Source organism: Sprattus sprattus, assembly GCF_963457725.1.
Source record: "Sprattus sprattus genome assembly, chromosome: 7".
NCBI lineage: Eukaryota > Metazoa > Chordata > Actinopteri > Clupeiformes > Clupeidae > Sprattus > Sprattus sprattus.
The window spans coordinates 27,219,640-27,328,041 of NC_137926.1; the positions used below are offsets into that span (position 1 = coordinate 27,219,640).

The following is a 108,402-nucleotide window of genomic DNA, read 5'->3' on the forward strand; positions in this document are numbered from 1 at the left end:
AAAAAAAAAAAAATCTTGTTTGTTTGATTTGTGGATTAATTGTTTCTTAATCAAACTGTCCTAACTAGTTGCCAATATAACAAAGTTATTTCCTCTAACACGTCAAAGTATACAATATGTACAATTGTAGAGAAATAATAGATTTTCAGGGTTTGGCAGTGAGACACAGTGTGCTGAACTCATGACACCACAAACTTTGAATGACGTCAGAAAAGATAAGCAACATTTTACAAGCCACAGTAAGCCTGCACTGTAATTCTTCTTCTCGTTTTATTGTTTCTGTTTCAACTGGCTTCTGTCCCACCAACTTTAAAAGGGATTGGCTGTGTGCACGCCATTGGCCCTTAGAACTGCAGGCCCATTTTTTTTGTTTATCAGAAAAGGAAGTAGGGAAAGAAGGTCACTAAATTCCTACAATGCGGCATTATCAGCACTGACTTCAGAAAAGGAAAATTATTAGGGCCTCTGAGTTGCTTTACAGCGGTGTTAATCACGGCACATTCAGAGGCCTGATAACTGCTCGACACTAATAGGTGTGGTATGGGAAAATCTCTGCTCCTGGTGCCATGACTGAGAATCTTTATGGTTGTATGGTCTGTTGCTGGGTGCAAAACTCGGAGTATTCCTCTTGTTGGTTTTAAGTCAACACCTTATGATGGAGGAGAAGCATATATTTCACATCTCAAATTAGGGTTATATCACTGTGAACATTCTCCTATAGTAAACCCATAAAAGTTTATGTGATGAAATGAGGGTTAATGCCTGCTCTACCATAGTCTGTGGCCACACTTTCTTCTCTCCCACATGCTATGGTGGTGATATAACTCAAGCAAGAACACACAGGTTCATGAGAATTCTTTACTCGGATGATGTCTTCTGTAGTGTAACAAACTGAGAGATCTTCTTATCGATACAACAGGACAATGACCCCTAGATGCTTAGCTGTTGATATAGCATGACACCATTTTGCCCAAAATGAATGCATTTTACAACATTTTGTGCTGGCTTTGACATGTTTATTGTACTGAGGAGAAATGCAGAACATAGTAATACAATTTGTTTACTCTGTGTGCAGCCGTGATCACCTGTGCAATGCTAGCCCTGTAAATGCTGTACTAATACCAAAGGTGTGCGTCTCTCCCTCTTCCTAAATGTATAATCCGATGCAATTTAGGGATGATGTGTTTTCACAGTTCCAATGTACAGTCTGTTTGAAACTAGCCATCAGATCTCAATCATTCCTGAAATGCAGAATCCACGGAAAGAGCACAAAAAAATAATTCTGCTCTGGTAATTCATACTTGGTTGTGCCAAGTCACAGTCAGCCCAGAGCCTCTATCTAGAAACTGCACAGTGTGTGAACACTGTACACCACACCACTCTTTCCACACACTTAAGAAGAGGGATGGTCACATAAATCTCGTGTTACATGACTGTTAAACAACTGCAGATTTCTGCAGGCATGTGTCTTGAGAAACATATGACCACAAGCATGCCCTAATAATGGGTGAGTTGCCGATGATTGTCAGTATGTTGGTTTGGGGCCTCGATGATGACATTAACACTCTAAGAATGTCTGCCATCCCCTCACTTAGCAACCAGTCAGGTCTCTTGTTTCCTGTTTCATCCTCTCCCTTTGCTCAGAGCTGTGTTATGCATGGTATAGAAAACCCTTTTTATGAACTAATACATTGTTTTACTGAATCGCTCAGTAACGCCACATAGAGGTAACTGTAATGTTTGGTAAAACAGTCAATTGTAATGTCAAGAAGAGGACTGATAAAGTAACTAAATCATTTACCATCATAATCAACAAGGCTGTTTTATAATTGATGTGAATGGGAACAACCACGACCCATTTGGGAGCATTTTGACTACTGTAGGTGAAAATCTGTGTTTCTTAATATTTCCAATTGTTCATTTCAGGTCATTTTATACTGTGGTTTTGGCACAAAATTGCATTTCCTTTTTTTAATATTAAGATTATATGAATCTGTAAAAGAAATGGAAAGTCCTACTCACTGTTATTTTGGTGAACAGAGGACATGTATCAATCAGATTTGCCATTGACATTAAGTTGCGTGATGGTCCCTACATATTAATTGGCAAACAACAGATACTTCAATTAACTTTATTTATTGAGAACATTTCCTTTACTCCTGATTTCATAGTCATATATCGTAGTTTGTCTAAAATGAGCAAATTAACTAACTTAAGAAAGAAACTTAAGATACCAACAATACAGTAGCCTACAGTAAGCACTGATAAAATCTTGCTAGCTTACAAACTTATGTCACCATAAAACCCACACCTTATCTTAACTTGGCTTTGCCTTGATCAAATGCAATGGTTCTCAAGAATCATATACATTCGATTACACCTAGCACACAGACTAAAAACGTATAACAGTAATATAGTCCAAAATGACCACTGGCTAAAACACAAGTAAATTAAAAAATGGAACATTAAGCTCAGAATTAACATCCTCTCCTACACATATACACAGCATTATGTGGCAAAATACCTCACATGCACATACCACACGCACACAACTCCCCTTTCATGCTACAATATAGAATAGTTGATTTACAATTCTTAAACTTATGGTTTGTATTTTTTTTTTAAGGACCTTCCAGATTCCTTCCTTCCAAAAAACAAGGAAATATATACAAAAAATGCCAAGATGTGGCTGTAGGGCTAACACCAAACTACCAATACAGCCCAAAACATTGATGCTTGCTCCACATCAAAAGCTTGCAGTGTGAGGAATACAAACTATTACCGCAACAAAGACCAATGGCCAGTGTTTTTCTAGAGGTTGCAATTCAAACCCATCCAATATGGCCACTGATGAAGGGTTTCACTGTTGTACCTATAATGTTGATTATTTCCCCTCAGCTAAAATTGCCTGGATTAGATTGTATTTTATATGTAGCATATGTTTCATATGTATGGCATTTAGCCATAACAATCCCTGAAAAAATGGAGGAATAAGAGATATAGGAGGAATATCATTTCAGAAGGCTTTGGTGTCTTTAATTGTTCAAGATGAACACACCTGCAAGTGCAATGCTGTAGGCAAGGCAGGCATTGTTACCTTCATCTTCATTCAATTTACCTTATTCAAACAGTTAAAGATGTTATATGGGAATCTAGCTAGCTGTCAACTCGTGAGCTACGTTATTTCATACTCCACAATCTTTTGATGGGGCAGTGTCACTAGGTTTGTCTCCCCCTACCTCATCTCCCTTTGCAGAAGTAAAGAAAAAGTTTGGCCAAGGTGGTGGAGGCAAAAGGCTACGTATAGCGTAAAACATCTCGGTTATGGATATAACCTCGGTTCCCTGAGTTAGGGACCAGATGCGATTGACGGGAAATGACCTGTTCATTGACCAATCGAAGTTTTTTTCTATTCACGCCGGAAGGCCGAATTGCGGCAAATCACCACCCTGAGCCCGCCCAGGGGCGGACTGGGGGGAAAAAGTGGCCCGGGAGTTACTGTCAGACCGGCCCACTCAATACACGGTGCGCGGCCCACTAAGTACACAGCGCGCTGCCCACTCAGTACACACCGCATTGCCCACTCAATGGATCGCACGTATCGGTCAGTGGCCTACTGGGAAAAATACCCATAGACTTAACCATATTTTGGTTGATTACAAAGAAATTACATCATATATGCTTGTTTTTTAATAACATTTGGATCCACCAATTTGCCTGGATGGACACATGGAATAAAATGATACTGGCTATTGTAACACTCCAAGGTAGGTATAGTTTGCAAGATGAATAGTATCAGATCAGATCAGATGGTTATCAGATCAGATGGTTATACGTATAACTACAAAGCCTATTGGTTAGTACACTCAAAGCGTATTAGATAAATATACTTGAAATTAGTGCTGTCAAACTATTACAATATTTAATCGCAATTTTTTTGTCCATTATAAATGTCCCTTCATTTATTTTGTATCCATTTATCCATGTTTTATTCCAGAATCATCTATCTAGATAACATAGGCCTAAGTGTTGTGAAACGCAAGCTTTACTTGGCCAATTCAACACCTTTAGATAATATATTAACAATCTATATAACATATTAACATTGTTTATAATGTAAGTGTTGGTGTAACACAGTGATTTTAGCATAACAAACTAGCTGGTTAACTTATTTGACACAAGTTACAGTATTAGAAATGATAAGATTGCCCTATTTACAACTACCACCATGGATAGCTTGCTCATCGATTGTAAGCAAGTGACTACGGCTAACATGTTAAAATAGATAATCTCGATGTTGACAACAGCTTGCTTATTTTACCAGATCATAACCGTCTCAATTTAAGACATACCGTTAGCTAGGCTTGCTGTAGGGAACGTTACCTCATCTGTGAATAGCAAGCTAACATTTGTCAAGGTCAACGCCACATCTTACCTTATCACTGTCACCAGTCAGTGGTTTTCCAAATAAAATGTAGGCTAGAGTTGACATTTAATAACACCTAAAACTAAATCAGACTGACGGAAGAGATTGACAGAGGCAGCAGCAAGCTGTGCCTCATCCGTGTTAAGGGCTAGGGCTGACTGCACACGTCAATACGGTTGCGTGTCCTGGCTGGGCGTAAGAATCCCAGAATCCTCTAGGCCTACCTCAATCGGCACAGCTGAGAACACTTCGGCTGTGTAAGAACCAATTTTCAGGTGTTCATTAATAACATAGAGATATCAAAGTCCGTAAAACACATTTAAGAAGTAACGTAAAAAAAAAAAAAAATCGAAAAATAGTCACCATAAGTGTGAAGACAGATTGTAAGTAGGAGTATAAAACTCAGTCAGTGCTTATGAAATTATTGCTGTGTTAGAGAAAACTAGATTAATGTTGTCTTCAGAAGGCAAAAAATATATTATACAGATATGCGCTGCGAGTGGGCCTGATGGCGCTGGGCCGGTCGATGATTATGATGGGCTGGTGTATTGGGCCATCGGCCCACCGGGGATATCCCCGGTATTCCCGATGGCCAGTCCGCCCCTGAGCCCGCCCCCTCAGGTGTCTACATATTGAAGGTGAATCTGCTGCCCTGCCTCTGAAGACTCTGAGCCTTTGAGCCTCCAGAATAACACACGCACTGTGCACGCAACCATCACATCTGGTCCCTAACTCAGGGAACCGAGGTTATATCCATAACCGAGATGTTCCCTATCGCAGTCGGGACTGCGATGTGATTGACAGGACCGTGTCTAATCCCGCGTGCAACAGTGTCGGCCAATATATGAATACACACGCCAACTCAGTCGCCTCGCCCTCATAGAGGTTCATGTGGCGGCGGCAGTGTGCTTATAACGGGGAAGGATTCAATATAAGAGAAAAACGGGACCACTGATCCCATGCTTATGAATACTCACACCCATCTGCGCCATCCGCCTTTAATTCATAAAGGGAGACGGCCATGCAGATAATAAAACATCGCATGTTGCATATGATCACAGATCATTCGCCTGCAACAGCGCTCTGTATAGTATTCACCACAGAATCTGACAGGCCTGACGCTAAGAGCCTGTTCCTCTCAGGAGCCAGGCCCTGAGCTGCCACAGCTCCGGCCTGGGGTGCCAAACCATCCCGTGAGCCTGTGAGAGGTGATCCCTGCGCAGAGGGAGCTCCCACGGAGGCTGCACTGACAGTCTGATTAGATACGCCAACCATGGCCGATTGAGCCAATGCGGCGCCACTAATATCAACTCCAAGCCCTCCTCTTCCACTCTGCGGATTACTTGATGTAGCAGAGGAATCGGAGGGAATGCGTAAAGACGCATGTTGGGCCATTGCTGGCTCAGCGCGTCTACGCCTAACGGAGGGTTGTCGCCCCCCAGCGAAAACCACAGAGGGCAGCAGGCGTTTTCTCTGTTCGCGAACAGATCCACCTGTGACCTGTAAAACCGAAGCCAAATCTGGTCGATCACCTGACGGTGAAGGCACCAATCTGCCGCTTGAGGGTTGCCCCTCGACAGAAGGTCAGCTCCGTAATTGAGACGGCCTGGTATATGCACTGCCCTGAGAGAGCGAATGCGCTTCGCTGCCCACAGGACTAGTCGGCTCGCCCAATGATAAAGCGCAGGGGAGCGCACCCCTCCTTGGCGATTTATGTAGGCCATGGTGGACATGTTGTCTGTTCTGATGAGAACGTGACGCCCGCCCAGAATGTGAATGAAGTGTCGAAGCGCTAGGAACACCGTTCGCAGTTCTAACACATTTATATGTGACGTGACTTGCGTTGATGACCAGAGCCCGTTCACAGAGTATCCTTCGCATATCGCACCCCAGCCTGTAGTGGAGGCGTCTGTGGTGATGATAACGCGGCTCACCAATGCACCAAGCAGAGCCGCTTCCGAGAGGAAATGCGGGGATCGCCATACGGCCAAGGCCTGCCAGCATCTGCGATCCACCGTGATCAAGGGAAACTTGTCTCTGGCGGAGTCGAGTTTCAATGACAGATACCATGCCTGAAATGGACGCGCCTGAAGCATCCCGAGGGGGTGTGCCACTGTTGCGGCTGCCATCAAACCCAGGAGCTTCTAACAGCGAAGAGATGAAACCTTCTGCCCTAGTCTGAACATCTGCAGACTTGTTCAGTATACGTAGATCTAATATTGGGCGATAATTCCCGTCCTTTTTGGGGACGAGGAAATATTTGCTGTAATGCCCCGAGTTTGCATTCTCTGGCGACACTACGCTTATAGCCCTTTTCACGAGTAACGCATCTATCTCCTGTTGAAGGAAATGTGCGCGATCTCGTGGCACCCGTGATTGAATTACACTCGCGAACTTGGGCGGAGGCCTTGCGAACTGAAGAGTGTAACCCTTTGAAATCGTTTTCAGCACCCAGGGCGAGACTGCGCATGCACGCCAGCTCCAAACAGCCTGGGGCTTATATCAAATTTGTCGGCTACTAAGCCGCTCATCACCAATCTGTCTAAACTTGATCTGACCCCACTCCTAGAGAGGAGGGTGAGATCTGGGGTTTCCCCCTCTTGGTTTGAATACAAAATTGGTTTTGCGGAAGCAACGGGTGCATCGCAGTAGGGGAAGAGCAAGCTTGTCTTGTGTCTGCGCCTAACGGGACAGTGTCGAGAACATGGGAATGTAGTGCTTGTGAGAACATTTTCGTCGTGCTGGACATGGGGTTTACATGAGCGCATCTGGCGACCTTCCCAGGTGGTGGCGGGCACACCAACTCCCCACCCTTTCTTTTCAGGGGGCGACGAACATCAGGGCGCCGGCGGTCTGCCCCGTCTCCTCGTACCACGCCGTGTGGGTTTGTGCGTGGCCCCGGAGCTTGTCTGTGCCGCTGGCTGCTGCTGCTGTTGCTTCTGTGGCTTAGAAGGCTGGGCCGGTGGCCGGAACGGGTTCTTGTTCCAGCCGCGGCGCGTGGCCACCTTAGCTGGAGGAGCTGGGGATCGGAACCCACTCCGTTTCACGCCCTGTGCCGGTGTGGTCTGTCCTGAAGAGGACATCGGCTCTGAGCTGCTGGACCGAGGCATCCACGACTGAAGAGCCTCGCGGCTCTTCTGCTCAGCCTCGAAACCTCTCGTTCATGGCCCCCACCGCTTCTCCGAACATGCCCTTGACGCTGACTGGAGCGTCAAGGAGTGGTGCTTTCTCCCTGTCAGAAAGCTTAGCCAGGGAGAGCCACAGGTATCTCTGTGTCGCCACAAAAGCCCCCATGACTCGCCCTAGCCCTTGCGATGAGCACCTGGTGAGGCGGAGAGACAAATCCGTTGCTCTCCGTAACTCCTCCACCGTCTCGTCTTCCTCCAGATGAGCTGCAAGCTCCGTGAGGAGCTTGGCTTGATAGCGTTGGAGCAGCGCCGCCGTGTTCGTGGAACAGGCGGACTGCCCCGCAGCCAAGTAAGCCTTCTCGGCCAGAACCGCCACATGTCGAGCGCTCTTGGTGGGTAGCACGGGTTTCTGGCCAAGCCTCATCGTGGGGGACGCAGGGGAGAGATACCCTGCCACGGTGTCCTCCACCGGCGGAAGGGAGAGGTAGCCCTTCTCTTTCGCGCGGTCAGCGCGGAGGTACTCCGCGAACCCCGGGACCGGAGCGCACCCTGAGTACGGCGCAGCCCATGAGGTCTCCAACTCCTCGTGTATCTGAGGAAGCTGGCCGGGGTGGGTCACCATAGTACTCTCCGTCCAACAATGCAGAACGCACGCTGGGCGGAGGGGGGAGGGGGAGACCAAGCCGGCTCGCCGCCCTCACCGCTACCTCGTGTAGCTGGTGACCCAGGTTCCGGGAGAGTGCCGTGGGCTTCGTAGCCCTCGGCACGTCACCCATCACCATGTCTGTTTCCTCGTCCGAGTCGACCTCGAACGAATCATCTTACAGACTCTCTCCACCGGCGTCGACGTCCAACTCGTCGAGCTGGACGTCGAGCTCAGACAGCGGCTCGGCGGCCTCCGCAGTCACCGCGACTGGGGCCACTGAGCGCGCTGGTGAAGTGCAGGAGGACCCAGCGACTACCCGAAGGAAACCACCAGGACCCCTGCTGCTTCCAGGGCGAGGGGAGCCTCGCCCGTCCGGGGACACCACCCCGGACGGCGCAGGCTTCGCCCCCGGAGCGCACATGCCGGAGAGATATCCCCGGACAACGCCGCCTCAGCGTGCGCCCTGCCGAGGCACAGCGTACAGCGGCGATGCCGGTCACCCTTCTCCTTGGCATGACCACAGTCAGAGTAGACCTTGGACATCTTGAATCTGCAAAAGAGACACAATTAGCAAGAGCTAGTCAACGTAGCACGTTTTAAGCAACAGTGAACTAGCAAGTCGAAGCCGAGCGAGGACACCAGCTGGACCGCAACTTGCTTAAGCGTAAAATATCCTTGCAGCACTCCGAGCTAGTAAGGAATAATCCAACTCACCAACTCGAAAGAGTAATAATGCACTCAAAGATAGAAGGATACGCAAGCGTGAGAGAGTTCTTTGTCGATAGATCCGTAACCTCAAAGGTGAAGGGTCGAAAAGAGGCAGGGCGGCAGATTCACCTGAGGGGGCAGGCTCAGGGTGGTGATTTGCCGCAATTCGGCCTTCCGGCGTAAATAGAAAGTACTTTGATTGGTCAATGAACAGGTCATTTCCCGTCAATCACATCGCAGTCCCGACTGCGATAGGGAACCCCTTAATATGCGCGCCATGAAGGCAGTTACGCTCTTTGGGATGGGAAAATCCCTCAAAATTGGGCATTTCTTACGTAAACACCATTATTATATTTGTACAAATAAAGTTACAATAATTAGGGATGCACCGATATGGAAATTCTTGGCCGATACCGATACCGATGTTCAAAACAACAATCTAGCCGATACCGATACCGATACCGATATTTGTTTATTTCGTTTTTGTTGTTATTCATTCACGCTTTTGTGCCAGGAAAATAATGAAATCATTATCTAAAAAGCAATGTGTTAAATTATGTCAGCCCTTAACTTTGAATGAGCACAAATTCAATCAGATTCATGAAACAATGCTTGCAATGCAGCCTTACAAAACACAAGCATAAACCCTTAGGGATTGCCATATAAATTCAAGATTAAAACAAATATAATACAATATTTTTCTTTAAAAACTGCCTGCCATAAACATCGGCCAGTACCATCGGTGAAAGTCAAGTTTATTACCGATAGGCCGATAACATTAAAAGAGGCAAACATCGGCCGATACCGATGTACGGCCGATGCATCGGTGCATCCCTAACAATAATAATAAGGTCCCACTATCAGACCATATTTATTCAGACCATTATATTTAAGGAAACAAGTAACATGGTGCTAATGTTACACTCACATAAGACAGATAATACAATTATCTAGCTTCTAGCCAGTAGCACTTAGTTTGTCACATTCAACTGTTGGCTACGTAATACGTTTAGTGGACAGGTCTATGCTGGAGGAGTTGCAAAATCAGAATTATGGATCAGAGTTTATAATGATTGACAATAATCCAATTATTCTTAATTTGCATTTAATTGGACATAGGTTAAGTAAGGGATAACAGCCGACGAGCTGCGGAGGAGCCGCGTCGTGGTGTTCTTTGCCCCGCAGCGTCCATTAACTTCGTAGAACTGGACAGCTCGGAGGCCGTTATCCCGCTTATCTCCCGTTTACAACATCCAAAAATGTTTTTATTATTATTATTATTATTATTTAGAATTTCCTTTATCTGTAGGAAGTGTAATCTGCAAAATAACCTGATGAATTCTTGATTTGAAGCCTAGTGCTCCCGTTAGAGAAAGTAGTGAGAAAGTAGTGCGTGGAACTGGACCTTTAGTTTCCCCGGGCGTTGCTGCAAAGTGACACTCATGAGCTCACCTCTGTAAAGTAAACGGACACACGGACACAGGTATTGTTCATAAGGTTTTACTATTTACAGTTGAACTCCATGTTTCCGTTGATGGTGAAGTTGGACAGAGCAACAGGGAGGTCAAGTTTAGCAATTTTGGTCGAAGGCTCACAATCGAGCCGGCTAGTTAGCCGTGTGAGCTACCATCTGTTTCAATGTTTTTTTTTTTCTAAGCGCTAACAGCCGCCTACAAATAATATTCGAGACTTTCAGTTAAGAATACAATACTCTGCAACATTTGTGTAGAACATAAACAACTAACCGAGTCAATTTAGACATATAAAAAGTCGTGTATATAGCTTAAAGGCACAATATGCAACAATTATGCTTCAGGATTAGGGTTAGGATAAGCAGTTTAACCTTAAAATAACAGCTTAAAAAAATTGGGGCGCTACAATGACTTTTAATATGGAGAATTGCGTCCGTGCCAATGGCATAGCAGGGTCGATAGGCATATAACTGCCTTCTGTAGTTTTGCCTGCCGATGCCCGCCGACCTGACTTTGATTACCTTCTGCCGATCTAGTAAGTAGCTTATTTGCCGTCTTGCTTAGTCTTGTGTTGCACATGATTGATGTTTGACTGTGTAAGGACAGTCGTTGAGTAATTAGTTTGTCATAATGTCAAAGTCAGCACATTTCAAGAGATTTCGTTAGTTTTAGCTGCTAGCATACCTTTAGCGAATAGCTATTAATCCTTAATGCACCTTTAATTGACATAAAACATTGCCCACTAACTTGTCCCAACACGCCGCCATCTTGGTTCAAATTATCCTAGCTGTCAAAAAATAAACGTTACGTTGGTTGTCAATGGTAACCATTCAAGAGCATTGATATGGAACGGCGATTTAACGTTTCTACTGGGACTACGTCCAAGGTGTCCGGTTATACGAACTTAATGTACACCCCATTAGCCAATCAGAAAACAGTATTTCGTTCCAGAGGGAGATAATATGTAAGAATTTCTGATTGAATATACTGTATTGTTAGATGAGATGACCTGAGAGAGGGGTGAGTGAATGTTTTCAATGCTTTGTATCAATGCTGTGAAGTTCCCGTCTCAGAGGTAGCAGACTGATACATATTCATGGAGGGATGGGAAATGGGGTGACCCCCCTTATGCTATGTAGGGTATTTAAACTGATCTGTCTGATCAGATTCTTCACAAATCTTTTGGTACTAAAATAAATACCATAAATGCACAACCTACAAATAAACACAAATAAGTTGTAGACAAGAAGATGATGACATTGACATACCCAATACATTTCAGACTGCATAGTTTTCTTTTGGAATGGAAGCCGTCACTCATTGCTATGTGAGCTCTATGTACATCTTTGTAACATCTGTTTAGAGGGGACATTGGCTATGTGGCATTGAGAGCACATGTTTGGCAATGAAACCTATCAGACTGCATTGATCTTCCCTTTAGGGCTGCTGGACAATGCTGAGTAATGGGTGGAGAGCGGTGCAGCTGGATGCCACAGGACTAGTTCAACTGTGTTATGCGGGGATACAAGCAACAGCTAAAAGGGACCTGTACATCTGTCTGACTTAACAATTTTGCAACTATAAAGCCTAGTCTCGTCATTATCCAGCTTTATTTATAAAATGTGAAGCAGAAATGGTATGAAGTGTCAGGAGTAATTGATGCTCTTGTAAGCAAAGAAAATATCCAACAGAAAAAAAGGAAGGACAGATAAAATCAGAGAAGGACAGATAAATACATAACAAAAATCTCTAACTCAGGTATCAGCTGACAGCTCAACTGAATATTCTATGAGCTATAAAGCAACAAAGAATGCAGGATTAAATTCTGAACTTGTTTAAGTGCAATATTATTTTAACAGAATCCAACTATAGTGTATTTAGAATACAAAGAGTCAGATTAATTTAAAAAAAAAAATGAAATATTGGGACATATAAGATACAACGAGGAACATGAACCTCACAAGCCATCTCACTGTAGCAGTGTTGCTGTGTTTGTTACTTGTGTACCATAAACCAGCAGTACTCCCTGTTCTTTTGCTTCCAACAGGACCAATCTGGTTGGGGGGATGTTCCGAACGGCTCATCTGTTGTAAAAGGACAAATTTCAAATAAACTATTTAGAAACTCAGAAACAGCCATCAACACATGACATTCAACATCACTGCAGATGCTCAAAAGACTCGCACCATAGCATGACAACACCATGGTAAGCGATCACAATGCTGATTCTGTAGACAGCATTTTCTATTTAGACTATTCACCTGTTTTATTCCCAATGGTATGTATTCATACTTCTAAATGTATGGAATACATGCTACTTGACCTACCCCCACTCCCTCTGGAAGTTCTTCTGGAGTTGCTACATCTGAGCTTGTCACTTGGAAAAAAAGGCCAAGATATTATAAAACATAACAGAACACTGCTATACCTTCCCAGTTGTTTCTGAACTACAACCTTGAGTGCAAACAGATGTCTGTGTAAATGACCCAGAATGAAGGTGCACATAAACACACAATAACAGTCTACGACTGCACTCTGTGGCCTTTCCTCCTGTCTCTGAGACATGCTCAGTAATTACACAACTGAATGTCTTTTTTATGACACAATATCTTTTGTCTTCAGTGAATTAGCTATTCTACTCTGTTCTATTCTATTCTGTTCTATTCCTGTATATTCCAATGTTAACCACAATCCAAAGAAAGGTTTTCTGAAACATTTGAGTTTCCAGAGAGTTAGTACACCAGGGCATATCAGACCTGTCACTGAGCCATGAAATGTCAGTGAGCAGCGCAGTGGATGAGGCAGTGAGTCAGTCTTGTACTGCGATGAGTCAGAGGGATTGCACCCGAAGAGGAACGGTGATGCCGCGCATAAATGCCATCATCGGTGCTGCATCAACCCAGCTCACCTCATCTAAGGTTGCTTGCTGTGCATGACTGGCCTTGCGAAACCTAAAGAAGTGAAATAAGTCCAAAATAATTTTGCACAAATACAAATTAGAACGTACAGTTGTTGATTTATTATGATATATGATGAATATATGATTATAATTATGATGACATGATATAATTGTGACAACAGGTATATGTGCTGTGCCTGGACCCCGTGCCAGACACTGTTCATGGTAAACTTCAGCTAATCAGTCTTTGCACACAACACAACATCTGATATAAGTATTGTTACCGTAAGATTTTTATCAGCAAACTCCACAGTGGTTGGGCCTGTTATGAAGCAGAAAAGGGAGCAACTCTAATGTCTTAAACTGTAATGACCCCATCACAGATGTAAGCAATTTTACAGAACACATTTACTTACTATGTTAAAAAAGCCTTCAATTTCACCTTCCCTAGCACTGGCCATCTGAGTCAGAGCCAGGAATGTCCCACTCAGACCAGCCAGAAAACTGATCTCTGTTGGATCAAGACTTTATCCAATTTTATGGAAACTTTCTCTTCAGTAAAGAAACTGTAGTTGCATGACATGAAATCGCCCTCCTTATCATCTTTGAATGAGCAACAGAAAAAAAGAACTTTTGGAAACAAATCTTATCTTAAAATGGAAAAATCAATTGTTTCAATATTCGAGGTTAGGTCCAATTTGCTTCTCCATTAAGCCAAAGAGAAGCTGGAAACTTGTCAGCAGTGACATCCAAAGTGACACATATCAACAAGCCTCTTAAGAAGCCGGTTTTCTGTGGATGAAAACAGGGGACGGGGATCAGCCAGCATTAAATCTTGAGATGTCTTAACAATACTGCATAGACACAGAAGATATTTACAAATGAATTAATATCTGCTGTATATGTGTGTTTGCACTGGTAACACAAACACAGTAGTGTTACATCACAGTCATGAGAGAGCATGTTGCTGAAATTGGTTTTCAAAACTCTTTGAGTATCTTCATAGTTTTGCCTACCTCTGCAGGCTTAGTTAGCCTCATAGAGAAGTGCATCCATTTGATCTTCATATTCCTCACTTTTCCATTTGATCTCCTTGAAGTTACTTGTGGACGGGAGAGAACCCAGTTGCATTATTTAAAAAAACTCCCCATCCTGATGGCAGGTCTTTACATGCTTGATTATTTGCATTTACAAGCTTTGCTTCTATTGCTGCGCTATCTCACACAATTTGTTTATTTGTTTCTATTGGTTAAAGGGGAAGGCAGAGAAGACTTGATAATCTACCATATTTCAATTGGGAATTCGAAAAAAAAAATGTGGTGCATTGTTTCATTATATAATTACTGTCACTTGAAAGGAGATACACTTTTTTCAATAATGCAGTGAGCTCTCAGACAGAATAATCCTTTTCAGATGTGATAGTTTCTGGCAGTTGTCTGAATTCATTTTCCTGGAAGAACCTTTCTAATGCTATTTCAATTCCTTACCACAATACGTAAGGCCAAGCAGAGTTGTCACCAGTAACAATGCAGGAGGGTTCCTTGGAAACTTGCCATTTTTTTCCATTCTTCCTGTCCAAAACGTGCAAATTTCAAGGTGTGCAAACAACATTAAAATCTTGATACTTTGAAAATCGATACTATGGTTAGACAAGCTGTAGCTATCCAAAGTCACAAAGAGTGTGTAACAAAAAGTATTTCCGATTAATATGCTCTAATCTCAATGCAATTGTTTTAAAAATAATTGCCATATTTAGTTCAAACAGTAAAGCTATGGGGCGCCGTTTGTAAAATGTTGCACGTTCTAAAATCCTGCTCAGTTTTGGCACATTTAGCATTATAATACGGGGGAAAAAGCACGACAATATTCACATGTCACCTTTTCAAACATTTAGAGAGAAATTGTTGTTTAAGTTGTTGTAAATAAATGTTAATGTTAATGTTAAATGTTATATGTAAATGTTATATATATATATGTAAATGATAAATGTAAACGTAAATATTAAATATAAACTTAAATGTTTAATGTTATATATAAATGTTAAATATAAGTGTTAAATGTAAATGTAAAATATAAATACTTAAATGTAAACGTAAATGTTAAATGTATATCTAAATGTTAAATGTCCGAATTATGTTCAGTCTACATTTAAGATTTGGCGCCAGAACATTACAATATTTACGGTAATTCGCTCGTGAAGCAACGGGTTTTTTGAATGGAGAAAAGCGCGGTCTTTTATTCACGAGATAACGACAAGACAACAAGATGGCAAGTCCAAATGAATTAGATTTAGCTTTAATTATAGAGAAAGCTGTTGCAGCTGGCGTTAGGGCGGCTCTCCAAAACCGACCTACATTGGGAACAAGTGCTGCAACCAACACCACATCCCGCTCCACGAGCGAATTACCGTAAATATTGTAATGTTCTGGCGCCAAATCTTAAATGTAGACTGAACATAATTCGGACATTTAACATTTAGATATACATTTAACATTTACGTTTACATTTAAGTATTTATACTTTACATTTACATTTAACACTTATATTTAACATTTATATATAACATTAAACATTTAAGTTTATATTTAATATTTACGTTTACATTTATCATTTACATATATATATATAACATTTACATATAACATTTAACATTAACATTAACATTTATTTACAACAACTTAAACAACAATTTCTCTCTAAATGTTTGAAAAGGTGACATGTGAATATTGTCTTGCTTTTTCCCCCGTATTATAATGCTAAATGTGCCAAAACTGAGCAGGATTTTAGAACGTGCAACATTTTACAAACGGCGCCCCATATAAAGCTAGATAGATATATGTCACTCGGTCTAATATTTAAATTAGTTATTGTTTAAAACAATGCTCATCCTCTGCACATTGACCTCTTCTGGTGTGTGTGTGTGTGTGTGTGTTTGAGGGTGGGATGTTTAAACTTTAAAGCAATGCCATTTTAGTGGTTTAATTATTGAAGACCCTTGGCAAACCATGAATAGCTTGTGCATAATGCAAGCCTTCAGAAATATTTCAGCACTGTATACCTGGGAATTTCACTTATTCTTACTCTGCATTTTAATAACAAGGGACCCATGGGCACATGCACACGTCACACACAAATATACGTATGCAATTCAAAAGTTTGTTTCATAAGCACTACAAATCGATAAAAACCTGATTTTTTACTTCATTAATGAGATCTGCCAGAACTACATGCAATAGGAACCACTTAATCACTAACTCACTTCTAATCATCAACTCACCTTTTAGGCATGTTCATTTCCGAAAGAGGAGAGAGATGGTGCAAACAAATTTGGTAAATAAATCAGTAACACAACTGTGAACAGGTTGATGTTAGCCGGGAGACACATGACTTGCATTGCTGATCACAGCATAAACCTGTTGACAATAAAGTGATGTTCATCTGAACAGCACATGACCTGCACAGATGGTTGTTTAAGGTAGCTTGTTTTAACCAAATAAGATACTAATTCACGTCATGAATAGATAAGGTCTAGCCACGCATCCAGTTTCCAGTTGTTGCATCCTTATAGGGATAGACATTTTAATTAACTTTAAAACCATTGGACCAGCCCTAAACCAATTGGCATTGGCCACTATGGGATTGCTATACTTCCTGCTTGGCTACTAACGGTGCAAGCCGATATATAAGCCTTTTACCCAAACCCTGCTGGCGGTAAATAAACAATGTCTTTGCCCTTGATGAATATCTTTACACATAGTGTTGCTACAACTGCTGTATCGCTTTATCTAGCTGTGGCATTGCCTCCAATGTTGCAAATACATTTCAAACAAACTCCTCACTTCAACGTCATCGCACTTACCCACCCCCACTGGTCGCTGATTGGAGGCCATTCTGAATGGCCTAGCAAACCATTTTGCCAACAGATTCCAGACTCTGATCACAAAAACTGAGCTGTTAGCAAAAGGCGGGTGGAGCCAGGCTAGTGCCAATGTACCATTTGGTTAGAAGGTTAAATACATTAGATATTTATTAAGAACTTCAAAATTATCTGAAAATTGTCTGACTACAATACATGTTTCACTTACCGTAACCAAGTGCTAACTTAATTCCTGTCATTGCTTTCCCTGTTTGGCAATGGGAGTTAATGCCCTTATCACAAACCTGCTTTGGCGATGATATTCATGACAAACTCTGATTTGTAAATAATCTATTTCATTGGGGACATAGCAAAGTATGCAGTGGCAGAGAGACCCGTGAAACACAGAATTGTCTTGAAAGAGCTTTTTAAGACATGGTAGAGTCTACTTGCCTTGTAAGGACAATAGAAGGCTGTTTACAACGGCCCCTAGGGGTTTATTTTACTTTTATAGACACCTCTGACATCAATTTGTCCTTGGCACAACAAAACACAAATTTCTCCCTGTTTAACTGCAAAACGGGCACATAATTCAGAGAGAACAGCCTTGGCTTATCTTTACAGAGCACACTGTCAACTGGCTGTGTGTTTAAGTGACTTTTAAGTGCTTCTTAAATGTTCCTTAATGCTAACATCTGGAATCACTGGCAAAGGTGTGCTTTCTTTTGAAAGGGAATCTCAGCTCATAGTGGTGCTGGGTTAAAGTAACTCAATATAACAAACAACTTATAACTATATACAGTATATATATATATATATATATATATATATATATATATATATGGAAGTTATGTAAGGGATAATAGGCAACACAGCTTTGGGGAGCAGGACGTATTGCAGAGCGGAGCTATTGCAGACATATGTTACATGTTCCTGCTGTTTGTACTTCCATTGATCCACTCATTTGTAACTGTCACAAAGTGACAGTTTATTGAAAGTGTTAAAGAAAAACCTCAGACTACTTGGTTTACAACTATGAAGTGAATTGATATTTAAAAGAACCTATCACAATGGGTAATTCAAATTATATGCATGCCATACCTATTACGCACCTGTTAACGCTACTCGAAGGGTTCATGTGACCAGATTGCAGATCAGTTTAGTTACTCAATTAGCGTGGCCCAGTCATTCACTCTTACATGATACTGAGCACGTTTACCTGTCCAAGCTGGTGATACTTCCATGACAGAACGTTGTGTTCAGCATCTAGCATAAACTCCTGCTGTTTCATGTCTTGAGAGCTGTGTCTGTGAGAAGAGGATGGGGAGGTGATCCTATTTCAACTTCTCCTACCCTCCTTTCATTCATTGAGCTTTTATATGCTGCTTACTTCTGATGAATCACCCTTAATTGAAATGCATACGCATTAAATGTCACTTCTCAGGCACCGACGGGTCACAGTTATTTGAGTTCTATTTGCAAACGTTAACTGCTGTCTCCCACACACCTCCGAAAATGGTAATTTAATAAAAGTTGCCCTCATTAATTCTTGGACATGATTGAATTATTTATAACATCTACAATTGGTTTCCTTTTATAACTTTGCATCTTATACAAACAAATGTCAGTGCATGGATCAGTTGGAAATAACCTGTACTCGTGTCTGTCCTTTGAATGTTACACTCTCCTCAACTTCAAATGTTAAGCAGGAGTCATTGGAGGTTTAAGGGCTTTGTCCGTTTACTTAAGACAAACTTCCCTTCTGTGAAATGACGTCAAAGGGGTATAGGCAAGACTAAATAAGGCTTTTTTTGTACTTGTCAGTTTGCAGACTATCTTCACACTCTTCTTAATGGACTATTTTCGGATGGTATGCAGATGGAGAAGGGAAGATACATTAGGGAAAGCTCTTTATGTTGTAAAGTCAAGGCAGACCTTTCTGTCCATAAATGTCTTTGTTTAGAATAGCTGTGGTGAAGGTGTTGCCCATTAAAAAAAAGACTATTAATACAACATATATTGAAGTTTTTCCTAAATGGATCTAGCTTGGCACTTCCTTTCGCTGGTGAGGACCACAGTTTATGGTTCACTTCCCCTCGCCCTGCACTGCATATGTGCGAGGAGTGCAGACGCCAGCCTCTGTGATGGCAACTGGGATAAACTACAGCGTTGGAGAGTGGAGGCTGGGGAGAGAAAAAATAACATTTTAAAAGTCCTTCCAAATTAAACTTAACACAGAGTGACCATTCTTATGAGACATAAACCAACAAGTAGGAGGCTCTATTATTAAACACTGGGCTCCAGAGAGGTGAAGGAGAGCGCTAGTATGCACTACGATGTAATTCTTTGACAAGTTTCTGTCAGTGAGGTTTAAGACCATTCCTATATATGGACATGCCATTGTTGACAGAAGTTTACCTCAGTTTGCTATGGATGTCCTTTTGCAGGTGCCATTAATCATTTATTTTTGTTTAAACCGGACTAAACAAGTGCTGCAAGCCTGCCACAATCTAAAGTTTTGGCACCTTGCTAATGAATTATTCATAAGACAGATCTGACAGAGAATGGGCATTTCTGTTTGTGACTGAACCCAGTCTGGTCCCTAAAGCCTAGTTTACACGGAGTCGAGTTTGTCTGCGTCCGAGCTGAAACTAATACAGATAGCCCTATCATTTAGACGAACACTCTCTATCCGCACACGGTATCTGCAACAATTCTAATCGGGGGTAGAAAGTGAGTAGATTTGAATCGGTGCAGGGGCTGATGTTCGTGTGCACGGATTCACGCAACATGATGACGTAATTTTCCCACGTGACACAGAGATCTCCAACCAATATATCGTCGCTGTCGGGCGGAAACCTCTTATCTCCACTTTTTGGGATTTTCATATATTTACATAAATCGATGCTATTGGTCGGTCTCCAAGTGGGTGTATGTTTTTAGAAACGATAAACCAATAGAAAGTCGTACATTTTCCCTGGGTCTTAATCTCGTATCTCCACTGGACACTTGGACTGTCAGTCAAAAGCTCGTAACTCCACCCCGCATCTGTCTGAGCCGCCTCCGTCTGAGCCGCCTCCGTGTTTCGTCGCCGACCAACCTTTACTGGAACTCGAGCTAAGAAGTTACGTGAAACGTTTGTGGCCACCACTTCAACGATATATGAGGTAAATATTTCAGAACACGTCTTTAAACTGTGTGTTTCAGTGATGTTGTTTTGATATTTTGTGGTTTCCGATAGTTACAAGCAATAGCTTTCCTCTGTTGTTCCTCAGCTAGCAGCTACGTCTATCTAGACGCAGTTTTTTTCAGGTCTGTTCATCTGCTAGGTCACGGACTTCGTGTACATTTGATTTTTGGGATTCACTTGACTAACCAGCTGAAGTAATTTAAATGTTTAGTCATTTAGGCATTTCTTAGTGTTTGTCTTTGGACGACTAGCGTTCGCCCGAAGAGCTACGTGCCTGCTCAATTGCTGGCTTAGCACTGCTCTTTTACGCACCTTCTCCACAACAGTGGTTGTTGGCTTAATAAATGTTCGTAGACTTAAAGCCTGTTTTATTGCCTCACAACACGGAAAATGGCTGGATTAACTGTTCGAGATTAATCATAATGTAACGTGGTTTGGTGTGTTACAGAAACAATGTCCGTGTCCTTAGAGGAGTTGTGTAGTCTGGTTAATTTGTCCTACGATGAGGCTAAAGACCTGTATAGACAGAGCTCCGACGAATCTTCGTCATCATCATCTTCAGTTGGAGAGGGAGAGAAAGAGTCAAACAGAGAGTCATCAATAAGTGATCTCACTCAAGAAGTGCATGCTGGTAAAATTAATACTTATGATAACGAGCTTTCACAGGGAAATTAGTGTTGGATGAGATTCCATCAGGTAGATGTCACAATACTCAAGTAACTTTATTGTGAAGACGAACATAAAATATTTTGAGTGAATGCCATTTCAATTTCATGACTGTAGGTATTTAGAATGATACTAATATTGTGCACTTGTTTGTTGTGGTTTTCAAGATATCAGCGATACCTCTCTCACACCTCCCACCAAGAGAAAGAAAAGGGAAGATACGTGGAAGAAAAGAGTCAACAAAAAGAAAAGAATGAGTGGAGAGTCTTATGTGGGGAAAGGAGGGCGTGAAGATGCCATGAAGGAGCCACGGGTAATGGGGCCGAGGTGTGAATCAGCTGCATGTGCAAGATCCAAGAAACACCACTGCAATGATGTCAGTGAGGCAGACAGGGAGGGGATTTTCAAAAACTTCTGGGCAAATATGAACTCGGAGTAGAGGAGAAGAGGATGTATGTGCGTGGCCTGATAGATGTGCTCCCGGTGAAAAGGAGAAGAGGATCACAAGATTCACGTCGGTCATCCACTTCTTTTTTTTTTTCGAGAGTTAATGGGCAGAGAAGGAGAGTCTGCAAGAAGTTTTTTTTGTCTACCTTAGGTATAGGGGAATGGTCTGCCCTTAACTGGCCAAAAGACCCAAACACACTTGAGCGCACACACAACACACAACCAAACACACTTGAGCGCACACACAATACACACAGATCAGCGGCAGGCCACGAGTTTCTTACCAACTTTCTAAACAGTCTTCCAAAGATGCCATCTCACTATGGCAGATCAACCAGCTCCAAACTATACCTAGAGCCTGTTTTTCAGTCCATTGCCGTGCAGCAGAGGAGCAAAACCTGAGACCATTTTCAAGGCAGGTCTTTGCAGAGGCATTCCATAGTTTAAACATCGGGCTTTACCAGCCGAAAAAAGATCAGTGCGACACATGCTGCGCGTTCAAGGCCGGCAACCTATCTGATGAGGACTGGCAGCATCACCTCCAAAAGAAGGAAGAAGCGCGCTCAGAGAAGGCTAGTGATAAAAGTGGTGCAAATGAGACGTACATGGTGCTTTGCATGGATTTGCAAGCCCTCCTCCTCTGTCCCAAGCTGAGTGCATCCGCCCTATACTACAAGACCAAGCTTGCCGTTCACAACTTCACTCTTTATGACATGTCGTCACACAATGCCACTTGTTACGTATGGCATGAAAGTGAGGGAGGCCTGTCTGCCAGTGAGTTTGCATCATGTATCATCGATTTCCTGTCAAGACAGAAGGAGGCCGAAACCTTCGTGTTGTGGAGCGACGGGTGCGGTTACCAAAATAGGAATTCCATTCTAGCCAGCGCTCTGCTTTGTTTCACAATGGAGAGTAAGAAGGTGGTGACCCAGAAGTACTTGGAAAAGGGCCATACACAGATGGAGTGCGACTCGGCCCATAGTGTTATTGAGAGGCGTCTGAGGGACCAAGATGTCCATATCCCTGCCGAGTATGTGTCTGTGATGAAGAAGGCACGCACCAAGCCGAACCCATACGACGTCCGCTACCTTGACCACTCCTTCTTCCTGGACTTCACCAAGCTACGACTCTGCTCGTCTCTGCGGCCTGGAGCCAAACCTGGGGACCCCACTGTCCACGATATCAGAGCCATTAGGTAACAAAAAGTGAAAGTGGAAAATCATGATGGTACACATTTACTTGATCTGAAATTGTTTCATTAAAACTGCATTTTAACTTTTTTGATTGTTTGATTATACTGAATGTAAGTTAAAAACCGATTTTCTAACTAATGATATTTTTCACTTTTCCATTTTTCCATTTTTCTTATTTCTCTTATTAGGTACAACATCGATGGGACAATAGACTTCAAGATCCACCACTCCAATGAATGGAATCCATGTCCAAATCCAAGGCTCCGGCATTCCACTGCGAACAGCCTTTCAGCCGTGCCCCAGGTTAACTTTTTAACTGTACTTTACATCAACTGAAATCTTTGGTGGTACCTTGTTAACCGTATTTTAAATGTTAACCATTGCCCAAGTTAATTTATTTATTTATTTATTTATTTGTTTGTTTGTTTATTCAATAGACTACTTGGGTTGTCTTCTTAATACTCTGTTATTGTATTGTATTTTTCTCAATATCAGCACATACCTGTACATAATATTGGTTAATATTATTTGGTGACTGTCATAAAGGTGTTATTTAAGATCATTTTCTTACTTGATTAAAACAATCTTTTCATTTTATATTGGCTTAAGTTGTATCTACTTAAAAAAAAAAAAAAACTAATCTCGTTAAAAGGCAATTCTTGTGGCAGGTAGGCTAGTAGTTCTTTTAATTATTATTAAGACAAGTATTTTGACCAGAGGGGGCTTGGCAAGTTGACGGAGAGGAGTGAGTGCTACATGGGTACGTTTTGAGGTTGTTAAACACGTTGGCACTATTTAGTGAACTATAGAATAGTTTCTGCTGCTGTGTAGACAATTCAAAACCAAGCCCCTAAAACGAGAGATGACGATTACACAAGTTGTAAACGAAATGCTGTCTTTTGACTAGTTGGTTTGTGTCAGTAGCCAATAGTGAAGAGGAAGGACGCGGTGAAGTTCGTAGGCCCTCAGTTATTTTTGACCGTAATTATGGTAGTGGTGGTCTATTCTTAATAAGAATGACGATGATGAACAGCAACGATTAGCCTGGAAGGCGAAATGTGAAATTAAACCAGCCCGAGTCGCATCAATAGGGGAGTGTCTTAATCAGCAAGTTTGGGTGAAACATCTCTTCTATCCGGTTATTGAAACGTTAACTGATCTAATGTTTAACTGAAGTGAAGCTTACCAGCCAGATTAGATAAGATGTAGGCCTATGCTTTAAACTTCAAACTTAAAGTGTTTTATTTTAGGCCGAAGACAGATAATTGTAGCCTAAGCTAGACTCCAATGTTACGAGGCTCTGACAAAACGCAGCGCGACGCTGCATCCAATGCGAAATAAACCTTGTATGTCACATTCCATAGAACAAATTTGCCGGTCAGAAACCTCGTAAGTCCATTTAAAGACGTTATTAGGACAATTTTCAAAATAAAGCACGAAACTTAGTTAAATAGTCACAGTCTGAGTTGTTGTCAATTTTGAAACCACAGCTTTTGTTAATTTAGAATTTAAACGGTTTTTGGTGTTTCCTGAAAAGTAGTCATTTTGGACATACGAGGTTTCCGCCCGACAGCGACGATATATATTATATTAGCCTCCTATCTTGATCTAATTCTTTTTATTCAGACGTTACATAACTTTCATGACCACACATATAAATTGGCCATATATAATTTGCTTTTTTGTTCATAAATTAATGTAGAATGGTTGGAGCAAAGCCTCATGGGAAATGGGATGAAGGCTATGCGGTTAGGCTAAACGTTGCTAATTGAAGCTTGTCTACTGGCTGTTCTCAATCGGATGGGTTCATCTTTACGCAAATCTCTCGTTACCAGGCTCCGTCCTTACGCAATTAAAAGATTCGATTCGTGTGAAAAATGTGAATCTAGGCTCCGTGTAAACTTGGCTTAAGTCACAAACATTAGTCTGTTGATTTCATCAATGGGCTGCTGTATCTTTGTTGCAATCCAGAGCTAGCCTTTTATCATCCACTTCTCTAAAGAGGGTCAAATACCCAAAGGGATTATGTCCAGTAGCTAGAGCTTAAGAAAAGAGTCATTGGCTGGTCAATGCTTGTAGGATTCTCTGCTGTGAACTTGAGCCTTGGTATGGACACATCTTTGTTGTGATAGAAAGGATACAAATTGTGCAAGTCTCCCTGTAAAAACAATTCTGCCTTGTAGCAACAACAATATAGCACGAGTGCGAGTGCGAGATAATAAAACAATATAGCACGAGGGCGAGTGGGGTTGGTAAGGGATAATCCCACGGGTGGTGTTCGGCCATAGCCACCGAGGCCGGAGAAATTAACATTTCAATACAAAGTTATTGATCAAAAATGGTTTATTTTGCCATTGTTTCTCCGCAACAAAAAATAGTTCCATTGTCAACGTCTTGGTTTGGAATTATAAGAATTTTTAATTTTGAATAAACCATTTTTAATCAACAACTTCGTGTTGAAATGTTGATTTGTTGACGGTAGAATTGTTTTATAAAAGCAATATAGCACTCGTGGGAGTGGCGTATGTAAGGGATAATCCCACGGGTGTTGTTGCCTATGCCACTCGGCCTGCGGCCTCGATGGCTACGGCCGAACACCACCCGTGGGATTATTCCTTACCTACCCCACTCCCACTCGTGCTATATTGCTTAAATACATACAGTATTAAGAGTAACATTTGTGGAACCATTGAAGCAAGTGGTATATGATTCCACAATCATTATTCTAAAGAGCTTACTTTTAAATATTTCTTAGATTGGGGTGTTGGCCAGTTGCCCAGTTACTTACACAGAAAGAAGTTTTCAAAAGGCATATTAAAACACAACAGCGTAGATTCATATTTTAACACTGTTTATGCTATATGGATTTAGCCCTGTACCAAACAGGCCCATTTTAATACAAAATGAGGCTCAAACTCATCTTTTGACAATAGTATTAATAAAGTATTTTTTTCTGATTTTAGAAATGATTGCTTCAAGTGTCATACTTGTTTTCAATCACAGCCAGTTTGCTTACATCTGCCTATAGGCAAGCACATGTGGTGGAAAAGAGCTCTTGACAGCAGTCCTACGTAAAGGAAAACACTCCGCCGTTTGGGAGAAAGTGAACGTGAGCAGTCAGCTTTCTTGGCTGTCTTTCATCACAGTGGTATATGAAAGCTGACATTTGTGTGCAGGACCATCTCATATGAGGTGGATGGTATGTGTTATTGCTGGCAGACGTTAGACAAATACAGCGCAAACATGTGTAGAGCACTGGGAGCAGCATTCCAGCCGGTAGGATTTGAGCAGACTGTGGAAATATGTGGTAATTGAAGTAATCAAGAGCATCAGTGAAACACTCAAGTTTGATACCCACAAATTAAAGCTTTCCCTAATGCAGTAATCAGTCATCAACTGAAGTACTGTTTCTGTAAATCATGTTTCCATTTTGATACAATCTTATTTCTTTGCCACACATTTGACTCATTGTACGTCATTTATCATCTCTCTTGTCTGCAATCTGAAAATCTCTCTCTCTCTCTCTCTTTGCTTAATGGACTTTCCTCCAACCATCATTTCATGCTTTTAAAGTCCTTTCTACTCCCCCCCATTTGGACTAGAAAGCCATTGCTTTGAGGTAAAGACTTCTCTCTGGCATATTAGATTGTGTGCCAGGGTATACAATTATGTGCGTGTGTTCAGGGCCATGACGTGTGTCTCTCCTCAGCACAGAGTGTCATCTATTGCCCAGAGGGTTTTCAGGTGCTGTGGAGCTGACTGAGGCACTAGAGAGTCGAAGGCATGTTTCAGTTGACACGGAGATGAAATATTAATGGTGGCCAGGTCCCTGATGCTTGTTGGTAGATAGACAAAGGAGTAGTTTATGAGCAAAGCATAATTTCAAAGCTCCATTTCTACCGCCCTTTTATTACAGAGGATTGCATCGTCTGTTCCAACAGCAATGACAACATGGCAAGCTGTTTCAAAGGGCAAACCACGAGAGGTTACTGCCGCTGAATAACATTTGTAAAATCTCACTAAATGTATTTCTCCATCCATCTAAATTGGTGTCAATCTGCCTTTGAGCTCCTGGGCCTTGAGTAAGTACCTCATCTTGCCTTTAGGTCTCACAATGCCCAATGCTCCCTCTGTCAATTAGCCACTTGTCACGAATATCCTTCAGGAGGAGTTCAGCTATTACTCCGTATTACGGGTGTATACCATGTATTAAGTATTACGGGTGTATACCATGTCACTCACTCAACACCTTCAGGATGTTTGCCAGGTTTTCTAATGACCCTGTAATCTCCCAGTGGTGCCAGTTTATTACTGCCCAGCTCAGTTTTCTGTCGGATTATATTATGGAAATTCTCTTTTTAGAAATGCTTGTCGAGACACTTTGAATTCATGACTTCCAACCCTTTAAAGTAATGTAGCCTGTAGGAATTCAGCTTCAGCAAAACAGCAGTGTTGTGCTTATACTGTGGTTGAACCTTTAATATCAAACTTCACTTGTAGAACAGAACTAGAAAACAGATCAACTCTGCATAATTTGGTTTTACACTGTCATATATAATCTTGAACTAATCAAATGAAATTGAACAGAATTTTCACAGCAACATAATACTTTTGTTTTGTAAATTACAGGCACAAAGGCTTGTCAACTGAAATATTTCATTTTTCTTTGACTACAGCAAGCATCCCATATGGTGTCTCACATTGAAAACACAAAGCATCAGAAACACAACAGTACGCCAACATGTCTCTTTGAAGATTGCTTAATCAAACTGTCAAATCTCAACTGAAGATAGAATGTTGTGCTGTACCATGCCAGCAACATTAGTCCAGTAAAGCCCATTATTACTCTCCATTTATGGTCATTTTTCTTCAATGGCTGCTAATAAATACCTCAACTTTAGCTTGCTTAGTAATTCTATATCCAGTAATTTTCATTTCAATGTCTCTGCAGTTTTTCCAAATGTATGTTGGTGTTCCAGTCAGAATATATACATCATTATATCTAATGCAATGAAATATGTAAAAACAAGTATGTGGGAGAATTCTGGGACAAACCCATTCTATACTTAAGCAATAAGCCCCAAGAGGCCGTGCTTTGCGCTGATTTTAGAACAGGTAAACACTGACTTTTTAAAGTTTAAACACTGACTTTTTTTGCCTTTTGAGATAAAAAGGACCTAGGAAACACATGGTTTAATAACAGATACCATAGCCTGTTTTTTACTGAACTAACAGCCTACATCTAAACAAGACTATTGTAAAAACAAAATAAAAAATAATGGCACTATGAGACGACATTCATCTTTTAAATCTTTTAACCCTAAATAAAGGGTTCTTTTAAGGTTGGTTTAGGTTTTTTCCACCACGCCCCCCTTGCTGTAAGTCCACGCCACTCCTGGGGTTCTCGCCCCACACTTTGGACACCACTGCATTACATAAACACCCTCAGATCAAGAGTACCTGGGCATGCAGTATGAGCTGCGAGTGGTTTTGGTGGATGATGTTTCCGATAGATTACGCCCACCCCATAGGGAGAGAACAACTTGATTGGCTGATGTGTCTGACATTTCGAAACGTGAGTGAATAAAATCCGTTCTATTCCCTTTCTGTCTGTTCCCACGCTCTGAAGGAGCAGAGTATGAAAACCCATGGATTTTTTAACTAAACATAGAACAAAGAGTAAGGACATTTGTGTTTGGTAGATTATTTCTTCGTTGTAACAATGCTTCTTGGCAACACGTTCTCTGTTGGAAAGCCTGTTTACTCCCCTTTCAAATGGTGCCACATTTGCAAGGAACATGCATTAGTGGGATGAGCTGCAGAGCTGAGTTTGTGGGTTGCGCCCATGAAAAGTTTGCCAGAATAAGCTGTTTGGCAAATGTTTCATCGGCGCAACCCACAAACTCAGCTCTGCAGCTCATCCCACAAAAGCATGTTCCTTGCACATGTGGTACCATCTGAAAGGAGTAAACAGGCTTTCCAACGGTACAAATTTCTTGCCAAGAAGCATTGTTACTTACTTTTTGTAAGTACGTTTATTTGGCACATTTTTCATGGGCGCAACCAACATACTCAGCTGTGCTGCTCATCTTACAAATGCATGTTCCTTACAAATGTGGGACCATTTAAAAGGGAACTAAACAGGTTTTCCAACGGTATAAGATTTATTGCAGAGAAGCATTGTTTTAACAAAGAAATAATCTACCAAACACAAATGTCCTTACTTTTTGTCCTATGTTTATATTTTGTAGTAGCTTGCTGTTAGTTCAACTACATTCATATTTGCATAGTGATTCAAGTAGTCTAATTACTTTTTGGATTGTCAGCTCACCTGTGAAAAATATTTGGAGATAGTTTTTGGGAAAGGTTTTGAATCTGAATTTGTAAAAGTAAACTTGAATAGACGTATAAGGTGCCAGTTAGTCAAAAGCATTGATTATTGCTTAGAGAAGTTTCAGAGAAGCTGTTTTAGAAGTGACCTGGCTAAATGAGTAATGCTGCTTGGTGCAAGTGTCTCACTGATAGATTTCTCCCAAGGGTAGATTGGCTGTAGTTCAGCTTGTTTCAGTGTGATGTAATTGTAATTTCTTTTCTATTCTTTCTATTCTTTCAAAGTAGCGCCCTGATGGGAACACTGATGGGAATATGTCTCCTTACAGGAACACAATCAAGATTACATACATGAGGAGTTAATATGTACTTCCCCTCTTTGCGGATAACTCATTGAAGTGGCCCGTCCTAAAGTGTTGCCCTGTCATAGGTTTATTGAAAGTCAAATACCTGACACCACAGAGAAGGAGAAGCGCCAGATGTCTGATGAATTGGACTCCATAAAACTCAGTTTTACAATGAGGCACACAATAGCCACACAGGCCAGAGCTGTGTGCATTCCATGGTTGTTAAAATTCTTATGGGTAATTTGTAACGGCCTGAAGACATATTGCAAGGTCTTTTGATAGGAATGCTCTTTGTGGCTTATTGAATAACTGTTCTCTGAGACAAAAATGTGTTGTTTATGCAGATCCCTGTGGAATTTGTTTTGAAGCAGACAACATCCATTTATGCATATTGTCATGAAGAAAGTTATATCTGTAGCTGCTGGGCAATTGGATATGATGACACACAGTGCTGGAAATTACTGGATGCAATTTTTTTTTTTTTTTTTAAATCATGGTCATATCTGGATGAATCCCCTCGGGTCAGACCTATTGCTCTATGTCTACAAAAGACTGACGTCAGTGTGCCAAAGCCACACTGCACAAACTGTAGTGTTGGGAAGAATGTATCTATTCACACTCAATACACAATATATACACACTCAAAACAATACATGGGCATGTAGAGAGACACTGTTACTGAAACCTCCATAAGTTTGAGACAATGTATTGATGGAATAGTTCATACAGGTTGCACAAGCAAACCACACCACTGGGCCACTTATCTGCCAACGAGCGATTTATCTTCCTCCTCTACCTGGAAGGTAAAACTCACCTTTAGTCCAACACTCCTCAACTCGAGGGGGGAAAGGCAAAGACCTCCAGGGGCTTCAGCATGTGTTCTTAGCCACTTGCCCCCCCGCCCCCCGCCCCCTCTTTGTCCTCCTTTCTGTGTGGGGTTCTGCCCTATCACTGACACAGGTAACCAAGTTCAGCCTCTCCAGTTTTAAGGGAACTGCGTTTCGGTGACATTCCCTTCAGTAGCGGCTCCAATCTCCCTCCTTTTGAAAGCCAGCAGTCCTTTCTGTTCACTGTGGAGAGCATTAATTTTTAGGTCACATTTCTGAGGACATTCAGTATTGTGTTTCTAGTAAATTAAACTAGTCTTCCACATACATTATTATTTTTTTTTAAGTATATATATAATGCCGTAGATACCAGGTTTACAGAATACAGAATTGTCTCACTACTTGCATTACCGCAGTGTGGTTGTTGGAGTTTTGACAAAACATTTGAAAACTGACAATGATCTGAAGGGACTAACTATAATCTGAGGCCAACTATGTCAATCTAAAAATCAGATGAATTCTAAGGTTTATTTTTGAGGAGATTTCAGTAGATGGTGAAGATTTGTAGCCTGGATACCAGCCTGAACTCCGCCCACAAAATTTTTGGTCTGGAGATTCAGTCTGGAGTCGAGTTAGTTGGGAGGGTTTAAACGGCCCCGAAAAGTGATCTGACCATTCAAATTGTAAGGGCGGGCTTTATACGTTGATGGACAGATATAGATAGAATACCGGTATACATCGAACAAAGATGGCGCCGTCTCGGAAGCTTAGTGGGACATATTTTATATGATTTAAGCTATCTACACGACTTTTATATGTCTACATTGACTCGGTTAGTTGTGTATACGCAAAACGAGTGTTGCCCAGGATTATAGGTCTTAACTGAAGCACTCTAGAGCATTATTGATAGGTTATGCTAACGCGTAGAAAAAAAAAAACATTCAAACGAATGGTAGCTTCTAGCCTTGAGTGCTAATTAAGTAACGTGAGCAGGCATATCTCAACAGATATGACAGCGCATTCATTTTGAAAGAGGAACAGAGAAACGCGATCAAGGCATTTGTCGATTGAAAAGATGTTTTTGCCGTCCTTCCTACGGGATCAGGTAAAAGTTTAATCTATCAGATGGAAATACTACGTTGCTCTGATTGGTTTTAGGTATCCAATTCAGCGAAGAGGAATTTTCTTTCCTGGTTCGTTGAAACACGCCCCATAATCACAGCCCAATAGTCCGGTCTCAGACTCATATTCTGACTAGAATTATGAGTATGACATCGTCAGGCTAGAAGATTTGCAACGATTTGCAAGAAATTTTACCATCGAAAATATTTCAGTTAGTCCACATTGTCAAGCCCAAATCAGCTAAATTGATTAAATATGAGTGCACTTACACTGAGTTTGGTTTTTATTGAGAACAGCACACACACACACACACACACACACACACACACACACACACACACACACACACACACACACACACACACACAGACACCTGTGAGTGCATGCACACAATAAGAATAGATTTCTTCTCAATTGTGCAGCTTGGCATCTAACTGTAAGATTAACACTCAATACATCTAAACATTAAAGAGTCTAAAGATTTAGATTATACTGTATGGTCCGTCATTATATGGTCAAGAATGTTTACCTTCCCACAAATGTACACAACAGTTATTGCATTTCTGGGATTTAAAAGTGCAGATCTGTTATACATTTGTGTTGTATTATGTTTATGGGTTTAATAAGGCATAATAGAGAGACCCTGGAATTTTGCATGATCAAAATGACAGTTTTTTTAAATAAATGGATAAACACAGGTCATTGATGATGTATTCAACCCGATAACCCTTTTTTAACGTAACTTCAGATGTGTAATTTATCTACTCTATTGCAGGGTAAGGAAAATGTCCCAGATGAAGAGAATGGAATAGGGGACCACAATTAAACCTGTGAAACATCTCCAAGAGATGGCTGACACACTTTTCATCAGCCCACAGAAACCATTATCATGCCGAGAGTGTGTATTTTTGTTATAGAAATGGGGCAACCTTTGATTACAAATAATGTTATGATTCACTTAGGTTAAATCTATCTATGGCACTTCAGAGAGCTCAGGTCAGTTAATTTAAGCAATATTAATGATAGAAATGCTGCATCTAGAAAGGTACAATATGAGTGTACTCAATTTCCACAATTTCCATCATTGGGCAGAGAGTAGCCTACAGCCCAAGCCCCTCTCCTAGTGGTGAACCTCTCTTTAGGTTTGCTAAAAAAATCGGGGAGAAGTCGAGATGGCTAGTTATGCCCTTGAGCTGGAACCTTAGAAGATGGAATGTTTCATTTCAATGAAGTGCACTGTGCAACTAGACTGCTGAATGAAAGCTTGGTCCTGTGTTAAGCCAGGGGTGGGTGTGAACTGAACACGGGGAGAGTGCTGCATACACCAGTTCTCGGAGGAGCTGATGAGTAACAAACAGAATACCTTCCTCACTTCGAGCTTCACTACTCGGGGCTGGAGTGCGTTAATGTGAGTCTATTTTTTCTTAACGACTTGACAGTAATACGACCTGGGGCAACCACGGATAAAGCCCCAGACAAGTGTGAAATGTGACAGAATACGTGTGGTCACATTAAGTGCTCAGGAACGGTGTTTCATGCGGACATAGAGCAAGAGTCGAACGATCTTGACCTGAGGTGACTCCAAAAGACGGCAGCACAGCTCAAGTTCAAACCTTTGGAGTGCGAGATAGAGAAAAAAAAAGAAAAAAAAAACAACAACAAATGACCTAAATCTGTCCAACGTCAGAAGTTGGTCTGTCACGCTGTTTCGCGGGTACTCCGTTGGGGTGCCCTCCACCCATTTATCTGGGAGGACAACAAAGGCAGTGAGATGCGTCTGGATAGAACATTTAAATCTAACTAGTCATAGCTCGTGTCTTTATAAAGGACGTGTGTTCGTTTTGCAATGGTCTACATATGCATAATACGTCCTCTGGAAATGTCATGCATCACATCATCCAAAGCACTGATGCTGTGATGGCTTAGCAGCGAGATGTTTTAAATTGTTAAAGGGTACTTTGCTCTGCAAATCAATGAGATGGCAGTGAACTCTGTCAGTGAAAGTGGTGCATCAGGCACCACTCACGAGAGTAGCTTCAAGGCACCCCATCGCAATGGATATATGAAAACACGTGTCGTTTCGCTCTGTCAGGACTCTGAATGTGGATTGTGGGAGAGGCTTATTCTCAATAAAATATGGACTTCCCAAAAGCTGCGCTCTGTGGTGTGTGTGGGGTCGCTTTCGGTTTTTCTCGCTCTGGTCGTTAAATGTGTGGACTGGGAGACTGAACCTAGTAGTGACAGAACGTCAGCGTCCTTCATTCATTTTCTATCCAGCTGTGCGGGGGAGCTATTGCTAACTTTGTGGCATGTTATCTCGCCCGTTTTCACACTAGCATGTGCCTTCTTCTGGGTCGGTCTGTATTTAATCCGGTGTGGAATATGCATTAAAACTTCTATTTTCCTCCTCACTGTGTGCCACTTGGGCGAAGGCGCGGCGCGCTGCTTGTTTGACGGGGCGAATGGTCAGACGTTCTCCCGTACGTCTGCCGTGGTGGTGCTCGCCTGCCTGGCAAGTAGCGCACTCATGGTGCTGAGGCTCAAACAGGGGGTCTCCGTCATCATTTTCATCAGCGTCCTCAGGACTATTTCACTTATATCGCTGAACAAAGTACGAGGAGCTTGGAGACCTTACTTGGCATACCTGGTCGGAGTGCTTGGAATCTTACTAGCGAGGTATGCTGACAAGGTCTTTCCGAAAGAAGGGATTCACAGGGAGGGCTGTACCTCCGTGACTGGGTCGAAGGAAGAGGTCCCTGTATTTAAAAGGCGAAGGAGGTCCAGCTCTGTAATATCCTCAGACATGGCACACAGTCAGTCCAACAGCAAGTCACACAGAAGGACTTCATTGCCATGCATACAAAGAGACCAGGTAAGAAATCGTTTTTTTCACCCTGTCCCATCCCATCCATGCTATATGACAATTCTTCAGGACTTTTTGCCTAGGTTGTGATTTTTTTATTAATAGAAAATGTATAGTTTGCAGGTAGAGATGGTTTTATGACAAAAAACAATAAGATCATGAGCAATAAAAAAGTATCTGTATTATCTTTTCTAATGTATAAAAAACTAAAATGGTTTCATAAATTACAGTATTAAATGTGAACTAGTAGTTCTAACACATAATGTCTAGTAACTGATGTCTTTTAGCTTAACATAAATCAGTATAATTATTTTGCAGAGCATTTTGACATTTTTGAACTAAATAGCAATATAATGGAAAAAGAATATATTATTGTTCCACAGGGAATCACAGATAGGTCTATTTTTTTCTTTCAGTTTAACAAACGTATTAAACACCTTATACATTATACTATTTATGCCTTATACGTTATTTTATGCATTTCATACACATTAGCTGTCATTTCTTCAAAGTTTGCTGTCACTGCTCCTACATAATAATAATAATAATAATAATAATAATAATAATACATTTTATTTAAGATTTTGCAAAATCCAGAGTTCAATCATATTGCATAAACTCAATCATTGCAACAGTATAGTACCTGCTTCTCTATACATTTGTATTGGCTCTTCTCATTCAGTGACTACTGATTACTCACTACTCTGATGAAAATATGTGAATAATGTCCATATTGCATTTTATTGCTGTCTGTGACTTAATGTCAAAAAGGTAATTTTGTGTGTGATGCAGTGACCATATTCAGTACGTGCAAACATATGATTTCCTATTCACCAATGGGAAGCTAACTTAACTTAGCTTAAAAATGCCAAATGTGATCACTTTAGTGCACATTAAAGACAACCTTTACCTTTTTTTAATCTCAAATAACTTCATGCATGTCTTGTTTTTCTCTACATAACAGATGCAGATACATGTCTGTTGTAACCTGAACACTGTTAGTTTTAAGATTCTTACATGATTCAGAGGACAAAGCAATGTGACAATTTATGTTTATTTAATGATCACCAGAAATGAATGTAATACCAGAAACACTTGGATTGGTGTCCATTGGCTCTGCATATGCATACGAACAGCTGACAGTGGCCTCTGGAAAGCATGGTGGCTTTTGCCGCTCAAAGCCCAGAACATTTGAACACTTATGTTGAGAACCGCAAGGCCAGGGAGTAACTGCACTTTTCTGATTTAAAGGCTGGGTCAACACAGTGTAGACTTATGACCCTTCTGGTGGAAAATCGGTGACCACGGTGAGCCCTTCAGTGAGAAACAGATTTTCTGTCAGATCAAAAGCTGTCATTGATAGCGCCGCAGTGGTTAACCTGTACCGATGCTGTGTCCTCAGAAAACAAACTTCAGCTTTCAGAGTGCACTGTGGTGACACTGGCTTTTAACTTACAGCATGCTGAACCTACCATGATGTTCTCTCTTGTGATATATGACATCTCTAAATGCCTGACATGTCTGTAAATCTAGTTGTATCAGATGAGAGTATCTTTAGGAAATCATTCACAGAGAATGAGGACGGTGATAGATTGTTTTGAAGGGGGAGTTAGGGGAGAAAAAGCTTTAGAGGTAGGTAGCTGATAAATGGAAAACACTGGCTGACTGAGAAGCAGTTAAATAACAATTGAGATGTGTTATTTTCTTTGTGGTAACGTTTTTATTTAACTTTAATTAAACTGGATATTTTAAAGAGCTACTGATCTGAAGTGTACTTTCAAGAGATGTCAGTGAATGGCACGTTAATCAGTCGTTACTGCTATATTCCTTTGGAGATTTTTCAAACCGTTGCATTCCATAGCTTATTTTTCATGCAATGTGAATTTATTTAATGCATGCATTGATTTTACATGATGAAGAAACAGAAATTATAATTTTTAAGATTTGACAACAGACTGAATTCAATATGGCTAATTACTATATTTATTTGAATTTGCTGTGCATTTCTTTCTTCCGCTTTTTGGATCTGTACAAGCCTGAGGGAATTTGCTCAGCCATTCAGTGTATGTATTCGTATACCTGAACTCCAAGCACTGGATGAGCCCCCTAGTGACTCATTTGCAGCACCACAGGCCCTTTGTTTTGAGCGCTGTAGTCCTATTATGACAGCATGGCTGTCAGTGGCAGGAGCTCTCCCACCGTCTCAAACCCCAGAGGTCTTTCTTCTGGGTGCCCCCTGATTTCCTGGGATGGCAGTCAATCAGCACATCAATGGCAGAAGCTATTTTGTGTGACGTGTGTGTCCATGTGTCTTTAGCACATGGCATGCATGTGGTGCCACAGTCTTGTGTGGTCTCTCTGTGGTTCTGAGTCAATAAGCCCCTGGTGATCTGTGGTAGTCATCAACCCACCCGCCCCCAACCCACACACACACACACACACACACACACACACACACACACACACACACACACACACACACACACACACACACACACACACACACACACAAACATACACACACATACACACATATTGACTCTGAAGCTGGTTTCTGCCCTTCGATGAACATAAGGAAGTGTGAACAGAGGTGGCTGCCATCACCATGGCCAAAAAAGAGGCCAGATACTGCCTGAGCTGAAAGTGTTTTTCTTTCACCATTTTCGAGACATGACATCAGTTTGTTAGTGTAATGATAGCCAGTGCTCCAGGAGGAACGCTACATTTGGGCAGCTCTCCAAGGAAGTATGGCCCACTCGCTCAGATAAGCTGCGCTATGAGGGTGAAAAATGTACAGTGTTGCGCTTAGTGTTGATGTTGTCAACTGGACTTTGCTAATGTCTTTGTTTATTTTAAGGAGAGCCCCCCTTCAAATTGCCACTCCTCAGATCAAAACAGTTTATTCGAAAAAATAAATACAGCAAGGAGAGACTGAATCCCTCTGTTTCTCCAGCACCCATCCCGTCTTTCAGCACTCAGTGACAAAAAAAAAAGTTTTATCGTTTTCTGTGTATACTCCTCGTCTTAAGCAGGCCGTTTTTCCTCCGGAGGGGTTGTATTTGATAAACACACATATCTCTATGTACATGGTTCCACACAGCCTGCCAGCATCTGTCTGCGTTCCTGGCAGCACAGCTTCACAATGGAAGGTCGTCAGCAAGACATCAGCACATTAGAGGATGTCAGTATCCATTGACATGATGCAATTGAGTGCGGCCTTCTTGGCGTGCACCTCATTTGTTGAGATAATGGAAGGTGGCAGGCTGATCTTTTATATTCCAGTCAGAAAGATTTAACTGGGAGAAGACATTTTGCTCTTTTATGCAAGTATGCACAGCTTGTAAAGGAATTGAAAGGAAGGATTCCATTATATTCTCTATGAGTGTCAAAGGACGCTCTTTTTTTTTTGCTCCGTTGTGCAGTGTTGCAACAAAAAAAAAAAACACTCATTGTCTTCTGCCCGCTCCCAGCTCAGTGGAACTTGAGGAGAAAAACTTGGTTTTCTTCTTTTTATTAAACGTACAGGAAGCATCACTATTGTTTTCAGTTAGTTTTTAGTTGCCCTGAATTTAGGACGTAAATTTGTTCACATCGTCTTGAAAATGTTAATAAATGTTGGCTTTAGTGGGGCAGTAGAGCACTGTGCAGTTGGGAACTAGAAGGGAGGCTTAAGCCTGGAAAAAGGAGAAGTGAGTTGTACTGGACTGTCGCTTTCCACGAAAGTCCTCTTCCCTTTTCCTGTCTGGTGCGTCACCATCACCGCCCCAGTCTGGCCACTGCGGGGGCTGGACTGTGTCCTCCATCTGACACCAACACTAATATTATCCCAGCCAAGGGAGGAAATTCTTTCAAAACGTCGGACGATAAAGATATTTTAAACCCACGATAATGACTTCCTCCAGCGAGGGGCTCTCCAAATGCAATCACTGGTGCCAGTTTTGGAAGCAACCATTGTTGTGTTTATTAAGCACCCACTCTCCGAGGGATCGGAAGGTTTGTCGACCCGTTCACCGAATTTGTTTGTGTTTGCAATGTAAAGCCTCATGGGAAGTGATTTTTGGATTGACCCATTCCTCTTGGGTTTGGGTCAGACTCAATCCAAAGCATGTGGCAGCTGGTGAGGGAGCCAGAATGGGTGCTGGAGTGGACCAGTAGCGATTAGACGCTCCGCATCATGTTCGCAAACCCAATCGGCCCATGGAGCTGTCGCTGGGGGTGGGGGGTGTCGGGTGGGGAGTGGGGTGGGGATCGGGGCAAACAGAAAGTAGGTCATTTGAGGTTTTGTTTGGTGGCCAGGGAAAACAACACAAACAGCCACACTTGCCTCCCAGAATGCGAGGAGAGCTTTCATATTTAAGTGCACTTTGGATCTCAGTAATGTGCTTTTTCGGTTGGGTCTGTATTTACTGCTGTTTCAGTAATCAAACACACACACACACACACACACACACACACACACACACACACACACACGCACACACACACACACACACACACACAACCGCACACGGGAGTTGGAAACACTTAATCAAAAGCCTCCAATAGCACGGACCTATTTCAACAGATTCCATATCTGACAGCTAAAAAAGAGAGAGACAGACAGGCGCTCCCCGCTGCCCAGCCTACGGTAACACCTGCACTCTTCAGCTGCGTAGCTCTGCGACTCATCCCCACACTGTAAACACTCACAAGTCTGCCTCACCTAACAACACACTGTGCACTGCCACTCGATTGCCAGATGAATTGTCGACTCAGAGAGAAATCACTTCTCCCCTTCGTGCAGGACATTTTCAAATGGATAGACGCGTGTTTTGTAGTGTGTGGGGGCCTGGACACTGCAGTCCCTTCACCTGCTTATGAATAGGCCCTCAGATGCATCTGATGTGTGTGAGGCTTACCTTCCGTGTTGACGGCAGATTTAAGCGATTAATGCCTCTCAAGTACCCCTGCTTCCATAAGCAGAAGAAGTGATAACATTTTCCATTCCGAAAAGCTGAACACACTGTTCATGTTCCTGGGAGTGTGTGTTTGTGTGTTAGAAAATGTGTGTCTGTGTGCACAGATCTGTGTGTGTGTGGGTGTGTGTGTGAGAGAGAGAGAGAGAATGTGTGTGTGATTAAGACATGGAAAGAGAGACTGTGTGTTTGTATGAGTGAAGAGAAGGATAGAGAGAGTGTGTGTGTGTGTGTGTCTGCGTGTTCACGTATGTGTGTGTGCACACGTTTGGACTCGTCTGCATGTGTCATTTTCTCTGACGTAAATTAACCCCCAGAGAGATTCTCTTTCAGAACATTTGTACAGCACCGTCAGAGCACACTCGCACTCACATCACATCGTATCGCGAGTGAAGAGACCACACTGTTCTGTGCTGTCACCTGTGCCGTTTATCCCAGATGACATTTGTGCTTACATACAATACCTGCCACCATCACCTCAGGACAAAACATTCTCTGAGGAGTTATGGGCTGTGGGATGGCCATGTCCTGCATGGAAAGGATCATAGTCCCTGTGTTTGTGAAATACAGACTCTATCTGATGTTTTACAGAATACCACAGCTGTTTGTATTTCTTTAGGTGATGCACTGCAAAACAGGGACTAAATGACTTCAATTACAGGCTCCCTACAATTTACAGGTCTCGCTACTTAGTGTTCAGGCTACGTTCACACTGCAAGCCTTGGTCCTCAATGTTTGGCTGTTCATGTTATTTTTCAAATTTGGCCAATATAAGAATCCAGTGTGAACTGGTCATGGTCCCAAACTTACCCACATGCAAAAAAAAAACAGACAGTAACAAGTAAACATGGAGGTCACTGAAGCTAGCATTTATGGTTCAGTGTATAAGATGATATGCACTGGGAGCTAGCACATTTGTGTGCAGCTGTTAATAAGGACGGGGATGACAAGAAAGAGAGTCAAATTTTAAATGATGGCTTTTTGTGGAGCAATGGCTGTTGCCTTTGTGTTGAAGTGTCTGTTGACTACCTCCATCACATCTGTCTTCCATATTTGTATTTTAAATTAGAATTGGGAAGATCAGATTCCATGTGATTTGAGTCACATGAGCAGAAATCAGATTCGGGCCACTTTTGCCTCCAGTCTGAGCATAACGTGTTGTGTCCACTCCAGGCACATACTTATGTGACAACCGCCTATTTGTTAGTATCCATTTGCGAATGAATATAGACTATGCATATACAGTATATTGGCAGCTGGGACAATGGTTCGCCGTCATGAATTTCTCTGGATGTCTAGTAAGAGCTTTAATGGTGTGGAATGTGTATGTGCAGCTGGAAACTGACACAGGCTTGTGGGCTCGCACTCGCTTGGAACTTCACTCGGCTCGCTGGCCCTCTCTAAACAGCCCTTGGCCTGAAGGGACCCACCTGCAGCGGGACCAGGTGTTGAGCTTAGCGTGAGGGGATGAATAGAGTGTTATTCTCTCTCTCTCTCTCTCTCTCTCCCTCCCACTCTCTTTCTCTCTCTTTTTCTCACATTGAGTTTCTTTTCCTCTTTCTCTTTCTTTCTTGAGTATTTTTTACTCCTTTCCTCTCTCTTGCCTTCATCGTCATTTCTTTGCTGTGTGTCAAGGCTCTTTTACTTCCACTCTTTATCTAAACACTAGTGTAACTTCTACCCTTTATCTTAAGACTAATGTAACTTCTACTCTTTATCTTAACAAGTTGTCTTGCTTGGTGTTGTGTTCTGTCTTCCTCGCTGTAAATGAAGAGGCAGATTTTTAAAAATGCATCTGAGAACATGCTTGATATAAAATCAATGAAGAGAGTTAGTGCTCTTTTTATAGGTAACTGTGTTTCAGTAGAAAGGCCTGAATGGCTGTGGGTATAATGTCCTGTCTCTTGTCCCCCTTTCTAAGTGAGACTAGGCTTATTATCACACAGCTGATATATAGCATATGTGCCTGTGCAGGATAGGCTGAGTGAATGGAGATGATTATCCAGTGGATCAAACGCGGCAAGCCTAATGGCTACGCCCTACTGCAGATAATTGTTATGTGCTATTGTGCAGTGTCATTTGCTTCTGTCCTTACATATAGCCCTAATATTAACTTGTCTTGATCTGGTCTTTTGGTATATCATGAGATGTTAATTCTCACTTTCTTACTTGTTTTTTCCCCCCCAGAAAGTCACATTAGGTCTAAGGTTATTTTTATCAATAGCAGTAGTAGTAGTAGTAGTATTAGTAGTAGTAGTAGTGGTGGTGGTCGTCATGGTAATAGTGATATTTCTGACTACTACTACTGCTCCTGTGATAGAACTCTTACTTGACACTATTGTTGTTATTCCCATTTTTATTTTCTCTTTTGCAGATCTGTCATGTTTTTAGTGCTTTCTCTGGGAGTGTGCACAGATAGCCCTTCCCGGCTGTCCTGTTCTGACTCTGGCTATTGTCACCTCAACCTGTCTAAACGTGTGGAGCACCCTCTCTCAACCCATCACAGAAACTCTGTGTTCTCTCTCACACAGTGCTCCCCTTTCAAATAAACATGTCTTATAGACGCTGAGGAGATGTGTAAAGCAATGACGTGAAAGGTGATTTTGGTGAAAACTTAGAACTTAAAAACATGTCATTTTGTTGGTCAGAATTCTTTAGAGGCCTTTCTGTTTTCCAAGCGGAATCCTCACATGAAGATAGTGTATTGTCAGGTTGATGTATTCAGGCAGATTGGTCACTCTGGTTAATAAATGACCAAAATCTGCTCCGGCATGATTTACTACCATCCCACTCTGAGAGGCCATGTCCCTGTTAACAGAACAAGCTCTGAGCTAAAGAATTAGACAAAAACATCCATGAATATGTTTGACTTTAGGTTAACAATGTGCTGTTTGTATGGAGTTGTCTAAACAATTTCCTTAAGCAAGATGGAACTCTGCACCCTACAGATTCTCAAGTTGTAAAAAGGCGTAAGACATAGTGTGTTTGTGTGTCTGTGTGTGTGTGTGCGTGTGTGTTTTCTGTTCATGTGGAGAAATGGCTCCCAGCCTACAGCAAGTCCCATCCATCAGCCCTTCAGAAGGTTGGGAGGGAGAGCAGAAAAACAAAGGCTCATTTTTAAAGCTAGGGCTCTTGCATACTGGATAACTGCTGGTGTAAATGCATAGCCTCCAGCTGGTAGCGTTTATGACTTTCATTAATGTTCTCTGCTCTCTCCAGAAGTGCCCGTAGCCCAAATGCGTAATTCTACTAATTGCTTGAAGCTGCTAGCTCCTGGAGAGGGAGAGAGAGAGAGAGAGAGAAAGGGAAAGAGAGACCCAGATACATGCGGAGTGAGCTTGAGATGGAGGCTGCCATGCAGACATGCACACACTCTTGGAGTTATTTCCACACAAGGTCCCGTCATGCACTGCTTTTTACCCCTGTGCCCGGCCTCCAAGGTCAGAGGGATTCAGGCTATTAGGCATGGCAATATGTGTGCAAATCCGCTCCTCTTTCTTTCTTTCTCTCTCTCTCTCTCACTTTCTCCCTCTCTCTAGTCCTCTCTCTCTGTATCTCTCTGTATCTCTCTGTCTCTCGCTCTCACTTTCTCCCTCTCTCTAGTCCTCTCTCTCGCTCTCTCTGTATCTCTCTGTCTCTCGCTCTCACTTTCTCCCTCTCTCTAGTCCTCTCTCTCTCTCTCTCTCTCTCTCTAGTCATCTCTCTCACTCACTCGCTCTCTCTCTCTCTTTCTTTCTCTCTCAGCTCAGGGCTGGACGGAGTGCTAACTTGTGGGATCTCTTTAGGCTGTCCTCAGAGTGCCCTTCATGTGGCCACCCTGCCGTTACAAAGTTTACAAAGTGCCGTGGGTGGCGGAATCGATGGGGCCCAGTGCTTCCTCCTGGCCAGAGGTGAAGTCACCTGGTGACGCACGCCCACCGGGGCCTGTCCTGCCCCATGTCTTATTGATTTCTGCACACACTTCCTCCAGTGTTGCCTAGAGACAAGTTGCAGCAGAGCGGACTGCCCTCTCTCTCTCTCTCGCTCTCTCTCTCTCTCTGTACCTCTCTGTTGTAGTGCACTTGCACTACTGGTTTCTACTACGCCACAATCAATCATTTTGAATGGCGGGCTGGCATTTCCTTGTCGCTGGCCAGCTGGTATTGGCACTGAGAGAAAAGGGTGAATTCCTGGGGGGGTTTGCCTCTCTCTCACACCTTGGAGAAAATGAGGCGGAAACACAATGGGAGACTTGAAGTGTGAGATTGTGATGGAGCTCATTCGCTTGCCTATCCGATGAGCAAATTAAACGTGTAACAAGTGGCGGAGCCAGGAATGAGCATTATGTGTAAAGGCCTTGTGAGTGTGTGTGTAAACTTGTATTTGTGGTTACTGTGCAGGAGGCATGAGCTTGTACCCCTTATGATCATGAGGATGCCATGGCAAATATGGTACTTCCATACACGTGAGGTAGATTCAAATGAAGTTGCAAGGCATCCTCTCACAGCCTCTGTTACAGCACCCCATGTAATTCTTAAGGCATTCTTTGCTTGTCCTTTGTTCTTTGCACTGCCTGCACTTTCTGAAATAGAAGCAGATCGGCGTTCACCACAGTTTTGCATGCCTTTTTATTTCCTTTTTGTTTTTTTATTGTTTCTCCAAGGGACTGGAGTTTGCGTCTGTGATATCTGTTCAAATTACTTCATGTGCAGTACGCTCATAACTGCTCGGTCATGGTTTGTTAGCGAGAGGGAAGAAAAGAAAGTCTCTAGTCAGCTGTTGTTGCTTTCCTCTGAAATCCTCTTTCTGCAGGGGGCCTTTTACTCTTGAACGTGTCTGGAGACTTGTCCCAACCTGGAAGTCCTGAAATGCCTGGCTGTGATTGGCTGCGCTCAATGATCAGAGGACCCAACCGGATTTGAGCGTTACTCTGAAATGTGATACACTCGGAGCTCCGTAGAGAACGCTGGCATGGGGAGCCCCTTTACCCAAAAAGCAGATGTGCCAGTGCTAACAGCAGTGCACTTAGGGAGCTCGCTCTCCTCAGCCCACAGTCTTACTCAACAGTCCAGCTCCATGCCTCCAGCTGCTGAGCCAAACGGCAGTGCGTCCAAAGACTTGAATTACCCTTCAGAATGACCCCTCCAGACCCAAAAGACATTATGAACGAAGGGGTAGGGGTTCTTTGGTTTGGCAGGTATCTGGATGTGTGATTGACTCAGTGACGGCTCTGTCCCACAAACCTCTTGTCCATATCACCGGCGTGTTTTTCTGGAGAGGGGTGAGGTGCTGTGTGAGTGGCGTTCTGTGTCACAACACCATCTGCTTTTATTCACCGCGGGGCGCCAACAGACGCCTGTCTGGACTGTGCGAAAACCCCACGCCGTTGTTCCCATTAAAACATTATGTAAACCGGATCAAGAGGAGACAACCAGAGAAGCCACAGTCCCAGTGTTGGCCAGGTTCACCTCTCACACTCTGGTCAAGGCTGCCAATGGCAGCATCAAAACCTTCCCTGCCATCAGTCTAAGTGGCCATCTCTTATGTAAGATTGTTATCGGCCACTGGATGGGGCTTGATCTCATAGGCCTTGCTTTCCCCAATTCTGTCACTGGTTGAACTTCAGTAACTCCCCATAGATACTTCCCCTCTGGTCAAACACTTGCAAAAAGCGAATGATATTCTTTCACATAACATCAAAAACAGCATATGTTCTTCTTAACGCAGTGTGTTGGGAGGTGTTTTTTTCTGAACATGTTTGGTTTGGCTGTTATAACAGAGCTCCTGTTAGTATAATCAAACCTGCTGTTACAATTAATGCAAGGATGTTCTTGCTCTCCTGTGCTTTTAAGTACCTGACCCTGCTAACAAGCGAGGAGATCAATCGGCATGGGGGAAGTTGGCTTCCCTAAACATGCAGGAGAGGAGGGCCTGCTTTGCCTCAACCTCTCTCTGCACTTCCCGTCCCACCACCACCACGAGGCCAGTAAACTGATTGATGGGCCAGAACAGTAAGCACAAACCTTTTAGCTGCTCTTGTCCTGTTTATTCTCCAAACAGGAGAATCTTGAGCAGCTCTGTGGACACGGTGAAGGATTTGATGAAAACTGTGTTATGACACCCCCCAATACCGCCTGTCCCCAACCCCAAGACACACTCTCTCACACACACACACACACACCCCTCAACACACACACACAAGTGTCACACACAGTTAATTTAAATCTCCTTTTGTGTGACATGTGGATGTCTGTGTATGGAGGGCTTGTGTAATGAATGGCCATTTTTGGTGCACTCTGGACTGTTTACTACGTGGCCAGGGCTTCTCTCTGTTGCCTTTTGTGGCATAGCTGCGTTTCCAGGGATGTTGAAGACCGAGGAGAGCCCAAAACACCCTCCCCTGCTCTCCCCTTAAGAGGAGGGGGATTTACACACTCAAGACATCCGTTTTCTCAGTGTTTATGCAAACGCTCTGCTGGTGGTCTGTGCTGACGTCTGTTCTGGTGCGGACTCCATAGACACTACACAGGTCCTTGGGAGATCTGTCCTGATGTCTGCCCACAGTTACTGCTCTTGTTTTGTTGGGCTTGACTCCATTACACTAACCTGAAATTCCATTTGTTTTCATTTGATTGACTTCAGATAATATCGTAACCTCAAAGTGACTTCAAATGCCACTTCACTACACAAATGGCTTTTTTGATGGAGGCTTTCTTTTTAATCACTCCGACTTTGTGCAAAGAATTAGCCTGGATACCAGCCTGAACTCCGCCCACAACATTTTTGGTCTGGAGATTCAGTCTGGAGTCGAGTTAGTTGGGAGGGTTTAAACGGCCCCGAAAAGTGATCTGACCATTCAAATTGTAAGGGCGGGCTTTATACGTTGATGGACAGATATAGAGAGAATACCGGTATACATCGAACAAAGATGGCGCCGTCTCGGAAGCTTAGTGGGACATATTTTATATGATTTAAGCTATCTACACGACTTTTATATGTCTACATTGACTCGGTTAGTTGTGTATACGCAAAACGAGTGTTGCCCAGGATTATGGGTCTTAACTGAAGCACTCTAGAGCATTATTGATAGGTTATGCTAACGCGTAGAAAAAAAAAACATTCAAACGAATGGTAGCTTCTAGCCTTGAGTGCTAATTAAGTAACATCAACAGATATGACAGCGGATTCATTTTGAAAGAGGAACAGAGAAACGCGATCAAGGCATTTGTCGATTGAAAAGATGTTTTTGCCGTCCTTCCTACGGGATCAGGTAAAAGTTTAATCTATCAGATGGAAATACTACGTTGCTCTGATTGGTTCTAGGTATCCAATTCAGCGAAGAGGAATTTTCTTTCCTGGTTCGTTGAAACACGCCCCATAATCACAGCCCAATAGTCCGGTCTCAGACTCATATTCTGACTAGAATTATGAGTATGACATCGTCAGGCTAGCAAAGAATGAAAAATTTAAATCAGTTGATTGAGCTTCTGTAGCGGTCACAGAGAAATGAATAATTTTTCTTGTGTTTATTTTTTCCCCGTGCCGTGTTCGCCCCGCTGTCAGAAATGGAAGCTTTTGCCGCCGCCGATCGCCTCATCTGCCTTGGCAGCAATGGTGGCAGCCGAGAAGGAGGGAGGCAGACAGGCATTGTGTGTGATGAGCTCATTATTTCAGAAATGTCAGCCCTAATGAAGATTAGTCACATTCACGAATTGACTTCATTTAGCAGTGCAGAGCACACTGGGTCTGGGGAGGTGGGTGAGGGGTGCGGGGGTGAGGGGGCGCCTCGGATCCAGTCACAAACCATTAGCAGGCATTCATCCCCTCCACTGACAAACTCTCAATGCTGTTTCCCTCTCCTCAAAGTGGATGTGTGCTCACTGGCACCTGATTTCATCTTTAGTTCAGCATTCAGCTCATGTCCAAGCCCCGCAGATGAGCTCCCTATTCAAAAACGCCAGAATACTAAGGAGCGCTTATAGAGAGAGAGAGATTGAGAGAGAGAGAGAGAGAGAGTGATGGAGAGAGAAAAAGAGAAGTGTAAGCCCATCCAAACAGCACTGCAACACACACTCACACACACACACACCTGTGGCCGTTGCTTGCCGCGTGTGATGTTGGGGCTTGATGTATTAGACCCTCATTCAGGCTGGCCTGAGGCAGCATGTGAAGATTGATTCAGTGGCGCGAGATGGAAAGGTCAGCGGGCTTGTTTGGAGTGCGTGTCGGGTTTCCATCAACGGGGCGGCGTGCGCACAAGGCCCGGGCCAAGCTACACAAACAGCATCTGTGAAATCCGGACAGGCCCAGATACCGCCGTAAAGCAAATACTCCAGCCCACTTCACTCGGCCCGTTCATCTCTCCCACCCTCTCCTCACTCCGCTTGCAGCTCGTGAGCTAAACCCCTCCCCCGCCCCGACCCTACCTCCACCCTCCCAGTCGGTCCCCCAAACCCCAGGCCATCACCATCCCTCGCTCCCCCTACCTCTCGCTCATCTGCTCTTTCTTGTATTATTCAGCCAGTGGCTTTCCTCCACTAACTGTGTTCTTGCAAGCTTCCTGTTGTTTGTCTACAGTAGTATTGAGGTTTGCATCTGTGTCATAGTAAAGTGTCTGTTGATGGGGGATTGATGACAGAGGTGGCCTTGATGTAAACTGCTGTGCAGCTAGACTGATGAAACAAACCAAAAAGAAAAACGAAGACCTACAGAAAAACGACTATCAAATGTCTGTGAACAACATGAATAATACAACAGCTCAGACAAATTTAAAAACAAAATATAGAAAAACTGATTGTGAGACAGAAGAAAGAGAGATAAAGAGATTGACAGAGAGAGAGAGAGAGATAGAGAGATAGAGAGGCATTGGTCTTTAATGTGCCTGTAGTCCTTGGGTCTCAGACAGCCTTCCCCCCTTCTTCGTCAACGTTGCTCTGAGTCACCCTCTTTTTCTCTCTCATTCTTTTATTTTCTCTTTCTCTCATTCTCTCTCGACATCCTCCTTCACTCATCCACAGTGGACAGCCTGTGCATTCAAAAAAAGGGAAGGTTATGAGTGTGTGTTGTGTAGTATTCTCGCTCCACTTCCAAGTGGTGCTGACTGAATCATTGTCACTTTCATGTGAGATGCTTGTTGTTAATAAAAGCCGACTTGTTCTCCCAGCTGGCCGTAGACAGACACATTCTTTTTCACTACCAAAGAATCACTGTATATTTTTCCTGGGTTAAATTTTACCCTTCGTGTATGTATTTCTGTATATGTTTGTGTGTGTGTATGTGTGTAAATGTGTGTGTGTGTGTGTGTGTGTGTGTGTGTGTGTGTGTGTGTGTGTGTGTGTGTGTGTGTGTGTGTGTGTGTGTGTGTGTGTGTGTGTGTGTGTGTGTGTGCTTGTGTCAGAGAGTCTGCCTATGTGTCTGTGTGTTGACATAAGAGGGGAGAAAGCCTGTTCTTCTGTAAACAGCTGTGTGTGAATCAGGTGAAGTGGGGAGGACACACACCACAGATCGGAAGCATTGAATTCTCTGTGGCTGTCATTCCCAGGAAACTAGACACAGGCCCAGAATTAGGAGCACACACTGGTCATATTAGAGAGCACCAACCCTGAGCAGAGCGGCAGCTCAGAGAAGGCAGCCTGGAGCAGTCAGCGAGCTCCACACCATAGCAAAACATCCTCATGGTTTGGAGGTTGGTTATTGGAATGTAACCCCTCTCCCCACAAATGAGACTTAGAATCAGTGAAGGCATATTTTCCCTTGTGTGTGTGTGTGTGTGTGTGTGCTTGTATGTGTACACTTGTGTTTGTGTCTGTGTGCTTTTGTGTGTACGCCTGTGTTTGCATGTGTGTGTGCGAGTTAGCACGTCTGTGCTTTTGAGTGTGTGTGTGTCTGTGTATGCATGTGTGTGTGCGAGTTAGCACGTCTGTGCGTTTGAGTGTGTGTGTGTCTGTGTATGCATGTGTTTGCATTTGTGTGTGTGTGTGTGTGTGTGTGTGTGTGTGTGTGTGTGTGTGTGTTAACTGTGTGTAGACTTGCGCAGCTGTCTTCCATTAAGATGTTTATGCTGCTGTCTCTGACGGGGCAGGGGCAGGGGCAGGGTTGACCGATCTCAAGAGAAGCCAAGCGCTCTCAGCGAGCTCCCTGCTCCGGCCAGAGTGTCTTGCCCTCTCTCCAGCCACATGGCCAGCCCCAAACCAGACAAACTACAAAGAACGTGAAGCTAAACAGGAGCCACCGCAAACACCGCCGGCAGCGTCACTCGTATGTCTCTCAGGCATTGACCGTAATCCAGTTCACACTCAAAAGTCCGTATCAGTCTCATGTGTTCTTATATACAGTAGAATGTCAATGTGTGTTTGTGGAAGTGGGAAAAATCTGGAATGTGTGCTTACATATATATGTCTATATTTATGTGTGTGTCTTTGGGTGCGTGCGTGTGTATGCATTTTTTTGTGCATGTGTGTGTGCGTGCGTGTGGGTATGTGTGTGTGTGTGCATGCGTGCGTGCATGTGTGTGTGTGTGGTTTGTGTGTGCGTGTGTGTGTGTGTGTGTACGGTCATTGTGAAACAGTGAGTTGCTTTCCTAGCTCTGCCTGTCACTGACCCGACAGAGTAAGCAAACCCAACATGAGGGAAAGGTATGCCTCATAAATGAATCTGTTTCCCCCAGGGATCAAGAACATAATGTCTTTTTCTTTTCCCGGAGTTGCCCACCCCCTTGTCTCTGGCTGCTTTTTTCACTCCCTGTTCCATGTTTCCATAATGATGGAGGGTTGCGGTGCAGAGGGGACATGGAGGTGAGGTTAGGTTGCAGTAGAATAGTTTGATACCTTATGTGCTCACATCTGAAGGGACTTCAGCTGACAGCTATATAAACTATATAGAGTTAACACCACAGCAGTCTTTACATTTACGTTTTTAATCCAAAACCACTGACAAAAATGTGTGTCTCTGTATGGGTATGGAACGTTGGTGTTGTTTGCACAGTAGCACCTATTTGTCTAGCAGTTAAGCCATGGGAACATATTGTCTCCTGCTTATTAGTGGAAGAGAACAATTGCACTTCTGTTTTTGCCCCATTCTTTTTAGCTTTGCCTAACAGCTTAGAGTGTGCTGGTGTGATGTAGGTTGATTAGTAAGTACTTGGTCACATGCTTTTTTGATTGACAGTTATTATGAGGTATTAGTTTATAATTCAGCGCCTGGCCTGATCTGGGGCAAAGCCTGCAAAGGTTCATTGAGTTGCTTGTATTTTTATTTATTTATAATTAATGTGAAAGTCATTAAGCTAAGCGTCTATTGTCTGTCTGCTGGCAAATGTGTGAAGTAATAGTGAAACACACACACACACACACACACACACACACACAAACATACACATGCATACACCATCATTAATCTACATAAAACCAATATCATATTGTTGATTATTTAATGTCACCCTTTACATCATTACTTATGATCTGGATGGAAAAGCTCAGGTAATCCTACTGGATATGGATAAAAAAGAGTTACAGTGTTGTTGAATGACTTGTTAATGTGTTCTTGGAGACAGTCTGAAGAGAGAAGGAGAGAAGAAGCATACTGTCTCTCTCTCTCTGTACAGCTTTGGAGGCAGGCAAAGGGTAATAGTTTTCACTCTATTTCAGTCTCTTGAGGTAACAATGTATTGCCCTTTGCAGTGGGGTAACAAAATGATGATCCTGGCAGCCCCTGCTAACCATGCTGGTATGTGTGTTTGTGTGCCCTGCTGAATGCATGTGAATACAAGTGTCCCCCCCCCCCCCCCCCCCCCTCAAATTGAATAGGCCTTATAGAAGTATTGAAATGTACCTTTCAAAACTAAAATGTCTAGCCCAATTAACAAGCAGTTAACAGGCAAGTCAATACAGATAAAGCCTGTATTATATATGAGCAGGAACTCGCCATGAGCTAAGTCAATGTAACACCTGGACATCCCCCCCTCATCCTGCCAGTGTGTTGGCCTTTCCTTACTTCTCACGAAAGCCATACTGCTCTCACTCTGTACTGCTCAAAGTACCCAAATTAATGGCTGGGGTCATGTGACCGAGCAACAGGACGATTGACGCTTGCTAAATGCCTCTTCTTCTTCGCTCAGCGGAGTCAGGTTGGACTTAATTACAGGGGCGACTTTGTTTACCCTCCGCTGCCTGCCCACGCTCTTATCTGCCGAGCAGCATTTCTGGAGTCGCCTCAAGAATGCAAAGAAGGCCGTTAGCTGTAGAGTTGTGGGCGAAAGGATTGGGTGGTGTGGCCATATGTGGGAGCCGTTGTTATGACGTTCGTTAAAAGAGCTTCTCTGATGTCACAAAAGGCTCTGCGGCACGTGTTCCTACTTCATCCTTTCTTATCCTCTCTTCTCCTCTGGGATGATATTGATGCATTCTTATGCAGTGTGGGAAGTGCCCAAAATAGAAAGTACTCTGCTTTCCACTGGTGTGAGTGACGAACTACTGATGGCTTATCATCTGTCGCATTTATTCACACATGCTTTCAAAACAACAAATGAAACAAAAAAAAGCTCTGAAAGTAGACTGATACCTCTAACCTCTTAATATTAGCGTTACCCTCACATTGACCTGTTTCACTTGTCATACGATGGAGTTTTGTTGGTTTCTGATTGCTGCATCTTTTTTGAGCGATATGAGAGTGTTCATCATAGTTTCCCCACTGTGAGAAAAGCCTGCACAACTCTTTTGTTTGAATGGTCCCGTTTTCTTTTTTTTTTTCACTGGCCCGCTCTCCTCTCCCCAAGCCTGGGTGAGTAATCACATAATGCCTGCTTTGACGTCAGCCCGTCCGCCGGTCGCCATGGTTACCCAGTGCGCCCCTGCCCCCAAGAGGTAATTTTTAAACATTCATCCTGCAGCAGCTCTTCGCTTCCCAGCCTCGTGCAGAAAATGTATTCCACCCATCTCAGGCAACCCCCCCCCCCACACCCCCTCCTCTCTCTCTCAACCAACCACCATCGCTCCACTTCTCCTGTTCCTGTCTGTGCTCTTCCTTGCAGGTTTTCAGTCCACCACCTTTTGGTCTCTCCAGAAACACTCATTGCCACTCTGTAATGTCTGAGAACGTCTGAGAACCTGAAAACACCTTTTTCTCAGTTCAGTCGCTGACCTACCTCAGAATCAAAGAGGGTGGGGTGCGAATGGGCAGGGAGTGGTGTTGGTGGTGGTGGTAGTGGTGGGGTGTGTTGTTCGCTGTCGTCTGCAGCCAGAAGTCTTTTCCTTAATCCATTTCCCTCTCTGGCTCTTTAGAATAGGAAAATAATACCTTGGGCAGTTTATATCATTATGCACCATACATAAGAGCAGCCTCTGCAGAAAAGATATAACTGAGTCTTTAAAAGCTGATATGATCTGGCCACTTCTTTATGTGCCATTTATAAAAGCAATGTTGTCTCAGTGATGTGGATATAAAGTAGATCAGTACTGAGCCGTCATGCCACTGCTTTGGACTGGACTCAGAGAAGGTCAGCCGATCACATGTTTGGCTTTCTTGCAAAACAGTTGCATGACTTGATTAAAAAAATTCATTTATATAGTTTTTTCACTTTCCCTTAATAAATTAGGTTGTTCAGGTAACTAACATGGACCAGTGAGACCTATTTTGTCCTCTTCCAAGAAAAACCTTTGCTTAAAAACATAGTTCCTCTTCTTCTTCTTCTTCTTCTTCTATTTGATATAACTGATGGACAGCATAAGTTTCTTGTCAGTGCAAGTGGTACAAATTCACATATCGGTACAAATAATCAATTTGATTTGGTCCATACCTCCTGTGTAGTGCACCTTTTACAGTAAAGAGGTTTTGGAGGCTTTCATTGAGTGGGCCTGGGAGAAACAACAACTCTCTGGTGAGGATGCTGTGAAGCGAGTCTGAGGCCGTATCAGTGAGAAACTAAACGATGCCGACGTCTGTCCCTGGTGCTCATTTGACGGAAGGGAACTGGTCATAACCTCTTCATGTTGTGTTACGTGAGAGAGCACCCGGCACCCAGCAGCAGCAGTGCTCCTGTCTGTCTCTCTCCACTCTCACGCAGCCACAGTCCAGGACGCCCATCAATTTTCATTTGCGGCCAATTAGGTCCTGTTGGGGATGGGTGTGTGTGCATTAATGTGGGTGCATGTGCAGGACGTGTGTGGCTGTGTGTGAGAGTGTGAGATGTGACATTCAACCGCTGACGAGATTTCGAGGGATGAGCAGGGGACGAGTCAGATGACCGTCACTCATTTATGTTTTATTTTTTCCCCACTCCAAGTTGTCTGGTTGGGTCTCTGGACAACCTGGGCTGTTGATTTCAATCGCCAGAGACACCCTCATTAGGCGCGAGAGCACAGGCTCCAGTGCTGCTTTGATTACAGCACAGGGGGCTAATGCACTGCAGCTAACCCAATGAGGGCAGAGCCAGGGAGCAGGGAGAGCAGGGGACCGGCGGACTGAGGACCAGAGCAGGCCGTCACTCAGCGAGCGCACAGCCCCGCGGCACCGACAGCTCCAGCCAGACATCTGAGGATAGACTGAGAGGGGGTGAGGGGTAGAGTGGTGGTGGAGTGCTGGAGTGGTGGAGTACTATCAAACCACAAACTCCAAGTTGCTGTGGATGAGTGCCCCAAATGTCCCATTACAACCGGACAAGGTTACATAACCCTCCTGACTAAAATCGCAACTGGTCCTTCCTTGTTTCCACTCTCTCCGCAAACCTCTATGAACAGCACTTGCCACCATGCAAGGGCCACTCAAAACCTTTAATGCTTGTATGGTGATACGTGTCTCAGAGAAGTACTTCTCTTCATACTTGGTAGATTATATTTTGGGTCAATTATTTTAGACAATTATTGTGTTTTAAGGACCTTGACCTTTCCCATTTGTAACAGTTTGCACAGGGAAAGACTAACACACACAATCAAAGCTTATACTATCAAACAGGCCCGTTACTCCTGCTATACAGTAATGAGATTAGACGACAATTGCTCTTTAGCGCAGGGAGTCTGCTTTCTATTAGATTAATGCGCGTCGGGTAATAAAACTTCTCACAGATGGAAAAGCAATGTCCACTTGCCCAGATTTTAGTGGGTTTCAACTCAGGGGTGGCCTGTGGGTGGATTTGAGGGAGGTGGCCAAACCTGGTCATGTTCATTTGTAGTCCTGTTTTATGGTCTCTTTTTACACGGCCGACCCTCCATGCGCTACCCCTTCATTAATTGAACCAAGTTCACCCTACCTGGGAACAGAGGCTCCGGTTGGGATTTGTGAAGCTTCTGCAGTTCTCTGACCGTGAAGCTTCGTCTTGGGTAGAACAGTCAGGGGGTTCTAGTCCAGCATCGATGGTTCCAAACCAGTACCCACAGACCCACACTGAACTTAGTGGTTCTGCAAAACAGCTTCAAAATGCTTATGAGTGTAGTTTGCACCTCCGAGGCATCAGAAGGGCTTTTTTTCAGGGTGTGTAGGGGTAAAAACACAGGGCCCGTCTCCAGCAGCTCAGCACTAGTCCTTGGCTCCACTCAAGTCTGTGCTAAGGAGCAGTCCTCTCTCTCCCCCTCAGATTCTCATGCTGATAGTGCTCTCAGTCAAATGGAGGCATGGCTGGTATATGTCTAAATAGTAGCCTTTTTAGGTGTCTTTGATCCACATGGTGGTTCTGTTAAGGTTTTTTTTTTTTTTTAAGTAAACGTCTCCTTCACTCACTCTCTCTCCCCGCCGTCTCTCCTTCTCTTTCTCTCGGTCCATATATCTCCCTCTTCTGTCCTCTGGGATGGTATATTGAGTGTCAAGCGTTGCCTTGTCTCTTGATAGCTCTGCTTTGTTCCAAAAAAACCTCCCCGGAGCCTTTGGGTGAGGGGGGATGAGGGGTTGGGGGGGGGGGGGTGGGGGGGGGGTGGAGTGAGAGTGCGGGGTCAGAGGTTGTCATGACTGTTTCCTCAGCTGCAGCGCAGGCAGGAGTTGTTTTGGATTCACCGTGGCCCGACCAAGGCAGCTGCCGTTTGTAACGCGAAACTCCCCCTGCCCTCCCTTTAAGGTTTTCCTTCAGTGGTTTCACGCAATAAACGACCAAGTACAAAGAATGGGAGAAAGTCAGACTTGAGCGCATGATGAAAAACATTTCAAACATACTTTTAAAAAGTTGCAGATATCAGCTTGATACATGATAGTTTGCTTGTGGACTGCTTATAGTCACTGTTTAGTATTATGTAACCCTGGTGCCCATTTAGTAAAATGTACCAGTTTAGTAATAGTGTTAGTGTTTTAATTAGGATCTGGGAGGATCAGAGATAATGGCGTTGTTGCAAGGAGTTGTTTTAGCTGATCCGTCGATGTGGTATGAGGTCCTGACATTTTAAGCCCTTCCCTGACACTCCACCGATGCCTCGCTCGTGGAAAGACTTTTGGACTGTGATGTCTGATGAGATGGAAAACTGAGGGACAGAAACCCTGTATATATTTGGACAAGGATTCCTTCCATGTTTGAATAGCCGCCTTTACGGTGCTCTGCAGTCATGCCACCTCATGCTGCTGCTGCCGCTGGAAAGTGCACCAGATCATACAAGCTGTGCTTACACTCGCACAAACATAAACAATGCATGAAACAGGTCTGCAGAATATCTATACGTTTTTAAGCTGTAATATACAGTACGCTTCACTTCAATATGCACAGTATAGTGCTTCTGTATTGTTAGTTTTAGAGTATAGTTTTGAAAAAGATATTTTGCTACATTTGACAACTGATGCCTTTTAAACACGGTAGATCTGTACAATATTATAACTAGTTATAACATAGTTATGACACAAATACTAGAATTAGTATTTTCAACGATGAATAGCAGAAGTTGGAACTTGATGAGTATCAGTCTAATGACTTAGTAACTATAATAGATCCAATACTCAGTTTGTTTCTGATGCATGGCCAGTACGTCTTGTGTCTTTCCTTAAAGGCATCGTAATGTTTCCTGTGTGCATGTCACGCTAATGCATGTCTGGTCATAGGCCTACCATCATTTCCAGGAAAGATACCCACTCCCCCCTATCCCTAAGCACATCTCCAGGTGTAGTATCTGATCATCTGCCATGAAGGATGTGTCTCATCTTTGACCCATACATACCCCCTCCACAACCAAACACACACATGCACACACACACACACAAACACACACACACTCACACACACACACACACACACACACACACACACACACACACACACACACACACACACACACACACACACACACACACACATGCACACACACACACACACACACACACACACAGTCACACTCATACAACATTTTTTGCTGAAGCAACCTCCCAAACTCTTTATATGGAAGTTAAACTGCTATATGTTTCATAAATATCAATTCCACAACAACTAATAAAATCAAATAGGCTATGTTAGTGCCTTCCCGAAGTGGAGCACCTCTGTGTGTGTGTGTGTGTGTGTGTGTGTGTGTGTGTGCATGTGTGTGCATGTGTGTGTTGTGCGGTGAAGGGGGTTTGTTGGTAGACATGATGTTCGAATATGAGACACCTTTCTTATGATAACATAAAGTTGAATGCCACACTCCAATCCACAACCCTCCATACATTTTGAGTTTTATTTCCTACATGGGAAAAGTGGCCAGTTCAGAGTACAGTACACCCTTAGTGAGATCTTTCCAGAAGTAAATGATAAATGGTACATCTTATGTCCGGTCTTGAAGACTTTAATATTGAAGGCAGCTAATAGTTCTTGTAATCTGCACGATTTTGAGGCTGGCCCCTTTTAAGTGTATTAAGTTGCTCCATGTTATTCTCTGCAAGCTAAATCCATTTAGCTATTTTCCACACGCAAGTCAAATTGTAATGAATTGTTAATTTGATTTAAAGGCCTCTTTGACGTAGTTGGACACCCAGGAAAAGATATATTGTTCAAGTCAGTCTTATGGCTTCATAAAAGTTTTACTGTGGAAGTGGAGCACCCTGGGCTTTTGTTTGAGTCGGACATTTAGCAGTAAACAAGGAGAAGTGTGTTTATTTTTCATGACTTTTATGATTGCTTTTAGTGGAAAATGGGGAACTTAGCTCCATAATAAGCTTCACTTTTGCCGTTCTGCCATTTTCAGACCCAAATTTTAATCAAGTGTTACAATAAACAGAGCATATTATTAAATATTTTAAAGTCCATACTTTACTTGGGGAGGTGTGGGTTTTAGTCATAATTGCTTTGACAAAAACAATGGAATTACAAATTCTTCATTTGGTGGTGACGGTTGCTGAGAGGAAGTTGTGTGGATGAATGTGTGGTGGTGGCTTTACAGTGTTCTAGAACCCCTGTGTAAAGGATTGCACCCTGTGCCCAAAGAACAGATAGTTCCAGGCTCCACACCAGCCATGTTTCCCCACTGCTGTTCTATAGGCACATGTTCACCTTCAAGCACTCATCTCTTCAAACGACAAAGAAAAAAAGAAAAAAGAGAAACAAGCCCTCTTGGGTGGAAAAATCTGCACTTTGTTCTCCCACGGTCTTTTGTAGGTGTCGGCAAATAGTGTTGCAACCCAGTGAAGAAAAAAAAAGAAGCCAGACAAAGGTTCTTCTGGCACCTTCCGAACCGACCGGTCTCATAAAACAAACAAATAAGTAAGAGCTCTGTTCCCGCTGCTCTTAAGACCTCAGCAGGGCCTTAGCTGCCATGAATGTGCCATTATATCCTAATAGGTCTGGAGAACTGGACTAGCCTCTCTGAAGGGGGGGTGAGGGGCAAGCCTTCGGTATTTATCCTGGGGAAAATCCAGGCGCACTGAGTTAGGGCAGCACAGCTCATTTCTGCGTGTAGAGAACATGCTGACAGTTGTAGTTGAAGAATATCGGTCTCTGTTGTAGTTCTACATGTGCATTCTGTTAGTAATGTTGGGAGTGTGATTTTGCTATTGGGAGAGTGAAATCAAAAGCTTGCTAGTTGGGATTTTAGGGCTGTATGCTTTTGATCTTATGCTTAGTTTTTTCAATGGTGCTTTTTGTGATAGTTCAGCAAATATATGTCAGCTAAAGGGAATCTGTTTCCAGAGGTTTTCATCAAGTCATTGGTGGCATCTATGCAAGTGCACAGGGACCAGGTGATGTTCAGGCACATTTTGCATTGGAGTAATCTTGCTCTGAAATGCATATTCTAAACGAATATTCAAATGCATTGGCATTATTCTACATGTATTCACTAATGCTAGCTATTCTAAATGATAGCTACTTTTAATATTATAAATATGCTTGTAATAATACTTTCTAGAACATTTATATATATTTTTTGCTGAGCAAAAATATATTTCACATATTTCTGAATCAACAGAAATATGTTAACATAAAACACATACAAATTTGAGTATATATTTTCACTATGTACTTTTTCTTGTTTTTCATGGAATATAACATTTTGTCCATTTAAATTACCCCGACTGGTGTCAAAATGGATCCCTAACACGAACAGCAGTCTCAGGCACCCAAACAAGCCCCCTCCTAGGGCACTTTATTAATTAGTTACAGCCCCTTTTCCACATCCATAATACAGTACCGTTTTGTTACACATGATTACTCAGGGCAGAGTGAATTCGCAGCTCACTGAATCCCACACAGAGTGGCTGTGTTGTCTCGGGGCCTCGCTGCGCAGGGGATCACCGGGGAGACGGAAACCCCTCCGGTCCTGCTGGTCACGGTCTGAGTGGCCCAGGGTGGGGCCTGTGAAAAGAGGAGGCTGTAAGAGAGGCCCGAAACCAGAGTGTTCACATGTGTGAACATGCATGTGTGTGTGTTTATGTGTGTGTGTGTGTGTGTGTTTGTGTGTACTGGCCTGTGGCCTGGGAGTATGGAATGTGTGTGTGTGTGTGTGTGTGTGTGTGTGTGTGTGTGTGTGTGTGTGTGTATGTGTGTGTGTGTGTGTGTGTCTATGTGTGTATGTGTGTGTGTGTGTGTGTGTGTGTGGGGTGTGTGTGTGTGTGTGTGTGTGTGTGTGTGTGTGTGTGTGTGTGTGTGTGGTGTGTTGGAATGTTAGTCTGCTATATGTGTATGGTACATTCATGTGCAATGCATGTGTGAAAAGTGTGAGAGAGTGGGTTTGTGTGTGTCCACTTACAGTTAGTGTGCATGTTACATGCACTGTAACACCAGCCCATAAACCCTGCCTACACACACACACACACACACACACACACACACACACACACACACACACACACACACACACACACACACACACCACCCTCCTCTCATGCCTTCATCTGCTCCCTGTGTTCTTGGGTGTTTAGCCCAGGCCCCTCCTCTCCAGCAGTGACGCACATGACCCTGAGAGACTGACCCCTGTGGCAAGAGCGGTAAAACATTAGACATCATGAATGAGATCACCACACGCGGTCCACACACTCACACACACACACACACACACACACACACACAAACACACACATACATACAGACAGACAGACAGACAGACAGACAGACAGACAGACAGACAGACAGACAGACAGACAGACAGACAGACAGAGAGACAGACAGAGAGACAGATAGACAGACAGACAGACAGACAGACAGACAGACAGAGAGACAGAGAAACAGACAGAGAGACAGACAGAGAGACAGAGAGACAGACAGACAGACAGACAGACAGACAGACAGACAGACAGACAGACAGACAGACAGACAGACAGACAGACATACACACAAACATACATACATACATATACAGACAGACAGACAAACACATATACACACAAACAGAAACACACACACACACACACACACACACACACACACACACACACACACACACACTCACACACACTCACACACACCTCTGCCTGGGTCTTCTAGAGAAGGAGGAGGAGGAGAAGGCCCCTCAGGGTCAGGACTCTCTCCCTCCACACCTGGATCCAAGCGAGGCAGAGGGTATCTGGGTCAGCAAGCAGTTCTGCCATCTGTCCTGCCTAGTCCTCACGCACTCTGCAGATGCCTTCTGCATCATCACAGACCCACTCCCAACCCCCCCCCCCCCCCCTTTGATCAGGGGCTGTACACGGACAGGAACTCTGCTACTCAGTGTGTAGTGCTCGTATTGTCATGTAGTGTTCATCCTCTGCCCCCCGCGTTTAGCTTGCTGTCTCTTGTGTCTCAAGTGTAGAGGGAATGTTGTTGCTTGACTTATGCTTGGTCCTCAGACCATGTAATTGATGACCTCTCTTGGGGGGGGGGGGGGGGGGAGAAAAAAATGAACATTCCTCCTGCTGCTGCGGCCTTTCCGTGGTGTTGAGTTATGTCACACAGCCTGATTGGTAACCCTTGCGGGAAGGGCACTGACCCTGGGGAGACAGTGAGGTGTCGGATGGGGTTGGGGGGGTTGTGGGGTGGGGGGGAGGAGTGAGAGGTCAGCCAACCCAGAGTTGTCAGAGTAGTGGTGGGGGATGGTCCAGACACCCTGCTGGGTACTTCCTCAGCAGCAGCAGCCTCAGCAGCAGGGCCCTGTGAATGAGGAGGTATGAGGCCAAGAGGAGAGAAACCCAACACCGGGGGCTGCAGTGGGGTAGAGGTTCTGCACCCCCACTGAGCCCCAGTGTCAGGAGGTGCTGCTGCTTACGTCATCAGCTCCTATGAAATTCCCCTCCAGATTGCTCCAATCCTACATTGCCTGCTCAAACGGCCGACAGTTACTGACAAAAGACTTTAGTGTGGAACCGAAGATGGCGTGCTGTGTCATCCTTACCTAGGAGGGTTGTGTTTGATTACAGCGGAGCATGTGTGCATTATGTCACCGTTTAGTTATCCTCAAGGATTATTTAGTGATTATATAGATTGATAATGTATGTGTGGGTCACATTGACAGCTTCACTGCGTCTAAACAAACCCAAAGGTCCACCTTTTTGTCCTCTGTCTGGACATTAACTATAACATGAACACATACTCAACTGTTCCTGTACACCGGTAATAGATTCACTGATGCTGAAACTGAAATGAACTTTACACTCTCCGTGTCCTCTGTTCGCCCTTCAAGGCATTTCATTGTGACTGCTCACCTCCACACACCTGATCTCTTTCTGGCTTGACACTGCCGTGCATATAGATGACTTCAGCTTCCCTTTCCAAATACTTGATTATTTTTATTTTTTTTCTCAGGTATGCTGGCCTGTGAGGTTTTTTCCACACCAGCATGCCTCCACTTTGTTCACAGAAATGTTCACCACTGCAACTTGCTTTTTTCCCCCAGCTAGCTTTCTATATCAGCCTTAAAATGTGCAAGAGCAGCTGGCCCTCACACTCTTTGTTCAGTCTCTAAGGAATGCCTCTCCCCTACTCCTTTTTTCCAGTTGACAGTCCAGAACTTTGCCCTCTACAGGTGAAGAGCTGCACTGCACACTCACTGGCGGTACCCTGGCATCCTTGTGAAAACTGGCATCCTGCTGCACGCTGTGTGTGATCAGCTCTCAGTGCAACACCATCTTAATTACTGTGCGCGCCCAGATGAATTAAATGGGGGAACTCAGTGCCAGAAAACCCCTGGGTGGAATTGATATTTTTCTGCTCAGAGATTACCCCCTGCGTGGCACGGCACTGGATGGCTGATTGAAGAAGACCACATTTTATAGAAGCGTGAGGGCAACTGAATGGGTTGATTTCTTGAAAAAAAATATATGAACGCAAACACAAGAAGCCTAGACCCAAACCACATAAGTAAGGATGAAATGGGGGTAAACAACTCTGAACACAGCTGAAGTGCATTTTAAACAGCATTTTTTCGACAGATCTTTCAGAGTGATGTGTTCTGCCGCTGAGCTGCTTCCCTTAACGCACATACACATTAGGTCTAAGATAGTTTCTATCAGGAAAACTGATCTAAAGGCAGTAATTAGTGGCAAAATTGTTTTGCAGACTATGGGGCAGAAGACTGCTCATGAATGAATGATTATGGAGCTGTTGGTGGTAATCTAGTTATGGACTCCATTATGCCTGCGCAGTTTCCTGCCTCCCCCTGGTCACACATGTTTAAAAGTGCATTAGAGCCGTAATGGAGTGCGTCAGAGTGCTCCGTGGAGCCTGCGCTGTAGGGGCTCTGTGGCTCTAAGGATTATTTATCTGAGGCAGGCAAATAAGGCTGGGAGTGCGATACGATACGGCCTATCCATCAAGGCCACAGTATCTCCACAGGGAAATCCCTCCCATCGAACCTCGGCACAAACCGCAACCCATTCTCAAATAGAGAACAGCCCAGTCACAAGGATTTGTGTGTGTCTCTGTGTGTGTGTGTGTGTGTGTGTGTGTGTGTGTGTGTGTGTGTGTGTGTGTGTGTGTGTGTGTGTGTGTGTGTGTGTGTGTGTGTGTGTGTGTGTGTGTGTGTGTGTGTGTGCCCCACAGAGCACATTTAGCATAATGTAGTATCTGCTCAAACACACACACATTTGCACAGTTGCATTGCTGTATCTGACTCAGGACTATTCAGCTTTATGGTGGTTTGCTTTAGATGTAAAAGTGTATTCACACACATTTCTTTTGATATCAAGCTGTGAGAGCAAAGTTTTTCTAAATCAGTTTGGCAAAACATAATAATGAGTATATTACTAAGTGAATAATTTAACAACCAAAGCCTTCCTTAGATTCCCAACATGAAAAAGATTTAGGTAAACAAATTTCATTTTCGGGTCTCACAGCCAAGAGAACACATGGTCTCAGTTCTGGAACCATCACTTAAGGATAGATGGTCATGGGCAGCCTCAAGGGTTCCTGTCCCTAGATGCCTCCTAAAATGGGTCTCGAGGAAGCCTGGATCATTGAAAGGTTCCATAGGCTCCCTAAAGACAGATATGGACAGATGGCCTTCCTTACCAATCAGCTGTTTAAGTCCCTTTAAGAGTGTCATGTTGTTCCTGGGGGGCTAGAAGATATTCTGTCTGCTCCATTTGTAGGACATGTCTCACAAGAAGGACATGGACTCCGTCACAACTAACGTCACAACTAACATGGGTTTTGGGCTGTAATCGAATGTTACAACTCTTCAGCACTGCTAAGATGCTTCAAAGCACAAGGCAGAACCCTTACACTTAAACACTGGTCACAGTAGGATGAGCCTCTTGAGTTTTCTTGTCCAAAGTATTGCTCAAGGAACTCACCCAAGGTTGCACTACTGTGTATTTAAATGTAAAATCACAGAATCAATACAGAATCAACACAAAGGAAGTTGTTTAATAACACCTTTTTAACTTTGAACATAGATTCTCCCCTGTGAACTACAGATTTCCAATAAAACCATCAAGGCCATGACTCTCAGCTTGAAAGGAATATTTGTTATTTGTGTATTTGTGTGTGCCCGTTGGGTTAGGTGCAAGTTACAGTGCTCAATAAACTTGCAAGCTTGTGCATTTAGCTAAGCTTTGTGTCAGATATACGATGGATGCCCTCAGATATTTTAACCATTACATATCCACTAACAGAAATGATAACAAAACCCAGGCAGCTGCGTTAAAAACTCTTAGGCTGATGTTACAAACAAGTATAATTTCATGTTGGTATGCACCTTCATTTAAGGCATTAATCAACAGTAATTGATATTTGCTCTTTTAATGTAAACTAAAGCTCAAATGATTTTTCTATACAGTTTTTGAAAAATGCAGTATAGGCTGTGCTAATAGTGACCTTAACAGTGCTTCTTCTTTCACAAGGGAGAGCAATACCCAGACAAACAATTCATTATAAAAGTTTGGAGCTCTGGTTCAAAACTTGATCTTCTGACAGGTCACGTTGTTGAAGCACTCGGATGTCTCTGCTGGTGCACAGTAGGGAGAATAATTATCTGCCTTTTTTATTTATTTATTTATTTTCTGGTCAGATCAAAGGCTGTGTGGAAATAGCAATGATGTAGCAAGCGTCTGTTTAGAAGGACTGATGAAAGAGTTGTGTTATGTAAGAACGGAGGGCCTGTGATGGATGCATCTGGGGCCGCAGTAGGAGTCTCTGTCTCTCTGTGTGTGTGTTTGTGTGTGTGTGTGTGTGTGTGTGTGTGTGTGTGTGTGTGTGTGTTTGTGTGTTTGTTTTTGTGTGTGTGTGTGTGTACTAATGTTGCCTGAATCAGCTAGGGCCATTAACATCACCTCTTCGAAATGGCCTCATTAACACACACATAAAAGGGGGAAAAGCACATCTATAACTCAGACCCTTTGTTCAGATGTTTATGCTGGCTAGCTAGTGGAGGACTGAGCCCTGCTGCAGGGGGGCTGTGGTGCCAGCCACCCACAGATCAGCTGTGCTGAGCTGCAGCAGCCCTGGCAGCCTGGGCACTGCCCTTGTTTGGAGCCTGGTGCAGATGCCCTCTTGATTGCACACAGACTCTGAAGGCCCCGAACGTGTGGCGGAGGGGATGAATCAAGGGGGTCTGTCGGCTCTGCTCATTATATCATCAAAGAGCTCAGACCTCTGATGAGCACCTCTCTAGACTCACGGTCACGGTCACAGACACACACACACACACACACACACACACACACACACACACACACACACACACACACACACACACACACAGCTCAAGACACTTCTTTGCCCTGGAGATGTTTCCGGTACTCTGCGGCCATTTTAAATAGTTTTAAGGACAGTTCCTCCTCAGAATTCCTCCACTGGGACTCTGAAGGCAGTGGCCCTTAAAGGTGTGTCAGACCTGCATGCTGCTGAGGAGCCGCTGGTTCTCATGCTTACTGTGCCTCAGTGTCTAAATGTTGCTGTGTCAGATAATACACCTTGGCAAAGAGCAATTGTGGTGTCAAATGAATCATGTCACAGTGTTTTTGTCTCACATCACATTTATCTTAATTGTCATTATGTCTATTCAAGTGCTTTTTTTCCTCCATGTTTTCAAATAGGAAAGGTGTTTATTTGTAGCATATATGGGTCGGTATATCAAAGCTACAGTACGTCACAAGGGCCAGGTGATGCAGGTTGTTGTGCAGCCCTTCGAGGTCACTGAGTGACACTGTTTCACTGGCACCTCCGCAGGTTGAGTTCAAGGGCTCTTTCAACAGCACCATTGACATCACTGATGATTACTTTCAAAGCAGTCTCAATTAACAGATCTACCTTCAGTGTTCTCGTCAAAAAAAGAAAAAATAATCAATTTCAGGGACAGGGATACTGATCCAAGTTCAGCCTTGGTCTCCACCTCTCTGATGTCAGGCCTCAGTGGTGCTCACACTCCTTCACTGGCAGAGGAGAGTGACGTGCGCATCAGACCTAGGTGCTTAGAGGGGGGAAATCCCCCCCCCCCCCTCCAGCCTGTCCATCACTCTGCTTGGAGCTCTGCCTCTGATCCTGTCTGACTGAGCTAGACTTGGAAAGGGAATGACGTTGGTCCTGTGAGTTACTGTGATGCTGCCCATGGCTGTCCCACTCACCACTGTATCCCATCCCCCTGGGATGTTCCTCAGTGTCTGCCTTGCATTTTAGATGCCACAGTGGCAATTTTAAACAAGAGATGTCCACGTCACTCCTTTGGATTGATTCACAACAATTTATTATTGATTATTTTTACGGTCTCTCATCTCATCCCTAGGTTTGAAACGCCTTTTTTTTTTTTTTTTGAGGCAGCCAATTGCACCTTTAATAATTCATCTTTCACACTGAACTCTGACCTTCTTGTTTCTCTGTTTCTCTCTGTTCTAGATACTCTCCCACCCAGAATGGGACCACAAGCGAGGCTCCAGAGGATCACAGGTAATCGCCGTCTCTCTGCACTTCAACACAGCTCTTATGATCATGCCATTTGAACATGTCCTAGAGACGTTAGTTCACAGTTCGTGCGCCCGTCTTCTAAGAGACTGTCCAATCTACTTCCCCTTTTCTGTGTGTGCGTGTGTGTGAGCACACCATCCAGTGCATGTCTACTGTCCTTGCTGTCATGGAGGCATTTTTCACAGTCTCAGAACAGGAAACCTGTCATTATAAAACATGCATGATCCTTTCCTGAGTCCTCTGCTTTCTGAAGTAGGAAAGCAGACATGAATGTGCAGAGCTCAGGCTCCTAACATGAGAAGCAGCCTGGTTTCTCATGATGAAAAGGGGGTCGGTGGGTTGTGGGTTGTGGGTGAAAAGGGGTTTGAACACAGTGTACAGAGGTAACATCAGTCATCAGAACATCAGTCCTCTTCATGCCTGCGATTGACCTGTTTCCTCTGGAGGTAATGTACTGAGGTGTCACACAATCCCCGGAGCCAAGCTTCACCAGTCAGACAATGAAACAAAGGCTCCGGCGCTGGCATGGCCTGTGTCTTGGTGTACCCCCTGTAATCAGGAGGATATCCTCCCGTTGGGGACATGACTTGGAGTGGGGGTGGGGGTCTCACAGAGCCCTCACAGTGGCACTGCCTGTAGATCTGATGCCTGCGCAATGCACATTTGACACACCACAAGCAGACAGTCAGAAGGCCCCAGACTCTACAAATGGACTCTTTGGGACAATAGATTTTTTAATTAAAAGTCAGCAGCAGCAGCTTCATCCACAGTGTGGTTTCAGTATCATAGCAGTTTCCAGTATCTTTCATCTTAATCTAGCCAGTACTCATGCATATGAGGTCTATTAATACACCATTCTTATTAACATGGCTGTGAAGGTAATGGTGAAGGAGAGTTTTGAGTAGTGGCCCACTTACAGTGGTGGCTGTTTTTGTTCAAGGTCTCGAGGAGAGCACATTCGCATTGACCGATGGCTGACGTTTTGACTGTCGAGCTCACTTGAAGTTATTTAGTTATGTATCTGGGATTCGTCGGAGGAATCTTGTAAAAGCTCTGAATGACAACGTGTTTTAGAAGTGGAGGCTTGTCTTGGCGCTCTGTCCCATCTCCTGGATGTTTTTCCTTCAGCTCCTCTCTCTGAAACGGCCCTGCCTCAGAGAAGACCAGCAGCCTGTCGGTCATGTAAATCATGTAATCTTTTCCAGAACCATTGACCAAAACGATTTATTGATTTCTGCCGGGGCCAGTCATGCCAACAAGCACACATTAGCAGGGTCATTTTCCCCAACTGCAGTTTTATTACGAAGATTGTGGTGGATGTTACAAATCTAAGGAAAGTTCTACGCAGAGAATATTTATAAAAGGTACTGAAAACATTGAGGTTTCCGGAATGTTACCTGCGGAGACCGTCCGGTGGGGAAGAAACACGTGTCGCTCCAGATTTCGCAGCCCCATGCTGATTCATGATGGGAAGGCTTGGATCCACCAAATTCGTCGAATCCATCAAATTCGTCGAGTTCCAGGGAGTAGCCAGCCGATGGCTGCCTGTGTGGTCAGCATGCCAGGAAGGCTTTCAAAACACAGAATTGGAGGGCTGTATTCCATTATCACCGCTGAAAGAGCCCGACAACAACAGAGGGAGCCGAGAGACAATGGAAAGTAGCACAATAAATATATTTATAATGTCGCTGCTATTAATAGCATAGTCTAATTCCAAGCACCAGGCATCATCATGTTCTGTTTGCCTTGAGAATGTGAAATGTTTGGCTATTAATGAAGAAAATGATTGCAGATTAAATAGTTCAAAGAGTTGCGGGAAAAGAAGGAAAGGTGTTTCTACAGCAAACCCTACCAGTAACGTGTACAGTGCGTCAGCTTGTACCAATACTTCCTACTAAATACTTAATAGTCTATACATCAGAACTGACCAAAAGGTGAAGGGTACGTTTGGCAGCACTAGGCTTAGTGAGCTCAAAATGAACAAGGGGAGCTGTTTGGTCTGAGGTGTGGCCAGGTCTGTGACCTGCCTCTGTGGAGGCCAGTGTGAGGGGTGGCCAGGTCTGTGGCCTGCCTCTGTGGAGGCCAGTGTGAGGGGTGGCCAGGTCTGTGGCCTGCCTCTGTGGAGGCCAGTGTGAGGGGTGTCCAGGTCTGTGACCTGCCTCTGTGGAGGCCAGTGTGAGGGGTGTCCAGGTCTGTGACCTGCTTCTGTGGAGGCCAGTGTGAGGGGTGGCCAGGTCTGTGACCTGCCTCTGTGGAGGCCAGTGTGAGGGGTGGCCAAGTCTGTGGCCTCTCTGTGGAGGCCAGTGTGAGGGGTGGCCAGGTCTGTGACCTGCCTCTGTGGAGGCCAGTGTGAGGGGTGGGCAGTGTGGGAAGGGAGGGGACAGCCGCCTACTGCCCACTGAGCAGAGCATAGTATGAAAGTGCCAGGTGTCTCAGTTGGGTCTGTGTGTTTCACCGAATGGGCTGTCTGTAGACTTCATCCAGAGGCGGCTCCAGCAGCACACTTTCCCGTCACCACCACTGGGAATGGGATCACTAAGTAATTAGCTCGCTACAGGTTGTGTGGGCCTCACAGCTTTTGTGTTATGGTGATGGACTGGGCAGTTCTACCCACTGTCTACTCAAGATAGATTTTCTCTTTCCTACCGGAGAAAAGTGCTGTGGAATAAGGGAACATTTTTAAGATGAATGCAGGGTTCAGCAACTCTGACAGACTGTCTGCTGTCTGGCTTGGTGCTAGCTACTCATCAGCACACTCATATATGCCTATGTGAGTGTGGCACAGTTGTTCTAGATTAGCTCTGGAAGCTTGTCATTGGAGACTAGACTAGACCTCCATATTTTTACTATTACGTAATTGATGCCACTCTACAGAAGATTTCACACAATTTCCAGTACAAGCCCCCATTTACATAACATAAAGTTCATTCTAAGTGTCCTTGGATGGTGGTAATGCATACAATGTGTGTATCTGAGATTTAAAAACATTCAGGGATTAGGTCAATATGTCAGTTTCTTAAAAATTTAAGATTATTTGTTACGTATTTGTCTGGCCTCTTATTGGCATATCCACATTAGCACAGAAATAAGCAGGGGCTTAGTCATTTTCCATCCAGATCAGTTGTTTACCAGCCTGATTAAAGTAGCTGACCCAAACAGAAATATTAAAGAAAATATCCACTTACAGTGGATACCAAAAATGACTGTTTGACACAGCAGTATCAAGTTAGTTATCCAGCAGATTGTCAGTGACCACAAGGAATGATCAGAATTCTCTGCTTTAGTACAGAGGAGGAGTTCCCATACCCTGCAGCCCGCTCCTGGTCCATAACCTAACTCAGGGCTCTACTGCCACAATCTGATCACGGTAATTATCATTTGTGACAGAACTATCCAATCAATTGATGCGTCCTGAAGACCTCTCTCATATAAACTCCTCAGTGCCTTCTCCGTACTCCATTATCCACTAAGCCGTCTGCTGTGTGGTCAGGGGCACAGGCCCATCCATTCAATTGCATAAGTTACAGTAAACAACAGCCGACTACTGCTGCGGCGTAATCACATGCACATTTTCTTGCAGAAATGCATCTCCAGTTCTCAGTGCAGTTCTCCATTGACACAGCCTTCCATGCCTTTTTTTATTATCATGGTTCAAACTAAAAACTTTGCATGTAGTCGTAATGCTAAAAATGTCTTATATGTATTGTGTTTTTATTCCTCTCCTCCTCATCCGTCTGTCTGTTTGTGAGATCTCTATGAAATATGAGGGCCTGTTACAGAAGTAAAAGACAACAAGCGGCCGTCCCTGAGGACATTATGATTGGGTGCGCCCTGGTCAATTGCCTTGACCCCTCTCCGTGTGCTTAATGAGCCTTTTACTCCTCCAGATTTGTTTTGATTTATTCCCCCTTTTTTTTATTAAAAAGTAGAAAAGCGTGTAATTGTATCCTGCTGGAGGAGCTGGACCCAAGTGTTCCAGGTTGACGGAGAGGCTTTGAAAACAGGGGTTAGTTTAGGTTACTGCAAGTGAGGCAACAAGAGAGCCGGATTTCAGAAAAGTCCCGCTGTGATCTGTGCCTCTGCTGCTCAACTCTACTCTTTTCATCCAGAAGAAGGCCTTGCTGTGGTCCCCATTTAGTCCTGGCAGAAGGGCACTGTTTCATGCATATAAGGCCTGTTTGATGATTCTTTTATACATACTGCAAATGCATTTTCTTTTGGAATTATCTGGCCACATACAAAATCACAAAATACCCTGGGTATGTATGTGTGAGAGAGAGAGAGAGAGAGAGAGAGAGAGAGAGAGAGAGAGAGAGAGAGAGAGAGAGAGAGAGAGAGAGAGAGAGAGAGAGAGAGATGTTGGTGGATGCACAAAAAAACAGCTCTAATGAGATAGATATTTGTGGAGTCAAGTGTGGACCTTAAGGACAATAACATGGTGTAGAGCTCTAGCAAAGGACAAACAGTCCTTTATGGTGGATAAGAATAATGATGATTTTTATGTGTGTTTGGGTGTGTATGTGCTACCAAAGCATGCCTGTGTGTCTGTTGATTGCTAGATTGTGCATCGATGTGTGTGTGTGTGTGTGTGTGTGTGTGTGTTTCTGTGTGTGTGTGTGTGTGTGTGTGTGCCTGTCAGTACTCATGAATGTGTTCATTTGCGTCTGCAGTTAAGAGGCAGGCGTTCTCAAACGTGCCTTTATTGCCCACTACTGTGCCTTGTTTACTCAGAGAATCAAATATCCTCCATAAATAAGGCCCTGGAGGCCGTTTGGTCCATTCAGTAGTAGAATGGGAATAGCTGCTGTGAGTCTTGTTCTATTGCAAACACAGTGAACGGAGTTGACCCCATCTGCTACCAAGGCTGTAGACGTACACTAGATTGAATTGACATGCAGCAGGCAGAGAGACCATGGTCAAAAAAATATAAAAACTATAAACAAATGATGGCGAGTTGTTATCCAAATGTGGCTTACGTGTCGAATGTAAGACATTCTCATAAAATATTCTCAATAACATTGGTGGTCCATAATACACTGGAACATGACTCAAACCCAGAGAAATGCTACTTGTGCTGTGAAGTGAAGGCTTGGAAGGCTTTGTGCAGTTGGGTAGTGAAGTGCTGCAGCCTTGCCATGGTCCTTCCCTGAACTGTGTTAGAACCTCAGTTTGTCACAGTCATGAATTATGTTGCCACAAACACATTTTATGGCGGGTGGCTTACAGTAAAGCGCCTAGAGTAGCACTTTAGCAGATGTCTGGATCCTGTGGCTCTACGATGCTGGATCTGCATCTAACACGTAGGGCATGTGTCCATCCAGGCTGTCAGTGCGGAGTGTGTCCAGCAGCAGCAGAGCTTGATGAGACTTCATGGCTATCTCCACTCAGGAAGAAGCTGCGCACTTAAAGCGGGCTGAAGCAGTGTGGTGGCCGGCCCAGACAGAGTGCCTGAGTGGCCGCTGATGGAATCAACAGCAGCACATCTTCAGCGCTTAACATCCACTGTTTGCCTGGTGCTGGGGGAAAATCTAATGTCACAATATTAAGCAGAGGTTTGAATAACATTATATTTCAAGTGAAGGTGAAGAATAAATCTTGTATTGTTTCATTATTAATGTTGTAAATAGGCTTCATATCTTGAGGGAATAACAGGCAGTACAGTCAATTATCTTCAGATGTGCTCTCATACCCTAAGAAGGCTGTACTGAAGTCAGATGTGTTCTCGTACCATGAGAAGGCTGTACTGAAGTCTATTGTGTTCTCGTACCCTGAGAAGGCTGTACTGAAGTCAGATGTGTTCTCATACCCTGAGAAGGCTGTACTGAAGTCAGATGTGCTCTCAGACCATGAGAAGGCTGTACTGAAGTCAGATGTGCTCTTGTACCATGAGAAGGCTGTACTGAAGTCAGATGTGCTCTCGTACCATAAGGCTGTACTGAAGTCAGATGTGCTCTCGTACCATGAGAAGGCTGTACTGAAGTCAGATGTGTTCTCGTACCATGAGAAGGCTGTCCTGAAGTCAGATGTGCTCTCAGACCATGAGAAGGCTGTACTGAAGTCAGATGTGCTCTCGTACCATGAGAAGGCTGTACTGAAGTCAGATGTGCTCTCGTACCATGAGAAGGCTGTCCTGAAGTCAGATGTGCTCTCAGACCATGAGAAGGCTGTCCTGAAGTCAGATGTGCTCTCAGACCATGAGAAGGCTGTCCTGAAGTCAGATGTGCTCTCGTACCATGAGAAGGCTGTACTGAAGTCAGATGTGCTCTCGTACCATGAGAAGGCTGTCCTGAAGTCAGATGTGCTCTCGTACCATGAGAAGGCTGTACTGAAGTCAGATGTGCTCTCGTACCATGAGAAGGCTGTCCTGAAGTCAGATGTGCTCTCGTACCATGAGAAGGCTGTCCTGAAGTCAGATGTGCTCTCCTACCATGAGAAGGCTGTACTGAAGTCAGATGAAAAGTAATTTGAGGGCTAGATTTTTGGCCGGTCTATGTAAGGACACAAGGAGTGTGCTGTGTATATTTCTTTACGTCCATAGTCTCACAGTTTAGAGGACTGAGTTCAGCTGTTGAAAGTCTAAACCGCCGGTTGTTTATGTTCAGAACATTCAAGATCTAGAGGGCTCTGATGTCTTCCTTTAATGTCAGACATACACAAACACACACACACACACACACACACACACACACTCAAACAGACAGACAGATGCACACACTGAAATAGACAGACACACACATACACTCAAATAGACAGACACACATGCACACAAGACCTTCTCCGTCAGCCGTCACACATCATGGTTTTATGGGTCATGAGCTATGGGAAGGTCAAGACCCACATGTGTCAAATCCATTTGTAATTGTGGTCTTAAACAGACCCTTTGCTCTGGGTTGCGGGGCTCCCACTGTGGTACCTGCAGAAGCCGTAACATTCGAGGGCAAACTCGGACCACCATGTGTCGTGATTCAGAAAGCCTGTCAGTCTCTGAGGCGCAGGGCAAAGCCAGCTGCTCGGTCTGGAGCCCGGCTGAATTTAAAAAAACTCAAATACACACACACACACACACACACGAGCGCGCACATCGCAAGGCCTCAAAGGTCACAGCCTCTTCCAGGCTGCCAACGTAAATAGAATCATTCTGGAGCACTGGCAGTCTATGCTCCAGAGTTTGAGGTAAGCAATCAGATAACATTCTTCTTTTTTTTTGCTCAACATCAGGAGTTTAAAAAAAAGTCAGGAAGGTCATTTCACATGTTTATTGGATGAATGTCTTGGCAGCACCGGCTGACTTGTGTTTAGATGTGGTGCTTGTTGCTGAGGGCAGAGTGATTTCAGGGAGTGCTGTGAACTTTTCACTTCACCCCGCCGAGCTACACCCCCCCCCCCCCCCTTTCCCTTCCCGACCCCCCCCCCCCCCCCCCCCCCCCCACCACTACCCCTCTTCTCCCCGCAGAACAAAGACTGCATTCGCTGCGCTTTTTCACTGCGCTCAGCAATTCAAAGCAGATACAATTCAAATGAGACCCAGCTCCTTGCAAGACCGTGCTGCTTCTCGCTGTGCAGTGCTCAAATAAAAAGCCTCAGAATCTAACAGTGACTCAGACTTCAGCTGACTAGTAATGAGTTGTACATAATAATCGTATTCCCAGCATAGGCCCCCCAAGACTATCCAACTTTTTGTGTTTTGTTTTTATGTACTCTGTTCAAGTGGTAGAGTGCGCGTGTCTGTCACAAGGAGTATGTTGTATAAGGTGTGTGTGTGTGTGTGTGTGTGTGTGTGAGTGCGATGAGCCAGGCTGTCTCTGGCGCAGGTAGAGCTCTGAGTAAACACACTGCACCTAATGGAGCCTGTGCAGGAGACAGAGAGTTCAGACGCTTGGCGAGCATAAACACAACGTGACCCAGAGAGTACAGCCGATGAAGGGGCTGAGAGGTGATCTGAGGAGGTGCGCTGCTCTGCGCTCTAAACGAAAACAGAGCTCCTGTAGGAGAATAGAAGTGTGTGTGTGTGTGTCTGTGTGTGTGTGTGTGTGTGTGTGTGTGTGTGTGTGTGTGTGTGTGTGTGGGTGTGGGTGTGGGTGTGGGTTGGGTGACTGTACATGTTTGGTTATGTTACCAGACAGATAAAGAGACCGATAGACACATGATAATACGACTTTTTCTCAGTGCACTTTTGATATAATTACTACATAGAGGAATTATTTGAAAATATATATAATTTCAAATCACGCAGAGAGGAATGTTATTTTAAGCTTTTGAAATGCTCCGGTGGCATTTCATATAACTATGCTCATTCAAACTGTGGCGTCCTTACATTTAAATCAAACTCTTGCAAGTTATTTTTTATTCACACCTGTCAACACTAAAATGCCTTTCCTGTACATATTCAGTTTAAATTGAAGATGAAGTCCAGGGTTGACAGATTTTTTTTTGGCTCATAATTAATCTTTCAACTACGTTTAGTGCCAGTGTTGGTTGTAAATGTTGTGATTCGCTTAGTTTTGTCCATCACAAATATGTCAGTTAAAGACATGTTTGCATGAAAATATGTAATTTATGTCAACAGAAAAATTTGTCCTTTATTTTGGCACATCATACCTACATTAATGAGAAAAAAAATGTAATTATACATTTCACAAAACTGCTTTTGTCAACTCTGTCCGACATAATATACTGCTGTCAGAAGACAACATGTTTTGTCTTTTGACCCAGTAGTGTTGCACTGCGTAGACACGGACATTCCCACACTCAAAATGCACACACTCAAAATACACACACTCAAAATGCACACACTCAACAGACACACACTCAACATACCCACACTCAACATACACACACTCAACATACCCACAAAACATACCCACGCTCAAGATACACATAATTTGGAGCAACTATGGGGCATGCTTATCTGGAAAAGACAAATTCATGACAGTACAAACTGAACAAACGTGCTGAGATCAGCCTTATGCAACATTGCATTATACTCTAAGATGGAAGCTAAGGGTTCAGACTGAGGCCTGGGGAAGAAAAAAAGAGTTGCCTGTTCTGGAACTTTCTGAGATTTACCTCTCAGCTCTCAGCATAAACTGAAACATGCTTACGAACTGCCTACTCTTCCTGATCAGCTGGGAATGATATGTTTGCCCCTCGGCTATGGACCTCTTGAGAAGCTCGCATTCCAGGTATTTTGCCGCAAAATAAGGGACGTTTTTGCAGTTTAACCTCAAGGGGAAACCTTAGGTGTGTGGAAGATGCTATTTTAGACATGGCACTCCCTTTCTTGTGTCTCTGAAGTTGTTCAGTGTTGTCGGCAGGATAGGAAAGGTTGCTTGCACACACACACACAAACACACACACACACACACACACACACACACACACACACACACACACACACAGACGCACACCTCTTCCGAGAGGCTTGTGTTTGCAGCAGTGTGGCGTGTAGGTGGTGCATGCCTCTGGAAGCAGATCTAATGCTCGAGTGAGCACAGCAGGAGCAGCCCAGCGCTCCCTGCAGCTGCTGCATGTCAGCCTGATGTTCCCTCAGCCCCCGGAGCTGGTGCACACTCACTCATGCACATGCACACGTACACGTACACGTGCACACACACACACACACACGAACCATCACACACACACACACACACACGCACACTCACACTCACACACAGTTACTGTACAGACTTACACGCACACACAGGGACAAACACACCACACACGCATACACATCTATTATCTCTTCCGCCAAAGGTCAAAGGTGATTCAAAGTTTTCCCTCCTTCTCTCTCTGTGTCCCTGTTCTTCCCCCTGTAGTCCTCTGGCACCAGTGTGACGGTGGACATCGCGGTGATGGGCGAGGCCCACGGCATGATCACCGACCTGCTGGCCGACCCGTCGCTGCCGGCCAACACCTGCAGCTCCCTGCGGGCCGTCAGCAACCTGCTCAGCACGCAGCTCACCTTCCAGCCGCTGCACCGGCCGCGCCTCAGCCAGCTGTCCGCTCTGGCTCCCGTCGACGCCTACGCCTGTTCGGACTCCGAGGAGGGCCCGGAGAAGAACGAGAAGCTTAGCATTCCAAAAGTAGGCGTCAGTAAAGGATCTCAGTGTCTCTAAGAAACTGACCAAATCAAAGATGAGCAATCATCAAATTTGTGGTACCGCCGTACCTGACGAAAGGCTTACTGCTTTTTTTGGTTTTCTTAATAGATTCAAATTATGTAGAATTTAAAAGTAACTCCCTATGTCATCTCAGTAAAGTTTTATATCAATAAAACTCAATTCACATATTTCCAAATTACAGCTAGAATCTATTGAATAGTGAGTTGAACTCACACTAAATATCATATGCTGATATTGATTATAGAGACAACTTGCAAATATCATCCATTTGTGGGAAAAGCAAAAAAGCATTCATTCTGAGGTGTTATGAGCCATTACACCTAGCTGCGCCTGTGCCTGTGAGGCCACTGTGTGTTCACTGTTTCCATGTGTTCTTGATCTAAATAGCTGAATACAAGTGTTCAAGAGATGGCAGGATATGTTTTGTCTTGCACTGCAGTAGCTGACATCAGACATTCAGTATAGATTGGCATGTGCAAAACAGAGAATGATTAACTACAGCTGACAAGAAACATTCAGTATAGATAGCCATGTGCAAAACACAGGGAATTATTAACAGATGTCATGATGACATGACAATAACTGTGCATCAATCAAGTGATGCAGCCCTTTTCAGAAACATGCACATTATTTTTCCACGATTGCGACTCCCATCCATTTCCTCCTCCATCTGTCCCACTTATGTCCCTCTTTTTCTTCAGTCGTTAACCGCCTGTAGTATATTCTGTGCAAAGAGGGAGAAGAAGAAGAAGAAGAAGAAGGAGAGAGAGAGAGAGAGAGAGAGAGAGAAAGAGAGAGAGAAAACATGCATGTCTGGCTCCGTGAGTGCAGCGCTGTGTTCCATTTCCACAGCTGTGTCAACAGGAAAGATCTGGGAGCAAAAACAGGGAAAATGTTGTGCGGAGGTTCTTGGGTAGTTGAAGGGGGCACATTAAGATTAGCGCCCCGACAGGGCCACAGAGGGATGCCATTTTCTCATGGACTCGGAGAGACAGCATCAGCATTGACTGGAGCGGCGGCGGGCTCTTTACCTGAAGAAGCCCGCCTGCTGTGCGTGCCTTCCATTCGCTCGTGAGAAATCAAAGGGATGCGCCGATACACTTCAGAGGACCTTAGAGACCGATCTTAGTGCTCCTGTGTATTTTTAGCTTGACATGGAACTTTGTAAAACGACCTTAGAGAAGCAGTGTATAGTGAATAGCCAAGTACTTAATTAGATTTAGCCCCTCCAGAGAGTCTGAGAGGCAGATAGAGAGAAAGACTTGTTTTCATGGCCGATTGTAGTGGTAAAAACTTGTTAGGGCTTTGTGGTCGCTTGCCTGTCTATCAAAGAGTTTGCCACCCAAATGGACAACCTTTGAACTTTAATTTTTAACTTTCTTCGCTTTGCTGTATTTTAAAACTAAACATGTCTCTCAATCTAAGAGTAAATAGAATGATTTCAGTTGACATTTCTCTCTTTCACACGTATTATTACCTGTTAGTGCTAGCGTAGCTTCATGAATTCAAATGATTTATGTAAACAAAAGCATGTCATGTTAAAAGTGTATAGTGGAAGCCATTAGGAGATTCGTCATGAAAAACAATGCAACAAATCTATTTCAGCGAGATATATTCAACAAAATATTCATATTGAGCCTACATCAAAATATCTGGTTGAAGCATTGTCTGTGAGAGTCCTCTTTGGACACTGCTCACTGAAAAGTTTGAAATGTGCCAACTTTCATTTTATGGAGCCCAGTAATAGTCGATCAGAGGCTGACGTTTATTGCCTCCATTGAACACCCATCAATGTGCCAAATTCTTTAACTACCTCGCAAATATTGAAAAAAAAGGTATTGTACACATGCTGTAATTTATGTGTAACTCATTATTAATGTGTTGAACAAATAATCTTATTCAAGCAACGTCACATGTAAAGGTTTGTTTCATCTGATATCAGAATGGCTGTGATTTGGTCACTGACACAAGGGCGCAGGCTGAAAGCCAAAGACAATCACTACTATACTGATATTCAGTATAACAACACAACTGCGAATGTGATATGTTTATCTAAATCTATCTATTAGCAAGGTGGTAACGATAAGAAAACAGTCATACGAGACTGCAGCTTTTGAGTTTTGTCAGGAGTCCACCAAAAGCATTCGTTAAGGCCAAGCATCACATAAACTGACTTTTCTGTTAATCTTGTAAATCAGAGTGATACAAGCAGTCTGCTGTGCTGTTATAATGGATAAAACCAGTTCTATACTATACTAATTACCCAACTAAACCTGTAGAAAAAACCTTCCACTAAATGAGTGGCAGCTGTCTCCTGGCACAAGGATTGGTTTGTTATGGCCTCATTATGACAAGGTCGCATATTATAATTCATTAACTTGAAATAATCTTCAGTAATTCGGTACGAAAAAAAGAGTAATCAGTACCCTCTGTGGCGCTTCCCTCTCACCTGGTGTCTAAACAGTGCTCTGGAGGAGCTCATTGATATTCACAGACGTATTGCTCTATTGTCTATTGATTTACTGTTTTTCCCACAATCACATGATTTTTGTTCACTGATGCCCTCTCTGATGACCTTTGAACAACCCCGATGCTGATGCCCTCTCCGTTTTCTCTCTCCTCTCCTCCTTCTTCTATTTCTCTGTGTAGCGCCTAAAGCACAGTTTGCCCCCTGGCCTGCTGCGAAAGATCTCGTCCAGCTGGACCACCACCACCTCAGCCACGGGGCTGCCCACGATCGAGCCGGGGCCTGTGCGGCGGGATCGCAGTGCCAGCATCAAGCCTTACCACGAACCCCTCATCTGCAGGTACTGCCAGCTAGTCTGTGCTCCCCTCCAACTCCTCTGTAATCATGCAGTCTCCATTCAAATGCTAGAAAGGAAAGACGTTTTGGATGAGAACGGGGATAGAGATGTGAATGTTACAAAGCTGGAGTTTGGTTCACGGCTTCTCTTAAGCTAAACCGTCCAAGCATCTGTCTGCTTAATGCTGAATGTTATTGCATCTAATAAGCCATGTCACTCCGCTCAGCTGGAAAAAGGGCAACGATCCACAGAACAACGGCCAAGTGGTGCAAGCTCATTTCACTAATGCGGTGAGGAAACTGAGCCGGAAGGAAGACCGGCACATGTAGGTCCGCTCCGAAGCCTGGGGCATGGGGGAACATTGCTGTGAAATGGCCACCCATCGAGGGGCAAGGCAAATAGTCACTAGGGATACCTCTGAGTCTAGGTTTACCCATGCAGAGAGGAGAGGAGAGGAGAGGAGAGAAGAGGTGTGGAGAGGAGAGGAGAGGAGAGGAGATGAGAGGTGTGGAGAGAAGAGGAAAGGAGAGGAGAGGAGTGCAGCTTAGATAGCCTGACGCTCTGCTCACATGACCTTGTGATGCCTGGTGGTGACGTACTTGACGTGATGCGCTCAAAATCCTGCCAGATTGGTGGCATAAATCTGAGAGATGGAACAAGACAGAGAGAGAGAGAGAGAGAGAGAGAGAGAGAGAGAGAGAGAGAGAGAAGGGAAAGAGAGAGAAAGAGTGAGAGAGATCAGTGGCAGGTGGTTGTTTATGTCTGGTGGTGGCCCCAAACATGGCTCTTGTCTCCTCACACGGGCTGCTTCTGAGCTATTACAGTGATGGAGCTTGTTATGGCCTCACACTGCTTCTGTGCAAACAAAGCCAGGCCACAGAGTCATTAGTGTGCCCGTACACACAGACACAGACACACACATAAACACACATATGCACACACATACACACAAACACAGACCACACACGCACACACAGGTGCACTCAGAGAGAGAGAGGCGGGCACACGCACTCACACACACACACACACACACACACACACACAAACACACACACACACACACACACACACACACACACACACACACACACACACACACAAACAGATACATTCAATCACACCCCCCACAGATTTCACATCTAAAAGTTCAGAGGGCGTGGAGGAGATGATTTCGACCATGTTTATTGTGCCATGGCATTCCTTGCAAGACAGGGTTCGGGAGCCTCTTCCATTTCCCTGCTGTCTTTGCGCCGGTTGTATACTTTAGCGTGCAGGGCCTTTGCGCCAGTTGTATACTTTAGCACGCAGGGCCTTTGCACTCAAGCTGTCTGTCACCCCTGGTGTGATCTTACACAAGCTGGGAGTGCAGCCTGCCTGTGTTTGTGTTAACAGCCCTTGTTGTTCCGCTCGAGTCTCTCGGCAGAGTGGAAAGAAGTGTTACTCGTGTTCAATGTGTTCAACAGACCACGATTTCAAAAAATGAACAACAGTAATGGCTTCCTGCTGCAGTGGTGTTGAAAGACAGGCCCGTTTCCAATTTCGTGACTCTTCTCTGGACTTGCCGTTTGCCCAGATAATCACATTAGGCCTGTGTTGAATTTGTCTGTCCTGACACAGATTGTATTCTGAAATGTTTCATGAGTAATTGCAATAGCGTGGCTCAATATCATATGATCAGTAGGCCATTGTTGTCAGGTTGACGTTATCTTTTGGCTGCGTTAGGGAAAACTCTGACACTGGTGTTACCAGATAATCCTAGTATCGGCACGGACTGTTTGGAACCACATACGAACCTGGCCAAAATCAGATTTCAGAAGAAGTTGTATCATGACTCGAAGGTTTATGCTGTCAATTTCCCCAAGAAACATTGACATGAAATACAATTTTAAAACCTTTGTGTCTACTATGTGGCAAACATTGCCATCAATCTTGCATAAGCACAGGAAACTGCCAGGAGTTGATTGTGACATCTGTCAGAAAAACGACAGTCCTTTGTGTGTTTGTTGAATTGACAGTTCAGTTTATGCAAAAAATAGGCAAAGGCAGGGCTGGCCCAATGTTGCTTCAAGGATATCCTCCTGCAGGAGGCCGAGGTAGACAAGGTGTCTGCTCTTGCAGTGCTAAGATTTGGCCTGGGTCTCCCTGCGGGTCTGATTCAGCCCGGGTTGCCAGAGAGTGTTTGTATTTACGAGTGCAACCAGAGCTACGGCAGAGAGGCCTTTCTTGTTGGCGTCACAAAAGCAGCAGGGGGGAAGACAATGGCGCTGTCTTCTGCCCAGGAGAGGGCTTCAGAGAATGCATACTCTTCTCATCAATTATTTCTCTCTCTCTCTCTCTCTCTCTCACGCACAAGCACACAACAACCCCTTAACATGCCTGCACAGACGCACACAAACACGTGTGCACACACACATGCTTGCACACAAACACACACACAGAGACACACTCAAAAACACATGAGCACACATGCATACATGTATGCAGCCACACTCTCACAGATTCCTTAATGTATATGCACATAAAGCATACTCAAGCACACACACACGCGCGCACACACACACGCACACGCACACACACACACACACAAACATACACATGCAGAGTCTGATGCACAAACATGTTCACATGCTTGTACGACCTGAGGCCCGAAAGGCCTAAATAAATCAAAAGCTGTAAATGAACAGAATCACCCAAACTGACAAGTTCATCTGAGAAATGGAAGATTAATAGCAAATATTTAAACAAACAAGTTGAAACCAGTGTGCATTTACAGAAAAATGAGAAAGGATACTCCAGCCCACTTGGAACAGTGTGGGACCCTGACCTGGGCCAGACATCTCAGCTGCGTCCCCTCATCCTTCATCAGTCTATCTCTCTATCCCCCCCCTTCTTTTTCTCATTCTCTCTCTCGGTTTCTTTATCACTCTCCAACGCTTTCTTTATTGCTTTTTCTTTCCCTCTCTCTCCTATTTCTCTCTCTCTCTGTCTTTCTCCTTTCTTTCTCTTCTCTCCCCCTCCCTGCCTCCCTCCTTCCTCTTGGGGCCTGGGGCCTGGCTCCGTACAGTATGTTTAACCCCTCCCCCCCACCCCCCCACCCTGTGTGTGTCCCCACTCCACAGCTCATCCATCATCCTACCAGCCATCCCAAGCTCCACCCTAATTCCACTCGACACATCTGCAGGAATTTTCTCAGAGTCCAGGGTGAATCCTACGAGTCCCGCTGCACTTTGCCAAGAGTCCAAGAGACGTGCTTCGTGTGTGTGTTTGTGCGTATGTGTGTGTGTGTGTGTGTGTGTGTGTGTGTGTGTGTTTGTGCGCTTCTCTCTGCCAAACAGCGTTAAGCCGGTACATGTGCTTGTCTTCTGAAAAGAAGAGTGCAAACTGGAGTGTGTTTTTCATTTCCGAATGATGAATGCGATTGGCCCGGCCACCAAAACAGGGTTCAGCGGCAGTGCAGCGCATCAGCAAAGAGCACTGTATGCCCAAAAGCTGTGTTTTGCTTTTAATGTCGGCCCAACAAAGGTTAACGTCCATGTGTGCAAACACGACCCAGTGGCCACAACAAAATGGTAAGATTCTTCGAAAGCAATCTTAGATGAACTCCTAAAAAAACGCGTCTATGAAGAAGTTTGGAGGGATATTTTGTTTCCTTCATGTTTTGTGAGCTGTTTCTTATCGACCACTGGCACAACAAGTAGACAGCTGCACCTACAGTATAACACTTGGGCTTTCTTCGACAGCCATCCAGGAAAAAAGTTTGTATCGCCACTGCGAGGTGAAAACACAGTTATGGAAGACTTGGATAGATCACTTTCTCTCTCCTTCTCCACAAACCTCCCTTGTCTCCTCATTTTTCTCCACTTGCGGAGTGTGTGCAGCAGACCCAGTGGCTGGCGGCTGATTGATATACCTCAACGCTGGTGACACTGCGAGGCTGTTTGCAGTGTAGCTCAGGGCTGCTGCAGCTACCGCCTGAGAGGAAAGAGATAATAATGGTTTCAGCGGCAGCAGCACATCTTTTATCATTGGTGTGCCACAATTCACTTTCCCTCAAACCCATAATGATAGTCTGCAAGCGAAGCAGCTGAAAGACAAGACTATTAGGAGCTGTCATGTGCATGTGATGATTTGAAAACATACAGTGGGATATCAGAGAAATAACATATTGAATAGTGCATATTTTGCTTCATGTGTGGCTTTATTTTGAGTGCAAACTAGCAGTACAGTTACTGCACTATACACAACTAGGGATGTATATGGAGATACTGTAGTGGATAATAGTGTTGTTGTGGTAAGTGGCAGAGACACTTTTGAGGCTGTTATCAGAATTGCACCACTGATGTCTTATGAGCACATAGGTAACTGAAGGAGCAGCCATTTCCGGAGGCTATCACAGTCAACCATATGATAGAATAACTGGGTGCTCAGGCACACTCCACACCTGCCACTCTCCTCTGATGTGTAGCTCAGCTTTTCTTAATGGAGTTTTCCAGATCCTCTGCAGTTTCTTTTTTCATTTTTCAGTATTGTGCTGCTAACACAATCCCCACCCCCCAGTAAGTTTCAAGAAGCACATTCTTCTGCTCTTGCCCTGCTGGTGTTTCGTCTCCCACAGTAGAAGGTTCTAGAGCATTTCAGCTTGAGGTATTTTAATTTGAGCCACTGTCGGTCCTGCCGTTATGTTGACCACAGGAGAAGTGTTGCTGTGGAGCTGGTGTTTCTCCTGCTGTGAAGCTGGCTTTGTGGAGGTGTTGGGACAGGAGAGGAGGGGGGGGCAGATGGAAAGAGGCAGAGATCTTAAAACCCAGACTGCATTCAGGCAATCAGATATCTCTAATAATTCCATGTGAAGGAACAGTGAACTCTTATAACCTCAAGGCAAATGAGTTATCAATCAAATCGATTGGATCTGACATGTAGGAGGTGCTGTTTGATAGAGTGCATGTTTGAAATGCTTAGAGCATTAGCTTTGAAAATAATGTGGAGGTCCTGCTCACCACAAATGTAAAGCACACAGCACACCTCATTCTCATTAGGTGCAGTGTTTGTTAATGTGAAGAGTCGAGATTGTTTTGTGTTAATGAGGAAACTCAGAGAGTCTGTTAATGAGAGATTTTCCATGGGCATCTTTCCTGGGACTATTTTTTTCTCTTCTCCTCTCTCTCTTTCTCCTTCTCTCTCTTCTCTCTCTCTCCCCCTCCATCTATCCCACTCTCTCCTTTTTCTCTCTTTCTCTTTCTCCCCCTGTATCCATCCCTCCCTTCCACCCGATGGCTCAGCGGGAAAACGATAAAACCCCTCTGACAGCGCCTGCCAATTTGTGGAACTTCAAACGCAGACAGTATGCTAAATGTGTTATCTTCCAGTTAGGCTCAAATTCAAAGATGATTTTCTCACATGATTTTTACGAGGTCACCAAGAGGAGTAGTGGAATAGACACACAGATGGTATGAATGGGCACTGGCTTGAATATCCATGACGATGAGAGTTATATTTTAAGTATATATGTTATGTATGTGTTTAAACACCATCAAGCGTAGCTCTTCACCATATGCTGGATGCATGTGTAATCCCTTTCCACCATGCACAGCTTTTGCACCTTTGACCTCTGAACTTTCTCCCCTAACACAGCTGTGGGCGACCCTTCAGTAGACTGAGCCATGGGGAGGGATCTACAGACAGGATACACCGGACAGGTATGTGGACCACACCAAACATAAGTCACATTTAGATAGGTCACATGCAGTACATCAATGGAGTGAACAGAAGATGAATAGAGTGAAGCATTCAAAATACTACAGTGCACAAAACATACAAGTAAAAAAGGGCAACCAATGCATTTCTAAGAGGCTTTCATTTGAAAGCTATCTGAAGAAAGTCCTTTATACGAGCTGTATAACCACATAGCAGCCATGGAGAGAAACAATCTGCATTGTGTGTCTAAAACTGGGTGCTCAGAGTCTCAGCGCTTTTCCACTGCAGGAATTTGTGGGTCATTTTAGGGGGCACCTTTAGGCTGTTTTCCACTGCAGGAGCCGCCCCTGTAGTACCTCTTCAGGACAGTTTTCAGGGGGCGAAGTAAGCACCTACTCCGGGGTAGGTACTTCTGTGCAGCCCTGAAACTGCTGGATGGTGCTTGCAGTGATGGTGGTTGTTAGTTAAACGCAATGTGAGTGGAATGCAATGTTTCTAAAACCAGCAAGATTTACCAGAGGTTACGCGGCGAATACAGCTAAATAAATTATAGCTTGTTTAGGTTAGTCATTGAAAGAACACAAGAAAAAATGTCAGCTGAAATATAAGCTTTAACTTATTTATAGTGGTGCTGGTACATTCATTTATCAAGTAAGTTAATTACAGCTGCCATGAAGCCATTTAATTGAGACGTAGAAAATTCCACTGTCGACCTTGAGGTAATCCTAATGTGATCTTGGAAATCTTGGTTTAAAGATCTAATATTGGTGCTGTTGCTGGATAAATATATCATTATTTTGTTGTGCTCAGATTTGATGTTGCGATCAAATAGCAAAATGTGAGGCTATGTCACTTGAAGGTCCGTAGCTCCTGCACTGCGATGGTAAGAAAAATGGCCGGTGCTCATTGGCGCCATCAAGGGAGTGCCCTGAGTTCCTGCAGTGGAAAAGCAACCAATACATGTGATAGTTGCAAAATTGTCTCATACATTAGCTTTGTACTAATAAATGATGTCTTGTCATTTCTCTGTTTTATCCTGTGAAGCATGTGATTTACATGGTTTTTCCATGGCAAAGTGGGAAGGAAGTAGGTATGAGGAGGGCAGGAAAACACACATATCAGTGCATGATTGTGTGTGGTCTGTGTGTGCCTACAGATGATCCATTGGTGGCGTCGTCTGACTATGATAGCATGGCGGAGGCCAACCAGAGTGACAGCAGTGATCAGGGTCACAGCGAGGACCAACCTGACGGAGGCCAGAGAGCCACAGACACGCCGGACAGCTGCAGGAGTTACCGCTCCCAAAGCATCATCCTGCAGCTAATGCCTGCCGAGGTACACACAGACACACACACACACACACGCAAACACACATACACACACATGCACACACACATGCACACAGACACGCAAGCACAAACACACACTGATACACACACATACTTTTTATGATTTGTAGTTATAGCCCCGTTACTGATAAAAAAATATATATATATATTTCTGTGCATCAGCCCTTTTTCTCATTTTGAATATGACTGATAGGCCTGGTGTATGTGTGTGTGTGTATGCTTGTATGTATGTGTGTGTATGTGTTTGTCTGTGTGTGTGTGTGTGTGTGTGTGTGTGTGTGCGTGTGTGCGACTATGTAACAGGATAAGCCCATCCTTGCTCCCGAGCCTCTGGTGATGGAGGACCTGGAGCCGCTGATGAGTCAGATCAACAACTGGAACTTCCCCATCTTCAGCCTGGTGGAGAGGACCCAGGGCAAGTGTGGCCGCATCCTCAGCCAGGTGAGACGGAGGGGCTTACCCAGGCGTGTGAGTCATCAGCACCCAAGCTGCACAAGACAGGGAATGAGCTTCTGAGTCAGATTCAAACCCGACCAAAAAGCTCTCAGTGCCTGGAAGGATGCATCCTTCCGTCTGCCTGACTGATTGTCTGTCCATCTGTCCGTCTATCTGCCGCAGGTCTCCTACAGGCTGTTTGAGGACACAGGACTCTTTCAGATCTTCAAGATTCCTGTGCCAGAGTTCATGAACTACTTCCATGCCCTGGAGAGTGGCTACAGAGAAATCCCATGTGAGTAACACAGGCGGGGGGGGGGGGGGTGCTTGACAGTGGCATCTCTGTTAAGATGTAATTGAAGGAAAGACATTTAGTGGCATTCAGACAGCAGCCACCAGAGGGCGCCATGGCATTATGATTTTTTCCCAATAAGATTTCCTGTCGTTTGACCTGGTGCTGTCGATTTCAAGATTAAAGATTATTGTAAAAATACATGCAATTTTTGTGCAATAACAAACATAAAGTGCATATCACAAACAAGTGCCAACAATAAAAACAAGAAAGTACATTGAAGTACATGCAACACAGCCTCTCCTTTCACACCCGTTATGTTTAGGGCAGCGGTGCAGATGGGATTTTTAAACTGGGGGGGACGCTTACATCGCCTAATCATCTGTGCAGAGTTATTAACTGATGATTGTCAACTTACGTAAGGAGAGTGGGAGGGACGAATCGGGGTCACTATGAATCTGGAGGGGACATGTCCTCCCCGTCCCCAGTGCTATCTGTGCCCCTGGTTGAGGGGATTCACTGATAGAGGGATGGAAGAGTCTTTATATCAGCTTTCTTTTTCCTGTGTTGAATTGGAACCCCTAGCCTTCTGGCCGTACTGTAGCCTTCTCATAGAGCAGTTAAAGGAAGGGATGCTCCCTCACCCACACCACTTCCATTGCTGTGTGGACCAGTCTATTTATTTGTGATATGTTAACAAACCAAGCTAGTTCCGTAAGGTAATATACTCTGCATCACAGCATGATGAAATAACGTCAGTACTCTCCTCAATTGTTCTGGTGTTAATGACACTGCCATGTTCTGAAGAGGAACCATGAGTATTAAACCTAGTGTAGAAGTTTTTATAATTAATAATGATATCATCATTAGTCATAGTATTGTCATCTGTTGTGTGCAAGCTCCTATATTATTTGCATCGAGTCTTGCTCAATGTATTCCACATTGGATTAGATTGTCTTTTAGCTGTGTTGAGTTTCTAGTTCAGCTCCCTCTGTGCTGATCTTAATCACACTAAGACATTATTCCTCAGGGCAAGCCTCTTGCATTTGATACCATTCTTGACGTAATGTAATGTAGGACTTGTTATTGGGATACAGTGTTATTGCCTTTTTGGGTATCACAGCATCCACACTTAAGCTAATATAAGCTGTTATGACCTCTGTGGATTTGTTGAAATCAGACACGTGGAAGATGTCCCAGTCTGTGCTCAAATAACACCCCTTTGGAGTTTACTGTTGGTGTTTACTTTTTTTCCAGGTGTTAGCTCCTCTTGAGCTGAACAGACAATGGTGGTTTGGCTCTAGCTTTATATATATTAAATGTTACACTAGTGTAACATTTAATATACCCTTCCAACCCAGGAAGAGTCTTCTCAAGTTTGCAATGGTTGAACTCCCACACAATGAGCACGGGAGCCTCTGGCATAGGCTACAGCTTTCTATGCACACAATCCGCCATTTGGGCCGCCGCTCTCCCTGCGCTTCCACTTGGGGGCACATGACCAGCACAAATCACAGCGTTCCCAAACACCCTTGGAAGAAAGAACGGACTGTGACTCAAATGTAGTAGCTCAATAGTTTTACTATTTTACATTGAACAGTTCATTATTAGTCTCACACAATGAATGCGGACCAAATGTGTCTGCTTCGTGTCAAACACACAGCAGTCATCTCTTGGCATCTCATTTGACATCATTCTCAGGTACTTGAGGCTGACATCCAACATCTGACAAGCAGATTTTCAAAGAGGCTATTTGTTCCTGACATGATACTGCGTCATCAAATAAAATCAATCCCACACATCTCTAGAGAGTGTTCTCCTTGGAAAGGGAGAGGGGTCAGCTCACTCATAGAGACTCTGGACCTTCTGCTTCTGGCCTGTTTCTGAATGCTTGTTTCAATTCCTTTTTTCCTTAAAGAACCAAGTTTCCTTAAAAAAAGTTGTCCCTGGAATATGATAAACTACCTATGTTAGCGCTTAGCTGGAAGGTTTGATGTATTTGCAGTGTTTGTGCAATTCCTACAGATTTGCTGAATAAGTTGTTCATTTTCTACTTATTTCAATGGTTTGGGGATATTTTTTGCTGACCTGGTTTTGGAGTGGAGGTTTGTAGCAAATTTTAAACAGTGTCATGTTGCCCTCTGGTGGCCACATTGGTAAGTACAGCATCCACTCTCTTCTCTTTTAGACCACAACCGGATCCATGCCACAGATGTGCTGCATGCCGTGTGGTACCTTACCACCCAGCCAGTGCCCGGTCTGCCCAGCCTCATCCCCGACCACAGCCCTGCCAGCGATTCCGGTATGTGTGCGCCAGGCTGCCCATCTCCATGGGGTTTAGATGTTGTACAAAAGTTTGGTTCCACAAAGAATTTAGAAACTCACAGAATATGAAATATGTGTATATGCGAAAAAAGGCGTCTTTTCATTTGTTATATCTAAAACATCCAACAACTATTCACATATTTTATTAAACACCTATTCATCTTACATGACTTAAGTCTTAGCATTACCCTAAAACACTCCTGCGTGTGTACCCAGCATATTCACACGCATCCTAAACTTGTCTGTCTTAAAGAGCACACATGCAATTGTCGGCACTAGTGTCTGGAAAGTCATATTTGTCTGCTATTTTTTGCCCCATGGCCCAGTGATTGTAAAATCCCCTCTATCCCATTAGCACTGTTTGCTTAACACGAGCTCAGACATTCTACACATGCTTTAGCATCTCCAACTGTTTTTAGCCACACAGTTTATATGTACAGCTGTCTTTACTTAGGGGAGATCAGGATATCTACACTCGAATATCCTGGATATATCATTAGTTCCATTACAGCTCCACATATTTTAGCCATGCTAGACGCTGTCCTTGTCTGGTGACTGACCCGGTGCTTGTGATGGTGACCGGTGATGTGGTGTCTTGTTTCCATGGGACCGCACTGCACCCAGACTCGGACAGCGGCATCACCCACAATCACATGGGCTACTTGCTCTCCAAGACGTACCCCGCCTCGGAGGAGGGCTATGGCTGCCTGTCGGGCCTCATCCCAGCCCTGGAGCTGATGGCGCTGTACGTGGCGGCGGCCATGCACGACTATGACCACCCCGGCCGGACCAACGCCTTCCTGGTGGCCACCAGTGCCCCCCAGGTACAGCTCTGCTCAGGATGAGCCCTGCTCCAGGGAAGGGACCAAGGGAAAGGGGAGTCACTGACTAGCATATGTCATGTCTGAATGAAAAACAAACACTGAAAATGAGAATGGCTGTGGGGGAAATCAAAATCGGTCAGGACGAGAGATGTGTTGAGCAGGATTTCAGCCAAGGCACTCACTTAAGATGTGTGTATGTGTGTGTGGTAGGGCATGTTGTGGTCCTCTGTGTATTCAATCTGGGCATCTTCTCATTTCCAAACGCCCCCCCACCCCCTTCCATTTAGGCTGTGCTGTACAACGACCGCTCTGTTCTAGAGAACCACCACGCCGCCTCTGCCTGGAACCTCTTCATGTCCCACCCAGAGTACAACTTCCTGGGTAACCTGGGCCACGTGGAGTTCAAGCGCTTTCGATTCCTGGTCATCGAGGCCATCCTCGCCACAGACCTGAAGAAGCACTTTGACTTCTTGGCAGAGTTCAATGCCAAGGTTAGCAATAATGCATTGCCAAACACATCCACAGACTAACAAACCAGACAGTCACAGACTAAGAAACAGACAAAAGGTAACACAAGAGTACCCCAAATACACTTTTAGATCGATATTTAAGATACATTTTATGATTGTTCCTCCTCAGTGAATGTATAGATCATTTGCCCCCATAAGTAAAAATGACTGATCAAACATATCTTACTGTAAGTCTTTACTACATCCTTATCTCTCGCATCATAAGGCTTTCGAAGTGATTAGGCGTCACAGTTATAATGACTGTGATGCATAATCACTTATAACTGTGGTGCATTATCACTTCGAAAGCCTTCTGATATATGAGGTTCAGCATACTTGCTTCTGCAGACTTGACTATGTTCTAGAGGTTAATCTGTGGTGTGTGCTTGGTCTTCCATTGTACCAACATGAGGTTCACTTCAGCTTTTCAAACTTTAGGACAATTAATGCCCTCAAATGACCCTGTGTTGGGAATAGCCTTGGTAAGACCTTGGTTTATTTAAGGATTAGTTTGAGCAGCTTCACGTTTTTGTTGTCTCTCTCTTTCATCTCCCTCTCTCTCTCTCTCTCTCTCTCTACTCTCCCTTCCTCTGTTGGACCACTGCATGTATGCCTTTTCTTTCCTGGAACCTTGTAGGCCTTCAGTGAAATGTGATAAGTACAGATGATTGGTGATTAATGAAAGAAAATGAGGCTTTCCAGGGTCCAGCCGTTGCTTCCATATTCACCAAACAATTAGCATTTTCTCAGAAATAACCTAATTTCTTAATCAATTCACTGTTCGCTGTGCTGCATTCAGTTGCGCCACCAGAGGAGGTGCTGGCAGGCGGCTGCAGATTATACTATGAGAGCTCCTGAGTTTGTTGTTTGTTAGTCTGTTTAGCCACTGACTGTGACGTTATGAAATGTGTTAATACCTAAAACAATGGTGTTGCTTTTTAGGCAAACACATATTCATGTGGAACTAATAGGGATGTGGGTCAGACTTAATCTGAATGTGCAGTGACCTCTATGTACTAGGAAATGCTGCTGGACTCTAGAGAAGAAACATTTGAATTGGACAGGTTCCCCAAAATGTTCAGCTTTTGTGTCACATTCTTTCCTGATGAATGTGTTGACAACCAAGATGTATTGCTAATGCCCTGCTAATCTGTTGAGGGCTTGCAAAAAGCACAAGCCAAATAAGTACAAAGAATCCTCTTTTAAGGTGCAATTGAAGACTTATGCAAACAAAACACACTCTTATAAACACTTTTGTGTTTTAACGTGGGTTGAGGCTGAAAGAAATAAGAAATAAAACAGTAAAAGAAGCATGACGTAATGGAGTCCAGAAATCTCCCAGAACAACACATCAACATACACATGTACACTGCAATGAAAGCTCAGGGAATGAAGTCACACTGGACCGAGATAAATACTGTGATAAAGAAACATTTGAAAGCAACACCACAGAGAAAAGTCATGAAACACTACATATACAGTATATCTCTGCAGTGTGTACATCATTCCACACTCTACTTGCCCACACTTACACTTTATGTCACTTCCCACAGTCCTTGATTAGACTTGGCGTTTTAATTCAAATGTAAATAGAAAAGCAAACATCATGTCGCTAATGTAAGGACAGAGAGTGAAGAATCACTGCAGCACTCACTCACACATTAGTCCTCCTTTCCATAATGAGCTACTGTGTGATGTGCTAATGTGTACAATGTTAACCTGAAGTGAACCCAACGTAAATAACTTGTTTCTAATTGATTTTCATTCAACAGGTGGGCCATGATGTAGGTACAGGCATCAATTGGTCCAATGAGAATGACAGACTCCTGGTTTGCCAAATGTGCATCAAGTTAGCTGACATCAATGGTCCTCTGAAGTGTAAGGATCTTCATCTGCAGTGGACGAAAGGAATTGTCAATGAGTTCTATGAACAGGTAGGACATAAGCCTACTGCTGTGTGTATCATATGCTGTTTCAGCCGGGCACATACAGTAACAACCACTGTTGTGTGTCACCACACATTTACATCACACCAGCTTGTAACCTCTAACCACACCAGTACTAAGAGTATATAAAGACCATGTGCATTTTGCACTGTTTCCTCCATTGGTTCCCTATGGTACAATTGGTGGGTTTTTATCCAGCCGTTTTTTGACACTTTAACTGCCACATTGTGTGTGGCAGGACTCTCAAGGTAAAACAGTTGAGTCACTTTCATCCTCCTTGATTCTGAAACGCAGAAGAAAAAAAAGGAAAACAGAAGGATGTGTTTTTCTCTCTCTCTTGTTTTTATGCTTTTCTGTTGGAGCACAGTGGAGAATTTCCTCTCACCTCTTCAAGGGAGGCTTCAACGCTTGTTATTTCCCCCTCTCTGTTTGCTGTGAAGCAGCGTTTGATTGTCATGGCGGTGCGCCCTGCACGCAATTACACGCACTGAGATAACAGCCTGAATGTCACAGCGATAGAACAGGGCCGAAAATGACATTCTGTACGTTTCACGACTGAAATCCTCTCAAACAGATAAGAGATATACATTATATACTCACCAGAGGTCTCTGAGAAAAGAGCTGGTGAGCTACACAAAATGTGTGTACTTTTTTGAAATACATAAAAATCATGATACGCTAATTTTGTGCATATTTTTTTGCTAAATACTAAGGGCCTGATTTGCTAATATGCGAGCGCTTCTTAATCTGCGTTCGCAAATTAACGCACGGTGTTTTTGCGCATTTTACTTGGTATTTATCAAGCCAGATCTGCGCTGGGCAAAATGTGCTTACTCCGCCCTTTAAAGAGCCTGATTTACTAAGATTGATTTGCGAACGCATCTTTGCCAGGCGCACATTAACGCACGGTGATTCCCCGCATCTTCCGTGAAATTTATCAAGCCAGATACGCGCTGGACAATCATTATTTAGCGCACCGTTAAAAGACTGGAGAACTTGCCAGCAAGTTACTGCCACCATGGAGATTCGAGGAAGAAAAAACTAAGGTTCAGCGAATAGATAGCGAATAGATAGCGAGATAGATATATTGGTTCACGTTCGCTCAATCACTGAACCTGATTCAATGGGTTATATTGTTGTTTTGCCCGCCATCATCTACAGCGAGATGTTTAAAAGAACACGATTATAAATAATATGCTATTGGTGGCATTAATGCATAAACTGTCTATTATAACAATATATATGTGTACATGGCGAGATTAATACGTTCTACAAGGGACATGGGTTCACTACAATATATCCCCACTGAAACAAATACATTTACCAAGTAGACAGGCCTCTCCAAAATCACCGTTGCTCAATCATGGATAAATGGCACTATTCCGAAAGATAAAACTGTCATGGACAGACCACTTCCACGTAAGTAATGGTCATGTTGGCATCACATATGACCTGGACATTCATTGAATATGTGTGCTTTCTGTTTCGGTAAACGTGTTCGCGGATTGAAGGTGGGACTGTTTGCATGTGGGTGCGATCAATTTCTCCAATTACGTTCGGAAAGTTTAATTTCATATATATGAATATATGAATTATACGAGTTGAAACAAATATTTCTGTTCGCTGTCTCTGTCTATGTCTTTGCCTTGCTGCTGCCATATCAACGTTTTCAGACTCAGTGGAAATGCGCTTGGTTAAGACGTGCTTTTATGAGGCGGAGAATTAGCCTGCAAATCAGAGATGTGCGCTAGCCGGGTAGTTTAGTAAATACCACGCAGTTCATCATTAGGCGCACTCCTCCCATTAAATAGCGCTACACGCCTACGTTACCACCCACGTTTCCGAACCATCCCACCTGTTTGCAGGTACACACCCTCAAAGCGTTAATATGCGCTGCGCCAGCTTAGTAAATACCGTTTTTCGTTACGACCGCTATTTTACGCCAGAAAATGGGCGCAATCCTGTTAGTAAATCAGGCCCTAAATACCTAATGGCCACTGGGCAATTAAAGAGTGGTAGACAATACAGCATCCCCTTTGTAAGCTACAACACTTGTAAGATGAAAGGCTCATGACTACACGAGGCAAAGTTACAAGTTCTCATTCTCCTCTCCCTCAATGACGCTCAAGGAGGGTTGGGATGTTATAGATTTCGAAGTTGGTATTGAAAGAACTAGATGTATTATTGACATGGCTTTAAGTCGCAAGCCTTGTCTTTGAGAACGACCAGGGATCCGGCAACAGCATCAGTCTGCAGTGATGAGGACCAAAGTGAATGTGATGCTTGAGGGGCGCCAGGCAACCAGGTCGGCAAATCGGTGAGAGCCCCACTGATTGCGTTGCCTGCCTGATTGCCGGACGACCTTGAAATCACCATTGCCTCCTGCAAGCACTACACAGCTCTGGCTCTTTCACAGAAATGTGTGCTGTGGTTGCTCAAAAAAGCACAAGAGCACCAATGTCCATGAATAATGCATGATATGACACACAGGCATGTAACCAAGCATCGGGTCTAATATGGTCCGGCTTTAGGGAGGGGGTAAAAAAATGAAACATGCTGAAGAGTGATACAGCTCTGGAGAGATGCTTTAATAGAAATCCCACTGTGTTTTGTGACAGTGTGTCTGTGGCATCGGCAGCAGCAGCTCCACTGACAGGATGTAGCATGCATTGAAGGGGCTGTCCTTGACAGACATCATTGTGAGGCTCAGAAGGGGGAAACGCCGTAGTCTTGTAGTCTGAGAGAGCAGTGATAGAAGATAACTACATCAAAGATCAGGCTCACACAAACACACTCACACACACACACACACACACACTCACTCTCACACACACACTCACACACACACACACACACTCACTCTCACACACACACTCACACACACACACCCTTCATCCTCATCTGCTGCAGTCATGTTCTTAGCCCCCTGCCCCTCTGCTTAATATTCAATTCAGTATTCAGTGAGCAAAAAAGGGAAAAAATCCTATCAAGCTACAGCTACTTATGTACAGAAAGTCCTTTTCAGTCATTTTCTTTGTGTCCCTCCCCACCGTACACAACGCTATGGCGTGCCAGTGACAACTCCAGCTGTTGCCATAGTGACCAGGGACCTTGATTGGGTTGTGGTCTGTGTACATCCAGGCCCTGACATCACAAGCTACGTGCGCAACTGTGGGTCCATAATGCTCAGCTCCACAAGGACAAGGCCACTGTCAGAGGGCTTTCATGCAGAATAATACGCACAATACTCGTTAATGTCTCCCCTCCAAAATAACAGGCTTCATCGTGGGGTTGGGTGTCCCTGAAGTTATTCTTGGCCTTTTTTGTGGACGTCTGTTGTACTGTGGTTCCTGTCATTTGGCTTTATATCATGTTTCTGTGTGTATGTAGGCAACATTATCATTGGCCTGCACCCAGTCGACGTGTGTTTTCACCCCAAAAGCTAACCATTCAGGTCTGTTTTCTTCATCCACACGCCCACTCTTTTGTCTTGCTGTTCCCATAGGGTGATGAAGAGTCCAGCTTGGACCTCCCCATAAGTCCCTTTATGGACCGGTCGGCGCCACAGTTGGCCAAGCTGCAGGAGTCCTTTATCACGCACATCGTGGGCCCTCTCTGCAGCTCCTACGACTCAGCCGCCCTCATACCAGGCCACTGGGTGGAGCCATCTGGAGAAGTGGAGAAGGAAGGGGTAGAGGACGGAGGAGAGGAAGAGGCTCTGGCTGAGGAGGAAGAGGACGCAGCGGAGGAGGAGGAGGAGGAGGAGGAGGAGGATGCCTCGACCAGCTCCGAGGCCTCACGTAAGAACACTATCTACCACATACGATATTCACTTATGTAACGGATGAAGTTCCATCTGCTGGCCTGTGTTACTTGATCCAAAGCTCTGAAAATAAGAAGTCGTCATTATTCCCGTTTTCATTTTTGCCAACCTTGCCCGTGGTTACTGCCTTCATCTCATCTCACAGGGTTTATTTTCATGGATTTGGACTTGACTGCTGTTCACAGTCCCCTGTAGACTTCAGGTTTGTGTGTGAGCTTCTGTTGTCCTCCTATCCTTTCAGAGAGTCACGGCCCCAAGAAGCAGCGCAGGAAGGTCTTCTGCCAGATCACCCACCATCTGCTGGAGAACCACGAGATGTGGAAGAAGGTGATTGCCGAAGAGGAGCAGAAGGAGGACCAGGCAAACGACGCCACCCTCCTCAACAACCCTTCTGAGCCAATAACGGAGGAGGAGGAGCCCGGGAGCAAAGAGGAGCCCGCGGAGGGAAAGGCGGGAGAGGAGGAGGAGGAGAGCCTCACGATTCCGGAGGAGACTGACTCGCCACAGCCGGAGGGGGCCGGAGAGGAGCAGCCAGGAGCCCCAGAGGAGTGAACTGGTTGGGAAGCGTCTCTGTCTGACGCACCAACTTTCACAGATCCAATGTGAGAGACTCCAGCTCATCACTAAAGAAAGAAGACACAACACTGTAGAGGGAGAGAGGAGTATGTGCCTGAAAAACAAAGGCGTCTTTTTTTTTGTGGTCCAGGGAGAGAGGGTCTCTCTCCTTCGCCTCTTGTCAAAGGCCTTAGGGGGACATTTTTTCGCCAGAGAGACAGACACACTCTCTTCTTCTTCTACTTCTACTTCTTCGCCGCCTTTCATTACCAAGGTCAGGTTTCGGGACACTCTGAGCCCGAGCAAGTATCAACGCTGCAGCTCTGAGTCTACAAGCAAGTCTCTTAGCCAGTGCTCCATCAAGACCAGAAACTGCTAACCGGTCCCCTCCCCTAATGACACTTCACAGACTTATGCAATGTTTTTAAAGGGTAAATTATTTTGAAAGTCAGCTGAGTGCTTGCCAAACAAAAAGCACTGAGCTGTGATGGCTTACAGCCTGTTGGGGACGATGGTGAGGAGGCAGGAAGGGGTCATGGCAGTGTGAGCATCTTTGGCCGCAGTGACGTGAGCATCTTCATTCCACCCCCAAACCAAATGGGATAAGATAAAGGGAAAGAAAATGGAATGTGTGTTTAGACAGCTACAGCAGAGAGGACAAACATTGAATTATTATTATTTCATGACTATGGCTCTTCAGGTTCTACACGGCACCATCCAGATTCATGACACTCCTGTGCAGCACTGTAAAGCACATGAATGAGCACTTTCTCACCTTATACTTTCACAATCCATATGTCAGCTTTCATTCCTAAAGTGCATTTTAGACTTATATTTAATGTCTAGTATCAAATTTGTGTCAAAAATATTTTACATGTCGGCCCCAAAAAAGAAACAGGCATTTACAAATTTGCTGATTTCTCTATGGATTTTTCTCTTATTGGACCTTTTAGCCTTGTTATCTAGCAGTAGCTTATCTTCATGTCAACATCCCTGCACCATTCCTTCCTAAATGTTGCATCGTAAGTTCTAACCCCTACAGTTTGTACACTAGTGTTTGTGCACTTGTGCATTTGTTCAGGAGTAACATTCATTAGAGGATCTCACACTCTCTTCCAGAACACTAAAGTGAACAGAACTCCACTCAGACCCTCTTTGGTTTATCACACATTTCACTGAAGTTGGCACAAAGCATTTACAATTTTTGAGACTAATGATTTAAACACTGGTATTGTCAGTGGCATTATGTGGCAAAAACACACACATATACTAGTAAAACATTGTGTACAGTAGCAGGATAGGGGGCTGCATATGAAGTAGAGAATGCTCCCCCCAAACCCCCAGACATAGGACAATGCATCAGCGGGTGTCTCATGTGATACAACCAGTAGCTGAACCGGTTCATTTGTTATGAACTCCCACCTTCATCCATCCCAAATTGCTGCCCTTGAATCCATGTTCGGTGACGATTACGACATTCCGGGCCCCTGTAATTGGTTATAAATAGGCGGTCGGTGCGGAACATGCTTCTGAAAGCCTCTGCATGCTGTCTGTGACTGTGCCGCTGCTGCCTTAGTCAAACAGCCATGTCTTTGATCAGGCACCCTTATGATGTGAATATTTTAGCACAGTGGCTCCAGTAATGCATGTCACTCATGCTGAGGCTTATGCAAGAGGAGTATGCTGACCTGGTTCTTCAAAGTCCATGGAGATCACTGATGAAGTGGGGGGGGGGGGGGGGTACCTCTGCATTTTTTTCCGCAGCACATTTTTCACTCAGAATCCACTTTCGAAGGATCTGTGTTGGACAGGAAAAAGTGCCCTAAATATTCCTCCTATTATTCTGGCTCCAAACTTTAGCACTTCAAATAGGAACAAACTTGCCATTTAGTTTCAGGTGGATTGCAACCTTAGGACCTTACGAGTTTGATTCTTTCATCTCCCGACAATCTCCTATGAAGAGACCAGGTCCCCTTGAACCCTCCAAGCAGACTGCGGATATGCTCCAAAGACACACAAATTTAAAACATGCATGAAGTTCACATAATGATCTTAGCCTGCAGCATAAGAAGAGTTGATGGACAGCTGGAAGAAGTGTGCACACTCAGGAAACACACCACAAAAGTGTTTGTCCTCTGAGAGCCCTGTATAGTTTTCCTGTGCACTCCATGCTGCTAGAGCTGCGTGTCAAGGGAGAATGCATGCCCCTCAGGAGACTTCTATTTACATGCAATAGGCTTATATTCGTATGACTCACCAGAGCTCTCTCCTTGCTCTGTTTGGGATGTTCTTGGTGCAGTATTCCAAGGTACAGGCTTACGCATTCATCATTCAAACACACACACACACACACACACACACAAACACAAACAGGCACAATTGATGCACACACACAAACCCAAAAGCACACAAACGTATACATTGATGCGATGCACGCCCACACACACACACACACACCCACATACACACACACACATACACACACACACACACACACACTCACACACACGAGCACATTGTCACCTAGATGAAATTAGATTGTTAGGCTTTATTTATCGAGCTTGTGAAGGTCTTGAGCTTTTACTGACAGTCGACTACAAATTTAAATGTAGCATTTTCTCTTATTCAACAGTGATGTGGAATAAAAGAGAGCTCTTAGGTAACGGCTGTTAATTTCCTGGGCATTCAGTGAATGGGGACTGACATGGCAGAAGCATCATTGTCTGATTGTGTGATGTAAGAAGCCCCCTCCCCCCCATCCCCCATCTTTCATTTTGCTTCCTGACCTGCTCTCTTACTCTCTCTCACACACACTCATGCCATTTAATATTTGTCCTTGCATCCATTGTAAAGGAGCAAGCAAGGAACATTCTGTCCCTCCATGCCGTGTCCTCCCTCCTTCCTGGGAGTCCGTTATTTACATTCTATCACACAATGTTCTGGAAGGAAATGACACAGTATTGGGCTCAATGTGTGCTGCTTTCTAGCTCGGCGGGTCACCCCGGGGGTCACTGGGACTCAGGACCCATGCTCCCGCATAATTTATGGAAGAAGTTAATTACTCAACTCTTTGACTCAATCTTGGTGAGCTAATAGATACGAGTGGAAGCCTACACTGACGGCAGGTAGAAAAACTAATTTCACTGATGTGTTTTGAGCAGCAAAATCTGACAACAGCCAAAACGCTTGCCTGATCAAAACCTCAACCTTGTGAGAAGAGACCAAACAAACTGTTTGATGAGTGGAAATATGTGTACTTTTCAATGATGAGATGCAAAGATTTATACATTCTGCCCATGAAATCTTTAGAAGGCATGGGGGAAATCGTCAAGGCTACCACATTTTCCCATTGGCTTTCTCCAACCTGGGCATTTACTATATTGCCTAGAGACGATGAGAAGCACTAGGCTCCACTGGCTGTGCACTACACCCAATAAGGCACGGGCTGATGGTGGTACTAAAGCTTTTGAATCATTTAGTGCCTCACCATCTTCATTTTGAAACATGAATGATTCAGACTTGGTCTCACAACATTACATAAGATCTGTTACATCCACACATCTCGGAGCTTTACAGGCAAACCAAAAGTGGTGACTGCTGCTGTGACAAGTGAGCCTTCATCTGTCTGTCCCTTGACGAATGCTGCCATTTCACAAGAGAAAAGACAGTGACATCCCACTCAATATGATTCAGTCTAAAAACGTACTCTGATGAACTTTTCATACACTCACAAACTATGAACTACTCATATGCTTTGATTCAGCAATGTTCTTGACTGTGGACGGTAGCATGCATGCGTATACACCAAGTAGCCAGTTTATTAGGTACAATGAAAACGAATGCAGTCTAATACAAGAGTGTGAATGATAATATTGTACAATCATTTTATCCATTTTTTGTACTTTTGAACAATTGCTTTCAGTGAGTGCTTGTGAAATGTTCTGTCCATTGCCACTCCACAGGTGATAGGTCTGAATTTCAGCTATCGTGGGGCATAGATTTCTGACTACACAGCATCCCTCTCACTCCCTGACTTGGGATGTAAAGTACACCTTTTGGGATGTGAACTACCCTTTTCTGTCAGTTCATGAATGTCGTGCTGTTTGGCACGTGTGTCTGTGTGTGTGTGTTTCTGTGTGTGTGTTTCTGTGTGTGTGTCTGTGTGTGTTCAGGGGGTGGCGAGAGAGCAGTGGGGATATTTGAGTTTTATGCTCCCTGCCGCGTGAGTTCAATTAGTGTTCTCCAGTGCTTCCCAGTTGAAGCCTCAGGCGATCCCCACAGGTCTGTGGCATTTTCTACACACTGTATTTAGTGTATATACACGGGAGCAGAATATGGAAAACATCTGATCTTTTCACATCCATACAGATGGAAGTTAATGAGTAGAGATGAAGTAGGGAGTGGTGGTAGTATCCACTTCTGTTCTCTCCCACTTCCACCATATGCTGCCCTTCTACCTCTCTCAGGGTGGTCCAATAAAGCATATATTTAATCATCACCACCATTCACTTCAGTCTGCTTTGGCTGAGGTTGAAAGATAGATGTGGCTCCATATTCTAGGGGCGATCACCTGATAATTTAAGTATTCCAAGCTACAATTGCCTCGCCTGCACAGATTAAATTTGATTTCACTGCTATCAGTTTGGGATATGAAGATTTTTCTTTGAGGAACCACCCATGTTTTTCCTTTTGTTTTTGTTCTTTTGACCAACTTAATTCAGCCTTTTATCTCCTCGATGTATTGGATCATCCATCTCCCAATGGGTTAGACAGCTGTGCTGTTTGATGCCTTGCCATGATCATTGGAATGTTCACTAAAATTCCTGGGAGAAACCAAACAAGCTTTACAATACTGTCAGATAATGAGACTTGTATTTTTTAATCTATATATAGCTGGCACTTCACAAAATGATTATGTTCCTCTCACCAGTATATTGCACTTACGACATGTAGCAATACTTCTAAGAAGGGGGAAATGTAAATCACAACATTTTGGTAGGTGAAAATGATTCTTTTCTTTGCTGGTTAATGCTCCATTTTGTACAATATATATATTTACTGTACAGTCGGGGGAAAATGAAAATAACAAAAAAGTCTTTTCGATATACATTATTTATTTTTACTGTTTTGTAATTTAGACACTATACTGTAGTTCCTATATTGCCAGAATTACTGGAAGTGCCTCTTGGTAAAATGTATTATAATACAGTAAATATGTATGGAAATCATTAGAACTGTTCACAATCTAAATTGTGTGGATGTTGTAATGTGAATACATGGAATTACACAATATACTTTCTGTGGTACTTGGTCTGATTGAGTTTTTCTTTCACTCCATGATGAGCAGCTCAACCAGATGAATGACAAGGGGTTCTGTGAGGCACCTTAGTAGTTTAGGTAAAAGGGAAATACCAGCTCTGGAGGTGTCCACATTTGATTGGTCTGTGAGAGTGACGCACACTTTCATTAATCTTTATCAAGAACCATTCATAAATGGACAAGGCTCAGTGCAGTGCACAAACTGCGTGCCGTTCACAATGTCTCTTCATATTTGTGAAGATTTCGCTTACTTCATTTGCTTACTTAAGGCACATGTACGTCACACTACCCACGCCCAAGGTACTGAGAGAAACTCACTTAGCTCATTATTCACATTAAGAAGAATGACTTCAGATCAGCGTGTCAAATGACACTAAACACACAATCCATCTTCCCTTCTTTAGCTGTGAAGAAACACAGGAGGGGAAGGGCACGTGCCCTTTTATTGTTTTGAAAGGGGAGTCTGGGGGTAGGTCGAAGAGAGGGATTACATAAAAAGATTAAAATCTGCAAACCTTGTTGAATTCATTAGTCAGGGATTTGTCAAACTGCAGTGTTTGGAATGGAAAGCCCAGGGCCTGCAGAATGTGATCAGTATTCACACTGCCATCGACTGCCTTCTCACTCTCCTGATGGGGCTTTGACACGTCGTCAGGTGCGGCTCTTCCGTGAGATGAACAGTTGGGTACTGGTGTGAATGAGTGAGCCTCAGAGGGATGTCAGCTTTTTGTTCTTTTTGTTTGCCTTGCTGCTACTCCCCCACACACACCCAAGCCTATCTGCAGCCTCTGACCTAAACGGACCACCAACCAAGCACATGTAAGGAGTGTGATTAATCCCGAGAGCTATGCCGTCTCATTACCACGTCCTAATTCCAAAAAATAGGATTGAACATGACCAAAGTCTCGACCGATTCTTCACACAAATAATGAAATACTATTCAAGAAAACAATGTGAAGAAAGAAAAAAAAAACAGTGAGCTAACAAATGGTGAGTGACCAGGAAAAAATGGAACATTGAGTATGTTGAAGACATAGTCCACATGAAATTGTATCAAGATATACACACTCACAGAGACATGGACGCACACAGACACACACATAGGGCAATTGAATGCCCCTGTGTTTGTTATTGTAGTGCGCTGCGTCCACCAGCTCTCCTGCCCTGATTGCTCGGTAGAGACTAATTCACTTTGTCTCCACTCTTGCACAGGCTGGGAGGGCAATTCTTATTTCTCTGTCTTTAACCACCCACATGGAAGAACAATAGGTAACTGTGTGAACAGCACCAGAGAGAGAGACCATGATATGATCTGATATGAACAAAACAGATATGAGTGTGTGTTGTAGGTAGGGGCTGGCAGTGTTTGAGATTTGTAATTTTGTACATTTTGGTGCCTACATTGCTGACAGTTGACAATTTACTCCTGTCAAGGAACATACTGTAAGTATAACATGCTTGTGAATAATTATTTGCATATCACACCGACGTGAAATCTCCATAGCAACAGATAGAGGACCATGGGGAAGCTCAAAGAAAGGTCTTACCCCATGGAGTGAGCTTCACTGTCTCCACCAGGTTACATGTTTAATGGTTTCCGTGTTAACAGTAGTAAGGCTAACACAGAAACAAACACCTGTAGCCTAAAATGTTTTTACAATCTTCTCTTGAAATATAATTCCCTATTCTTACGAGAAAAATACTGATTTCGCCCATTATTCTAAAATACTAGCCTACCAGAGAGGTATTTAGAGGCTCCACGACTTGCTTTCCAGCTGAAAACTGCAGAGAAACATAGACTAAGTCTATGAGCAAGGTTATCAAGAAGTCTGTGCTGCAGCAATGAGCACGCGCTCAGTTCTGGGCTTAGTTGCCTGTATCAGTCATCTCTTGACTGACGGCTACCATGTGTTATCAGATATTGCAAGGTTGTTTTTCATTAAGCAAGAACGCAACTTCTTTGCTGGATAACTAATCTGGCAAAACTACATTTACCTTTGAAGCACTGTCACGTGTTAGAGCAAGTGCTACAAACTAACCAAGACCTCTAACTGCCTCTTGCGGTTGCTGCTGCTGTGCAACCACACAAATTGACGTCAACGAACGCACTAACCAGTTGAAACCTTGGTGAATTGATCACCGAAGATACGGGTCAGAATTGTAGAGGACTACCGTGACAGCCTACTTTCAAAACGCTGAATACGTACCCCTCATATTTAATGCAAAGCTTGAATGAAACACACCAGACATCCACAACATTCGCTATAGCTCACTGATCGGTTATATTTACTGATGAATCAAAGCTCGGAGCGTTGAAGGAGCTGACTGAAGCGCTCATCAGAAGTAGGTAAGTTCCGACCGCATTTATCAAAAAGTAGGCTACATTGGTCTTGGAGGGTTTAGTCTTGTTTTGATGCGTGTGAGAATTACTAGAAGAACACTTGTACTAATTTCAAACCTAGTCTGTTTACATTCATTAAATGTGTGCTAATTTAAATAGGGTATGTTTAAGGAGGGTGTTTGTGTGGGTATAATAAATTAAGAGAACGCATGATGTTTACTGAAGTCTGGACAACCTCTATTAAACAGGTGATAGGAATCACCGAAACAATGAACAGCCTACGACAATATGGTGTTAACATTGAACAGTTTTTGCTTATTTCTCGATAACCTGTTATATTTGCTTAATAAATCTTGTCATTCAATGTTGCCAAGCCGAGTCCCCAAAATAGACCCTGCATTAACCAGAAATAGATTTAAACGTGAAGGCAGCATAATTGTGCCGGTGTTCATTTGTAACAGCGAAATGAGCCTTTTTAATGAAAATCTGTTGAAGAGCTGTAGTAGGCTACGGATTTGTGCTGAGTTTATGGCCACGGAGTGGCTGAATATGCATCAGCTAATTAAGCAAAGTGCACTGGCCAGGATTCTAAGTAGGCTACAGCTGCTGTCTTCTGTCTCTCAAGTGCCATACATCGCCCTAATGATGTGTCTGTAAAGACAATACATTTCTTCTGATAGTTTTCTAAAAGTAGGTTAGGCTAGTGAATATTATTAGTCATCTAACCTATTAGCCAGGCATGCACGATGCTCTTGTTGCTCTAGCAATCACACTATTGCTCTTCTTTTATTCTATTATGTGATTGTGAAAGCAGTCACATAGCCTATTGTTATTAAGTTTTATTAGTACAGCACTGTTCTTAAGTCTTCATTTTATTATTTCACTTATTTATTTTATTTATTAAATAAGCGCATTTGATATGTCGACACTGCTGCAAGTCTGACACGTCTGACCCATGTAGTGGTCTTGTTAAAAATGTTTGCAATATCCCCAGTCGTTCTTTTATGTCTTGTTTTTTGTCATTTTTTCACATTGAAACGAATGGGGAAACACTTGGGACAACTTTCAATTCAAGAACCTCCTCAAGAACATTCAATATGACTGAGCAGCACCCTTGTCGTGTTGGTAGTGTAATACAGCTCTAATAAATAGAGCCATCCAAACATATTATTGTTCATTCCCGGTCATTTTCGGATTATTAATTTGTGTTAATTCAGTGACAAGGTAATTTAGTGTTTACATCTTACATTGCACCTAACATTACAACTGATTCGTGGATACTCATGTGCACCTGCATCAGTCTACATTCTCGCTTGGGTTTTGCTTATGTAACTTCAAAGTGACAATGTACGTTGATATCGAACCACTTGTTAACTGGCTAGCATAGTTAGTGGTCCTAGCAGTGCTAATCAAAAGCTAACACTAGCTCATTTAGGCGTAACAACCTATGACAATGCACTAACGTTAGTTTGTGTCCACATATGCTCATGTATGTATTGCCTTTTATATAGTAGGCCACGCATTAGGTCAGGTGGATTAGCAACTTGATCTGGACAAAGCATGGACAAAAGCATCACTTCATTTTGGTGCCTTTTGGGTCCCAAAAATTCTAACGGTGCCACTGCATTTGAGCATTACAAGTGTTACTTACAGGTGATTCAACCATATTAGTTAGTTTTTTTACATCCAAGAACATTACTGCAATAATATAATGACTGTGATTCACAGAGTAGAAATCACTTATTATTATTAATGCTTTTTTAACTTAAATTTTGCAACCACTACTGGTGAGCACACCATCTACTGACCACAAACTAGTATTAAACTTGTGTTGATATTTTCACCAACAGAACTTTAAGGACTACATAGGCTATAGGCTCATTTTGTGACACACAGCCTAGAGCATAGGCTGAGATCCCGGGGGTGACGTGTCGCCCTCTACCATAAGGTTGTCCCCCCAAACAGTCATTGTAAATGCAATTCTACCCGGACATGTTCTCTTTTCGAGACTTAAAGAAATGCATCCAGCAGGGTTGCCTTGCCGGGCATTTGTGTTCCTCTGTGTATTTAAAAAACCCCAAACTAGCCTGCATTACATCAAACAATCTGGGAAAATCGAACAAGTTGAGGCGTAGACAACCTTGTTGAATGTCAGTCAGAAAACGTTATGGTGGTAGAATCAAAAAACATTTTGCAAGTAGGTCTAGTTAGCCTATTATTTTACTGTGAGAGTGTAGAAAAATAATTCTTCATGTATCCCAAGCACAATGCAAGGTGAAAGTCCGAATAACTCATCGTTAATCAATGCACAAAACAAAAACAGGTCAGTGACAGACCAGGCAGCCCTATACAACAGCTTTTGTGATGAGATGCCAGTCTCAAGTAAGGTACCAATAGTGTCATTGACAAAATGTTTTAATAGCCATTCGATAAGCTGTATTATTATATGGCAACGACAGTACGAGCGTTCTGATTGGCTAATGCGCACTCATGCCAGCCGCGTATGGCTCTCCTCACCGATCTATACGGATCCGTATTGCCCTCTGACGAAAGCGAACTGAGCAAAAGCGATCAGTCTGAGTTTTACTATCCAGACAAAAATGAAAACATCAACAGTCTTGAGGAAATTCGAAAGAAGCGAAGATTTGTTATTGAAAGTGATGAAGAAGACTAGAAACTATCGATCATTGTAACTGTCGCTGCCAAATGTGAGGACCCGCCTGATGTGAGTCCGCATGCGCAAACTTTGCGACACTATTGTAGTACAACGAGCCAGGTAATGCTGGTGGTGTAGGCTACAGCATGAAGTGGAATGACAAGCGCATTTGTTTACGTTTGAAATCCACCAAGGTTTATGATGTTAAGCTTCATGTTTATTGAATTATTAGTTAAGCAGTGCATTCATTAGCCTACTAGTAACAGTAATACAACATAGCCCCATATGTTGACACTGAACCTTATGCTGTAAATCGTTGACAAAATTATAAAACACTACGTTAAATAAACCTACATTATGCGTTAAGAGAAGCCAGATACGTTGATATTAAACCATGTATGAGCATGCACGTCTTGGATAGTTTGCTCCTGAGCCTTCTGCCGTAAACCGTTTGTGTTTGCGCATGCGGACTCACATCAGGCAGCGGCGGACTCACATCAGGCAGGGTCCTCACATTTGGCAGCGACAGTAACTTGAAGTAACCAAGTAATTGGTTGCTACGCAACACCTGAAACACATTGTGCCGTGAGAAGACTTGTGAGCTGAACAAAAAGACAAGACATTGTAACCTCGGCATAGTCGGCACCATTGTAAATTACTCAATGTGTTTTACGTGGCTTAAATAAAAACATCAATCAATCAAATCAAACATCAGTAAAGTCACCAGCAGGTAGTGAACACTAACTGTAGGCCACTACTGTTATATTTTGCATCAGTTGGCTGAAACTATTTACACATTTTTAGCATAGCCTACCTGTTATGCTATGTGAAACATCCCATTCTCCCAAGTTATTATGGGTGTGTATGGGGAGCTTCCTTGTTAAGGCCTAGATTGAATTTGCTGAGCTATGCTAAAGATTACGTTCTGTCTTTGACAGAAACAAAGATCACATTTTGAAAACTACTCCCATCATTTGTTTAAAAAACATCACATAGTAACAAACTTGTACGGTTTCCCATTTGTCAAATCAGTGTCACATCTCCTTTCAAATAAGTTCAAAGGAAGATTATTGTGGTCACATAAACCATCAGACTCCCAAAGACTCCCTGGGTTTCTGTAGTTGCCAGGTGTATGTATTTATTGTATTAATGGATAAATCAGCTACATCCAATAAAATGTTTCTGATTTTTCAACAGAGAGAGTATTTGTTCATACTTTCATTCATTGTACCAGCAGACTCAGGGACATTTCATTTGAAGATTTTAAAGCAATCTTAAGTGTCACTGACATTCTTCACACTTAAAGCATGGGGGATGGGTAGGTTTGTCTTAACTATTTAGACCTTGAATTTATTGAATGGACAATTGATAAAATGTTTGCCTTTCCTTGACTGTCAACTCACTTTGAATACTCTTTTATTAAACATAAAGCGTACTGTGTGCTGTATGCTTTTGTATTCCAGATTATATAGATATAATAATCAGCGTTAGAGAAATAGACGTATCCAGCGTTAGAGCTGGATAATGTGTAATTTGCAGAGCAATGGTTAGTAATCCTCTGCTGCTCTTGAGCAGTCACACTTGCTTCACAGAAATAAAGGTCTGGCAGGAG

General features: G+C 43.7%; 1 protein-coding gene across 1 annotated transcript; it reads left to right on the top strand.

The window, feature by feature from the left end:
* Window positions 1-33,235: 33,235 nt before the first annotated feature.
* Window positions 33,236-96,471, top strand: LOC308368690 (cGMP-inhibited 3',5'-cyclic phosphodiesterase 3A-like; the record flags this gene model as incomplete). Its single annotated transcript, XM_080842930.1, has 14 exons — window positions 33,236-34,129; window positions 65,729-65,779; window positions 75,613-75,879; window positions 78,568-78,725; window positions 84,354-84,418; window positions 85,573-85,751; window positions 86,069-86,206; window positions 86,384-86,495; window positions 88,681-88,794; window positions 89,442-89,641; window positions 89,929-90,132; window positions 91,923-92,084; window positions 95,602-95,896; window positions 96,161-96,471. The coding sequence occupies 14 exons, from the start codon at window positions 33,236-33,238 to the stop codon at window positions 96,469-96,471; spliced, it is 3,150 nt and encodes a 1,049-aa protein (XP_080699056.1).
* Window positions 96,472-108,402: the final 11,931 nt, after the last annotated feature.